General features: G+C 41.3%; 3 protein-coding genes and 33 non-coding genes across 37 annotated transcripts in view; 34 read left to right on the top strand and 2 right to left on the bottom strand.

The window, feature by feature from the left end:
- Nucleotides 1–5560, top strand: part of pitrm1 (pitrilysin metallopeptidase 1) — a 19701-nt gene extending 14141 nt beyond the window's left edge. Inside the window, exons 19-27 of the mRNA XM_053330440.1 lie at nt 589–754; nt 1554–1654; nt 2280–2400; nt 2517–2567; nt 3249–3361; nt 3493–3618; nt 4401–4546; nt 4673–4775; nt 5200–5560. Coding sequence (XP_053186415.1) covers nt 589–754; nt 1554–1654; nt 2280–2400; nt 2517–2567; nt 3249–3361; nt 3493–3618; nt 4401–4546; nt 4673–4775; nt 5200–5293 — 1021 coding nt within the window. The 3' untranslated portion in view covers nt 5294–5560. The remainder of the gene's footprint in view (nt 1–588; nt 755–1553; nt 1655–2279; nt 2401–2516; nt 2568–3248; nt 3362–3492; nt 3619–4400; nt 4547–4672; nt 4776–5199) is intronic.
- A 16525-nt stretch (nt 5561–22085) lies between these two features.
- LOC128369482 (ATP-dependent 6-phosphofructokinase, platelet type-like) lies at nt 22086–81260 on the bottom strand. 2 transcript variants are annotated; one of them, XM_053330530.1, is made up of 22 exons: nt 81152–81260; nt 71916–71989; nt 69112–69189; nt 65493–65682; nt 65203–65368; nt 64450–64494; nt 64110–64218; nt 53689–53784; nt 52012–52104; nt 51786–51911; nt 49899–49963; nt 49046–49115; nt 44294–44440; nt 40276–40346; nt 39218–39305; nt 32259–32411; nt 28031–28195; nt 25265–25326; nt 24506–24617; nt 23621–23720; nt 23419–23524; nt 22086–22260 (listed from the first exon to the last, which is right to left on the bottom strand). In XM_053330530.1, the coding sequence occupies exons 1-22, from the start codon at nt 81258–81260 to the stop codon at nt 22104–22106; spliced, it is 2382 nt and encodes a 793-aa protein (XP_053186505.1). In that variant the 3' UTR covers nt 22086–22103. The 2 variants fall into 2 exon arrangements, with proteins under 2 accessions (XP_053186505.1, XP_053186506.1); XM_053330531.1 differs by lacking the exon at nt 32259–32411 and adding an exon at nt 36311–36463.
- Nucleotides 54948–55039, top strand: trnar-ucu (transfer RNA arginine (anticodon UCU)). Its single transcript is given in 2 exon segments — nt 54948–54984; nt 55004–55039. It is a non-coding gene; the product is annotated as a tRNA-Arg (tRNA).
- trnar-ucu (transfer RNA arginine (anticodon UCU)) lies at nt 55160–55251 on the top strand. The gene is given in 2 exon segments: nt 55160–55196; nt 55216–55251. It is a non-coding gene; the product is annotated as a tRNA-Arg (tRNA).
- Nucleotides 55372–55463, top strand: trnar-ucu (transfer RNA arginine (anticodon UCU)). Its single transcript is given in 2 exon segments — nt 55372–55408; nt 55428–55463. It is a non-coding gene; the product is annotated as a tRNA-Arg (tRNA).
- trnar-ucu (transfer RNA arginine (anticodon UCU)) lies at nt 55720–55811 on the top strand. The gene is given in 2 exon segments: nt 55720–55756; nt 55776–55811. It is a non-coding gene; the product is annotated as a tRNA-Arg (tRNA).
- On the top strand, nt 55932–56023 carry trnar-ucu (transfer RNA arginine (anticodon UCU)). The gene is given in 2 exon segments: nt 55932–55968; nt 55988–56023. It is a non-coding gene; the product is annotated as a tRNA-Arg (tRNA).
- On the top strand, nt 56280–56371 carry trnar-ucu (transfer RNA arginine (anticodon UCU)). Its single transcript is given in 2 exon segments — nt 56280–56316; nt 56336–56371. It is a non-coding gene; the product is annotated as a tRNA-Arg (tRNA).
- Nucleotides 56642–56733, top strand: trnar-ucu (transfer RNA arginine (anticodon UCU)). Its single transcript is given in 2 exon segments — nt 56642–56678; nt 56698–56733. It is a non-coding gene; the product is annotated as a tRNA-Arg (tRNA).
- On the top strand, nt 56990–57081 carry trnar-ucu (transfer RNA arginine (anticodon UCU)). The gene is given in 2 exon segments: nt 56990–57026; nt 57046–57081. It is a non-coding gene; the product is annotated as a tRNA-Arg (tRNA).
- Nucleotides 57202–57293, top strand: trnar-ucu (transfer RNA arginine (anticodon UCU)). The gene is given in 2 exon segments: nt 57202–57238; nt 57258–57293. It is a non-coding gene; the product is annotated as a tRNA-Arg (tRNA).
- Nucleotides 57564–57655, top strand: trnar-ucu (transfer RNA arginine (anticodon UCU)). Its single transcript is given in 2 exon segments — nt 57564–57600; nt 57620–57655. It is a non-coding gene; the product is annotated as a tRNA-Arg (tRNA).
- On the top strand, nt 57912–58003 carry trnar-ucu (transfer RNA arginine (anticodon UCU)). Its single transcript is given in 2 exon segments — nt 57912–57948; nt 57968–58003. It is a non-coding gene; the product is annotated as a tRNA-Arg (tRNA).
- trnar-ucu (transfer RNA arginine (anticodon UCU)) lies at nt 58124–58215 on the top strand. The gene is given in 2 exon segments: nt 58124–58160; nt 58180–58215. It is a non-coding gene; the product is annotated as a tRNA-Arg (tRNA).
- On the top strand, nt 58487–58578 carry trnar-ucu (transfer RNA arginine (anticodon UCU)). Its single transcript is given in 2 exon segments — nt 58487–58523; nt 58543–58578. It is a non-coding gene; the product is annotated as a tRNA-Arg (tRNA).
- On the top strand, nt 58699–58790 carry trnar-ucu (transfer RNA arginine (anticodon UCU)). The gene is given in 2 exon segments: nt 58699–58735; nt 58755–58790. It is a non-coding gene; the product is annotated as a tRNA-Arg (tRNA).
- Nucleotides 59062–59153, top strand: trnar-ucu (transfer RNA arginine (anticodon UCU)). The gene is given in 2 exon segments: nt 59062–59098; nt 59118–59153. It is a non-coding gene; the product is annotated as a tRNA-Arg (tRNA).
- On the top strand, nt 59273–59364 carry trnar-ucu (transfer RNA arginine (anticodon UCU)). Its single transcript is given in 2 exon segments — nt 59273–59309; nt 59329–59364. It is a non-coding gene; the product is annotated as a tRNA-Arg (tRNA).
- Nucleotides 59636–59727, top strand: trnar-ucu (transfer RNA arginine (anticodon UCU)). Its single transcript is given in 2 exon segments — nt 59636–59672; nt 59692–59727. It is a non-coding gene; the product is annotated as a tRNA-Arg (tRNA).
- On the top strand, nt 59848–59939 carry trnar-ucu (transfer RNA arginine (anticodon UCU)). Its single transcript is given in 2 exon segments — nt 59848–59884; nt 59904–59939. It is a non-coding gene; the product is annotated as a tRNA-Arg (tRNA).
- Nucleotides 60196–60287, top strand: trnar-ucu (transfer RNA arginine (anticodon UCU)). The gene is given in 2 exon segments: nt 60196–60232; nt 60252–60287. It is a non-coding gene; the product is annotated as a tRNA-Arg (tRNA).
- On the top strand, nt 60558–60649 carry trnar-ucu (transfer RNA arginine (anticodon UCU)). The gene is given in 2 exon segments: nt 60558–60594; nt 60614–60649. It is a non-coding gene; the product is annotated as a tRNA-Arg (tRNA).
- trnar-ucu (transfer RNA arginine (anticodon UCU)) lies at nt 60932–61023 on the top strand. The gene is given in 2 exon segments: nt 60932–60968; nt 60988–61023. It is a non-coding gene; the product is annotated as a tRNA-Arg (tRNA).
- trnar-ucu (transfer RNA arginine (anticodon UCU)) lies at nt 61144–61235 on the top strand. Its single transcript is given in 2 exon segments — nt 61144–61180; nt 61200–61235. It is a non-coding gene; the product is annotated as a tRNA-Arg (tRNA).
- Nucleotides 61493–61584, top strand: trnar-ucu (transfer RNA arginine (anticodon UCU)). The gene is given in 2 exon segments: nt 61493–61529; nt 61549–61584. It is a non-coding gene; the product is annotated as a tRNA-Arg (tRNA).
- trnar-ucu (transfer RNA arginine (anticodon UCU)) lies at nt 61855–61946 on the top strand. The gene is given in 2 exon segments: nt 61855–61891; nt 61911–61946. It is a non-coding gene; the product is annotated as a tRNA-Arg (tRNA).
- On the top strand, nt 62067–62158 carry trnar-ucu (transfer RNA arginine (anticodon UCU)). Its single transcript is given in 2 exon segments — nt 62067–62103; nt 62123–62158. It is a non-coding gene; the product is annotated as a tRNA-Arg (tRNA).
- On the top strand, nt 62415–62506 carry trnar-ucu (transfer RNA arginine (anticodon UCU)). The gene is given in 2 exon segments: nt 62415–62451; nt 62471–62506. It is a non-coding gene; the product is annotated as a tRNA-Arg (tRNA).
- trnar-ucu (transfer RNA arginine (anticodon UCU)) lies at nt 62627–62718 on the top strand. Its single transcript is given in 2 exon segments — nt 62627–62663; nt 62683–62718. It is a non-coding gene; the product is annotated as a tRNA-Arg (tRNA).
- trnar-ucu (transfer RNA arginine (anticodon UCU)) lies at nt 62975–63066 on the top strand. Its single transcript is given in 2 exon segments — nt 62975–63011; nt 63031–63066. It is a non-coding gene; the product is annotated as a tRNA-Arg (tRNA).
- Nucleotides 63187–63278, top strand: trnar-ucu (transfer RNA arginine (anticodon UCU)). The gene is given in 2 exon segments: nt 63187–63223; nt 63243–63278. It is a non-coding gene; the product is annotated as a tRNA-Arg (tRNA).
- On the top strand, nt 63572–63663 carry trnar-ucu (transfer RNA arginine (anticodon UCU)). Its single transcript is given in 2 exon segments — nt 63572–63608; nt 63628–63663. It is a non-coding gene; the product is annotated as a tRNA-Arg (tRNA).
- trnar-ucu (transfer RNA arginine (anticodon UCU)) lies at nt 66040–66131 on the top strand. The gene is given in 2 exon segments: nt 66040–66076; nt 66096–66131. It is a non-coding gene; the product is annotated as a tRNA-Arg (tRNA).
- Nucleotides 66279–66370, top strand: trnar-ucu (transfer RNA arginine (anticodon UCU)). The gene is given in 2 exon segments: nt 66279–66315; nt 66335–66370. It is a non-coding gene; the product is annotated as a tRNA-Arg (tRNA).
- trnar-ucu (transfer RNA arginine (anticodon UCU)) lies at nt 66941–67032 on the top strand. The gene is given in 2 exon segments: nt 66941–66977; nt 66997–67032. It is a non-coding gene; the product is annotated as a tRNA-Arg (tRNA).
- Nucleotides 81261–97177: 15917 nt separating the features above from the next.
- LOC128369732 (nuclear receptor coactivator 2-like) overlaps nt 97178–118531 on the bottom strand; it is a 48800-nt gene continuing 27446 nt past the window's right edge. The window contains exons 2-14 of the mRNA XM_053330809.1: nt 118495–118527; nt 111624–111855; nt 111273–111485; nt 110195–110386; nt 109983–110088; nt 108863–109031; nt 105775–106095; nt 102702–102779; nt 101289–101748; nt 99526–99784; nt 98923–99091; nt 98260–98334; nt 97178–97273 (exon numbers count right to left, since the gene is read on the bottom strand). Coding sequence (XP_053186784.1) covers nt 97262–97273; nt 98260–98334; nt 98923–99091; nt 99526–99784; nt 101289–101748; nt 102702–102779; nt 105775–106095; nt 108863–109031; nt 109983–110088; nt 110195–110386; nt 111273–111485; nt 111624–111855; nt 118495–118527 — 2319 coding nt within the window. The 3' untranslated portion in view covers nt 97178–97261. The remainder of the gene's footprint in view (nt 97274–98259; nt 98335–98922; nt 99092–99525; nt 99785–101288; nt 101749–102701; nt 102780–105774; nt 106096–108862; nt 109032–109982; nt 110089–110194; nt 110387–111272; nt 111486–111623; nt 111856–118494; nt 118528–118531) is intronic.

The following is a 118531-nucleotide window of genomic DNA, read 5'->3' on the forward strand; positions in this document are numbered from 1 at the left end:
GAAGGGAGGAAAAAAAGAGAGAAGGAGGGAGGGAGGGAGGGAGGGAGGGAGATGGAGGAGGGAAAGAAGGAAGGGAGGAAAAAGAGAGGAAGGAAAAAAAGAGAGAAGGAGGGGGGAGGAAGGAAGGGAGGAAAGGAAAGAAGGGAGGAAGGTAGGAGGGAGGGAGAAAGGAAAAGAGGAAGGAAGGACAGAGGAATGAAGGAAGGGGGAGGAAAGACAGAGAAGGAGGGAGGGAGGGAGGAAGGAAAGAAGGACAGAGGAAAGAAGGAAGGGAGGAAGGTAGGGGGGAGGAAAGAAAGAGAAGGAGGGAGGGAGGGAGGAAGGAAAGAAGGACAGAGGAAAGAAGGAAGGGAGGAAGGTAGGGGGGAGGAAAGAAAGAGAAGGAAGGGGGAGGAAGGAGGGAAGGAAAGAAGGAGGGAGGAAGGAAGGACAGAAGGAAGAAAGAAAGGGGGTGGAGGAAGGAAAGAAGGAAGGGAGGAAAAGAGAGAGGGAGAGAGAGAGAGGTTCTGTAACAGACTGCAGAAAGCTCCACATTGCTACCATGAAATAAATAAAACGCTTCATCTTTAACACCTTTCTTTCCTTCAGCCCTCACTTTGATGACGAGGCGCGCCTGAGGGTGCTGGTGATGATGGGAGCGCAGGAATTGGCCAATGGGATTTCTTACTCTGGTCACCTGTATGCTATGACCCGGTCGGGCCGTCACCTGACTCCAGCGGGAGACCTGCAGGAGACGTTTGGTGGGATGGAACAGGTACTACACCCCAAATATATGTATGAGGGTCCCAGTCTCCTGTTATTATAATTCAGTCTCTTTTTAACTATCTAGCTGTTATATAATGTCAGAAATGCAACTCAGTTCTCAACAAGTTGTAATTTAACCCTTGTGCCTCACTAAGGACAATTATTGACTAAAGTTTTGAAGCCCAGGCTCCCAAATGACAGACCACAACACAGGAATGCATGAAAAAGTCAGTTTTTGGCAGGGGGCAATGGGGGTCCAAAAAATTAAATTTTAATGGATTTCAATGGGAGATTTTTCTCCTTAAGGATCCCAGAGGGAGTTTTTTTTTTCTTCTTTTTTTAAAAATCTGACACTGCACAAAAAACAAAAGTTTTTGCTAATCACTGACGTATCCCAGACTCTGATGTTCCCTAACCAAAAATAATTCACTTTGCATTTATTAAATAGAAAATAATTCAATTTTTGTGTTGTAAATGAATGAATATTTGATATCTATTATCAGAACTGATGTTGGTTAAAAATAGTAATAAATTGAAAGTGTAAAATAATATTAATTTATAATATTTTTTATGATAGTCTTTTTACTCAGGACATTTTTGTCTCTAAGGAACATTTTTTAAGGTAGGAACAAGAGGTTAAGAACAACAACATTACTTACCGAGGTTAATATTAGGATAATAGTTGCAGCCCAGACAGTAAATGACAGTAAAACTATATTATGGGAGTTTTTGTTTCTCCAGTCTTTGTCATGTACCCTTTTATTTAAGTATGAGACAGTATTTAGTGTTTTTGCTTATTTGCTCATCAGGTGAAGTTCATGAAGAGGATAGCGGAGATGACGGACCTCAGCCAGGTCATCCGAACGCTACCCAGGATCAAGAAACACATTCTCAATCCAGACAACATGAGGTGGGTTCATGTGATACATGAAGCACAGAGCTCCTCTTTTAAGGTGGATTCATATGAAAACTGGAGAAGGAGTTGAATTTGTCTGTTAACCTTCGTGTCGTCCTCCTGGGTCAAATTGACCCCGTCTGTTTTGACTGTTCTGTTCTTCTTCTTCCTCCCTTCCTCCCTTTCATCCTTCCTTCCTCCCTCCTTCTCTCCTTCTGTCCTTCCTCCCTCCTTCCTTCCTTTCTTCTTTCCTTTCATCCCTTCCTCTTTTCCTTCTTCTTCCTCCCTTAAATCCTTTTTTCCTTCCTTCCTCTTTTCCTTTCTCCTTCCCTCCCTCGTTCCTTTTTTCCTCCCTCCCTCCTACCTTTCTTCCTTCCTTCTTTCCTTTCCTCCCTCCTTTCCTTCCTTCCCTCCTTCCTTCCTACTCCCTTCCATCCTTGCTTATTCCTTTCCTTCTGTCTTCCTCCATTCCATCCTTCCTTCCTTCCTTCCTCTTTCCTTCCTTCCTTCCATCTTTCCTTCCTTCCTTGACTGGAGGACAACAGGAGTGTTAAAAACCTGTTTTTTAATATTAAATATATATTAGTGTTATAAACTATAATATAATAAGTATTGCACACTTTGCTTTTCCTCTCTTCAGGTGTGCAATTAATGCAACTCCACAGAAAATGTCCGACTCAGCGGGACAGCTGGAGAATTTCATGAAAGAAGTTTCTGGAACCCGAAAAGAGCGTAAACCTGTACGATCGAATATTATTGAGGTAAGTTTTCAACAGGCATAGTGGATAAATGTACCAACCATAATGTTTAATATACTGACTATCAATCAAATAAAAATGATTTATTGTTTATATTTATTTTCCTTTCTTTGACACAGATGCCTCTAGACCTTCATAATGAGTCTGGGCCAAGCAGGAAATTAATCTCTGTAAGTTCAGTTTTTCTTTTCTTATTATTTATCGTGCTGTTTGTGCCTTTTTTTAAAAAATGTGACACAATAGTTTTATCATCTATGAATCTTAACCACATTGAGTTTACTAGTTAACTTAAATAGAATAACAGGAATAGGCAATAGGAAAGTTGTTTTTGTAACTGGATTTTAAGACTGAATATTCTCTTTCCTCCTGTCCTTCCTTCCTCCCTCCCTCCCTCCTTGTTTCCTACCCTCCTTCCTTCCTTATTTCCTCCGTCCTTCCTTTCCTTCCTTTTTCCCTTACTCTTTTCCTTTCTCCCTCCCTCCCTCCCTCGTTCCTACCTTCCTTCCTTCCTTATTTCCTCCGTCCTTCCTTTTTCCCTTACTCTTTTCCTTTCTCCCTCCCTCGTTCCTACCTTCCTTCCTTCCTTATTTCCTCCGTCCTTCCTTTCCTTCCTTTTTCCCTTACTCTTTTCCTTTCTCCCTCCCTCCCTCCCTCGTTCCTACCTTCCTTCCTTCCTTATTTCCTCCGTCCTTCCTTTCCTTACTTCTTTCCTTTCCTCCCTTCCTTCCTCCCTGATTAGGGTTAAATCAGTACATTTTTTAGTTGTATTAAATTAACATTCTTATTATTTATAGTGTCAAAGAAAAATCTCTGCAGGTATTTCTTAACAATAACTTCTCTTTCCTTCACAGGAGTCAAATTTCCAGCCGTGTCAGATGAAAACCTTCTTCCAGATGCCTTTCCCCGTCAACTTTGTCAGCGAGTCTATTCGTACAGTCCCGTTCAGCCACGAGGATTACGCCAGGTGATTCTTTACTAAATGTCATATAATCCATTATTTCTGTAGTATCACTTCAGAATATGCTCTTTCTTTAAATCAGTTACATCTACATCTTAGTGTGATACGAACTCCTCTTTCCTTCTTTCCTCCATCAGTCTGTGTCTTTTGGGACGGATGATGACGGCCAAATTTCTCCACGGAGAGATCAGAGAGAAGGGCGGAGCGTACGGAGGAGGGGCCAGGATGGGAGGAGGCGGTCTGTTCACCTTTTACTCATACAGGTGGGAAACATTTCAGTACATACTCGCATACAAATACTCACTATGCTCACCAATAAATATCATGTAAAGTAAAATGAAAAACTCTTATCACAATTACCTGCAGTTGCTGCTGATAATCTTAGTTTTAGTGATATTTCATGTAGTTTAATTCTCTTTAATTAGATCAGAAATGAAAAACATTAGAGTAGAACTGGTTAAAAAAAAGATTAAAATACAAAATATTAAATATAAGAAGTTTAAAACTAGGGCTGTCTAATTTTTTTAATCGAGATTAATCGCAGACTTTCCATAGTTAATTGTGATTAATCCCAGTGTCTTAACTGGGAATCAATCACGGCTCTGCTGCGACTCCCACACTCCAAAATGGTCCTTTGGTGGAGCTGAGGCTCGCTTGGCTGCACCTGGGTGTTTAGCGTGGAGGTGCTAACTCAAACTCCACGTACTCCGGTGGTAGTTAAACTCCGTTTGACACAGGTTGCATTTTACTTTTGACTTGTCAACTGAAGCGTCTGGAAGTGTTTTAAAGTTAAACAAGCCGTTCAAAAGTCCAGTAGCTCTCTTACTTTCCATCAGCGCGGTAGGTTTACTGCAGGAGGCCACTTCAAAGCATAGCGCTACAGCTAGAGGAGCCGTCTACGGGGGAGTAGAAGGGACAAAAAGGCTTGCCAAATTAAAATGCGATTTAAAAAAATTAACGCTGACAGCCCTAAGAATAATCCAAGGTTAAATCATTGAAGTTTGACAAAGTGTGAGTCTCAGTTTCTTTCTCTTCTGTCTCTAAGGGACCCGAACTCAGTGCAGACCCTGTCCGCGTTTCGTAAAGGCATCGACTGGGCGAAGTCAGGCGAGTTCACACAGCAGGACATCGACGAAGCCAAGCTGTCCGTCTTCTCAGCGGTCGACTCACCTGTGGCCCCCGCAGACAAAGGTGGGGAATGAACAGATGCATCCTGACAGCTGCTGCAGAGATTTAATCCATCAAGTATTTGGAGCTGTCAAGATTCAATGTGCTTCTGCAGGTTTCAGTTTGCTCACGTCGTCTTTGTGTTTGCAGGAATGGGTCGCTTCCTCAGCGGGATCACAGACGAGATGAAGCAGAATCACAGACAAAGACTGTTTGATGTCACTCATAAAAACCTGGTGGATGTGGCTGAAAGGTAAAAAATCTTTTAACGTGAATTTAGAGTTGAGAGAAAAAAACCCAACATGTCTGAATGTAAAGCCCAATTTCCACATGACATAAGCACAAAAATCAATGAAAATTACCAAATCAACCAAAATTGAGCAAGTTAACAAAACCGGGCCATTTAGTTGTGCTGCTACTACAGTAATTACGGTAGACTAAAGGCACTCCTTTGGATTTGATTGGGCTGCCGTAATAACTGTATTAACAGTGCAACTTCATTTTAAAAGGCAGCTTTCTCTACCAGAGCATGCTCCGCTCCACTGCTGTAACACTCCCGGTGTGAGTTGACGCAGGGCAGAGGACGGAGCTAAACCGTAGCACAGCCGTTCGGCGCCGCTGACGGACCCAGTGGAAATCCCCAGTAACTAACAAGTAACGCTCTTGTTCTCCTGCAGGTACCTCGGTGTTGGTCAGAAGACGCGTGGATTTGCCATCTTGGGTCCAGAGAACGAGACGATAAAGAAAGACCCATCATGGATTGTAAAATAATGTTATCAGTAGCTACTTTCTAATTGGGAGCACTTAACTGGATTACAGATGTAACCCAGTGGAAAACATGAAGGCAATTCTGTTTTTTAGGATTATTTTTTTTAATGGTGGCAAAGGAGATGAAATGTCCGTTACAAAGAGAGGGAGAACGTCCTCCTCCTTCCTGCTCAGTGTTTTCATCGAGTCCTGTTACCATTTCTCTCTACAATAAAACATCATGTACATATTTATGGAAATGTGACTATTACAATACATTATCATATTGAAATATAAAAACCTGAGTCAGCTCTTTATTTAACAACCATCCTGTTAGAAGCTTATTGTAATGAAAAACGGGGCTACTTCCTCCCTTCCTTTTCTTTTCTCCCTCCCTCCCTCCCTCCCACCTTCCTTATTACCTCCATCCTTCCTTCCTTTCCTCTCTCCCTTCTTTCCTTTCCTCCATTCCTTCCTTCCTCCTTTCTTTCCTTCTTCCTCCTTTCCTCTTTTTTTCTCCCTCCCTCCCTCCTACCTTCCTTAGGTACTAAAAGTATGTGGTGATGATGATGATGATGATGATGACAGGGTGCAAAAACAGATGGCGAGTCAGGATAGTTATCAATCAGATTACTTTCAAAAAGTAATCAGATTACAAGTAATCACATTACTTTGGAAAGGTAATCAGATCAGATTACTTTCAAAAAAGTATTTTGGGGCACCCCCCCCCCCCCCCCAAAAAAAAAAAAAATCAGATTACTTTCAAAAAGGTAATCAAATTACTTTCGAAAAAGTATTTTGGGGCATTTTGCCCCCCTCCCAAAAAAACTCATTTTACTTTCAAAAAAGTAATCAGATTACTTTCAAAAAAGTAATCAGATTACTTTCAAAAAAGTAATCAGATTACTTTCAAAAAAGTAATCAGATTACTTTCAAAAAAGTAATCAGATTACTTTCAAAAAAGTAATCAGATTACTTTCAAAAAGGTAATCAAATTACTTTCGAAAAAGTATTTTGGGGCATTTTGCCCCCCTCCCAAAAAAACTCATTTTACTTTCAAAAAAGTAATCAGATTACTTTCAAAAAAGTAATCAGATTACTTTCAAAAAAGTAATCTGATTACTTTCGAAAAAGTAATCTGATTACTTTCGAAAAAGTAATCAGATTACTTTCAAAAAAGTAATCAGATTACTTTCAAAAAGGTAATCAAATTACTTTGAAAAAGTATTTTGGGGCATTTTGCCCCCCTCCCAAAAAAACTCATTTTACTTTCAAAAAAGTAATCAGATTACTTTCAAAAAAGTAATCAGATTACTTTCAAAAAAGTAATCAGATTACTTTCAAAAAAGTAATCAGATTACTTTCGAAAAAGTAATCAGATTACTTTCGAAAAAGTAATCAGATTACTTTCAAAAAAGTAATCAGATTACTTTCGAAAAAGTAATCAGATTACTTTCGAAAAAGTAATCAGATTACTTTCGAAAAAGTAATCAGATTACTTTCGAAAAAGTAATCAGATTACTTTCAAAAAAGTAATCAGATTACTTTCGAAAAAGTAATCAGATTACAAGTAATCATTACTTTCGAAAAAGTATTTTGGGGCATTTTGCCCCCACCCCAAAAGTAATCAGATTACTTTCAAAAAAGTAATCAGATTACTTTCAAAAAAGTAATCAGATTACTTTCAAAAAAGTAATCAGATTACTTTCAAAAAAGTAATCAGAATACTTTCAAAAAAGTAATCAGATTACTTTCAAAAAGTAATCAGATTACTTTCAAAAAAGTAATCAGATTACTTTCAAAAAGTAATCAGATTACCTTCGAAAAAGTAATCAGATAACGTTTGACAAAGTAATCAGATTACAAGTAATTAGATTACAGGTAATTTAAAAAAAAAATTTAAGTATATTTTGGGGCTTTTTACACAAAAAACACAAAACAACCAGAGCAAAATATATATGGGAGAGTAATCTGTTTTTGGGAAAGTAATCAGATTACAAGTAGTTAGATTACTTTCGAAAAAGTAATCAGATTACAAGTAATCAGATTACTTTGAAAAGTAATCAGATTACAAGTAATCACATTAATTTTGAAAAAGTATTTTGGGGCATTTTGCCCCACCCCAAAAAATTAGCTTACTTTCAAAAAAGTAATGAGATTACAAGTAATCATTACTTTCAAAAAGTATTTTGGGGCATTTTGCCCCCCCCCCCCCCCCCCCAAAAAAAAAAATCAGCTTACTTTCAAAAAAGTAATGAGATTACATTTGAAAAAGTAATCAGATTACTTTCAAAAAAGTAATCAGATTACTTTCAAAAGAGTAATCAGATTACTTTCAAAAAAGTAATCAGATTACTTTCAAAAAGGTAATCAAATTACTTTCGAAAAAGTATTTTGGGGCATTTTGCCCCCCTCCCAAAAAAACTCATTTTACTTTCAAAAAAGTAATCAGATTACTTTCAAAAAAGTAATCAGATTACTTTCAAAAAAGTAATCTGATTACTTTCGAAAAAGTAATCTGATTACTTTCGAAAAAGTAATCAGATTACTTTCAAAAAAGTAATCAGATTACTTTCAAAAAGGTAATCAAATTACTTTGAAAAAGTATTTTGGGGCATTTTGCCCCCCTCCCAAAAAAACTCATTTTACTTTCAAAAAAGTAATCAGATTACTTTCAAAAAAGTAATCAGATTACTTTCAAAAAAGTAATCAGATTACTTTCAAAAAAGTAATCTGATTACTTTCAAAAAAGTAATCAGATTACTTTCAAAAAAGTAATCAGATTACTTTCGAAAAAGTAATCTGATTACTTTCGAAAAAGTAATCTGATTACTTTCGAAAAAGTAATCTGATTACTTTCGAAAAAGTAATCTGATTACTTTCGAAAAAGTAATCTGATTACTTTCGAAAAAGTAATCAGATTACTTTCAAAAAAGTAATCAGATTACTTTCAAAAAGGTAATCAAATTACTTTGAAAAAGTATTTTGGGGCATTTTGCCCCCCTCCCAAAAAAACTCATTTTACTTTCAAAAAAGTAATCAGATTACTTTCAAAAAAGTAATCTGATTACTTTCAAAAAAGTAATCTGATTACTTTCGAAAAAGTAATCAGATTACTTTCGAAAAAGTAATCAGATTACTTTCAAAAAAGTAATCAGATTACTTTCAAAAAAGTAATCTATTTACTTTCGAAAAAGTAATCAGATTACTTTCGAAAAAGTAATCAGATTACTTTCAAAAAGTAATCAGATTACTTTTAAAAAAGTAATCAGATTACTTTCGAAAAAGTAATCAGATTACAAGTAATCATTACTTTCGAAAAAGTATTTTGGGGCATTTTGCCCCCACCCCAAAAGTAATCAGATTACTTTCAAAAAAGTAATCAGATTACTTTCAAAAAAGTAATCAGATTACTTTCAAAAAAGTAATCAGATTACTTTCAAAAAAGTAATCAGATTACTTTCAAAAAAGTAATCAGAATACTTTCAAAAAAGTAATCAGATTACTTTCAAAAAGTAATCAGATTACTTTCAAAAAAGTAATCAGATTACTTTCAAAAAGTAATCAGATTACCTTCGAAAAAGTAATCAGATAACGTTTGACAAAGTAATCAGATTACAAGTAATTAGATTACAGGTAATTTAAAAAAAAAATTTAAGTATATTTTGGGGCTTTTTACACAAAAAACACAAAACAACCAGAGCAAAATATATATGGGAGAGTAATCTGTTTTTGGGAAAGTAATCAGATTACAAGTAGTTAGATTACTTTCGAAAAAGTAATGAGATTACAAGTAATCAGATTACTTTGAAAAGTAATCAGATTACAAGTAATCACATTAATTTTGAAAAAGTATTTTGGGGCATTTTGCCCCACCCCAAAAAATTAGCTTACTTTCAAAAAAGTAATGAGATTACAAGTAATCATTACTTTCAAAAAGTATTTTGGGGCATTTTGCCCCCCCCCCCCCCCCCCCCCCCCCCCCAAAAAAAAAAATCAGCTTACTTTCAAAAAAGTAATGAGATTACATTTGAAAAAGTAATCAGATTACTTTCGAAAAAGTAATCAGATTACTTTCGAAAAAGTAATCAGATTACAAGTAATCATTACTTTCGAAAAAGTATTTTGGGGCATTTTGCCCCCACCCCAAAAGTAATCAGATTACTTTCAAAAAAGTAATCAGATTACTTTCAAAAAGTAATCAGATTACAAGTAATTTAAAAAAGAAATTTTAAGTATATTTTGGGGCTTTTTACACACAAAAAAACAAAACCAGAGCAATATATATATGGGAGAGTAATCTCTTTTTGGGAAAGTAATCAGATTACAAGTAGTTAGATTACTTTCGAAAAAGTAATCAGATTACTTTTCTTTGAAAAGTAATCAGATTAATTTCGAAAAAGTATTTTGGGGCATTTTGCCCCACCCCAAAAAATTAGCTTACTTTCAAAAAAGTAATGAGATTACATTTGAAAAAGTAATGAGATTACTTTCGAAAAAGTAATCAGATTACTTTCGAAAAAGTAATCAGATTACTTTCGAAAAAGTAATCAGATTACTTTTAAAAAAGTAATCAGATTACTTTCGAAAAAGTAATCAGATTACAAGTAATCATTACTTTCGAAAAAGTATTTTGGGGCATTTTGCCCCCACCCCAAAAGTAATCAGATTACTTTCAAAAAAGTAATCAGATTACTTTTAAAAAGTAATCAGATTACAAGTAATTTAAAAAAGAAATTTTAAGTATATTTTGGGGCTTTTTACACACAAAAAAACAAAACCAGAGCAAAATATATATGGGAGAGTAATCTCTTTTTGGGAAAGTAATCAGATTACAAGTAGTTAGATTACTTTCGAAAAAGTAATCAGATTACTTTTCTTTGAAAAGTAATCAGATTACTTTTCTTTGAAAAGTAATCAGATTAATTTCGAAAAAGTATTTTGGGGCATTTTGCCCCACCCCAAAAAATTAGCTTACTTTCAAAAAAGTAATGAGATTACATTTGAAAAAGTAATGAGATTACTTTCGAAAAAGTAATCAGATTACTTTCGAAAAAGTAATCAGATTACTTTCGAAAAAGTAATCCGATTACTTTCGAGAAAGTAATCAGATTACTTTTAAAAAAGTAATCAGATTACTTTCGAAAAAGTAATCAGATTACAAGTAATCATTACTTTCGAAAAAGTATTTTGGGGCATTTTGCCCCCACCCCAAAAGTAATCAGATTACTTTCAAAAAAGTAATCAGATTACTTTTAAAAAGTAATCAGATTACAAGTAATTTAAAAAAGAAATTTTAAGTATATTTTGGGGCTTTTTACACACAAAAAAACCCAAAACAACCAGAGCAAAATATATATGGGAGAGTAATCTGTTTTTGGGAAAGTAATCAGATTACAAGTAGTTAGATTACTTTCGAAAAAGTAATCAGATTATTTTCAAAAAAGTAATCAGATTACAAGTAATCAGATTACTTTGAAAAGTAATCACATTACAAGTAATCACATTAATTTCGAAAAAGTATTTTGGGGCATTTTGCCCCACCCCAAAAAATTAGCTTACTTTCAAAAAAGTAATGAGATTACTTTCGAAAAAGTAATGAGATTACTTTCGTAAAAGTAACCAAATTACTTTCGAAAAAGTAATCAGATTACAAGTAATCATTTCTTTCGAAAAAGTGTTTTGGGGCATTTTGCCCCCCCCCCAAAAAATAAATCAGCTTACTTTCAAAAAAGTAATGAGATTACTTTCGAAAAAGTAATCAGATTACTTTCGAAAAAGTAATCAGATTACTTTCGAAAAAGTAATCAGATTACAAATAATCAGATTACTTTCGAAAAAGTAATCAGATTACAAGTAATTAGATTACTTTCGAAAAAGTAATCAGATTACAAATAATCAGATTACTTTCGAAAAAGTAATTCAAGTATATTTTGGGGCTTTTTGCACAAAAAAAAAAAAAATCAACCAGAGCAATATATATATGTATATGGGAGAGTAATCAGATCGCTTTCGGGAAAGTAATCAGATTACAAGTAATCAGATTACTTCACATTACAATCACATTACAAGTAATCAAACAATTACAAAGTGTGAGAAAACCGTAACTCCTGTCCAAAAACCGAAAACACTGTGAGAGACACAGACCCCTGCAGATTCTGACAGTGTTTATTTTATTCAGATATTCCTTAAAATGAGCGAGTACGCTCAGTGTGAACACGGAGTGAGATACTTTTGAAAAAAAAAGACGATTACATTAGGGTCAATAGGGAGCGAGACAGGTATTGCTGCCGGTAAAAAAATTTTTTTTACATGTTATCTAAAAACAGCTTTGTGTTTTTGAGAGAACACAAGTCTTCCTCCGTTTTAAAGTTTGAATCACGTTTCTAGGTGCACGTATGAGAGAGCTAGCTGACTCTGAAAAAAGGTGACATTCTGTGTTTTTAAAAAAAAAATTCCCATTAATTTTCAATGGAGATTTTCCACATTTTTTAGGGAATAATTTGGGGAAAAATTGGAATTTCAACACCAAAAGTCATAGCACCTCTTTCCTGATCGAGCCGCACGTTTTGATAAATATATTGTCGGGGTTTTCTCAAAGCTGTGGGAGGAGTTACGCGCCGAAATTTGGCGGAAGAAGAAGAAGTAGAAGAAGAAGAAGTATGGAAAAGATTAATAGATGCCTCCGTGCTGAGAACCCGTGGCACTAATGAACTCCCAGCAGGCTAATGTACATTAAGACAGGGATAGGATGATCTAATATGACTTCAAGCGGCATTAAGATTGTCTTATTCTTAAGATGCTTTTGGGAAATAATGCCTTGGTTAAGATGTCAGAAGTAGATGCTCTTTCATAGTAAAAACTAATTTTCAACAGTGATCGCCATTAAAATCATGTACCGTTATTTCCGGACTATAAACCGTTATTACTACTACTTTGTTCTTTGTTCCCAATTTATGGATTTTTCCCAGTTTCACAAGCTTCGTCGAAATATCGCGAGACCATGCGGCATTTCAGTGACCGCGCGATATTTCAACGATGTTTACAGCATTAGCATTAGCCACAGAGTAATAACCATCAGGTAAGTGTTTATTTTAATAAACTCCTGGTGTACTTACAAACTTTACAATGCATGGATTTATGAGTAAAGACCTTATTTGTACTACTGTAGGAGTTTGATAACAATCCAGGCATTATTAGTGGGGTCATTTACCAGATACACTGGTGGTCCCGTTAGCGCCTGTGCTAAGCTAACTCCACTATTTTATATCAGATAGACCTCATGTTGCCGAACCATCGCTTTAAAGCCTGTGTAAAGTTCCTTTGTTTCAATGTAGGCACCTGCGGCTTATGGACAAAATAAATCTTTTTTTAAAAAATCAGTAGGTGCGGCTTATATTTAGGTGCGCTTAATAGTCCGGAAATTACGGTACATGCTAAATTAGGAGGCAACAAGTTTCAAGTTACCTTTACAAATACTTCAAAAAATGGGTTATGTCAGATTTAATGCTAGAAAATAAGGTTTATTTCAGTCATCACTGACATCCAAAACCCAAAATAAGGAAATTCCCTTCATATCCAGCTGTAAATTGATTTTTTTCCCCTCATCAGTATTCTATGAGACTCTATTATTGTGTGCCACTTTTCACTAATTGCTGATATAATATAGTCTATTTTTAGCCATTGTTGGAGACAATTAATTCACTTAAATTACTAAAGAAATAGGTCGTTTATCTCTAGTTATATTTAACAATGATGGGTAGTTTTGGTTTAATATGTCTCCAATACAATGAACTAGTAACGTCTCTTATCAGAAACAGTTGGTGCTTTTTCATTTGGTTAAATTATGCTTCCTCCCATCGCCTCTTCTCCATCCTCTCATCGTGACCCAGAAACCAATCTTCCTCCATCATCATCATCATCATCATCATCATCGTGGATCTTTCAATCTCTTTAAATTCACCTTGGAGGAGAGAGGAGGCGCCATGTGGAGCTTGGAGCTAGGAACCACAGGTGTGTGTTCATAGATGATCTGACAGGAAATTAAACAATCCTGCCAGTTAAAAAGTTACTATTCTTTAAATTTAAACCAAATACTTCTCCTCTCTCCTTTTCCATTTTAGGTAGCTTACATTGTAGCTCCTTCAGGAAATGATGAGAATATTTTATTTAAACATTTTCTCTAAGTTATGGCTGCTTTTATTGCTCATTTATGTCTCTTCTGTTCTAAAGAATAAGATTTAAATGGTTCATTTAAGCATTTATCAGGTGTTTTCCTTCCAGCTATCACTATATAGAAATAATGAATAGTTTAAACTTGAAATTCACGTATAATTAATAACCTTTTAACATTTTAATTAATTTTTACATATTAATAGCACTTGGGTAAAGTTAGAAAGAGATTGGCAGATTCGAACTTCAGCGATCAATAGCTCATAAACAAAACATTGTTAAAACATAAAAAAATGTCTCTTTCCTATCGTAGTAAGGTAGACTATTGACTCATTTTTGAGTCAATAGTCACAAACTCATTTTTGCAACACAAACTCATTTTTGCCAAAACGAGTCGTCCTCCAGGCTGCAGGAAATACATTGCTCTCTATGAGCTGCGGGCGGAGAGGCGAGCGCTTAGGAATCGTCTACAAAGTGCATTACCAAAGCGAAAAAAAAATTAAATATCTCTACTTTCATTCACTGTAGTCTCACCAAGTTCACTCCACATACCAATGGTCACTTGATAATCACACTACAACAGTTATTGTTGCAAAATGTGCTTGTGTATAATATTTCAATATCATCACTGTCATGTGCTGTCGTTCCATTGATTTCCCTTCAATAGCATCAATATTATACACAGTAGTCTTCACTATATTCACTCCACACAACAAGGGTCACCTGATAATCATACTACAACAGTCATTTCACAGAAATGTCTTTTTGTTTATTTTTGGGGAATTTTTATATTCAAATTTCGTCAATAGCGTTAATATTATACAATGTAGGATGACCAAATTCATACTACACAACAAGAGTCACCTGATAATCATACTACAACAGTTTTTTAATTTCACAAAAATGTCTTTTTGTTTATTTTTGGGGAATTTTATTGTGAACAATCGTCAATTGCGTAAATATTATATAGTGTAGGACAGGGGTGTCAAACATGCGGCCTGTGGGCCAGAACCGGCCCGCCGAGGTTTCCAATCCGGCCCACATTCCTTCCTGTCTGTTTTCCTTCCTTTCTTTCTGTTTTCCTTCCTCCCTTCCATCTGTCCTTCCTCCCTTTCTTTATTTTTTCCTTCCTTCCTTCCCTCCCTCCCTCTCTCCATCTTTTTAATGATCCGGCCCACATGCGATCAAATTGGGCTGTATTTGGCCCTTGAATGAAAATGAGTTTGACATCCCTGGTGTAGGATGACCAAAATCATGCTATACAACACGGCTAATGAACGGTAGCCACACCAGCCGGTAAATGAATGCTAACGTCACTAGCCGGCTTCAGTTTTTGTGCTCACATAAATTACACTACAGAGAAAGAGGGATGTCTCACACCTCTGGAGTCTCTAGACGATTTGCTTCTAGTCCCATTCCATAGATATATGTAAGTACTCTTTAGTTTTTATTGTCTTTTATTGTTTGTTTCTGTTTTGAGCTGTTTTTACATTGTTGTATTTAACAGTTGTTTTTACTATTTATGTATTTCTTCTTTTAATGGCTGCAGCACGTTTGGTTAGCCCAAGACAAATTTCCCACTCTGCGGGACAAGTTTATCTTATCTTATCTTATCTTTTCATCTTAAATGTTGTGTAGAGCTATGCTTCTATATATGTTGATAGTCATACATTTTAAGCATGTCAACTGAAAGGTCACTGATTTTTAAAATTATATTTTCATGTCTGATAACACTTTTGAGTACATGGTGTGTTTAACCGATCTTTGACCATTTGTTTAAATATTAGTGTGTAAGGGCAACCCACTGACTGGTCTGCTGTTCGTCAGTGCGACTGGGCGTGTCCTGACTTTTTCACTGCAATTTCTCTTGTCACCGGTAAGTGATGCTGTTGGACCCTAACCTGTAGGACTTTCTCACAATTAGCAATTTTAAAGATTAGGGATGTCCAGTGTAAAAAGGTAAATTTTAGGTGATTTTTACCGTATTTTTGTTAGGTTGTTAGTTATATGTTCATATGTTAAAGTACTGTTTGTTTTGACCCTCATCCTAACAACATATTTGACATACACTTTTCTTATAGGCCTATGTAAGTAGTGTTATAATGCTAATTTTATTATACAGTAAGCTATGGCTTTCACTTGTGATTTTATAAGCAACATTTTTTAGCCGGGTAAAGGAGGTCCTTGAACTCAGAAATCATGCAAAGGTTTTTGAACCACTATATTTGTACATATGTAGGTACAGTGGAACAAGATGTAAAATTATGGAATAAAGGTGTAATAATTTGGGAACTTACAAGGGACTTTAACTGTAGTAATTTTTTTAACTATTCTTTACCTTTTTATAATTACAAGGGTATGTGTGACCACCTGAGCAATAATCTGGAACATTGGGGGGTATTAGAGAGAATTTATGCTGTAGTTAATATGAACTACCAGGTACCTATTATATTATTGCAGGCAGAGTACAATGTGACCATAAAACAGAGCAAAATTCTGGACGTTTCAGGGAAGATGGACTTCTGACTTACAATGTTCTTACCAATGCAATGTGATTTCATTGCAGAAACACCTTACTTCAGTCAGGAGATACTTCATTGTTATGGTGAAAAATTAATCTTATTGACATGTGTACAATTTAATTTGAAAAGTCTCTGGTGAATAGCCGCCATCACAATGAAGGGTGAAGTCCAGCCTTAGTTACCATGTAAGTACATGTAACAAGGGAGGAACTACCACCGCATATATATAACCTGCAGTATGTTGTGTAGCCTGTACTCTGTGCGCACAGGGTCTTTAACTCTTGATCTCCATGTTTGGGAAGTTGACACTGACAAGGAAGCTAAAACTCAAGGGCAGTAACATCTGTCACCTGTGTGTCTCTTGAGCTATTGGGAGGGAGGTTTACTCAATGCACACCTGTACAACTTTATCATTAATACACTCTTATGACAGCAAACTGTGCTGTGTAAAATAAAAACAAATTGTTTGCCCATAGTTCTCTGTAGTTATAGAGTCACTTATATGTAATGGTAGCCAGCAGGTGTGCTGTGCATTGAGTAAACCTCCCTCCTGATGGTTCAGAAGATGCACTGGCGACAGATACTAGTGCTGTAAATTATTTATAATACCTCCCAATGTTTCAGATTACTGCTTAGTTGGTCGTACATACCCTGTTATAAAAAATAGGTACCTGGTTGTTAAAAAATAACTACACTACAAGTCTCTTGTAAATTCCTGAATTGTTATCCCTGTATTCCATAACTTCACATCTTGTTCCCCTGTACCTACATACATGTATTAGTACATACTGTACCACTGTGGAGTAATTGCACTGTATGTTGCATGCTGTAATCTAAATTATTACCAAAAATTGTAATGATTGATTAAAGCACATGTGAGATACTGTATCGCAAAAAGTGTACCTCTGGGGTCTGCGGGGAACTCAGTTGGTATGATGAGGGTTGAGTGCCAATTGTAGCTTTACTAATTGGGACACCTTCTTATAGCCAAAAGGGTTACAAACACAAACTCACTTTGTCTAGTGAAGGTGATTTAGATTTGTCTGTCCCCATTTCCTTAGGTTAGACGCTATTTCAGGAAGATGCCAAGAATTAAAAGAGGAAACACAGTTCAGAGGAAGGGTTTGTGGGCTAAGGCTGGTGGAATGGAAGTGTTGGTCAGAACAATGAAGAGTGCCATCACTAACAACAAAGACACTGGTTATTCATCAGATATCTGGTCAGATCTCTCAATATCCCTATTTGGTGAGGAAAAAAAGAAAAACCGCCATTGGCTGTGGGTCATATGGAACGAAAACCGAAATGGACTGAGGGATTTGGTGTGTAAGGAGCAGGAAAACTCATCAGAGAGTAAGGAAACCGGGGTTAATCAGGATCATATGATGTCATAGAGGAAAATGAAACAGAGGAAAAGCAGCAGATGTCAATACAGAGTTGTGTTCAAGAAGAGGAAGCAGTTACAGATGAAGACTCAGACAATAATGAAGCAAAAGACAAACAGACAATATCAGTGCCACAAGGTACTCAAGTGAAGGAACAAGTGTCAGATGAGGACACCAACGAAAATGACACACAAGACAAACTAAACATGTCATTGGTGAGTAGAGTTCAAGAGGAGGAAGCTGTCACAGATGAAGACTCTAATAATGAGGCAGATGAAAAGCAACACAAGATGTCATCGCACAAAGACTGGAGGAAGTTGCCAGCTGTACTGAAAAACTTTAAAATTCAAATTAAGAGAAAGAAATGGCAAAGAATTGTTCCACTCCGCGGGTCAACGAAATTGAGACAATCATGGACTAATGTGTTGTACAACAGTTTCCGCAAGAAAAATCCATGTTGCACCCTGGCATTCAAGAGCCATCACATCAAAACCCCTAGAAGCCGGAAAATTAACTGTACATATCAAAACATCACTGCAATTTGCACATTCCCTTCCTGTAGTGCAAAATACTTTTTCAGAATGAGGAAGAAGCCAATTGGAAAAAGCCTGGTTACAATATCAGTGCTGCAGAAAGGACAAATACAACACAAAAAAAACGAAAGAAAATTCAGACCAGCAACAAAAACAAGAAGAGGGAGAATTGCTAGAGATCTCCATAAAGGAGTGAGCAGACTGTTCTACAGTAAACTAAAAAAAACACCCGTTGAAGAGCTTATTTCGGGAAACATGAGCCGAAGTCTAAACAAAAATGTACTAAAAGTTATAGGTTCTGAGGTCCGAAAAATGAAGCGCATTCATGATGATGTTTTGATGGAGATGTATCTCACACAAAATATCATGAAGGAGTGTGACACTAGATTTCACTGAATGCCTGGGTACATCCAGCATTTTCAAATCGACCCATTTGGTGTTCACATGTACACTGAAACAGGATTGAGCATCACTGTGCAACATCTTCGAAAGAAGACCCCCGTTGCCTTGTACCTAGATGCCACAGGAAATGTCACATCAAAAATTCCCGATCAGGCAAAAAGGGTCTTCTATTATGCACTCACTCTTCCTGGAGCTGGTCGGAATGCACCTCCCCTCCCAGTGTGTGAGATGCTTACCAATGAGCACTCAATCCCACGATCACATTCTGGCTGATGCAGTTCCTGCGTAGACTTTCGCAGTACACAAAACTGTGAGTACATCAGGTTGAAACTGATTACAGCTGGGCACTACTCCAGAGTGTACTTCTGTCGTTCAATAAGGAGAGCATTGTCAGCTACTTAGACAGGGCTTTTGCCATTTGTTCTAAACAGAAGACATGGAACGACATCAGAAAGTTCACAGTGCTACACTTATGCTCTGCTCACATGCTCAAAGCAGTTGCTCAGTCTATTCGGCGAAAAACAGACGACAAAGGCTTGAAGGAGTTTGCCACATTTGCATTTGCCAGGTTGCAAAACAGCACCTCAATGACCACAGCACTTCAAATCTTCCGTTCACTGTGTGCTGTGTTAATCGGCAAACACAATACCAGTACAGTCCAGAATAATCTGAAGGCCATGCAGGACTTGATAAAAGAAAGCAAGATTCCAAACATGGAGGAAACAGAAAAACTAGAAGGCAGACCTTTAGCACAGGAAGAAGAGGATGAGGAAAGAAGAAATGCCCTCACAATTGTAGGCCGATCTCCCTTCACCTATAAATTCAAGAAGGTCGTAGAGGAGGTGCAGGGAGAGCTGGAAAAAGAGGATGCTGAGACCCCGCAGGATGAAGATAATCCATACTTTTGCCCAGGCATTGTTGATGTCCTTTTTGAAAACTACATTGGCATTTTCCCCCTTTGGAGTGGTTTGCTGTTGGGTAATCTGAAAAGGTATGCATCTGACAAAGAAGATGACACAATTGGCCCAAATAAAACAAGAGACACAAACTGCCATGTAGAGAGATGGTTTGGAATTGTCAAACATAACACTCTGGAAAAGCAGAGGCAACTGAGGCCAGGGACTTTTGTGAGGAAAATGTATGCCTCTCGACAGGGGAGATACAGGGAGCACATCTTGTCTCATAACTTGTCTGAGCAGTTACTCCTCAAACACATGCTACCAAAAGACATAAATCAATCTCAGGAGGGTTGAGCAAAGAGAGATGGACTTACTTTACATACTTGACAGTTAAGATGATGTGCGTCATGAGTAGTCGCAGCTTCGTGAGCGAGGAAATCCAATTTAATAAATTAAATTCCTCTGTCCTTGTGTCTCTCCTTCTCTCTCTCATCTTTCTTTCTGGGATGAAGGAGTGGAGATGAAAGCGAGGAAACACGTTAGCTTAATGAAAAGGTAAGGTAAGGTGTCTTTTATTGCTTCCCTCCTTAGAGAGAAATTAAAAAACTGAGACAACAGTAGCCGCATAATGGTGAAAGTGATATATAATAAATAAATTAAATATAAAAAATAAATACATTAAATTAAATAATATATATGATAAATAATCTTTGTGTTACCGTCACTGCTCTCGTGCTTCCATGCGTCCTTTACGTTGCCATGGATACACCAATACATCCGGGGGCAGTCCGTTTGACTCAAAAACAAACATGGCGACTGTGGAGGAGATATTGATAATGTTCCTCTTGCATAAAAGATAAAAATGGTATGTTTAAAGTATAGACTGCATAAAAGAAAGGTTTAAAGTTTCTAAACAACTCGCACAACCTTTCCTCAAAAAGTTTGAGAAGTTCCTCCATTGTTATTTCTTCTTCGTGTCTCACTAGAGCTACGTATCGAGTAGTGACAGCAACACTGCCCCCCCATGGTTTCCGGTGGTACTGCTCCGTTTGGTCCGTATCCGTAAGCTTTATGGAAACGTGTAGAAAGCTTGGTATTTAATGTTGAGCATAAATTGACCTTTTAGGGTGTCTCCATAGAAACCATTGATGAGTTTAATCAGGATTAAGCATCAAAACTCACATGTAAGTCTAAAATATATGACACTGAGGCTGGAGAGAGATGTTACCATAGACTGTATAAGAGATGTTACTCATTGAAATCTTAAATCTTATCAGTGAGAAGCTTTGTGTCGTCCTCCCGGGTCAAATTGACCCCGTCTGTTTTGACTGTTCCTTCTTTCCTCCCTTCCTTCCTTCCGTCTGTCTGTCCTTCCTTCCTCCCTCCTTCTTTCTTTCCTCCTTTCCTTCCTTCTTCCTCCCTTCCTCTTTTCTTTTCTCCCTCCCTCCCTCCCTCCCTCCTATCTTCCTTCTTTATTTCCTCCATCCTTCCTTCCTTTCCTTTCTCCCTTACTTCTTTCCTTTCCTCCATTCTGTACTTCTTCCTTTCCTTCCTTCCTTCTTCCTCTTTTCTTTTCTCCCTCCCAGCCTCCCTCCTACCTTCCTTCCTTGCTTATTTCCTCCGTCCTTCCTTCCTTTCTCCCTTCCTTTTTCCTTTTCTCCCTCCCTCCCCCTACCTTCCTTCCTTCCTTTCCTTTCTTCCTTCCTCTCTCCCTCCTTCTTCCTCTTTTCCTTCCTTCTACCTCCCTTCCTTCCTCTTGTCTTTTCTCCCTCCCTCCTACCTTACTTCTTCCTTATTTCCTCCATCCTCCCTTACTTCCTCCCTCCCTCCTTCCTTCCTTCCTTTCCTTCCTTCTACCTCCCTCCCTTCCTTCCTTAACTCAAGGACAACAGGATGCGTTTAAAAGAAGTCACTCCACATTAACACAAACACAAAGACACTCGTTAATGTTTTTTTTCCACACATTAAATGCTTTATTACTCTGTGACAAGACGCTCACATCACACTGCCAGCACGTAGAGTTAATGTAGCGCAACAGACACATTCTCCACTTCACTGCCCAACTACAGCACCAGCAGGACCCTCCACTAATAACTCACAAATCACAACTACAGGACGCCGGGGGGGGGGCAAAAAAAGGCAATAACAATACGACAGATACACACACTCATACACACACATGTTTAAGTAGCAGGTGACAGGACACGCTAAATCTCTTTCAGGTCACATTTTAGTTGCTTTTTTTTACAATCAAAGATGATAAATAACTTCTCCTCGGTGTGAACAAGCTTGTGACCTCCCTCCCTCTCTCTCTCTTTCTTTCTCTCTCTCTTTCTGGACACATTCGCTCTTTATAAAAGCAGCTCGTGGGTGTTAGGGGTTTACATTATAATGACGGGGCTCAAAAGTGCTGTAGAAAATAAAAAGAAAAAAATATATAACATTAGCTCGGCGCTTTTTTTTTTTTTTTTTTTTTTTAATGGATCGCCTTTGCCTTTAATATGCATTTAACAGCTCAGCTAGGTTGCTTTAAAAACAAACAAAAAAACAGGTATAGCTACATTTCCAGGACTAAAACTGAAATACAGTACGTAATTAGGAGTGTGTATTGAAAATGCTAATGCTAACTTAGCTACTTACTTACTACTTACTCTTAAAAGGAGCTCTAATCCAAATGTTCTACCTTCATCATTTCATTATATCATCTAAAATATAGATTCCTTCTTTAAAAGTGCCATGACTTTACCATATATAATAACTCTTCTTTTTATTTATTTAATCTACCTTTTTAATTTATGTGCAGTCAATCAGTGCTCAGTCAGTCATTGTGAGAGTTAGCCGTCACTGCTGTGTTTTCTTTTTTTTAATAATCTTGCTGGAGTGAGTGAAGCTGTTTCTCTGGCAGTTAGAGTGCAGCGCTGCTTTCAGATGGCCGACGAGGTTTTGCTCTCTTTGGCTCTAAACCGGGTCACGTGTTCCAGCTGGCCGGAGTCGGACACGTCGTAGCTCGTCTTGTACTTGGCCAGGATTTTCATCAGAGGACGGAGCTTCAGCCACCACTGCTCCTGAGGGATCCTGTGGCTGGAAACACAACACACAAAAATGAACTTCCTGTCTGCTCAGAAGTGATTTTAAATCTAAGAAGGAAATTTAAAAAACCTGAAAATGATGCTGATGATGAGTTACAGTATTGTGGGTAGTGGGTATATGGACCTTTTTCATGGCAGACTTAATATTATTATTAATATTAGTAGTTACAAAATTATCTGCCATGTTCAAGATTCAAATAGTACAAACTTAAATTTGTGTTAAATACATTGACGGTTAGGGTTAGTTTTAATTTAGATTAGTTTAATTTAAAAGAAGTAACAACAACAAAAAAGACCTCAAAGGCAGAAAGTGAAAAATTCAGATTGGAAAATGAAGAATATTGAGAATAGAATAGAAAGACAATATTATAATCAAATTTAACACCCTTGTATGATTTTATTATAATTTCAACTTTTGAGGTCATTTGTTTGCTTTCAATTAATTTTTATTTTTTAATTAAATTGTGTTTATTAGATTCAATTATAATGACACAAATGTAATCCTATTCAAAAGTATCATCAGCTAAATGTGTGATCATTCATTTATAATTTACTATAATTAAAATTACATAGTACTACTGTACATAATGTCAGTTTCATTTTATCAACAATAACAGATACACACTTGACGGGACATTGTTGCAGATCAGTATTTTCATTGTGATTAATTAATTGGAATATTTAATAGCAAGTGAGATTCATTAGAAAACATATTTAACTTCACATTGTTCACATTGTAGTCAGGATTGTTTACGGCTACAACTAACATTTTTAAACTTCCAATTATTTATTGATTAATCAATCATTCATTTTGTCTGAATATTAAGTTTTTATTATCAGTAGTCCAGATCAAAAGTATTTATGATCATGTATGACAAAGAAAAGTTTAAAATTCTCACATTTAAGAAACTTCAACCACTGCAGAGTTTATATTTTACATTAAAAAATAACACAAACTATTACTCAACTGTGAAAGTAGTTGCTGATTAACTTTCTGTTGATCAATTAATCAACTAATTGCAGATTTAATTGTGTTGACTTGCTGCCAAACAAGTTAGGACAGTATATCATCCCAATTTTGGATTTAGTAACTGTGAAATTAATCCATTTCACATGAATTCAACAGACAAACTTAATGAGTCTTTCTTACACAAAGTCAGTCTCGTCCCTCAGCTGTGAGACGGGCTGGAAGACCATCGCTCTGCGTCTCATCCCCAACAGACACGCTGTCTCCTCAGAGTTAGCAAACACTCGTCCTGCATGTGAGACAAGCAGCAAAGTTTAGATCCAATCACAGACATGGACTCATAATATGACATAGCAAACAGGAAATGATGTCGTTGTTGTTTCACCTCCTTTATAAGACTCCTTGAGCGTCTGTGTGATCCACTGAATCGCTTTAGCAGCAACTTTGGTGCCAAAGTTTCTATCGAATGGAGACGGAGCACCTCCCTATAGATAGAAGAGAGAAGAACATAGAGTTTAATGACATGTGGTGCATGCTGGGATACAATACAGCAAAACATGAGCAGGGTAAATATCATGGGTAGGTTTATCTCATTTGAATTAACTCAAGGGAGGGAGGGAGGGAGGGAGGGAGGAAGGAAGGGAGAAAGGAAAAGAGGAAGGGAGGAAGGAAGGAAGGAAAGAAGGAAGGGAGGAAAGGAGGAAGGAAGAAGGAAAGAAGGGAGGAAAGAAGAAAGGAAAGGAGGGAGGAACGTAGGGAGAAAAGGAAAGGAGGAAGAAGGAAGGAAAGGAGGGAGGAAGGAAGGAAGGAAAGAAGGAAGGAAGGGAGGAAAGAAGGAAGGAAGAAGGAAAGAAGAAAGGAAAGGAGGGAGGAACGTAGGGAGACAAGGGAAGAAGGAAGGAAAGGAGGGAGAAAGGAAAGAAGGAAGGTAGGAGGGAGGGAGAAAGGAAAAGAGGAAGGGAGGAAAGGAGGGAGGAAGGTAGGGTGAAAAGGAAAGAAGGAAGGGAGGACGGAGGGAGGGAGAAAGGAAAAGTGGAAGGAAGGGAGGAAAGGAGGAAGGAAAGGAGGAAGAAGGAAGGAAGGGAGAAATTATTAAAACTATCAATACAGACACTTTAAGGAAGCCATCATTTCTTACAGCCAACTGAAAGGCATCCACGAATGAATTCAGCTGATGTAAATGCATAGTGTGTGTGTGTGTGTGTGTGTGTGTGTGCGTGCGTGTGTGTGTGTGTGTGTGTGTGTGTGTGTGTGTGTGTGTGTGGCCGACCTGCTGCATATGACCGAGGATATTCTTCCTACAGTCGAACACTCCTCGTCCCTCCTCGGTGTACAGCTGGTAGATGAAGTCAGTGGTGAAGTTCTCATTGCAGTTCTCATTCCTATAAAAAGACACACACACACACACACACACACACACACACACACACACATACACACACACACACACACACACACACACACACACACACACACACAAAAGGTTAAAGGGTCAGTTCACCAGAATCAAGACGAAAAAAAGTTACCCTACTTTCTATCAGAGCAGCTTTGCACCACTGTGAATCTTTTAATAATGACATCATGCAGGTGTGAACCTTAGCACACAAAGACACACAATGTCACCTACACACTGTCCAAAAAACACACATTTGTCCTATTTCCACCAGACCTCCGTCCTGCTGGGAGCAATTTAAACAGCGTGATGGTGCAGTGGACTAAAATAGCCTCCATAGATGACATGAAATAACATCCGTGAGATGGATTTAATGTCGAATACTAACAAGAACGACTGATTTTGTATCCTTAATTGAGAATAAATTCATTTCTAGTATGAACAGCGTTGCAAAATGTCAATAATTTATATCACTAATAGAGAATATGGAAGTATTTTCCTCCTTTTTTCCTCCCTCGCTGACACAAACACACTTTAATATCCTACAGGCTCAACAGGGAATTAGAAATATAACGAGAAAAGAAGAAAAAAAAAAGAAGCTGAAATTGAAATAGTATGAGAGTGTTGATCCCTCACCTGAGCACTAAACCTCTCTGGATGCTCGTCTTCATCTTCTGCGTCAGATGCTCCACGTTGGCCTGGAAAAAAAGAAAAAAAGACACAAATGGTTGCCTCGCATTAAACCGGAGCGACGTCGACATTCACGTCCTGTAACCTGCAACCAGCAACCAGCGACCTAAACAAGCAGTCGATTCCAGCTGCAGTTCACTCGCTTCGCTCTCCTCCAGTTAACCAGGATGGAGAGATGCAGGGTGAGATTTACACCACCAGGGGGAGCCAGTTTAACCAAGAGGGGATTTAAAATCAATCAAGAGAGGTCAGTTTGGGTGTTAAGGAGCTCTTTCTTTTAAATTCCTATCACTACTGCAATTTGTTTAACCCTCCTGTTGTCCTCAGGTCAAGGAAGGAGAGGAGGAAGGGAGGAAGGAAGGAAGGGAGGAAGGAAAGGAGTAAGGAGGGAGGGAGGAAAAGAGGAAGGAGTAAGGAGGGAGGGAGGAAAAGAGGAAGGAAGTAAGGGAGAAGGAAGGGTGGAAGGAAAGGAGGAATGAAGGAAGGAAGGAGAGGAGTAAGGAGGGAGGGAGGAAAAGAGGAAGGAAGGAAGGAGTAAGGAGGGAGGGAGGAAAAGAGGAAGGAATGAATGAGTAAAAGGAAGGAAGGAGAGGAGTAAGGAGGGAGGAAGGAAAAGAGGAAGGAAGTAAGGGAGAAGGAAGGGTGGTATGGAAAGGAGGAATGAAGGAAGGAAGGAAAGGAGGAAGAAAGGAATGAGTAAAAGGAAGGAAGGAAGGAGAGGAGTAAGGAGGGAGGGAGGAAAAGAGGAAGGAGGTAAGGAGAGAAGGAAGGGTGGAAGGAAAGGAGGAAGAAAGGAATGAGTAAAAGGAAGGAAGGAAGGAGAGGAGTAAAGAGGGAGGGAGGAAAAGAGGAAGGAAGTAAGGAGAGAATGAAGGAAGGAAGGAAAGGATGAAGAAAGGAATGAGTAAAAGGAAGGAAGGAGGAAAGGAAGGAAGGAAGGAAAGGAGGAAGAAAGGAACGAGTAAAAGGAAGGAATGAAGGAAGGAAAAAAGGAAGGAAGGGGAGGTGTAAGGAGGGAGGGAGGAAAAGAGGAAGGAAGTAAGGAGAGAAGGAAGGGTGGAAGGAAGGAAGGAAGGAAATGAGTAAGGAGGGAGGGAAGAAAAGAGGAAGGAAGTAAGGAGAGACGGAGGGGTGGAAGGAATGGATGAAGGAAGGAAGGAGGAGGGAGCAAAGAAAGAGGGAAGGAAGTGAAGAACAAATTAAAGAAAAAGGAAGGAAAGAAGAAACAGTCAAAAGAGACGGGGTCAATTTGACCCGGGAGGACGACAGGAGGGTTAATATAATAAAAGAGGAGTGTTCTGGTGTGCTGGTTTTAAAACAATACTCAAAATACAAACTCTTTTTTTTTTTTACACTAACTTAATTAAATGATCTCCTATGAATGGATCGATAACAAGACGAGCCACGCGCTACGCTGTGACTCATCAACATAAACACCATGACGACCCCGACGCCTCTAATCATCCCGCCCTGATCTGTGTTGATGGGATCTGTCGCTGGTGGAACGAGTGAGGCAGCTCCCAGGTTATTAATAAGCTGCTTCATGCGCACCGACATAATCTGGGTCACCTGTACAGTCCTCCGACATCCAGGCAGAGGCAGTGATGGACGCTCGGAGGCGAAGTGTGAACGGTAATGTGAGATCTGTGGTGGTTTATAAGAGCTGAGGGTGATGTGAACTATACTGGATGGTTAGAATAAAGCTATGAAATATAAAACTAGAGGAGTGATCAACAGGAAACACTCAAAACTGGGTCATTCAAGGTGATGAGAGAGTGTTTAACCCTTCCTGTTGTGCTTGAGTCAAGGAAGGAAGGGAGGAAGGAGGGAGGGAGGAAAGGAAAGAAGGGAGAGAGGGAGGGAAGAAGAAAGGAAGGAAAGGAGGGAGGAAAGGAAAGAAGGTAGGGGGGAAGAAAGACAGAGAAGGAGGGAGGGAGGGAGGAAGGAAGGACAGAAGGAAGGAAGAAAGGGGGATGTAGGAAGGAAGGGAGGAAAGGAAAGAGGTAAGGGAGGACAGAGGAAAGAAGGAAGGACAGAGGAAGGGAGGAAGGAAGAACAGATGGAAGAAAGGAAAGAAGGAGGGAGGAAAGAAGGAAAGAAGGAAGGGAGGAAGGTAGGGGGAGGAAACAGAGAGAAGGAGGGAGGAAGGAAAGGAAGGAAGGACGGAAGGAAGAAAGGGGGATAGAGGAAGGAAAGAAGGAAGGGAGGAAGGGATGAAAGACAGAGAGAAGGAGGAAGGGAGGAAAGAAGGAAGGAGGAAGGAAGGATGGAAGAAAAAAAGGAGGGAGGGAGGAAGGACAGACAGAAGGAAGTAAGGCAGGAAGGGATGAAAGACAGAGAGAAGGAGGAAGGGAGGAAAGAAGGAAGGAGGGAGGAAGGATGGAAGAAAAAAAGGAGGGAGGGAGGACAGAGGAAAGAAGGAAGGGAGGAAGAAAGGAAAGAAGAGAAGAAGGAAGGGAGGAAAGAAGGAACGGAGGACGGAGGGAGAAAAGAAGGAAGGAGGGAAGGAGGGAGAAAGGAAAAGAGGAAGGGAGGAAGGAAAGAGGGAGGAAAAAGAGAGGAAGGAAAGAAAGAGAGAAGGAGGGAGGAAGGACAGAAGGAAGACCCAGGGAGGACGACAGGAAGCTTAACCAGCTGAAGGCGAGATGCTGAACTAAACTCTCTGAACACTCTAAATCTTCTCCTTCCTGTCAGCAGATGTTTGTCTCTCACCTGAAGGTCTCGGATGTCAAACGGCTCCTCGTAGATGTAGACCGTGTCCGCTCCCGCAGCCAGGCCTCCCACGGTTGCCAGGTAACCGCAGTAGCCCCCCATGGTCTCGATGATGAAGACTCGCCGCTTGGTGCCACTGGCTGACTGCTTGATGCGGTCGCAGGTCTGAATCACACACGAGAGCTCGGTTATTAAATCAGAAAAGGCAGATCTGCTTCCAAACTAAATAAAGAATGAATTTAGAGTCATTAAAGTAGAGCTGGAACACTGGAAACACTTTTTAATTTACAGGAAATTAAATTACTCAACATTTACTGGATACAGTTTTATACATTTACTGCTTTTTTTCAATATCACATCATTAAAAAAAATCATATTTTGGGTGGTTAATTAATCCTAAAAGTCTAGAATAGAGTAAATTAAAATGCTCTACTTTAATGCAGATCAACTATGCAGTAAACATGCAGCCATATTTACCTTTTACAGACCACACTACAAGAAAAGGTCAGGAACATGTCACACAGTCCCTGTAGATCATAGTGATGCACAGGTCGACTCTTTCACAGCTATAACACCGACACTCTGAGCAAACTGATAATATAAAAACTACGGCTGTCAGTGTTAACGCGTTAATCGCGATTAGATTAATGCAATTCGTAATGCGTTATTTTTTTTAATCTCATTTTAATGTTGCAAGCCTTTTTGTCCCTTCTACTCCCCCGTAGACGGCTCCTCTAGCTGTAGCGCTATGCTTTGAAGTGGCCTCCTGCAGTAAACCTACCGCGCTGATGGAAAGTAAGAGAGCTACTGGACTTTTGAACGGCTTGTTTAACTTTAAAACACTTCCAGACGCTTCAGTTGACAAGTCAAAAGTAAAATGCAACCTGTGTCAAACGGAGTTTAACTACCACCGGAGTACGTGGAGTTTGAGTTAGCACCTCCACGCTAAACACCCAGGTGCAGCCAAGCCAGCCTCAGCTCCACCAAAGGACCATTTTGGAGTGTGGGAGTCGCAGCAGAGCCGTGATTGATTCCCAGTTAAGACACTCTGGTAAGAAACGCGATTAATCGTGATTAACTATGGAAATTATGCGATTAATCGCGATTAAAAAATTAATCGTTTGACAGCCCTAATAAAAACATATCAACACATTGTACAGCCTGGTTTAAGCTGTTTGGACAGAATATTAAACATTTATCAGAATAAAAAAAAAATCTAACTTTTATTGTGAAATCAACCATCTTTTTTGTTAGTAAAATCAAACATTAAGCATATAAAGCTATAAAAACAGCTTTTATGCACGTAGCTCTACTATTATTACAGACACTAGGAGTAGGTTATAGGTTATATTTGCTTTTTGGCTTTGAGCAGCACCCACTGATTCTTTTCTTTCTTATTATTTCAGTCTAACTTCCGGCTAATAAATAACTTTAACCCATACACATCTGGTTTTATGTTGCTTCCTTTTCCAGGTAGCTACAAAACAGATCCTGAGCTCAGTTAATCTTTTCTTACCTTTGAAAAGTTACAAGCTTTTTTTTCTTTAATTCAGCAGACTGCCGTTACTGTAAGCTTGATGTTAGAGCTGCAGTAAGCAATCCTGTTAAAAGCAGCGAAGAGCTTCATCAGAAATAATTGTTTTCGATGGCTTTATTTAATTTACTTAGGTATTTTAAATTTAATTTTATTGTTTATCTGTTTTTACATTTACTTATTTATTTGTATTAACGTCATCCACCCTGTTTTACTTCCGGGTGAGAGAAGGAACTGTATATGTATAGAGTGACTAATGCGACAGTTGGGGGTGGCAGTGGGACTCCTCTTCTTTTTATTTTACTTTATTTCATTTTTTTAATTTTTATTTTTATTTGTATTTGCTGCCTTTGTCACTTTTTGGGGTGAGGATAGTCGTGAACTACCTGAATTCATTTTGGTTTGGATGGTGGTTTGGATCTTCCTTCCTGTTGTGACATCTTTGTGATACAGAGAGCACAAATATATGAATTTGACTTGTGTTTATTAAAATAATTTAAAAAATCAGCAATTGTTTTCTGCAGATGTAGATCACAGAGTCCGAATGGATAACGATGCTGAGTATATGAATATAACCTGAGAGTTGACCTGTGCATCTCCACTGATCCTTTATTCCAATCAGATGAGTGAAGTCTGCAGAGTCTGGTCTCATTTATCTTCCCAGAAACCCCAAATATATATAAATATATATCATAGTATTGTTATTTTAGTAGCAGACTTCACTCACCTGGCTCTAAACATACAGACAGGTAACAGACAGTTTGACAGACAACACGTCACATTGATGCACGCTTCGAAACACAAACAGCATCACAGCCTCTTTAACCAGCAGCCAGATAAACAGCATGACACCAAAACTGCCTCAAAACCTCAAAACCTCAAAACCTCACGACCGCATTCACTGACATGCAAGCAAAGAGCATCATGGTCGCTGCAGTATTGTACTTCTTTTTTTTAGCATTTCAGCAAACAAGAAAAGGTGTACTCACAGACTGAGACTGGTGCTGGCTTTACTCATTTCAAAAGTTTCAGTAGATGAACTCAGATCATACTTTAATAGGATTCAGTGTTTTCGGGGTATCTTGATAAGCTAACTCATCTAAAGGGTCCTCCATGTTTTTTGGGCCTTTTTTAATCAATAATAAGTCTCATTAGTGTCTTGAAAACTAGCAGTTCTTCATCACTCCTCTCCTCCTCCTCTCTCTCTCTCTCTCTCTCTCTCTCTCTATCCATCGATATCCATTAACATTCATGTACTATTAATGCATTCAATAACCTAAACGTCTTCCCCGGAGTTGTCTGTGCTTTCTGGTCTCACAGGTAATCTGGGCCTGGAGACGTCCGGATGACTTCAATGTGCTTCTCTCTCCTCTATCCTTCCTTTCTCTCCTCCTATCCTCTCTCTCCTCTCTCTTTCCTCCTCTTCCTCTCTCCTCTCCTCCTCTCTCTCCTCCTCTTCCTCTCTCTCTCCTATCCTCTCTCTCTCCTTCCTCTCTCTCCTCTCCTTCCTCTCTCTCCTCCTCTTCCTCTCTCTCCTATCCTCTCTCTCCTATCCTCTCTCTCCTCCTCTTCCTCTCTCTCCTCTTCTTCCTCTCTCTCCTCTCCCTCCTCTCCTTTCTCTCTTCCTCTCTCTCTCTCTCCTATCCTCTGTCTCTCTCTCCTCCTCTTCTTCCTCTCCTCCTCTCTCTCCTGTCCTTCCTCTCCTCCTCTCTCTCCTCTTCTTCCTCTCTCCTCCTCTTCCTCTCCTCTGCCTCTCCTCCTCTTCCTCTATCTCCTCTCCTTCCTCTCTCTCCTCCTCTTCCTCTCTCTTCCTCTCTCTCTCCAATCCTTCCTCTCTCTCCTCCCTGTCTCTCCTCTCTCCTCCTCTCTACTCCTCTCTCTCTCTCTCTCCTCTCCTCCTCTTCCTCTCTCTCCTCTCCTCTCTCTCTCCTCCTCTCCTCATCTCTCCTCCTCTCCCTCCTCCTCTTCCTCTCTCTCTCTTCTATCCTCTTCCTCTCTATCCCCTCTCTCTCCTATCCTCTCTCTCTCCTCTCTCCCCTCTCCTCTCTCTCTCTACTCCTCTTCCTCTCTCCTCCTCTGTCTCTCTCCTATCCTCTCTCTCTCCTCCTCTTACTCTCTCTCTCTCTCCTATCCTCTTCCTCTCTCTCCTCCCTCCCTCTCTCTCTCTCTCCTCTCCTTCCTTTCTCTCCTTCCTCTCTACTCCTCTTCCTCTCTCTCTCCTCTCCTTCCTCTCTCTCTCTCTCCTCCCTCTCTTTCCTCTCCTTCCTGTCTCTCCTCCTCTCTCTCCTCTCCTCTCTCTCTCCTCCTCTTCCTCTCCTCCTCTCCTTCCTCTCTCTCCTCTCTCTCTCCTCTCCTGTCCTTCCTCTCTCTCCTGTCCTTCCTCTCTCTCCTGTCCTTCCTCTCTCTCCTCTCAACCCCAACCGGTCGAGGCAGATGTTCTCCCACTCTGAGTCTGGTTCTGAGGTTTCTTCCTGTTAAAAGGGAGTTTTTTCTCGCCACTGTTGCTCATGTGGGAATGTTGGGTCTCTTTAAAGTTAAAACCTGAAGAGTTCGGTTTAGAACCTGCTCTATGTGTAAAGTGCCTTGAGATAACTCTGCTGTGATTTGGCGCTATACAAATAAAGATTGATTGATTGATTGACTGATTTCTCTGATTGTGTTTTTCCACTGTTCTCTCTCCAATGAGGCCCTTACCTCCACGATGGCGTTGAGGGACGTGTCAGCGCCGATACTGAGGTCTGTACCCGGCACATTGTTACTAATGGTAGCAGGCAGCATGCACATCGGGATGCAAAACTCCTCGTAGTCGGCCCGGGCCTCGTACAGCTGCAGCAGAGACTCAAAGGCCTGATGGTGGTGGCCGTAATAAAGGGGTTAGACCACCAGGGGGCACACTGCATATCTGAGATCACTTCATGTGTGTGTGTGTGTGTGTGTGTGTGTGTGTGTGTGTGTGTGTGTGTGTGTGTGAGACTACACTGTTTTACAGGCTGCTTTATGGTGCAGAGGTGGCTCCCATTGGCTTGTATCCATAGTAACCATGGTAACTGAAAGGTCAGATTGAAACTAAAGCTGTATGCTTTATTCCATACAACAAATCAACTGTTTGCATTAAGTGCTATATATTCATTTATGAATTCATCTTCAAAGCATAGAGTTGTAAAAATGAGTCAACAGGAAATAAAAGCACTTTTTGCATTTTTGTACAAACAGGAAATGATGCAAAATGTGCCGCAACAGACTAATAAATATAGCTGACCTTGAAAAGACAAAGTTCACTAAGAGAAGGCTAAATGTATTTTTTAAAATATTTATTATTTATTTTTTTGGTTTCTGATTTTGGAGCACATTTAACTATTTATATATATATATATATATAACTAATGAGAACTCTGTTTTCTTTATATTTGGACATTTGATTGATCAGATTTTGTCGGGTTAACATGAGATACAACCTAATACTATCAATCTGCTGTAGATCATTTATTTAAAAAGTAAAACCTGACACTGCTTCCACACATCGTCACTAAAATACAATTATACTATGAAAATGATTCAACGCATCCTGGTGGAAACACAACTCATAAAATCCAAAATATATTAAAAATATGAGTGGAACTGTTTTACTTTAGGTGCAAATGACATAACAAGTAACATCAAATTAGGATTTTTTACATCTAATTTTCCACTCCTGCCTGTTTAAGGGTTAAGTAAGCACTGTTTAAGGTCAAATACTCAGCAACTAAACATCTACAACAGAGTTTTTACATTATGAGTGTGTGTGTAGCCGTCTCAGTCCTTAATTAAGCTTTAAGGCACTGTAACACACTACTGTATGTAACAGCTGAGCAAACAGAAGATACTGATGAGTCAGTGTAGTCAGCTCAGTTTGACGGTTAGCCATCAGGACACAAGCAAAGGGAGCCAAAGATGCAGCTCTGCAACATGTATGGCCTGCAGTGTGTGTGTGTGTGTGTGTGTGTGTGTGTGTGTGTGTGTGTGTGTTGTTGTTGGCTCTCTCCGAGTGGCCGTAGCTTCTGCTTCCCATTGGCTGACAGGGAGATGGGAGACGGGATGGGGAAGGGTGTTGGGCTGAGTGAGGCTGAGAGGGTCAGAGGGGCAGGAGGGAGGGAGAGGGGTGGGGGGGGGGGGGGTGGAGTCGCCCTGGCTGACATATATGAGTGTTGACGCGACAAGATAAAGATGGAGGTTGGACTCCAGAAGCACTGACCGATGTTTCCTTTTATGTCCAAGAAGCAAAAGGGCCTTTTTTTTTGCAGACTGCATTTCAGTGACGCTGGATATCTACGTTGCCTTCATGTAATAATCATCATGGAGGGGCAACGGACTCTGTGCTGTTTGGATGACAACGAGGCAAAGACCGCCTTCCGCCCCCCCCCCCCCTCCCACCCCCCATCATCTGCTTTTTCTGTTTACCAAACAAACACAAAAGATGGCCGAACGAACACGAAAGAGCCACGCGCCAAAAACATGCCACAACACGTCACTGCATGCCCCGACACTTACCTGGGACTTCAGCTGAGCGGCTCGCCTCCTCCAACCACAACCAGCAACAAGGGTTGTTTTTTTAATTGTTAGTGCATTGATATTAGTCTGATTTTGCATATTATTGTAGCTTTATTTTGAAATTCTTATTTTATTTTGAAGGGCCAGTTTGAAAAAAATCTGTTAACCCTCCTGTTGTCCTTGAGTAAAGGAAGGAAGGGAGGGAGGAAGGTGGAAGGAAGGAAAGGAGGGAGGAAGGAGGGAAGGAAGAAGGAAGGAAAGGAGGGAGGAAGGAGGGAGGGGAGGAAAGGAGGGAGGAAAGAAGAAAGGAGGGATGGAGGAAGGAAGGAGGGAGGAAAGGAGAGAGGGAAGAAGAAAGGAGGGAGGAAAGAAAGAGAGAAGGAGGGAATTAAGGAAATGAGGGAAGGAGGAAGTAATGGAAAGAAGGAAAGGAGGGAGGAAGGAAAGGAGGGAGGAAAGAAAGAGAGAAGGAGGGAAGGAAATGAGGGAAGGAGGAAGGAAAGAAGGAAGAAGGAAGGGAAGGAGGAAAGAAAGAGAGAAGGAGGGAAGGAGGAAGGAAAGAAGGAAGAAGGAAGGACAGGAGGGAGGAAAGAAGGAAGGAAAGGACGGAGGGAGGAAAGAAGGAAAGAGGGAGGAAAGAAAGAGAGAAGGAAGGAAGGAAAAAAGGAACAGTTAAAAAGGACAGGGTCAATTTGACCCGGGAGGACAACACGAGGGTTAAATTTAAAAAGTTGAGGATGAGTTCCCACTCTGAATTATTATATTTGACTCTTTATCTTTTTATTCTAAGTGTACTCTACCACCACTATTTACTGCCTTTATGATACAGTTGTGTTTATGTGACAGCGGAGGGTTACGTCAATACTTTCCTTTACGGTCTACAGTATGTGAATCCTACGTTGGGGGTTGGGTGGGGGGTGGGGGGAGGGGGGGGGGGGGGTGGGTGCTGAGTGTGAGGCTGTCGGTGTTTACACTGATAATATAACAGCCTACTGACACTTTACAGCAGGCAGGGCATCTCTAACATTTCTCTCATGCCTCCCTTAGGAAGCCAGAATAATAATAATAATAATTAAAGCTGCAAGCTAGTGATGAACGGGCCCTCGCTCGCTCCAGTCTTATTTCAATGATATAAACCATTAAACTATTAAAAAACAAGACAAATTAAATGGAGTTTAATTGTATTTCAATGTGTTGAAATTACACAACACTCCAGCTACACTTTCAGGACTGTCTTTGGTATATTTTAATATTTTAATTAGATTATATCAATAATGATTATCACCTATTTTTCTTTTCTTTCTTGTCAAAAATCACTCCATCTTGTACTATATCTGTATGTAATTCTGCTTTCTGAATAAATGGATCTTGATAGCCTTGCTGGCATCAGATCAATAACACTGATTTAATGTTTCTCCCCAGAATGACCCTAATAAAAAAAAGCACCTTTAACCCTCCTGTTGTCCTCGAGTCAAGGAAAGACGGGAGGAAGAAGGAAGGAAAGGAGGAAGGAAGGAAGGAAGGAAGGAAGTAAGTAAGTAAGTAAGGAAGGAAGGAATAAGGATGAATGGAAGGGAGAAGGGAAAGAAGGAAGGAGGGAGGAAGGACGAAGGAAGGAAAGGAAGGGAGGAAGGATAGAAGGAGGAAGGGAGGACAGAAGGAAGGAAGGAAGGAAGGAGGGAGAAAGGAAGGAAGGAAGGACAGAGGAAAGAAAGAAGAAAGGAAGGAGGGAAGGAAAGAAGGAGGGAGGGATGACAGAAGGAAGGAGGGAGGAAGGACAGACAGAAGGAAGGAAAGAAAGAAGGGAGGAACAGTCAAAACAGACGGGGTCAATTTGACCCGGGAGGACGACAGGAAGGTTAAAGACCCTTGAAACCTAAATAAAAGGATTCATATTTCAAAAAATAAAGCACAATATGGTTAATTCCAATTTATAAATCATAATTTAATTTAATCTTAACTATTTTAAGACTTTTAAATGATCAATCCATGTCTGTCACAACTGCTAAATTTAGTATAATATACCACAGACTGATGTTTTGCAGCTATCATCTGGCCCCGTGATAAAGTCTCATCAACCTTCTGCTTGTTAATGTGAGGAAGCGAGCGGTCAGGATCAGCGAAGCCCCACACTCGGACAGGCGTGGGTGATGTGTGTGCGTGTGCGTCTGTGAGCACGTGCACACACACACTCTCACACCCCCACGGCCCTCACTTACATCAGTAATGGCATTCAGAGCGGTGTCTGAGCCAATGCTGAGGTCTGAACCAGGTATGTTGTTGGAGACGGTGGCGGGGACCATAACCATGGGAACACACAACTCGTTATATTTGTCCCGCGCTGAAGAAAGCTCCACCAATCCCATGTAGGCCTGCAGCAGTGAGAGCCAGCGTCTTATTGGTGGATGTACAGGAAGTTCAGACAAAAAAGGGGAGGGGGGGTATGATGTGTGGGAGGAGGAGGAAGAGGAAGAGGAGGGGGAGGAGGAGGAAGAGGAGGGGGGCTAGTGCGAAGGACATAGCAGAGAGCTCGGTCGGGGGGGGGGGGGGGGGGGGGTCAGGAGCTTTTAGAGACGAGTGGATGTAAAGGAAGACGAGGGGCTCATAGAGGAAGACGAAGGGCTCGTAGAGAAGGACGAGGGGCTCATAGAGGAAGACGAGGGGCTCACAGAGGAAGACGAGGGGCTCACAGAGGAAGACGAGGGGCTCATAGAGGAAGACGAGGGGCTCATAGAGGAAGAGGAGGAAGACGAAGGGCTCGTAGAGGAGGACGAGGGGCTCATAGAGGAAGACGAGGGGCTCATAGAGGAAGAGGGGGAAGAGGAGGGACTCATAGAGGAAGACGAGGGGCTCATAGAGGAAGAGGACGGGCTCATAGAGGAAGAAGAGGGGCTCATAGGGGAAGACGAGGGGCTCATAGAGGAAGACGAGGGGCTCATAGAGGAAGAGGAGGGGCTCATAGAGGAAGAGGAGGGGCTCATGGAGGAAGACGAGGGGCTCATAGAGGAAGACGAGGGGCTCATAGAGGAACAGGAGGGGCTTATAGAGGAAGACGAGGGGCTCATAGAGGAAGAAGAGGGGTTCATAGAGGAAGAGAGGGGCTCATAGAGGAAGACGAGGGGCTCATAGAGGAAGACGTGGGGCTCATAGAGGAAGACGAGGGGCTCATAGAGGAAGAGAGGGGCTCATAGAGGAAGACAAGGGGCTCATAGAGGAAGACGAAGGGCTCGTAGAGGAGGACGAGGGGCTCATAGAGGAAGACGAGGGGCTCACAGAGGAAGAGGAGGGGCTCGTGGAGGAAGACGAGGGGCTCAAAGAGGAAGAGGAGGGGCTCATAGAGGAAGAAGAGGGGCTCATAAAGGAAGACGAGGGGCTCATAAAGGAAGACGAGGGGCTCATAGAGGAAGACGAGGGGCTCATAGAGGAAGAGGAGGGGCTCATAGAGGAACAGGAGGGGCTCATAGAGGAAGACGAGGGGCTCATAGAGGAAGAGGAGGGGCTAATATAGGAAGAGGAGGGGCTAATAGAGGAAGAGGAGGGGCTTCAGCCTACTTCTAGGAAGAGCCTGGATCACAGGATACTGCAGCGAGAGCGATGGCGGGAAGGATAAAAAAAGGTTTTGGGAGGGGAATGTCTACTGGTAGGAGAAGCTTAGGGGCGGCGGGGGGGCGGCGGGTCAGGGGGTCAGGGGGGCAAAGGGGGGTCAGGCCGGTCACAGCGGACAGTGTGAAACACAGGAAGTAGACGATGTCGCTCCACACACAGAGACACGAGGATGGGGACGAGTTCATTTCCTGGTCAAGCTGCTAAAGTCAAAAAACGCTTTTTGAAAAATAACATCACTTTTAATTTATAATTAATTAATTTAATTTATTATTTTATGAATCTATTTTATTGTTATTTATAGTATTTTACATTTTATTTTATTTTAGTTTAGTCCAGGGGTGTCAAACTCATCTTCATTCAAGGGCCACATACAGTCCAATTTGATCTCATGTGGGCCGGTCCATTAAAAAGATGGAGGGAAGGAGGGAAGGAAGGAAGGAAGGAAGGAAGGAAGGAAGGAAGGAAGGAAGGAAGGAAGGAAGGAAGGACAGATGGAAGGAAGGAAGAAATTGTGAGAGGAAGGAAGGCAGGAAGGAAGGTAGGAAGGAAGGAAGGAAGGAAGTAGGCAGGAATGAAGGAAGGAAGGAAAGGAAGGAAAGGAAGGACAGATGGAAGGAAGGAAGGAAAGGAAGGACAGATGGAAGGAAGGAAGGAAGGAAGGAAGAAAGAAAGGGTGGGAGGAAGGAAGAAAGAAAGGAAGGAAGAAAGAAAGGAAGGAAGGAAGAAAGGGTGGGAGGAAGGAAGGAAGGAAGGAAGGAACAAAAGAAGGAAGAAAGAAAGAAAGAAAGAAAGGAAGGAAGGGTGGGAGGAAGGAAGAAAGAAAAAAAGAAAAAAGAAAGAAAGGAAGGAAGACAGGGTGGGAGGAAGAAAGGAAAGAAGGAAAAGAAGAAAGAAACAAAGGAAGGAAGGAAGGAAGGAAGGAAGGAAGGAAGGAAGGAAGGAAGGGAAAAAAAGACAGGAAGGAAAGTGGGCCGCCTTAGACCCCTCGGCGGGCCGGTTCTGGCCCACGGGCCGCATGTTTGACACCCCTGGTTTAGTCTGTCGAATAACACAAACGACTTAGGGAGAGTTTCCAAATATGAGAAACTTGCTCTAGTTTTTGTTTTTATTTAAATTCAAATCATCATATTAAGATTTGGCTTTGCAGCTCGACCGTAAAATGATAACCAAGGAGAGAGCCTATAACATTTAAATGTGTCTTAATTGTATTTTTAGACAGCACATGTTTTTGTAAATTGAAATGTTATACAAGACAAGAATCAGTGAGAATGAAATGAAGTCAATGTTAAACAACACAGGGAATCAATAAATGAGCAAACAGCTAAAATAAATCTAAACTATGACATTAATTCACATTTATCTTTTCTGATTACTCTTTTATATAATTATCAGTAGCTTATTGAAATGAGGACAAAAGTCAGAATAATAAGAATTGTTAGCTGTTGGTGATAAAACATGTTCAGAGAGATAAAATATTATGAAATTATTATAAAATATTGAATGAGGCAAAGTGACGTTACCTCGAATCCACCGATGACGAGCAGAGCGTTGATGTTATGGATCCTCATCTGCTCAGCGATCTTATCCAGATGTTTGCCTGGAAGAGTCCTAGCACACACATGAGGGAATAAGGGAATAGTTTAATAATAGTATATCACATTTAATATTATATAAGGTTATCAGTGACCGAAAGAACAAGATCGCGGGTACAAGCGGCCAAAATGAGCTTCCTCCGTAGGGTGGCTGGGCTCTCCCTTAGAGATAGGGTGAGAAGCTCAGTTATCCGGAGGGAGCTCGGAGTAGACCCGCTGCTCCTCCACGTCGAGAGGAGCCAGATGAGGTGGCTCGGGCATCCAGTCTGGATGCCTCCCAGACGCCTCCCTGGTGAGGTGTTCAGGGCCCGTCCCACCGGTAGGAAACCCCGGGGAAGACCCAGGACACGCTGGAGAGACTATGTCTCTCGGCTGGCCTGGGAACGCCTCGGGGTCCCCCTGGAAGAGCTGGACGAAGTGGCTGGGGAGAGGGAAGTCTGGGCTTCCCTGCTTAGGCTGCTGCCCCCGCGACCCGACCCCGGATAAGCAGAAGAGGACGGTACGGTACTGTACGGTTAACAAAATAATTCTGACTAAATTACTCAGACTAGCCATGAACAACCACACAATGTTGAATTTCTAAATTATACTGCAGGTTAATGATTGAAATGCAAAGTTAATGCAAGTTTTCTTTTTTTCAGATGACTTAAATTAGCTGAGGATGAAGTGGAAGTCATAAAGAATTCAAAGTAATGTAGACTAGATTATATTTCCAGAGGTTGGCATGTAATAAAATATCTCTAATGCTTCTTAAGAACAATTTATTTAATGCTTAACAACATACAACATTTGTTGGTTAAACAAAGAAAAGCAGCGTCCATTTTTTCCAAAATCCCAAATTTTCCTCTGAAGATGAACTTTGAAGCTTGAATGACAGAAATCTCAGGTCTAAAACTAAACAAATACAAACTGCAGAGACAAAAGATTCATAAAGGTAACTTAACTCATCCTCACTGTGTTATATATTTGTGACTGCAGTAACTCACCTTTTGGTCCCTAGCAGGGATCCTCCCTGGCCGGTCCAACCGCCTACGTCTCCCCATTTAATCTCCTTGATCTGATTTAAAAAAACAAAACACATAAAAATATAATTACTATTCATATGTCCCTTCATTTTCTGGACTTTACTCTCCTTTCTTTACCTTGCAAGTACTGAACTTCAATATTTCCTTTTCAAGTGATACAATCAGGTCACATTGGTATGTTTTAAAGTTATTAAGACAGCATTTTTTATATATTTGATCTTTTTTATTATTTTTATTTATTTATAGTTATTTATAATTATCACATTGCGAATGAAGTGCAATGCTTGATATGATTTAAAAAAAACAAAACATACAGTGTCGTAACTTTTCATATTTTCCTCTTTTTTTGGACTTTATATGCTGTTTTTACAATTATATTAATAATCTGTTTTTAGGTGATATTTCACTATAAGTATAATTCCTATGTCAATAACAAACTATCAACAGTATTGTGGAACTACTTTCTACCAAAGAAATAGTCTCTAGGTAACTATATACTTATCGTATATATTATATAGACTGATAGGCAAACTGTGTCTTAAAAAGAGACGTTACTGCAAGACAGCATTTTATATATATTTGATCCCTTTTCTTTAAAATCTTTTTTTTGGCATTTTTGTATTTATAGTTATCATAATTATTACATTCCCAGTGAAGTTTACTGTTTCAGTGCACTGCTTGATCACATTTTCCTCTTTTTTTGACTTTATATGCTGTTTTTACTTATTGCATCATCTAGCACACAACTGAGACACAACTGAGGAAATAAGTGAATAGTTAAATAACATTATAGTTAAATCCACATGTATATCACATTTAATATTATTCAAGGTTAATCACAATTATTCAGATTTTTCCTAAATTACTCAGACTGACCGTGAACAACCTATGCTTATACTTATCATATATATTATATGGATTAATAGGGCAGACTGTGTCTTAAAAAGAGACGTTACTGCTCAATTATTTAAATATAATGTTTCAATGCTTTGAGCTCTATAAATAAACTCCATTATACTCGGATGAGGGTTAAAATCTCAGAATCTGGACAATTGAAATCACCTCCAGCAGAAAGAGTGACACATGTTAGCATCTCATCCTCTCTCTCTCTCTCTCTCTCTCTCTCTCTCTCTCTTATCTTGTATCCATCCTCGTCATCATGCTGTTGTTACTGTTACTGTACATGTGTAGCTCTTCATTATAATCACTGTCCCACTTATTATAGGTTTTATCCAGGGATCACGGCTTCACTCTTCAATCACGTCTAATCCGCTGCCACCCTCTCTGCAGCTGTGTGCAACATGTGTGTGTGTGTGTGTGTGTGTGTGTGTGTGTGTGTGTGTGTTCATCTGAGGAAAGGCTTGCATGCAATCAGCAGAGTACGACCTAGACGGAAGCACGTGAGGGAGTGAGTTGGTGTAGTTAGTTTGGGAGCGGAGTAATTGGCTTACAGTAAGCAGCATTGTTTATCTGGACACACTCATTCTTATCGCTGTTGCCGAGTGAAGCAGAGAGAGAGAGAGAGAGAGAGAGAGGGGGAGAGGGAGAGAGAGAGGGGAGAGGGAGGGAGAGAGAGAGAGAGAGAGAGAGAGAGAGAGAGAGAGAGAGAGAGAGAGAGAGAGAGAGGGAGGGAGGGACGGAGAGAGAGAGAGAGAGAGACAGACAGAGAGAGAGGGAGAGAGAGAGGGGGAGAGAGAGAGAGAGAGGGAGAGAGAGCGAGAGAGAGAGAGAGAGAGAGGGAGGAGGAGTGTGACTGCAACCGGCACTTCCTGCTCCGTGCCACTGCTCAGGAAAGTCATTATGACCTCCAAGGAATTGCTGCTCACCTCTGGGTTTACTTTAGCTCTCAGCAGTGGCTGCTACTAGTCAGCTTTATAGATAAAATACAAGTGTAGAGCTGACGACAGATGTAGTAAATGCCAGAAATGATAGAGAGGTGCAGCAAGGGAGAGAAAAAAAATCATGTTTTAACCCTCTTGTTGTCCTCGAGTTAAGGAAGGAAGGGAGGAAGAAGGAAGGAAAGGAGGGAGAAAGAAGGAAGGGAGGAAGGAAGAAGGAAGGGAGAAAGGAAAGGAAAGGAAGGAAGGACGGAGGAAATAAGGAAGGAAGGAAGGTAGGAGGGAGGGAGGGAGAAAAGAGGAAGGGAGGAAGAAGGAAGGAAGGAAAGGAAGGAGGAAGGAATGGAGGAATGGAAAGAAGTAAGGGAGAAAGGAAAGGACGGAAGGATGGAGTAAATAAGGAAGGAATGGAGGAAAAGAAAGAAGTAGGGAGAAAAGAAGGAGGGAGGGAGGAAGGGAGGGAGGGAGGGAGGGAGGGAGGGAGGGAGGGAGGGAGAAAAGAGGAAGGGAGGAAGAAGGAAGGAAGGAAAGGAGGGAGGAAGGAATGGAAGAAAGGAAAGAAGTAAGGGAGAAAGGAAAGGAAGGAAGGATGGAGTAGATAAGGAAGGAAGGAAGTTAGGAGGGAGAAAGGAAAGGAAGGAAGGATGGAGTAAATAAGGAAGGAAGGTAGGAGGGAGGGAGGGAGGGAGGGAGGGAGGGAGGGAGGGAGGGAGAAAAGAGGAAGGGAGGAAGAAGGAAGGAAGGAAAGGAGGAAGGAAGAAGGAAGGAAAGGAAGGAAGGTAGGAGGGAGGGAGGGAGGAAAGAAGGAATGAGGGAGGGAGGGAGAAAGGAAAAGAGGAAGGAAGGAAAAAAGGACAGAGTAAGGGAGGAAGGGAGGGAGGAAGGAGGGAGGGAGGGAGGAAGGAAGAAGGAAGGAAAGGAGGGAGAAAGGAAAGGAAGGAAGGATGGAGTAAATAAGGGAGAAAGTAAATGAGGGAGAAAGGAAAAGAGGAAGAAAGGAAAAAAGGACAGAGGAAAGGAGGAAGGAAGGAAAGAAAGAAGGGAGGAAAGAAAGAGAGAAGGAAGGACAGACGGAAGGAAAGAAGGGAGGAAGGAAGGAACAGTCCAAACAGACGGGGTCAGTTTGACCCGGGAGGACGACAGGAAGGTTAAATGTTTACTCTGCTGTGGTGTGAAGTTCAGGTGAATATAAAGCTGCTCATTCTTCAGTAATGTGAGAACTGAACGTTTACTCAGCGTGACGTAATGTTTATTTAAGTCAAATAAATTTCTCAAGACCTTCGTACTCTACAAGACCAGACCTGTGTCGTCATTAAGCTTTTGTTGTCGCTCGTTTAGGAATGCCATTCTGCAGAGTTTACTGACAGGAAACAAACATTAACTGCAACATGTGTAATCTTATTTATGGGCTATTTGCACTATGCATTATGCACTGTGCATACGGAGGCCACGCCCCCTACACGCACTGTGCATACTGAGGCCACGCCCCCTACATGCACTGTGCATAGTGAGGTCATGCCCCCTACATGTACTGTGCATACTGAGGCCACACCCCCTACATGCACTGTGCATTCCTCCGTCACATGCACAGATGATTTCTACAATTCTGGACCACACTTTTGAGCCCAGAGCACACAACTTGAAGCCAGACTTTTGAGCCTGTGGACTGCACGAAGTTCATTTTTGAGTAATATTTAAATCTACGTTCATGTTTTTGTTCTGTTTGATTGTTCAACTTGATCATGTTCAACTTATAAATAAATCTGTTTTAATTGTATTATTTTGCTTATAACTAAACAATTATTTTTGCTTAGATATGATACCTTTCCACTAAATTACCCCCAATTGCCATAAACTCCTATAAATTCCCATAATTCCCATATAAATATACCAGAAATTTTCCACCCCTTTGCAACCCTAGTTAGCCTTCATGATAAAAGAAACTTTATTTTGTAGAATTCCCTTATAAGACTGACAAGAAAGTTAGAAAATCCAGAGGGTTTCTTCTCTCTCTTCACTTCTATCTACTCACTCCTGATTTCCCGCCTGGTTTAGAAGACAAAACCTTTTCCTAAAACTATGAATCTGCAGAGAATTATGCTCTCATGGTCAAATCTACTGTGCATCAGTGTCACTCTTACCTGTCCCTTGTAGAATCCCTCGAAGCCGTCGCTGACCGCAAACATTTTGTGGCCCTCAGTGATTCCCACTCTGACTGCAGAACGCACAGCGGCGTTCATACCTGCTGCAGGTGCCCCGACGTTCAACACCGCCACGTTGAAGGTGCTCTGAGGATGACAGAAAACACAAAGTCACACATATATATATCATACTCTTGCTGTCTGTTACAACATCCCCAAGCTTTGTTACATTTTAAAACATCTTCACACTTCAGGCATAAAATCCAACGTACAGTCAGAGCATGTATGAAGCCAGGTTTGAATGAGATGGTATATCAGCGATGAAGAGGAGCAGTGTTTCCTGAGGCATGAAGAAGAGAAACTATTTTCAGCTGTGTATCCTTCCATTTTTTTATCAACAGTATTATTTAGGGCTGTCAGCGTTAACACGTTAATCACGATTAGATTAATGCAATCCATAACGTGTTAATTTTTTAAAATCTCATTTTAATGTTGCAAGCCTTTTTGTCCCTTCTACTCCCCCGTAGACGGCTCCTCTAGCTGTAGCGCTATGCTTTGAAGTGGCCTCCTGCAGTAAACCTACCGCGCTGATGGAAAGTAAGAGAGCTACTGGACTTTTGAACGGCTTGTTTAACTTTAAAACACTTCCAGACGCTTCAGTTGACAAGTCAAAAGTAAAATGCAACCTGTGTCAAACGGAGTTTAACTACCACCGGAGTACGTGGAGTTTGAGTTAGCACCTCCACGCTAAACACCCAGGTGCAGCCAAGCCAGCCTCAGCTCCACCAAAGGACCATTTTGGAGTGTGGGAGTCGCAGCAGAGCCGTGATTGATTCCCAGTTAAGACACTCTGGTAAGAAATGCTTTACATTAAGGGCTTAAAACTGCCTTCAAATGTAAAATAACAGGATTTTAAACATGCAATTCAAAACGCGATTAATCGCGATTAACTATGGAAATTCTGCGATTAATCTCGATTAAAAAAATTCATCGTTTGACAGCCCTAGTATTATAATAACTGTGAGAAATAATAGTTCTTCATGCCCGTCAGGACAGCTGATCATCTCCACCGCCTCATAGTACCATCCATGTCTCGTTAACTGTAGAGGAGCCGGGCTTTGCCTCAGAGCAGGACAGCGGCAGGCAAAGATTACCTCGCATGCAAAAAAAGCTACATGCTGCTACAAGATGCAACGAAGCAGCAACTTCCACTGAAGATTTCCACAGTCGGATGTAATCTTTCCAGTGTTTTTCGTGCTTTTCGGACTTGAATCAGTCGGTCAACTGTGTGCTGTGACCTCCAGAGTTTGTCGACACGATGCACTGCGGGCGTACAGCAACTTTCAACCCCAACTTCCTGCAGCAACTGAAGTCAATGATGGTGCACTTCTACAGCTCCATCAGATCATGGTCGACCCCTCCTACCCCAGACATAAACTTTTTTTTCTTTTAAAGATTTTGTTACCATAGACACCTTTATCTATCAGTAGACCAACAGGAAACATGGGAGGGAGAGAGAGGGGGGGGGTAACATGCAGCAAAGGACCTCCAACCAGGATTCGAACCGGGGTCAGCTGCATATATGGCATGCGCTCTAACCACTCGACCACCTGCGTACCCATAAACTTTTGAAACAAGTCCCTCCAGCAAGAGGTTTTAAGTGTTTGTCAAGACCAAAACCTCACACCACAACAACAGCTTCTTCCTGTCTAGAGTCGGCTTCATCAACAAGGATCGGGACCCCCACTGACTCAGACTCTATCCCCCTCCCATGGACACTACACATAATACTAATAATCTTATATTTGTAGAACATATGCCATTTACTCCTTTTTTTTCTTTTGTTTTTTTAATTGTATGTTTTTATGCTTCCAGTAAGTTACTGTCAAATGTTTTTTTTTAATGTAAAGCATATTGAGTATAAAATGTGCTATATAAATAAAGCTGCCTTGCCTTACCTTCACTTCATGGGCTTCCCGTAAATTCAAAATCCTCCTCCTCACCTTCAAAGCTCTTAATGGTCAGGCCCCATCATATCTTAAAGAGCTGATAGTACCTTATGTACCTACCAGAACACTGCGCTCCCAGCATGCAGGACTACTTGTGGTTCCTAGTATCTCTAAAAGTAGAACAGGAGGCAGAGCCTTCAGCTATCAGGCTCCTCTCCTGTGGAACCATCTTCCAGATTTGGTCCGGGGGGCAGACACCCTCTCTACATTTAAGAGTAGGCTTAAAACTTTCCTTTTTGATAAAGTTTATCGTCAGGGCTCTTAGGGCTCTTAGCTTATGCTGCTATAGGCTTAGACTGCCGGGGGACTCCCATGATGCACTGAGCTCCTCTCTCCTCCTCCCTCCCTCTCTCTATCCATCCATCTATATCCATTAACATTCATGTACTATTAATGCATTCAATAAGCTAAACTTCTTCCCCGGAGTTGTCTGTGCTTTCTGGTCTCACAGGTAATCTGGGCCTGTAGACGTCCGGATGACAGATTCCAGTCCCGGACCTTCTAGCTTCATTGTTGATTTTCATTGTGCTTCTCTCCTCTATCCTTCCTTTCTCTCCTTCCTCTCTCTCCTCTATCCTTCCTTTCTCTCTCCTCTATCCTTCCTCTCTCTCTCCTCTCCTTCCTCTCTCTCCTCTCCTTCCTCTCTCTCCTCTCCTTCCTCTCTCTCCTCTCCTTCCTCTCTCTCCTCTACCCTTCCTCTCTCTCCTCTCAACCCCAACCGGTCGAGGCAGATGTTCTCCCACTCTGAGTCTGGTTCTGAGGGTTCTTCCTGTTAAAAGGGAGTTTTTTCTTGCCACTGTTGCTCATGTGGGAATGTTGGGTCTCTTTAAAGTTAAAACCTGAAGAGTTCGGTTTAGAAGCTGCTCTATGTGGAAAGTGCCTTGAGATTACTCTGTTGTGATTTGGCGCTATACAAATAAAGATTGATTGATTGAAGATTACCTCATCTCACCTGTAGAACCTGTAGCATCCCTTCTCACATAGTTTAATAATTGTAAATTCCTTGTATGTTTAAATCTACTTAACGATACACCCGCTTCTGATTCGGTTGTATTTACAGCTTCACTGAATGAGACCTGTGAACTCAACCTGCATCTAGATCTTCAGTTTCTGCAGCCGCTGACTGTTCCTAACAGAGGAAGCACGGTGCCTGTCCAGTTTGAGTTACGAACGAGCAAAGACACTTTCAGCCATGATCTCCACAGACATGACGTTAAACTGTAAGGAGGAGCTACTTCACATCCATTTGAAGCAGATCACAGCTGATGCCGTGATTGTCCTTGACAGCGGCGCTGGTGGAAGACTTTCACTGCAGCACTAATAATGCATCTACGCTTCTACTTCTAAGCAGAGCCATGAAGAAGTAAGCAATGATAAGACAGAGCGACACATAAAGAGCACTGACACTGTCATTTTGTGGCACTGTGTTACCGTAGAAACAGACTGGAGGTTAACATTATGTCTCTGTAAAAAATTTAAATATGTCCTAAAAGGAAAATAAGAGGGAGGGAGAAAAGAGGAAGGGAAGGGGGAAGGAAAAGAGGGAGGAAAAGAGGGAGGAAGGAATGGAGGAAAGGTAAGAAGTAAGGGAGAAAGGAAGGAAGGAAGGAAGGATGGATGGAAGGAAGGAAGGAAGGAAAAGAGGGAGGAAGGAATGGAGGAAAGGAAAGAAGTAAGGGAGAAAGGAAGGATGGATGGAAGGAAGGAAGGAAGAAAGAAAGGGAGGAAAGAAGGGAGGAAGGAAGGAAGGAAGGAAGGAAGGAAGGAAGGAAGGAAAGGAAGAAAGAAGGGAGGAAAGAAAGAGAGAAGGAGGGAGGAAGGAAGGAAGGAAGGAAGGAAAGAAAGAGAGAAGGAGGGAGGAAGGAAGGAAGGAACGGTCCAAACAGACGGGGTCAATTTGACCCGGGAGGATGACACAAAGGTTAAAGATAGGGAGGGAGAAAGGAAAAGAGGAAGGAAGGAAAAAAGGACAGAGGAAGAGAGGATGGGAGGATGGGAGGAAGGAAAGAAAGAAGGGAGGAAAGAAAGAGAGAAGGAGGGAGGAAGGAAGGAAAGAAAGAGAGAAGGAGGGAGGAAGGAGGGAGCAAGGGAGGAGGAAGGAAGGAAAGATGGAAGAAAAATTTAAATATGTCCTAAAAGGAAAATAAGAATGTTAGAAAACTCTTAAAGCGAGGTCCTGGTGGCATTTTTCAAAAAACCCTTAATTTTGATATTATATTTCTTCAAAGTGAGACAATTTAAAAGTTAAAGTCGAGAAGTAAAGGGATCAACAGATGACAGAAGTCTAAACTAGTTGCCCAAAAAAAAAAAAAGCTCATCTGCTCTGTGAACTACGTCTGCAGAAGCTTCAGAAGCCGATCAGCTGATTAGCCTCTTTCTACTCATCACATACATCAAACTGCTCTTCATCCCCCGCCTCCTCCTCTCCCTCAGAGAACAGAGACAGTCACAAAAAAAAAAAAAAAACAGACTCTAGTTAGTGTCACAAAAAGACCGCAGCACACACACACACACACACACACACACACACACACACACACACACACACACACACACACACACACACACATATATATATATAATACACCTGACCAGGAAGTACCTTAGTATATATGCTAACGTACAAATGTCAGAGAGTCGCTGCCGGTGGGAAAACACATTTAGAAGAATTATAACGTTGATTTATTGATTTGATGATATTTGAATATGTTGTTGCTGTTATTAAGTTTTTAAAGGTACTTACATTTGGGAGTTCGGAGTCTGGTTTCCGGTAGGAGAGGAGTCTGTAGGTGGTCAGGTTGTTTTCAAAGCTCCTGCAGATGACAGATGGATATAAAAGAAAGAAAAAAAAAGTTAAATGATGATGAAAGTCCACACATCGATGTCACAGCTCTGTTTCAGCTTTTAGAGTCAATTAAAGATCAATACAGTTAAACTGGGGCGAGCTGTTAGCACAGAAGCTTTTAACCTTCCTGTTGTCCTCCCGGGTCAAATTGACCCCGTCTGTTTTGACTGTTCCTTCCTTTCTTCCTTCCCTCCTTCTGTTCTTCCTCCCGCCTTCTCTCTTTCTTTCCTTCCTCACTCTTTCCTCCTGTCCTTCCTTCCTTCCTCCCTTCTTCTTTTCCTTTCTCCATCCCTCCCCCCCTCCTACCTTCCTTCCTTCCTTATTTCCTCCGTCCTTCCTTCCTTTCCTTCCTCCCTGCCTTCTTTCCTTTCCTCCCTCCTTTCCTTTAATTTCCTTCCTTCCTTCCTTCCTCCCTCCCTCCCTCCCTTCTTTCTTCCTTCTTCCTCCCTCCTACCTTCCTTCCTTCCTTCTTTCCTTTCCTCCCTCCTTTCCTTTCCTTTCCTTCCTTCCTTCCTTCCTTCCTTTCTCCCTCCCTCCTTTCCTTCCTTCTTTCCTCCCTCCTTCCCTCCCTCCCTCCTTCCTTCCTTATTTCCTCCATCCTTCCTCCCTTCCCTCCTTTCTTCCTCCCTTCCTCCCTCCTTCTTCCCTTCCTTCCTTCCTTCGAGGACAACAGGAGGGTTAAACTTGTTTGTAGGCTTGTGTGAATCTCAGTTGTAGATATTCAGAAATATAAAAGAATTAAAAATCGTACCTGCCACGCAGTCTCACCGCCTCTTCGAACTTCTTCTCATCCATGGCCTTCTGCACTTCCTGGGTCTGATGACGAAGCATGAAAGAGCATTTTTATTACACAATTTGTTGCATTTGTTTCAGTTGTGAGTGTGTCTGTGCTGATTACTGCTGCATGTCTGTTTTCTTTATCCCTCCATCTATTCTGTGCATGACTTATGTTTTGTAAATAAAATAATGCCGACTCAGCAACAATCTCACTAGAGTTGGTCACTTTTAAGACCTCCTTTATTTCCCTCTTGCTGCTCTGCTCTTCTTTCACTTTTAATTTGATTGCTCTATTTTATACATTATGTTGGTGTCTGAATCCTCTAGGGCAGGGTTGTCAAACATGCGGCCCGTGGGCCAGAACTGGCCCGCCAAGGGGTCCACTCCGGCCCACTTTCCTTCCTTCCTTCCTTCCTTCCTTCCTTCCTCCCTCCCTCCTTCTCTGTTTCTTTCCTCCCTCCCTTCTTTCTTTCTTTCCTTCCTTCCTCCCTTCTTTGTCCTGTTTTCCTTCCTTCCTCTTTTCCTTTCTCCCTCCCTCCCTCCCTTCCTTCTTTCCTCCCTCCCTCCTCCCTCCCTCCCTTCCTTCCTTCCTTCCTGTCTTCTTTTCCTTCTGTCTGTCCTTCCTTTCTTCCATATTTCAGTCCTGTCTTCTTTTCCTACTTCCTTCCTTCCTTTCTTCTTTCATCCGTCTTCTTTTCCTTCCTTCCTTCCTTCCTTCCTTCCTTCCTTTTAATGATCCGGCCCACATCAGATCAAATTGGTCTGTATGTGGCCATTGAATGAAAATGAGTTTGACATCCTGTAAACCTGTTGTATTTCTGTCCTCTGCACATCAGTGACACTTTTTTTTACATGACCTCATATCGTTATATAATGATACAACAAGGTACTACAGTGCATTCCTATTGCAGAATGGCCTCTGTGTACTCGTACTGTATCTTTTCTATGTCCTGAACTCTGACTGATATCCTCCTACTGTAAATGTCTCAGCGTGTTTTGGAAACACCACAACATACTCATGCTCAGTGTTGGTGGTTTGAATTCCACTGGTACTACTGCTTTAGGGTTAGAGCTGCAACTAGGCATGGGCCAGTATGAGATTCTGGCGGTATGATAACCATAAGCAAAAATATCACGGTTTCGCAGTATTGTGATTCCAGCTCTAAAATGTTGCAAAAAGGAAGAAAAATAAAGACAGACATGTTAATTTAACCTGAATCTGTAATGACAGTGTGAGGGGTTGTGATACTCTACGCTGCAGCTGCACCACCTGAGGGATTTCTGACCAGCACTTCCTGTCTTTGACCAGCACTTCCTGTCTTTGACCAGCACTTCCTGTCTCTGACCAGCACTTCCTGTCTTTGACCAGACTATAAACAGCTCATACCTTAGGAACGGTATAACAGAAAATTTGGAGGTTTCGGTTATCGTGGCTTTTTCAAATCGCGGTATACCTTGCACACGGTTATCATCCCATGCCTAGCTGCAACAGTAATTGGATTATAGATCAAAAGAAAATGAATCAGGCACAATTTTGATAATTCATTCATCTTTTTCAAGCAAAAATGCGAAAGAAATTGGTGGTTTCTGAGAATTTACATTCTAATTAATCGAATATTTTTGGGTATGTAATCAGCAGTTGCAGCTCTATTTCAGGCGATTGTCTAAAATACATGATGCACTTGAAGCTGCCCTCTAGCAGGAAAAGCTTATGATTAAAGTGTAGATGTACAATCTCATTTTCTGGGCAGGAAGCCAGCGCCATCTGTGCTCAACAACGTACACTTTGGTCTCTGCATGACCTCTGCCTTTCCAACATACCTACACACACACACACACACACACATATACACACACTTACCATCTGAACACACTCCATAAGTGGTAGTCGGACAGCTTGGTTGCCGACCAGAGACACAACACAGGCCGGAGTGTTAGCAGAGGCCTCTAGTAAAGCCAGCACTGCCTCCACACCCATACGACTGGCCTGAGAGGGATAAAGGTCATTTAAAGGTCACACTATGAAGGTTATAAAAGTAAATGTTGAACACCAAAATATATCTGCAATGTTAGTTACTGTGACTTACCAGGATCCTGTCAAAGGCAGAGGGGGTCCCACCTCTCTGCACATGGCCTAAGATGGTGACCCTGGTGTCAAAACCCAGGCAGCGGACTACCAGCTTTATTATAAAGTGAAGCGAAGGGAGATTGAAAAGATATAGTCAGAATAATGTGCAATAATGTCCTGCAAAATCTGCACTTTACATTATTATATCTCATCACAGTTTATTAAGACAAATACACAGAAAATAAAAGAAACATCAGAAGGAGAACATGCAAAACATCTCCCGTCATGTTAGTGAAATGGGAAGAATACAGATGTGATCATGCAAAAAGCAAAAGGATGGGATGGGCTACAACATTTCTAAATGGCTAAAAGGCTAATAAGGAATCTTTACTATAAAGACAGAGGTATTTTGGTCCAGAAAAAGTGCATTTAACATGTGAAAAGTCATAGTATGGTATCTCAGCATGCAAATATTACTATATGATTTAACACTATGGTTTGAAATGAAAGGCTTAAAGATGTTTTAAGGTAGGTTTGTTGGGTTTTCCTGATATTAACATTCGATTTTCAGTCAATTAATGATCTTTTATAGTCAATTTAGAGGTGACTAATGATTAACTTCCTTCTTTACTTCCTCCATCCCCCTTTCTTCCTGTCCTTCCTTCCTCCCTCCCTTCCTTCTTTTCTGTCCTTCTTTCCTTCCTTCTTCCCTTCTTCTTTACCTTTCTCCCTACATCACTCCCTCCTACCTTCCTTCCTCCCTTATTTCCTCTGTCCTTCCTTCCTTTCCTTCTTTCCTTTCCTCCCTCCTTTCATGTCCTTCCTTCCTTCTTTCCTCCCTTCCTTCTTTCCTGTCCTTCTTTCCTTCCTTCCTCCTTTCTTCTTTTCCTTTCTCCCTCCCTCCCTCCCTCCCTCCTACCTCCCTTCCTTCCTTATTTCATCCGTCCTTCCTTCCCTTCTCCCTCCCTCCCTTCCTTCCTGCCTTCCTTCTTTCCTTTCCTCCCTCCTTTCCTTCCTTCTTCTTTTCCTTTCTCTCTCCCTCCCTCCCTCCCTCCCTCACTCCCTCCTACCTTCCTTATTTCCTCTGTCCTTCCTTCCTTTCCTTCTTTCCCTTCCTCCCTCCTTTCCTGTCCTTCCTTTCTTCCTCTCTCCTTCCTTCTTTCCTTCCTCCCTTCCTTCTTTCCTGTCCTTCTTTCCTTCCTTCCTCCCTTCTTCTTTACCTTTCTCCCTCCCTCACTCCCTCCTACCTTCATTTCTTCCTTATTTCCTCTGTCCTTCCTTCCCTTCCTTCTTTCCTTCCTCCCTTCCTTCTTTCCTGTCCTTCTTTCCTTCCTTCCTCCTTTCTTCTTTTCCTTTCTCCCTCCCTCCCTCCCTCCTACCTCCCTTCCTTCCTTATTTCCTCCGTCCTTCCTTCCTTTCTCCCTCCCTCCCTTCCTTCCTGCCTTCCTTCCTTCCTTTCTCCCTCCCTCCCTTCCTTCCTGCCTTCCTTCTTTCCTTCCCTCCCTCCCTCCCTCCCTCCTCCCTTCTTTCTTTTACAGATATTTTATAGTCAATTTAGAGGTGACTAATGAAACTGTGGCGCTGTGTTCCCACCGTGAGGAAAAACCACCAACAAACCGTGAAGAGAAAAAGAAATCCATGCTTCTGAAGGAGAAGTTGTAGGTCCAGGAAAGAACCAGTCTCCAATAAAACTTACTTCCTTGATATAATCAGGAGTTATAGCCTTGTTGTGGCTATCTATGGCACCTTCAGCTACTATAATAATGTTGAGCCTTTTCCTTTCAGCGCGGTTCTAGAGGGATATAAAGATGCAAAAGCATTTTTAAAAAACATGACAGTAAACATTTTGCATTCCCAAAAGCTGGATCCGGTAATGGAGGATAATCTACGAGCCAACAGGACTTTTTTGAAATGTAAGCACTTGCAACATCATAGGAAAAGTTTCATATTAACAGCTAGCCGAGTCACTGTGTTTTCAATGTTTCAATGCTAACAGTAGCTACATGGACTGAAGGGCTTCTTCTTCTTGTAGCATTTTAAATAGCAAGGTTAACTTCGAGGAGTATGTGAAGGCTTTAATGACACATTTGTAAAACTGATTTTTTTTGGGATATTTTGCAACCTGCATTGTTTAAACACATTTTTGCTCCTGCTAGCTAGTGTTCTTGTTCTTCTTCTTCTTCTTCTGCTGCTGCTGCTGCTTCTTCTTCTTCTTCTTCTTCTTCTTCTTCTTCTCCTTCTTCTTCTTCTCCTCCTCCTCTTTCTTCTTCTTCTTCTTCTTCTCCTCCTCCTCCTCCTCCTCTTCTTCTTCTTCTTCTTCTTCTTCTTCTCCTTCTTCTTCTTCTTCTTCTTCTCAACCTTTTCTGGTGCACAGCTACATTTATTAGCATGCTACTGCCACCAACTGTTTATCAGTGAAGCTGCATGAAACTGAGGAAAAACCCTAAAAAGGCCAATCTTTGAATAAGTGCTTGACTGCAATGAAATCATCTCTAATTCACAAACAATGATGATAACTTCAGATAAAGATATTTTTACAAAGATTTTAAGAAGAAACTTTTCCTCATAATGTGTCAAGTGTCCAGATAAGACATAAACTAAATCTGAGATGTTGCTACAAGCTATATAATTGACTTCTGTTGGTCACACACGCTGATATCCAACAGCTGGTCCAGCTTCTGGTTTCCCCTCTGCGTCAGTCGGAGCTGAGCTCTACTCACATCCTTGACAAAATCAGAGGTAATGTGTTGTCCTTGTCTGTCAATGGCTCCTTCAGCAACTATGATAATATTCAACCTGGAACCTCGAGATCGGCTCTGGACAATAACAAACACACTCTCCACGTCAACATCATCATGAAAATGTATATTATTCACCCTCCCATGCCAGCTAGTGTAGAACAATGGCAAAGTGTTAAAAAAAAAAAAAAAATTAGAGAGTACACTATTGCAAACAGGCTCTGTGGCGCAATGGATAGCGCATTGGACTTCTAGTCAAGCATTTGAGATGTGATTCAAAGGTTGTGGGTTCGAGTCCCACCAGAGTCAATTTTTAACAGGTTGTGTCTTCTTAAAAACATCTATCTGTGTACGTCTTTTAATTTCTAGTGGTTCCTTTTCTTACTAGGGCCAGTCTGGTATGTTTTACTATTTAAACACCTCACAACGGGCTCTGTGGCGCAATGGATAGCGCGTTGGACTTCTAGTCAAGCACTTGAGATGCCATTCAAAGGTTGTGGGTTCGAGTCCCACCAGAGTCGATTTTTAACAGGTTGTGTCTTCTTAAAAACATCTATCTGTGTACGTCTTTTAATTTCTAGTGGTTCCTTTTCTTACTAGGGCCAGTCTGGTATGTTTTACTATTTAAACACCTCACAACGGGCTCTGTGGCGCAATGGATAGCGCGTTGGACTTCTAGTCAAGCACTTGAGATGCCATTCAAAGGTTGTGGGTTCGAGTCCCACCAGAGTCGATATTTAGGAGGGTTTATCTTGAATAGTGCATTGCAGGTCTAGTCTGGCACTTAAGGAATACACTGAAAAGCAGTGAGTTGCCATGCAATCTCTATGTAAACCCGTAGAAGTGCAGTGATTCAAAGGTTATGGGTTCGAGTCCCACCAGAGTCAATGCTTACTAAGTTGTTGGTGCTTCAGTTTCTTACATTAAATTTAATCACTTGTGTTTATAGTCAAGTTGCCTATGTTTTGCAGCACATAAGCTATGCAAGAGGCTCTGTGGCGCAATGGATAGCGCATTGGACTTCTAGTCAAGCACTTGAGATGCCATTCAAAGGTTGTGGGTTCGAGTCCCACCAGAGTCGATTTTTAACAGGTTGTGTCTTCTTAAAAACATCTATCTGTGTACGTCTTTTAATTTCTAGTGGTTCCTTTTCTTACTAGGGCCAGTCTGGTATGTTTTACTATTTAAACACCTCACAACGGGCTCTGTGGCGCAATGGATAGCGCGTTGGACTTCTAGTCAAGCACTTGAGATGCCATTCAAAGGTTGTGGGTTCGAGTCCCACCAGAGTCGATATTTAGGAGGGTTTATCTTGAATAGTGCATTGCAGGTCTAGTCTGGCACTTAAGGAATACACTGAAAAGCAGTGAGTTGCCATGCAATCTCTATGTAAACCCGTAGAAGTGCAGTGATTCAAAGGTTATGGGTTCGAGTCCCACCAGAGTCAATGCTTACTAAGTTGTTGGTGCTTCAGTTTCTTACATTAAATTTAATCACTTGTGTTTATAGTCAAGTTGCCTATGTTTTGCAGCACATAAGCTATGCAAGAGGCTCTGTGGCGCAATGGATAGCGCATTGGACTTCTAGTCAAGCACTTGAGATGCCATTCAAAGGTTGTGGGTTCGAGTCCCACCAGAGTCGATATTTAGGAGGGTTTATCTTGAATAGTGCATTGCAGGTCAGGTCTGTCACTTGAGGAATACACTGAAAAGCCTGCGGCAAGTTGCCATGCAATCTCTCTGTAAACCCGCAATTTGTCGTAGAAGTGCAGTGATTCAAAGGTTATGGGTTCGAGTCCCACCAGAGTCAATGCTTACTAAGTTGTTGGTGCTTCAGTTTCTTACATTAAATTTAATCACTTGTGTTTATAGTCAAGTTGCGTTGGTTTTACAGCTGACACCATCTGCAACAGGCTCTGTGGCGCAATGGATAGTGCATTGGACTTCTAGTCAAGCACTTGAGATGCCATTCAAAGGTTGTGGGTTCGAGTCCCACCAGAGTCGATATGTAAGAGGGTTTATCTTGAATAGTGCATTGCAGGTCTCGTCTGGCACTTAAGGAATACACTGAAAAGCAGTAAGTTGCCATGCAATCTCTATGTAAACCCGTAGAAGTGCAGTGATTCAAAGGTTATGGGTTCGAGTCCCACCAGACTCAATGCTTACTAAGTTGTTGGTGCTTCAGTTTCTTACATTAAATTTAATCACTTGTGTTTATAGTCAAGTTGCCTATGTTTTGCAGCACATAAGCTATGCAAGAGGCTCTGTGGCGCAATGGATAGCGCATTGGACTTCTAGTCAAGCACTTGAGATGCCATTCAAAGGTTGTGGGTTCGAGTCCCACCAGAGTCGATTTTTAACAGGTTGTGTCTTCTTAAAAACATCTATCTGTGTACGTCTTTTAATTTCTAGTGGTTCCTTTTCTTACTAGGGCCAGTCTGGTATGTTTTACTATTTAAACACCTCACAACGGGCTCTGTGGCGCAATGGATAGCGCGTTGGACTTCTAGTCAAGCACTTGAGATGCCATTCAAAGGTTGTGGGTTCGAGTCCCACCAGAGTCGATATTTAGGAGGGTTTATCTTGAATAGTGCATTGCAGGTCAGGTCTGTCACTTGAGGAATACACTGAAAAGCCTGCGGCAAGTTGCCATGCAATCTCTCTGTAAACCCGCAATTTGTCGTAGAAGTGCAGTGATTCAAAGGTTATGGGTTCGAGTCCCACCAGAGTCAATGCTTACTAAGTTGTTGGTGCTTCAGTTTCTTACATTAAATTTAATCACTTGTGTTTATAGTCAAGTTGCGTTGGTTTTACAGCTGACACCATCTGCAACAGGCTCTGTGGCGCAATGGATAGTGCATTGGACTTCTAGTCAAGCACTTGAGATGCCATTCAAAGGTTGTGGGTTCGAGTCCCACCAGAGTCGATATGTAAGAGGGTTTATCTTGAATAGTGCATTGCAGGTCTCGTCTGGCACTTAAGGAATACACTGAAAAGCAGTAAGTTGCCATGCAATCTCTATGTAAACCCGTAGAAGTGCAGTGATTCAAAGGTTATGGGTTCGAGTCCCACCAGAGTCAATGCTTACTAAGTTGTTGGTGCTTCAGTTTCTTACATTAAATTTAATCACTTGTGTTTATAGTCAAGTTGCCTATGTTTTGCAGCACATAAGCTATGCAAGAGGCTCTGTGGCGCAATGGATAGCGCATTGGACTTCTAGTCAAGCACTTGAGATGCCATTCAAAGGTTGTGGGTTCGAGTCCCACCAGAGTCGATTTTTAACAGGTTGTGTCTTCTTAAAAACATCTATCTGTGTACGTCTTTTAATTTCTAGTGGTTCCTTTTCTTACTAGGGCCAGTCTGGTATGTTTTACTATTTAAACACCTCACAACGGGCTCTGTGGCGCAATGGATAGCGCGTTGGACTTCTAGTCAAGCACTTGAGATGCCATTCAAAGGTTGTGGGTTCGAGTCCCACCAGAGTCGATATTTAGGAGGGTTTATCTTGAATAGTGCATTGCAGGTCAGGTCTGTCACTTGAGGAATACACTGAAAAGCCTGCGGCAAGTTGCCATGCAATCTCTCTGTAAACCCGCAATTTGTCGTAGAAGTGCAGTGATTCAAAGGTTATGGGTTCGAGTCCCACCAGAGTCAATGCTTACTAAGTTGTTGGTGCTTCAGTTTCTTACATTAAATTTAATCACTTGTGTTTATAGTCAAGTTGCGTTGGTTTTACAGCTGACACCATCTGAAAACAGGCTCTGTGGCGCAATGGATAGCGCATTGGACTTCTAGTCAAGCACTTGAGATGCCATTCAAAGGTTGTGGGTTCGAGTCCCACCAGAGTCGTTTTTTAACAGTTTGTGTCTTCTTAAAAACATCTATCTGTGTACGTCTTTTAATTTCTAGTGGTTCCTTTTCTTACTAGGGCCAGTCTGGTATGTTTTACTATTTAAACCCCTCACAACGGGCTCTGTGGCGCAATGGATAGCGCGTTGGACTTCTAGTCAAGCACTTGAGATGCCATTCAAAGGTTGTGGGTTCGAGTCCCACCAGAGTCGATATTTAGGAGAGTTTATCTTGAATAGTGCATTGCAGGTCAGGTCTGTCACTTGAGGAATACACTGAAAAGCCTGCGGCAAGTTGCCATGCAATCTCTATGTAAACCCGCAATTTGTCGTAGAAGTGCAGTGATTCAAAGGTTGTGGGTTCGAGTCCCACCAGAGTCAATGCTTACTAAGTTGTTGGTGCTTCAGTTTCTTACATTAAATTTAATCACTTGTGTTTATAGTCAAGTTGCGTTGGTTTTACAGCTGACACCATCTGAAAACAGGCTCTGTGGCGCAATGGATAGCGCATTGGACTTCTAGTCAAGCACTTAAGATGCCATTCAAAGGTTGTGGGTTCGAGTCCCACCAGAGTCGATTTTTAACAGGTTGTGTCTTCTTAAAAACATCTATCTGTGTACGTCTTTTAATTTCTAGTGGTTCCTTTTCTTACTAGGGCAGTCTGGTATGTTTTACTATTTAAACCCCTCACAACGGGCTCTGTGGCGCAATGGATAGCGCGTTGGACTTCTAGTCAAGCACTTGAGATGCCATTCAAAGGTTGTGGGTTCGAGTCCCACCAGAGTCGATATTTAGGAGGGTTTATCTTGAATAGTGCATTGCAGGTCAGGTCTGTCACTTGAGGAATACACTGAAAAGCCTGCGGCAAGTTGCCATGCAATCTCTATGTAAACCCGCAATTTGTCATAGAAGTGCAGTGATTCAAAGGTTGTGGGTTCGAGTCCCACCAGAGTCAATGCTTACTAAGTTGTTGGTGCTTCAGTTTCTTACATTAAATTTAATCACTTGTGTTTATAGTCAAGTTGCGTTGGTTTTACAGCTGACACCATCTGAAAACAGGCTCTGTGGCGCAATGGATAGCGCATTGGACTTCTAGTCAAGCACTTGAGATGCCATTCAAAGGTTGTGGGTTCGAGTCCCACCAGAGTCGATTTTTAACAGGTTGTGTCTTCTTAAAAACATCTATCTGTGTACGTCTTTTAATTTCTAGTGGTTCCTTTTCTTACTAGGGCCAGTCTGGTATGTTTTACTATTTAAACACCTCACAAAGGGCTCTGTGGCGCAATGGATAGCGCGTTGGACTTCTAGTCAAGCACTTGAGATGCCATTCAAAGGTTGTGGGTTCGAGTCCCACCAGAGTCGATATTTAGGAGGGTTTATCTTGAATAGTGCATTGCAGGTCTAGTCTGGCTCTTAAGGAATACACTGAAAAGCAGTGAGTTGCCATGCAATCTCTATGTAAACCCGTAGAAGTGCAGTGATTCAAAGGTTGTGGGTTTGAATCCCACCAGAGTCGATGCTTACTAAGTTGTTGGAGCTTCAGTTTCTTACATTAAATTTAATCACTTGTGTTTATAGTCAAGTTGCGTTGGTTTTACAGCTGACACCCTCTGCAACAGGCTCTGTGGCGCAATGGATAGCGCATTGGACTTCTAGTCAAGCACTTGAGATGCCATTCAAAGGTTGTGGGTTCGAGTCCCACCAGAGTCGATATTTAGGAGGGTTTATCTTGAATAGTGCATTGCAGGTCAGGTCTGTCACTTGAGGAATACACTGAAAAGCCTGCGGCAAGTTGCCATGCAATCTCTCTGTAAACCCGCAATGTGTCGTAGAAGTGCAGTGATTCAAAGGTTATGGGTTCCAGTCCCACCAGAGTCAATGCTTACTAAGTTGTTGGTGCTTCAGTTTCTTACATTAAATTTAATCACTTGTGTTTATAGTCAAGTTGGATTGGTTTTACAGCTGACACCATCTGCAACAGGCTCTGTGGCGCAATGGATAGCGCGTTGGACTTCTAGTCAAGCACTTGAAATGCCATTCAAAGGTTGTGGGTTCGAGTCCCACCAGAGTCGATATTTAGGAGGGTTTATCTTGATAAGTGCATTGCAGGTCTAGTCTGGCACTTAAGGAATGCAGTGAGTTGCCATGCAATCTCTATGTAAACCCGTAGAAGTGCAGTGATTCAAAGGTTATGGGTTCGAATCCCACCAGAGTCTGGTGGCTCTGGTGGGTTCGAGTCCCACCAGAGTCAATGCTTACTAAGTTGTTGGTGCTTCAGTTTCTTACATTAAATTTAATCACTTGTGTTTATAGTCAAGTTGCGTTGGTTTTACAGCTGACACCATCTGAAAACAGGCTCTGTGGCGCAATGGATAGCGCATTGGACTTCTAGTCAAGCACTTGAGATGCCATTCAAAGGTTGTGGGTTCGAGTCCCACCAGAGTCGATTTTTAACAGGTTGTGTCTTCTTAAAAACATCTATCTGTGTACGTCTTTTAATTTCTAGTGGTTCCTTTTCTTACTAGGGCCAGTCTGGTATGTTTTACTATTTAAACACCTCACAAAGGGCTCTGTGGCGCAATGGATAGCGCGTTGGACTTCTAGTCAAGCACTTGAGATGCCATTCAAAGGTTGTGGGTTCGAGTCCCACCAGAGTCGATATTTAGGAGGGTTTATCTTGAATAGTGCATTGCAGGTCTAGTCTGGCTCTTAAGGAATACACTGAAAAGCAGTGAGTTGCCATGCAATCTCTATGTAAACCCGTAGAAGTGCAGTGATTCAAAGGTTGTGGGTTTGAATCCCACCAGAGTCGATGCTTACTAAGTTGTTGGAGCTTCAGTTTCTTACATTAAATTTAATCACTTGTGTTTATAGTCAAGTTGCGTTGGTTTTACAGCTGACACCATCTGAAAACAGGCTCTGTGGCGCAATGGATAGCGCATTGGACTTCTAGTCAAGCACTTGAGATGCCATTCAAAGGTTGTGGGTTCGAGTCCCACCAGAGTCGATATTTAGGAGGGTTTATCTTGAATAGTGCATTGCAGGTCAGGTCTGTCACTTGAGGAATACACTTTAAAGCCTGCGGCAAGTTGCCATGCAATCTCTATGTAAACCCGCAATTTGTCGTAGAAGTGCAGTGATTCAAAGGTTGTGGGTTCGAGTCCCACCAGAGTCAATGCTTACTAAGTTGTTGGTGCTTCAGTTTCTTACATTAAATTTAATCACTTGAGTTTATAGTCAAGTTGCGTTGGTTTTACAGCTGACACCCTCTCCAACAGGCTCTGTGGCACAATGGATAGCGCATTGGACTTCTAGTCAAGCACTTGAGATGCCATTCAAAGGTTGTGGGTTCGAGTCCCACCAGAGTCGATTTTTAACAGGTTGTGTCTTCTTAAAAACATCTATCTGTGTACGTCTTTTAATTTCTAGTGGTTCCTTTTCTTACTAGGGCCAGTCTGGTATGTTTTACTATTTACACACCACACAACAGGCTCTGTGGCGCAATGGATAGCGCGTTGGACTTCTAGTCAAGCACTTGAGATGCCATTCAAAGGTTGTGGGTTCGAGTCCCACCAGAGTCGATATTTAGGAGGGTTTATCTTGAATAGTGCATTGCAGGTCTAGTCTGGCACTTAAGGAATACACTGAAAAGCAGTGAGTTGCCATGCAATCTCTATGTAAACCCGTAGAAGTGCAGTGATTCAAAGGTTGTGGGTTCGAATCCCACCAGAGTCGATGCTTACTAAGTTGTTGGAGCTTCAGTTTCTTACATTAAATTTAATCACTTGTGTTTATAGTCAAGTTGCGTTGGTTTTACAGCTGACACCCTATGCAACAGGCTCTGTGGCGCAATGGATAGCGCATTGGACTTCTAGTCAAGCACTTGAGATGCCATTCAAAGGTTGTGGGTTCGAGTCCCACCAGAGTCGATTTTTAACAGGTTGTGTCTTCTTAAAAACATCTATCTGTGTACGTCTTTTAATTTCTAGTGGTTCCTTTTCTTACTAGGGCCAGTCTGGTATGTTTTACTATTTAATCACCTCACAACGGGCTCTGTGGCGCAATGGATAGCGCGTTGGACTTCTAGTCAAGCACTTGAGATGCCATTCAAAGGTTGTGGGTTCGAGTCCCACCAGAGTCGATATTTAGGAGGGTTTATCTTGAATAGTGCATTGCAGGTCAGGTCTGGCACTTAAGGAATACACTGAAAAGCAATGAGTTGCCATACAATCTCTATGTAAACCCGTAGAAGTGCAGTGATTCAAAGGTTGTGGGTTCGAATCCCACCAGAGTCGATGCTTACTAAGTTGTTGGAGCTTCAGTTTCTTACATTAAATTTAATCACTTGTGTTTATAGTCAAGTTGCGTTGGTTTTACAGCTGACACCCTCTGCAACAGGCTCTGTGGCGCAATGGATAGCGCATTGGACTTCTAGTCAAGCACTTGAGATGCCATTCAAAGGTTGTGGGTTCGAGTCCCACCAGAGTCGATTTTTAACAGGTTGTGTCTTCTTAAAAACATCTATCTGTGTACGTCTTTTAATTTCTAGTGGTTCCTTTTCTTACTAGGGCCAGTCTGGTATGTTTTACTATTTAATCACCTCACAACGGGCTCTGTGGCGCAATGGATAGCGCGTTGGACTTCTAGTCAAGCACTTGAGATGCCATTCAAAGGTTGTGGGTTCGAGTCCCACCAGAGTCGATTTTTAACAGGTTGTGTCTTCTTAAAAACATCTATCTGTGTACGTCTTTTAATTTCTAGTGGTTCCTTTTCTTACTAGGGCCAGTCTGGTATGTTTTACTATTTAAACACCTCACAACGGGCTCTGTGGCGCAATGGATAGCGCGTTGGACTTCTAGTCAAGCACTTGAGATGCCATTCAAAGGTTGTGGGTCCAGAGTCTTACTAAGGAGCTTCAGTTTCTTACATTAAATTTAATCACTTGTGTTTATAGTCAAGTTGCGTTGGTTTTACAGCTGACACTCTCTGCAACAGGCTCTGTGGCGCAATGGATAGCGCATTGGACTTCTAGTCAAGCACTTGAGATGCCATTCAAAGGTTGTGGGTTCGAGTCCCACCAGAGTCGATATTTAGGAGGGTTTATTTTGAATAGTGCATTGCAGGTCTCGTCTGGCACTTGAGGAACACACTGAAAAGCAGCCTGCAGCAAGTTACCATGCAATCTCTATGTAAACCCGCAATTTGTCGTAGAAGTGCAGTGATTCAAAGGTTATGGGTTCGAGTCCCACCAGAGTCGATATTTAGGAGGGTTTATCTTGAATAGTGCATTGCAGGTCAGGTCTGTCACTTGAGGAATACACTGAAAAGCCTGCGGCAAGTTGCCATGCATTCTCTATGTAAACCCGCAATTTGTCGTAGAAGTGCAGTGATTCAAAGGTTATGGGTTCGAGTCCCACCAGAGTCAGTGCTTACTAAGTTGTTGGTGCTTTCTTTTGTTACATGTGATGCACATATATTATATCAAACAGACCCTTAAGAGTGAGTGTTAAAGCAGTGTGTGGTGTGCGTTACCTCAGATAGTTTCTGACACATGCTTTCCTCCCAGCCATCTTCAGGAGGCATCTCAGGGATAAACACCCAGTCTGCTCCGCACGCCAGAGCACTGACCAAAGCCAAGTATCTGCCCAAACACACACATGCACATACTTTAAAACACATATACATGTTTTATATTTATTCACCAGAGCCTAGTACAAAGAAGCTGCAGGTGACAAGCATAGTTTGTTTGGCTATTGAAACACCCCTGAGTGTGTGAATAGCACATTTAATTTTAAACCCATACACATTTTGTTATGGCTGCAGGTGTATTATGTGTTTATATCTCATGATAAACTCAAAGTGAAGTTCTTACCCGCAGTGTCTGCCCATCACCTCCAGCACAAATGTCCTCTGGTGGCTGGAAGGAAACAAGAGAAAGCACTTATCAGTAAAACCCAGCGGACTGAGCTGTTGAAACAAGTCAGTGCAGGAGAAATTCACCAAAATACACCCATATCTAAAGGGTTAGAGGCTCTGATAGCTCCAGATAAATCCAGAGAAGTACTTGTAATGTTATCTTATCTTAATGTATCTAATCTATTAGGTCTTGGTTTCCCACATCCTGTTTGTCTTGCATTCTTAAATCTTTAACAAACTGTCTTGTAACTACGATTGTCTTACATCTCATCAAAAATGACTCTGTTTTTCTATGTTCTGTCTTCTCAAGTCATAATTTTCTCATATTTCTGTCACACTCTGTCTTAACACAATTTTCTTTTCTTTTTTTTTCATAATTATTATTTTTTGAGTGAAAATGGATCTTTACAGTCATCCAAACATCATCCTCATGAACACTTTTCAGTCCCAATCCACCCCAAAAGCCCAAAGCCACCCTCCTCCCATCCCCTCCCTCTAGCCCCCAAACCCACCCCACCCAAGCCCATCCACTTCCACACACACACCCACACACACACACACAGGCACGCACGCACACAGACCAGCATGAAATCAAACAAGCAACAACCCTTAACACAATTTTCTTGTAGCATTACGACTTTTTTTTTTCACGCCTTGATTTTTTCTTGTTACATCTTGTCTTTTTTTGTAATCCCAGTTTTTCATTCACCTCTGAGCGGTGGTCATGATGGCGTCCACCACCTCGATGATGCGGTGCAGGGCAGAGTCGGTGCCGATGGTCATGTCAGTGCCGCAGAAATCGTTGTCGATGGAGCCGACCATGCCGACAATGTGGAGCACAGAGTTACTGCGGACTGCCTCCTCATTAATCAGACCTGGAGAACAAAAGAGAGAGAGAGAGAGAGAGAGAGGAGAAATTAAAAAGAATCTACATCCTTGTGAAGTATAATTAACCTCTTTACACCAATAGGAAATGAAAGCCGTGTAGTAAACCATCACCTTGCTGCAGAAGCTCATCCAGCAGGCCGCTCCACTCCTCTCTGAAGAGGTTGGCGCCGGTCAAGCTGCCGTCTCCACCGATCACACACAGGTTGGTGATGCTCCTCTGAACCAGGTTGTGTGCGGCCTTCAGACGGCCCTCGTGGGTGCGAAACTCTTTACAGCGGGCGCTACCGATGACTGTCCCACCCTGCGGCAAACACAAACCACTTTTAGCAACAAAATCCTTCCTAATATCTTGAGTTACTCTCATACTTTGATCTTTCATTCATGGCAAGGGTAATATTATGTTGCATTTTTTTCAGGGTAAAAAGCCTCTTCACATCACTGATCTACAGTGATGCTCTAATATGACGTCTTTTTTCAGTAACGACTAATCTAAAGCGTTACTATTTCCAAACCAGTAGTCAGATTAAAGTTTCTTAAATCCAAGTCACTGTGCGTTACTATTCTTAAATTGTTGGAGCTTCAGTTTCTTACATTAAATTGAATCACTTGTGTTTATAGTCAAGTTGTGTTGGTTTTACAGCATTTAACCTGTACAACAGGCTCTGTGGCGCAATGGATAGCGCGTTGGACTTCTAAGCAAACACTTGAGATGTTATTCAAAGGTTGTGGGTTCGAGTCCCACCAGAGTCGACTTTTAATAGGTTTTGTCTTCTTAAAAACATATATAACCATGTGAGTCTCCTTTACCTGCTACTGGTTACTTCCCATACTTGAATTTTGATCAGTTATGTGCATGGACCAGCTGGGTATGTTTTACAGCATTTAACCTCTGCAACAGGCTCTGTGGCGCAATGGATAGCGCGTTGGACTTCTAGTCAAACACTTGAGGTGTAATTCAAAGGTTGTGGGTTCGAGTCCCACCAGAGTCAATATTTAGAAGGGTTTAACTTGAATAGTGCATTGCAGATCTAGTCTCACACTTCAGAGAGAGTTGCCATGAAATCTCTATGTAAACCCACAATTCGATGCACCGCTGTCGTAGAAGTGCGGCCGCCGAGAGTTTACATGCACGACAACTCGGCGCTCTTCGGTGTGGTAGATTGTGTATTTGATTCCCACCAAAGTTGATGTTCAGAGCGCTTTCTCATTAAAAAAAACCTATTACAAAGAAGCTGCAGATGCTTGAATTTCCTACTTGAAATTTGGGTTCCTATGTTTGGCAGCATAAGTCGTTGGACTTCTAGTCAAGCACTTGAGACGTGATTCAAAGGTTGTGGGTTCAACTCCCACCAGAGTCGATGTTTACTAAGGTTTGTATTGTTAATATGACACGTTACTATTTCCAAACCAGTAGTCAGATTGAAGTTTCTTAAATTCAAGTCACTCTGCGTTACTATTCTTAAGTTGTTGGAGCTTCAGTTTCTTACATTAAATTGAATCACTTGTGTTTATAGTCAAGTTGTGTTGTGTTGGTTTTACAGCTTTCAATTTATGCAACAGGCTCTGTGGCGCAATGGATAGCGCGTTGGACTTCTAAGCAAACACTTGAGATGTAATTCAAAGGTTGTGGGTTCGAGTCCCACCAGAGTCGACATTTAGCAGGTTGTGTCTTCTTAAAAACATCTATACATGTGAGTCTCCTTTACCTGCTACTGGTTCCTTCCCTTACTTGAAATTTGAACCAGTTGCCCATATTTTACAGCACATAACCAACAAAACTGGCTCTGGATCCGGGCTCCAGATCATTAAAAAGAAGGAAGGAAAGAAGGAAGAAAGGAATGAAATAAGAAGGGAAGGAAGGAAAGACAGGCAAAAGGAAGGAGGGAAGAAAGGTAGGAAGGACAGAAGGAAGAAAGGGAGGAAGGACAGATGAAGAAAGGGAGGAAGGACTGATGGAAGGAAGGACAGAAGGAAGAAAGGGAGGAAGGACTGATGGAAGGAAGGACAGAAGGAAGAAAGGGAGGAAGGACAGAATGAAGGAAGGGAGGAAGGACAGATGGAAGCAAGGGAGGAAGGACAGAAGGAAGCAAGGGAGGAAGGACAGATGGAAGAAAGGGAGGAAGGACAGAAGGAAGCAAGGGAGGAAGGACAGATGGAAGAAAGGACAGAAGGAAGAAAGGGAGGAAGGAACAAAGAAAGGATAAAAGGAACACAGGAAGGAAAGTGGGCCGGATTGCACCCCTCTGCGGGCCAGTTCTGGCTCACGGGCCGCATGTTTAACACCCCTGTTGTTGAGGAAATGCTTTTGACTCGTCCACTACTATCAATGCCGAGCTGCCTCACACAACATCTTTTTCTTTCTCTTTCTTACCTGGAGATGGAGTAACTAATAAAGTAACTTGTAATCTAACTTAGTTACTTTTAAAATCAATTCATCAGTACAGTAACTTTCCAAAGGAGTAATCAGTAGTAGTAATAATCAGATTAGTTTTTCCAGGTAACCGTGGCAACACTGCTGATCTACAAGATTAAACATTTCCCATTTGTTTCACTGAACAAAATCCACTTTCTAAAAAAAAAGAGTATCTCAAATGTAAAAAAACATGAAAACAATGAAACACTAATAATAACCGACAGTATAAAAGGTCTAATTCAATCACACTCGACTCCATTTGGCTCACATCTAAAAGCTTTGTTGCTGAGTCACTCGCATTGATCATCACTCTTGCCACTTATTTCCACAACACAGCAGATATTCCACAGCGCTGGCAACACCACCACCACTCTCACTGCTGAGCTCCTCTGTCACAAAGCATTTACCAAAAAGGGCATCCCACGGTGCTAAACTGTCCTGTAACCATCACTTCATTGGTTCATTCACACAGAATTAAGTCTAGTAGAGCTGAATGAACTCTAAAGTCATTTTACACTAATTAGAATTAAACTCTTTGGCTGAGGAGCATGCCAGGTGTGGCTCATTGATGCTTTATTCAATAGTTTTTAGACAACAACTATGTACACTGCAGCCAAGAATAAGATAAATGAGGTTTAGGATACAAATATAATACTTAGGTGTTGGTTTCAGTGGCGTGCACAGACTTCTTGAAGGGCGGGGGCGAAAAGAAAAAAAAGGGCACATACAGCATGTTTAGTGCGTGTTTTTGCCACCCAAGAGGGCAGTTTAGTGTGTTTTGCCAACCAGGAGGGCAGCTTAGCACACGTTTTGGCTCCAAAGAGGGCACCTTAGCACGCGTTTTGGCTCCCAAGAGGGCACCTTAGCACACATTTTGGCTCCCAAGAGGGCACCTTAGCATGCGTTTTGGCTCCCAAGAGGGCATCTTAGCACACGTTTTGGCTCCCAAGAGGACACCTTAGCACACGTTTTGGCTCCCAAGAGGACACCTTAGCACACGTTTTGGCTCCCAAGAGGACACCTTAGCACGCGTTTTGGCTCCCAAGAGGACACCTTAGCACGCGTTTTGGCTCCCAAGTGGGCACCTTAGCACCCTTTTGGCTCCGAAGAGGGCACCTTAGCACGCGTTTTGGCTCCCAAGAGGGCACTTTAGCACGTGTTATTCAACAATTGGGCCATGACGGGGGGGGGGCAATCCCTCATTGAGAGCCTTGTGCACACCACTGGTTGGTTTGGTTTTTTCACATGAGAACGACACACACATCATTTAATCGTGCAGAAACAGAAACAGTAACAGTAACAGGAAGCTCTGCTCACCACTTGCAGCATGCTGGAGACGCTTTCCCATGTCGCCTCTTTGATGTTGTCTCCACCGTCCACCATCCCCTGGTATCCCTGAGAGGAGAAACACACACATGGCAGAAGTTCAATGGATCAGATATGACGTTTATGAAAATCCAAATATTACTTTAGAGTGATACTTAGCAGGAGAAAGCTGCACATAGCTTCATTCATAAAGCTACAATCAGCATTTTATTGCTATTTTTGCTTCATAAAAGACAAATAATCATCTATCACTATTACTGTTGGTTAATATTTGTTGCAGCGGGGTTTAAAACTCTGAGACTGTGGCCCTCCCCTCAGATAAAACTTAGAAAAAGGTACTCCTCTCTCCCCCTTCAGGTTCAGTTTAGCCTTCATGCTGATGAAATCATGATTATGTTATTTACTCCCGTAGATGCTCAACAATCGGGAGAGGAGAAACACACATGGCAGAACTTCAACGGATCATATATGACTTTTATAAAAATCTAAATATAACTTTATAGTGATACTTAGCAGGAGAAAGCTGCTAATTGCCACATTTATAAAGCAACAGCTGCAGTTTTATTGCTATTGTTGCTTCATAAATTGTAAAAAAAGAAAAAAAAAAAGAAAAGGGGAGACCCTGAACAGTATGCAAAGGTTAAAGGAATGCATTAGTTTCTGACTCTTTTTAATCTCTCCCTTTTTTTAAAAACCTAGTTTTTAGTCTAGCTTTTATTAAACTTTATCTTTTTTATTTCATTTTTAAACCTTTATTTTAACTTTTAATAAAACCCTTTTTTCCTTTATTCTCTCCTTTTTATTTATCTATTTATTCTCTTATTACTTTATTTAATTTTTATTTTACACTTTTATCTTATTCTTATTTATATCTTATATTATATTTATTTGTCGTATATTAAATTCCTATCTATATCTTATTTTCTCTTGTGTGCATAAGTCTCATTTTTTTCTTTTTCTTTGCAATTTGTACTTTTTTAAAACATTTTTATTCCTTTTCTTTATGTTCTGTCTGATTATCAACCTTATTATAACCTGTATGAAAGTGGCCTTATAAATAAAGTTTGATTGATTAATTGACTGGCTCTGGGAAAGTGAGAAAAACTAATGTATCTTTCACTATTATTTAACCAAATCACAAACATTCAGTCTATTCTATATGATCTCTATTTGATATCTAATATAATATGATTGTCACTTCCTGCCTTCAACTTATCCTCTTCATGTCTTTCATATTTGGAGTGTGTATGTTAATCCCGACCATCACCTGGAGCCCTGAACCAAACAAACCCCCCCCCGGGTGGCTCTCAGCTGTCATTACTCCGTGTGTGTGTGTGTGTGTGTGTGTGTGTGTGTTAGTGTGTGTGTGTTAGTCGGAGGCTCATTGGGATGACGGTGCAGACAGTGAAGGATGAAGGCTGCCTCTGGTAATCCAATTATATCAGCCAGACCAGATCGTCTCTATTCGCCTCCGTCGCTCCGCCATCATCCACATTATGTCCAATATCCAACATCTCCTCTCAGATATATAGAGGAGAGGGATTCATGGTTTTAATTTTATGCATATTTTATGTTTCAATGCATTAAAGTAGTTTGGATTTAATCTTAAAGGTTGATTTTAATAGAGCATTAAATATAAGATTGCAGCATTAAATAATAAATTAGCTTTAAAATCATTAAAAGGACAAAAGGAGTGAAAATGAAAGATGCTGAAGAAGTGCTTTAACCTTCCTGTCGTCCTCCCGGGTCAAATTGACCCCGTCTGTTTTGACTGTTCCTTCCTTCTTTCCTCCTTTCCTTCCTTCTCTCTTTATTTCCTTCCTTCCATCTTTCCTTCCTCCATTCCCCCCCCACACACACACCTTCCTCCCTTCCTCTCTTCCTTCCTTCATTCCCTCCTTTCCTTCCTTCCTCCCTTCCTTCCTCCTTCTTCCCTTCCTTCCCTCCTTTCCTTCCTTCCTCCCTCCCTTCCTTCCTCCCTCCTTTACTTCCTTCCTCCCTCCTTTCCTTCTTCCCTTCCTTCCCTCCTCCCTCCTTTCCTTCCTTCCTTCCTCCTTTCCTTCCTCCCTTGTTTCCTTCCTCCCTCGTTTCTTTCCTTCCCTCCTCCCTCCCTCCTTTCCTTCCTTCCTCCCTCCCTTCCTTCTTTCTTTCCTCACTCACTCCTTCTCTCTTTCTTTCCTTTCCTCTCTTCCTTCCTTCCTTCCCTCCTTTCCTTTCCTTCCTCCCTTCCTTCCTCCCTCCTTTCCTCCCTTCCTCCATCCCTCCCTCCCTCCTTTCCTTCCTTCCTCCCTCCTTTCCCTCCTTTCCTTTCCTTCCTTCCTCCCTCCTTCGTCCCTCCTTTCCCTCCTTTCCTTCCTTCCTCCCTCCTTTCCCTCCTCCCTCCTTTCCTTCCTTCCTCCCTTCCTTCCTTCCTTCCTTCCTTCCTCCCTCCCTCCCTCCCTCCCTCCCTCCCTCCCTCCCTCCCTCCCTCCCTCCCTCCCTTCCTTGACTCTAACATGTCATTCATGTATTCTGGACCTAAACCAGTCAGTGATTTGTAGACCAGTAGCAGAACTATAAACTCTATTCTATAGCTGACTGGGAGCCAGTTTCACAAAGATTTATGAGTCTGCTACTGAATATAGTTTAGTGTTTGGTCTGTGAGTGCTGCTGGCTCACTGCTGGCTCGCTGCTGGCTCGCTCAAAGACATTTATAACATAATAAGAAAGAGCCGTCAGTACTAGTTAGGCTCACTGTCCAGACTCTCCCCGAGGCCACGACTCGACTGGAGTCTGAGTCATGACTCACGTCTCACCTCGTGGATGAAGTAGACCTTCGCTCCCACGTAGATGCCCATTCGGACCACCGCCCGGACCGCTGCATTCATACCTGGAGAAAACAAGGAGAGGAGAGGAGGTAGTTAGTGGTTGTCGTGGAAACAAGCGATCTTTCTCAGTAAGCGTTCTCGGAACTGGAAACCTGAAGAAAGTAACACAGCTAAACAATGCAGTAATAGATGAGAGGAGCAATAGAACATTATTAAAGGACTTCTTTCCTCCCTTCCTTCCTTCCGTCTGTCCTTCTTTCCTTCTTTCCTCCCTCCCTCCCTCCCTCCTACCTTCCTTCCTTCTTTCCTCTGTCCTTCCTTCCTTCCTTCCTTCCTTCCTCCCGCCCTCCTTTGCTTCCTTCTTTCTTCCTTCCTCCCTCCTGTCCTTCCTTCCTTCCTCCCTCTTGTCCTTCCTTCCTTCCTCCCTCCTGTCCTTCCTTCCTTCCTCCCTTCTTTCCTTTTTTTTAACTTAAAAATAACTAATCAATTAAACTGATGAATCATTGCAGCTCTGTGACAGTAAACTGAACATCTTTGGGTTGATGGACAATTACACACTAATCAATGAACTGAGGAAATGACTGATGGCAGATTAATCAGTAATAAAAAAGGATTAGTAATTACAGCCGTAGTCATTTTGAGGAGGAAGCATGATGGATATTGACCTTTAAGACAACGTGAGGAGACATAAAGAGAAGGCTGATTCAGAATAATGAAAACAAGCTCACATCATTGTTTTCCTGGCGAGCTTCCTCATCACTACATGACACAGATGGTTCAGCTAATATAAACATAAAAACCTCACAGTGTTCCTGCTCCCACTCAACTCTCTACGGAGCACCATTTAACCCTCCTGTCGTCCTCGAGTCAAGGAGGGAGGAAAGGAGGAAGAAGAAGGAAGGAAAGGAGGGAGGAAGGGAGGAAGGAAGGAAGGAAAGGAGGGAGGAAGGAAGGAAGGAAGGAAAGGATAGAAGGTAGGAAGAAGGAAGGAAAATATGGAGGAGGAAGGATGGAAGGAAAGGAGGGAGGGAGAAAGGAGGAAGGAGGGTGGGAAGGAAGGAAGGAAGGTATGTTGGAGTGAGGAAAGAAGGAAGGAGGGAGGGAAGGAGGAAAGAAGGACAGAAGAAAGGTAAGATGGAAGGATGGAAGGAAAGAAGGACAGAAGAAAGGAAAGAAGGAAGGAGGGAAGGAAAGAAGAACAGAAGGAAGGAAGGAAGGAAGGAAGGAAGGAAGGAAGGAAGGAAGGAAGGAAGGAAGGAAGGAAGGAAGGAAGGAACAGTCAAAACAGATGGGGAGGACGACACAGGGGTTAATAAAAAAAAATAAAATAAAAAACTGACCGAGAGAGAGAGAGAGAGCGAGAGAGAGAGAGAGCGAGGGACCAAGAGATACAAATAAGGAACATTACCACATAAACAGAAGCCAGACAGTCTGGCAGACGACAGGAGAGGTAGAAAGGTCGAAATAGAGAGAGAGAGAGAGAGAGAGAGAGGAAGGGAGGAGAGGAGAGGAGAGGAGAGGAGAGGAGAGCAGGAGCCCCCTTGAGGGTCTTGGGTTTGTCTGTCGGTGCACTTAGTGAAATTAGAAAAAGGACAGTTTGTCAAATCTGAAATCTCTGCGGTGGACAAAGTGAAGAGGTTTAACATTAAGAGACAAAGATGGAAAACAAACATCTCTAAATATTAGAAGCAGAGCGGACTGAGAGAAGCTCCGTCCTGATGATGTCCTGTTCATGTGGTTAGGGTCAGGGTTAGGTATATATATATAAGATATAAGAACATATAAGATATATACAACCACCTATAAGAATATATATAAGAATTACAACCACCTGCAACCCCAGACTGCAGATGTGTTTAAAAGAGACCTAAAAACTTATCTTTTTATTAAAGCATCTTGCTAAGTGTCTTTTTTATTTTATTTTCTGCTCTGTAGCACTTTGATATTGTTGAAATGTAAAGTGCAATACAAATTAAATGTATTATTATTATTATTATTAAATATTTGCAATGAAAACCTGTCTGTAAATGAGCTCCATGGCTGCTAATAACAACTATAGTTCATATCAGTTCATCTGTGGATTGAGTTTTTCAATTAGTGATTAATAAAGTCTATAAATGATCAAAAAAATCATGGAAAATAAATTTAATAAAGCCAAATATTATGATATCAAAGCCCTTGTTTCATCCGGTAAGATGTTCCCTAACACTTTTTATCATTTTATACTAATTTGCAGGTATTAAAAGATTAATTTTAGACATTTTACAGAAAGGTTGTTGAAATTTGGGACAAAACCATGCGACAATAAACACTAAACACTACACACTGAAGATTACTTAATGTTTCTTTCTGTTAAAGAATCGTTAAGAATCTACTTTATTAAGATTTGTTTCAGAAATAAGAAAAACATATGAATCTAAATGTACAAGTCCCATTTTTTAAACATGATTAGATGACTCTGTCTGTACAATGTCCTAAAAAATATAACAATCATATAACTGCAAATGATCAGGAAATGGTTAAAACTTCTCCTTTACATTATTATACTATTATATTATCATTATATCAGTGGTATAAAATCATCTTCAAATGACAATAATATCATTTATGGTGATTATTTCTGAGACAATATATCATCCAATAAAAGTAGCTATAGTGATGTCAGTATTGTTGAAGATTCACCTTATAGAGACTTAAAAAATGAGAAATGTAGATATTTAGATCACATGACTTAGCACATCAAAACAAATGTATTTCATCTTTAATTTTGGTCATTTTTAATGTATATCCTAGTTTCAGCACATAAAGAATAAAAGCAGGATAAATTAGAAGAAATTAAGAAATGATGACTTTGATTATCCCAATTTTAAAAACCCATCTCCATGGGAACTATCCCAATGACCTCCAACTACACACATTTCTATGGTATATAATTATTATATAACTGGAAAACATGTGCAGTGAAGCAGCCAACACAGCACAGCACGCACATGCTGCCCATCACTGCCAACCTCTCTCTCTCTCTCTCTCTGTGTGTGTCTCTCTCTCTCTCTCTCTCTCTCTCTCTCTCTCTCTCTCTCTCTCCCTCTCTCCATGTCTATGTCTCTCCTCTCTCTCTCTTCTCTCTCCATGTCTATGTCTATGTCTCTCTCTCTATGTCTCTCCTCTCTCTCTCTTCTCTCTCCATGTCTATGTCTATGTCTCTCTCTCTATGTCTCTCCTCTCTCTCTCTTCTCTCTCCATGTCTATGTCTGTCTCTCTCTCCCCCACTCTGTCTCTCTCTCTCCTCTCTCTCTCTCTCCTCTCTCCTCTCTATGTCTGTCTCTCTCTCTCTCTCTCCCTCTCCCCCACTCTCTCTCTGTCTCTCTCTCTCTCTCCCTCTCCCCCACTCTCTCTCTGTCTCTCTCTCTCTCTCCCTCTCCCCCACTCTCTCTCTCTCTCTGTCTCTCTCTCTCTCTCCCTCTCCCCCACTCTCTCTCTCTCTCTGTCTGTCTCTCTCTCTCTCTCCCACTCTCCCTCTCTCTCTCTCTCCCTCTCTCCCTCTCTCTCTCCCTCTCTCTCTCTCTCTCTCTCTCTCTCGCTCTCTCTCTCTCTCTCTCTCTCTCACCAGATTTCCTCCCACGCCACACAGACTGTTAACAAGCCGTCCCATTCATCAGCCCTCATCTGCTGAATGTGGAACGGTTGTGACTTTTCCTTTGATGACTATATTATACTCTGAGCGCTCCAGTCAGGAAATACAACAAGGATGATTTGACCAACTTTTTTTTTTTGACACATAAAAAGCTAAAAAAGTCTGTATGTTTTCTTAATGAGGATGTTAAAGGAGGGCAGATACAGATGAAATAACCCATTCATAATTCATGTCTGGTTCAGGTCTGCCTTGCCTAGTGACTTTACTTTATTATTATTTATTTATATATTTATTTATTCATCTTTTATTATATTTGGATATTTTCCTCCTTACAAATTCATGAGAATTATGTTTGCATTTCTTCAATTCCTGTTTTTATTTAGCCTTTTTTTTGTAACCATGTAAAGCACATTGTGTTACATTACTATGTATGAAAAAAGCTACATAAATAAAGTCTGACTGACTTATTAATCATCTATCGATCCTAAAAAGAGTGTTATCATTATTGTTAAAACCAAAGAGGATCAGAAGCAAAACTTTCCCTCTTTTATTTTGGCAGTCGTTAGCAGAGTAAAGTATTTGGGATGATGATGATGATGATGATGTGCAGCGTCAATGTTGCAAGATGTATGCACAAGCATGGTGATGTGGACCTGCGGATGTGTCCATAAATAAAGTTTCAATGTGGAGTTTTCTGATTTTTAAACATATTATAAAACTAAACAAGGAGCGCAAAATGAATCAAACTGAATTGAATCAATCAGTCAGAGAGAACTATGAGAGTAACACACTGAAGCTGCTACCAAGTGGAGATTTCCCGCCTAAAACTGTCAGTCTAGAGAATAAAACCTCTTTTTTTCTGGAGGGATTAAATGAGGATTATATGATCCAGGTATTACATTTCAATCTTATTCAGTTTAGTGTTGGCTCTGTTACCTCAGAGAATGAAAGAAATCACACATTTCCATTAATACTGAGGATAGATGCACAGAGTGGGGGGAGGGGAGGGGAGGGGGGCTTCCACCATTGAGGACAAACACTATATTAAGCATGCCTGGATGTGGATGCTAACAGTAGCTGATGTTGCTAAACTATTGTTGCTAAGAGACCGAGAAAGAGAGTTCTAGAATTAATCATGTTCTAGAATTCATCATGTTCTAGAATTCATCATGTTCTAGAATTCATCATGTTCTAGAATCAATCATGTTCTACAATTCATCATGTTCTAGAATTCATCATGTTCTAGAATCAATCATGTTCTAGAATTAAGCATGTTCTAGAATTAATCATGTTCTAGAATTCATCATGTTCTAGAATTCATCATGTTCTAGAATTAATCATGTTCTAGAATTCATCATGTTCTAGAATTCATCATGTTCTAGAATTCATCATGTTCTAGAATCAATCATGTTCTAGAATTAAGCATGTTCTAGAATTCATCATGTTCTAGAATTCATCATGTTAGCAAAAAGCAATAATTAGTAACGAGGTGAGATGATAATAATACAGCGAGGATGTGGATGCTAACACCAGCTGATGTTGCTAAGCTATTGTTGCTAAGAGACCGAGAAAGAAAGTTCTAGAATCAATCATGTTAGCAAAAAGCAATAATTAGTAACGAGGTGAGATGATGATAATACAGCGAGGATGTGGATGCTAACACCAGCTGATGTTGCTAAGCTATTGTTGCTAAGAGACCGAGAAAGAGAGTTCTAGAATCAATCATGTTAGCAAAAAGCAATAAGTAGTAACGAGGTGAGATGATGATAATACAGCGAGGATGTGGATGCTAACACCAGCTGATGTTGCTAAGCTATTGTTGCTAAGAGACCGAGAAAGAGAGTTCTAGAATCAATCATGTTAGCAAAAAGCAATAAGTAGTAACGAGGTGAGATGATGGATAACGGAGATAATACAATGATGCATCCCATATCTAACCTCATGTGTGTGTGTGTGTGTGTGTGTGTGTGTGTGTGTGTGTGTGTGTGTGTCTGTCATGTGCTACTTTCCGGGACACATTTCAGACTGAAGACCGGTTAATTGGGAACAGTTTGTCCAATTGAGGGTGAAAGCAATGTCCCAAATTAGCAAACGTGTAATGTTTGGGTCAGTGGGTATGAGTTAGGGTGAGGGTGAGTTTCTAGGAAATGAATGTAAGTCTATGCAGCGTCCCCTAAAGTGATGTAAGTGTGTTCATGTGTGTTCATGTGTGTGTGTGTGTGTGTGTCTCATGTTCCAGCTGAGCTCCTGAAATAATTCACAAAATCATGAAACATTATTTCCCCTCGAGGCCGCTGCAGTGACTAAACACATCAGGCTGATATGTTTAGTCATCTGTGCTCTCTCTCTCCTTCCTAACCTCCACAACTCACTGTGTGTTTTTTAAAGTGTGTGACTTCACAACTCTCTCTTCATTTAACCTGATATTGACTCAAGACTTTAAAAACACTGTGACCTTTGACCTGAATGTGAAAGTCTGTCTTTTAAATAAAGAAAAAGATGCAGAATAGAAGAAAAGCACAATGACCAGATGGATGAGTACTAGAAATAAGGAAGCTCATTAATGCTTAACTATAGCTTGTTGTTCTCTTTATTCATTTGTGTTTTTATATTTAATTGACTCTATATTGTTATTCCTTTTTATTCTAACGTCTGGTTGTTAATTAACCCTTTCTGAATGAATTATGATAACTTCAGTCAGGATTTTTTAACTAATTCTTTTTTTTTAATTTCTCTTTAGGCATTAAAATTATTATTGTTTGTTTTTTTTTATTCTGGAGAGTTATGATAGCGTTTCCTGAGTTCCCTAAGTTCCTGTTTTTAATGAGTTTTGTTTGTTTGTTTGTTCTGAATATGTAAAGCACTTTGTGTCACATCACCATGTATGAAAGGTGCTATACAAATAAAGTCTGATTGATTGATAGATAAAACATAATTGATTCAAATTACGTTACATTACATTATAATAACAGAACTTGGGAAGAAAGATAATATAGTGCATTTTATGGCTGCTGCTAACAATTATTTCTATTATAGATTCATCCGTCATTTATTTGAGCAATTAATCAACTCATTTATTGCCTTAAAATGCCAGAAAATAATACAAACTAGACATCCTCGTCTTTCATAAGAAAACTAAAGGAGCACATGAGGAGACCTGACCCCACACAAGCAGCCAGCAGGTATGAATGTAAAAAGAGGGCAGTGGTAATGCATGTCTGACTCAACCGCTTCAAGGTGTAGCCTTAATTTAATCTCAGATGCTGCCAGGAGTAAAAAACACACACATCCATCTTTACTCCAAAAGGCACAAAGGAGCCGTAATGTCAGGCACGGGAGCCGAACGTGATGTGATGCTGTATACTGCAGTGAGACTCAGGGGAATACGTATCACTGCACATCAGTAGCAGCCTGTGAGCCTATAGGCACACTGGGTTATGTAACAGCCTCTAAGCTAACAATAGCTATTGTAAATCTTCCTATGGAACATGTGTGAAGGTGGAAAAGGTCATAAATGCAGAGTAATATACAGTAATGTCTAAATAGCTCCTAAAAGTGATATAAAAATAGCATAAAGATCAGTATCTGAGCCCAGAGGATACATTATACATCTCCATGGAGACAAGCTATGTGTGTTTTTTTATTATATTAATATACTATAATTTAAATATGTGTGTGTTTTTTTGGATTACATTCCTTCCCATTGCATCAACTATCACATTAGTGCATACACGCTGCTCCTCACGTAGGCGACTCAGCCCTCGAGGAGCAGGAGCGGTGAAGTTAGCGACACGCGCGCGCACACAGACGCTGGAGTGAGGAACTCGCCTTTCAAAATAAAAGCGCAAGGAGAAGAAAAAGCTTTATGTGATGTTTTACTGTGAGAGTCTGGAGAGGATTAGAGGAAGTGTGGTGTTAGTTGCCCTGTAGCTTGATTTGGATCCTGCTCACATCCTCTCCGTGATGCAAGACGTGTGAGTAAAAGGAAGTAAAGCTGATGACTGTTACTGTGCTCAGTTTCAGAAGTTTTTTTTTTATATATTTCATTCAAACAGATTATGAATTTTTACACCGGAAATAAGTCTACACTATTATATGAAGGCACACATAAGCAGCCACAGAAGTAAGTAAGACAGACAAATATAATCCATAATATAGAGTAGAGCTTTTATTGTGATATAAGACTAGATATTATCTTAAGATTTTGGATATCATACAGTAGGTATTGTGTGATATCCAAAATAAATATAATGTAAAGTTGATTTTGAATTTTCTGAACATGCCAGTCTGTTCTTGCTGCTTTATTATATTATTATATGATTTTACTCATTTATTCATTATATTTACATTACTGATGATTATTAATTAAAAAAAATGTGCATAAGTTTTGCATAACTTGTGCATATTTTGTAAAAGCACCAATAGTCATCCATGCAATATTGTCACAAATTCAATATATTAAAATATTGGATGAGGAATATCGGCCCATCCCTAATATTGATCTACAACTGAGTGAGTCACTGCATACTGATTTGCATCAATCAGTGTGTACTAAAGATATTATAGCAATGATTCAGTTAGGTTGTTATTAAATTATGCACCATTGAAAGTCTATATATACAAACAACCTATGCAGGAAACACACACACACACACACACACACACACACACACACACACACACACACACACACACACACACACACACACACAGCATACAGTCTGCAGTGTAGTGCTGCAGGATGCATGTTAAAGGAAGAAGCACCATATAGATAAAGGGAGGTGTCTTCTCAATGATGGTGCACTTGTTGATATTGGAGCAGCTTTCCTTATCATCCAAAAGCACCTAATAAAATAGTTTTAATGTTTAATTATCAGGTCTGGTTTATTACTAGAGTTTAGAGCTTGCAGTTTTATCTCTGTTGTCAGATCTGTTGCATGCATCCATGTAAAATGTGTGACAGGCGTGTGAATGGGAGCCTCAGTGTTGCGTAACCTCCATATTAAAAAACCCCAACAATGAATTATAAGCTGGAGTCTGAAGCAGATAAATGAGAAAATATGAAGAAAAATGTGATATAAACTTAACTTTTTAATCTTTATTGTGTAGAAACTCGCTTCAGCACGTTAATTCAATTGCTCTACAGGAGCGTGACTGTCAATACTGCGCCTACACATCCATTATCGGACAGCTCCTCTACTAGCCTCTAGCTTTTCTATAAACCTTTACATTTTTAAATCTAATTGTTCCACGACTGACATCAACTCGACATTGCAGTAGTGTAATATATATATACAGCATCTTCCTTTAGCAGCAGCAGCAGAGGAAGGAAATGTCTCGTAATTGAACAAGCTTAACGTAACGCACTGATTTAAATTAACGTCGAGGGGTAAAAAACAAACAAACACAGACTTAAAGCTATACTTGCACTAAAAAAGGCAATGGCAGTGGACAGTTGGATATTAGTTAAGTTAATGTTTCTGTTGTGTATTAGCAGCACTTTGCAGATGATATTTGCACATATTTTTTTTATTTTTTGTAGGCTAAGCCCCCCTGTCCGATAATGGAACTCCCCATCGTGAGTCATTACCTTGGGCATCTCCTCCGCTGGTCAGCACCGCGATGCATTTTCCTTCTCCGGACAGATTCTCGAAAAACTTCCGAGTGTCCTGCCTCTTCGGTGGGGCAGCTCCAGCCATCTCTGGTCCTCCTCTGGTGTGTGTGTGTGTGTGTGTATCACCTGTGTGTAAGTGTATGAGTGTGTGTGTGAGTGTGTGTGTGGAAAGGGGATAAAGATGGGGCTTTATTTCTGCAGCAGGTCGCAGCCACACTGACGGTATCTGGAGCTGGAGAGGCGCTGTAGATACGCTACGGGACTGCAGCAGTGGTGACCGCCCCTCCAGCCTCCAACATACACACCCACCTCAGCAAAGATCGTAGATTGAGAGAGAGGGAACACTCCTATGAGGATGCATAATCTGAGACAGCAAGCACCCTAAATGTGATCTCAGCACCTTTAAAATGGGGATAAGACACATTTATGCTGCTGCAGGTTCAAATGGTTTTATTCTAACAGGATTAATGTACTTTGGATAGTTCTCTCATTAATATATAATCTTTCCCCCAGGGTTCATTAACTATCTGTGGTTTTAATTTAAGTTATTCAGTGAAATTAGTATTTTAGCAGGGGGTTTGAACACTTGAGCCCCCCTGAAGGTCTGATCCTAGAATTGCGATCCTGAAAGTGCAGCAGTAGGTGATTGAAAGTGTTTTAGAGCTTTGTGCACTGTCACGATGGACACTTCTAGTGTAGTCATGAATAATAGAATAACTACTTCAGTTTATTTAAAGTGCACATCACCCAGACCCAGATCTCTGTACACTTCACAAGTCAATACAAATGACAAGAGGGAAAAAAAAGAAGTAGGTCTATGTAATATTAGATGTAAAAGTACACATATATAATATAAATGCAATCACACATACACAAGTAGTAATGTTAATATTGCACAAAGAGGTTAGGTTAGTAATTTAAAAACTAAGATGCATAAAAATACTGTGCTTTGAAGAATAATGTGTGTTTGATTTTCCACAAAAAAGTATAATTATAATGTTAAAAACCATAAAATTGCATCTACTTCTTCACTCTCAAAAAATTTAATTTCAGAGGTTTGACTGCTGGACACAAGATGTCTCCGAGTTCACTGTAAAGTCTATTTATCTGTGTGTCTATAACTGGAGGTTTCAAGCTTCCACATCACATTTGTGTAAAATGAATATTGGACCAATCTGGCTTCCAAATGTCACAAATCATCTTTTTTTTAAGGCTCGGGGGAAAAAACAGTGAAGCTGAAAACATCCAACTGAAGGAACATGAAGAGAAATATCATTTTGAGTGGAGAGAGACTTTAACCTTCCTGTCGTCCTCCCGGGTCTGTTTTGACTGTTCCTTCTTTCCTCCCTTCCTCCCTTACTCCCTTCCTTCTTCCCTTCCTCCCTTCTTGATCCCTTCCTCCCTTCCTTATTCCTTACTTCCTCCCTTCCTTCCGTCCTCACTTCCTTCCTTCCTTATTCCTCCCTTCCTTCCTTATTCCTCCCTTCCTTCCTTCTTCCTCCCTTCCTTCCTCCCTCCTTTCCTTCCTTATTCCTTACTTTCTCCCTTCCTTCCTTATTCCTCCCTTCCTTCCTTCTGTCCTCACTTCTTTCCTTCCTCCCTCTTTTCCTTCCTTCCTTCCTCCCTTCCTTCCTTCCTCCCTCCTTTCCTTCCTTCTTCCTCCCTTCCTTTATTCCTCCCTCCCTTCTTCCTTCTTCCTCCCTTCCTCCCTTCGTTCCTGCCTTCCTTCTGTCCTCACTTCCTTCCTTCCTTCCTTCCTCCCTTCCTCCCTCCTTTCCTTTCCCCCTTCCTTCCTTGACTTGAGGACAGCAGGAGGGTTAAAGAAGTCAGAAAACTAAATGAGCTTTGTAAAAGAAAATAAATATTAATAGATAATAATCATCAGTGTGCTTCTTATATGAAGTGTGGTTGTAACAGTTTAGTGAATAAGTCTTTATATTGAGCTATATTTTGCCATTTTTCTACCTAGCTCATATATTTCAGTGCCCAGAAAAAGCAGCAGAGTGAGACATCTTCACTTTCCCCTCAGAGACTGAACATGGAGACAGCTGACTCCTCCAACCAGCGCACAGATCACGTAGTGTGGAAATAAATCCCAACCAATCAGGACCGAGGCTATGGTTGCTCAGGCAGGTAGTAGTAATAATAATACTACTACTACTAATAATAAAAATAAATACATAAATAATTAAATACTACTACTAATAATAATAAAAATAAATAAATAAATAATAATAATAATAATAATAATAATGATAATGATAAATAAACAAATACATAATAATAATAATAATAATAATAATAATAATAATAATAATACAAAAATAAATAAATAAATAAAATAATAATAATAATAATAAATAAATAAATAAATAGATACATAAATAAAATAATAATAATAATAAATAAATAAATACATAAATAAAATAATAATAATAATACTAATAATAATAATTTAAAACATAAAAAATAAAATAAAATAAAATAATAATAATAATTTTAAAACAAATAATAATAATAATTAAAAAAATAATAATAATAATAGTAATAATAGTAATAATAATAATAGTAATAATAGTAATAATAGTAATATTAATAATAGTAATAATAATAATAATGATGATAATAATAATAATAATAATAATAAAAATAATAATACTGACAATAATAATAATAATAATAATAATAATAATAATACAGCTACAGACAATTCACAAATTTCTATAGTGAGAACTTTAAATGCAAATATGTTAATAAAGCAAAACAAAGATGCAACACAATTAAATACAGGCACAAAAATATCAGCTATCCCTTAAATATATCTATACAGTGACTTATAGAATCAGTTTTTTAAGTTTTAATATTTAATCCTTAATACAGTATTATTTTAACTCTATAAGCTAAAACACTTCATGACCTTTTGTGAAGTTCACGACCCGGAGCGATTGTTCTCCTGCTGCAAGCTTGATATCAATCTATTCAAGCGTTGCGTGATATTACAGCAACTTGTATTTCTCAACATTATATTCATGACAAAAAAGCTTTATTTAAGAGAACAGTGGAGCAGGTTTCATATCTGAGCTGGCAGACAGAGACGTAGCATAGTGATTAGATAGTAGAAGGCCATGCAGAGGGCAGCGGGGGGGGGCAGTGGGGGGGCGGGGGGGGCAGCAGGGGGGGGTGGAGGTTCAAGTCTCTCTCTGCAGGATATAGAAAGAAGAGTTTTAGTGAGACAGAGCTTCTTAAATGTTAACCCTCCTGTCGTCCTCCCGGGTCAAATTGACCCCGTCCGTTTTGACTGTTCCTTCTTTCCTCCCTCCTTTCCTTCCTTACCTCCTTCTCGCTTTCTATCCTCCCTCCTTCCTTCCTTCTTTCCTCCCTCCTTTCCTTCCTCCCTTCCTCCTTTCCTTCCTCCCTTCCTCCTTTCCTTCCTTCCTTCCTCCTTTCCTTCCTTACCTCCTTCTCGCTTTCTATCCTCCCTCGTTTCCTTCCTCCCTTCCTCCTTTCCTTCCTTACCTCCTTCTCTCTTTCTTTCCTCCCTTCTTCCTTCTTTCCTCCCTCCTTTCCTTACTTCTTTCCTCCTTTCCTTCTTTAACTCCTTCTCTCTTTCTTTCCTCCCTTCTTCCTTCTTTCCTCCCTCCTTTCCTTACTTCTTTCCTCCCTCCTTTCCTTACTTCTTTCCTCCTTTCCTTCCTCCCTTCCTCCTTTCCTTCCTTACCTCCTTCTCGCTTTCTATCCTCCCTCCTTTCCTTCCTCCCTTCCTCCTTTCCTTCCTTACCTCCTTCTCTCTTTCTTTCCTCCCTTCTTCCTTCTTTCCTCCCTCCTTTCCTCCTTTCCTTCCTCCCTTCCTCCTTTCCTTCCTTACCTCCTTCTCACTTTCTATCCTCCCTCCTTCCTTCCTTCCTTCTTTCCTCCCTCCTTTCCTTCCTCCCTTCCTCCTTTCCTTCCTTAACTCCTTCTCTCTTTCTTTCCTCCCTTCTTCCTTCTTTCCTCCCTCCTTTCCTTCCTTCTTTCCTCCTTCCTTTCCTTCCTCCCTTCCTCCTTTCCTTCCTTACCTCCTTCTCGCTTTCTATCCTCCCTCCTTTCCTTCCTCCCTTCCTCCTTTCCTTCCTCCCTTCCTCCTTTCCTTCCTTAACTCCTTCTCTCTTTCTTTCCTCCCTCCTTTCCTTACTTCTTTCCTCCCTCCTTTCCTTCCTTAACTCCTTCTCTCTTTCTTTCCTCCCTTCTTCCTTCCTTCTTTCCTCCCTCCTTTCCTTCCTTAACTCCTCTCTTTCTTTCCTCCCTTCTTCCTTCTTTCCTCCCTCCTTTCCTTCCTTCTTTCCTCCTTTCCTTCCTCCCTCCCTCCTTTCCTTCCTTAACTCCTTCTCTCTTTCTTTCCTCCCTTCTTCCTTCCTTCTTTCCTCCCTCCTTTCCTTCCTTAACTCCTCTCTTTCTTTCCTCCCTTCTTCCTTCTATCCTCCCTCCTTCCTTCCTTCCTTCTTTCCTCCTTCCTTTCCTTTCTCCCTTCCTCCTTTCCTTCCTTAACTCCTTCTCTCTTTCTTTCCTCCCTTCTTCCTTCTTTCCTCCCTCCTTTCCTTACTTCTTTCCTTCCTCCTTTCCTTCCTCCCTCCCTCCTTTACTTCCTTTTTACCTCCTTCCTTCTTCCTCCCTCCCTTCCTTCCTTGACTCAAGGACAACAGAAGGGTTAAATGTGGCCTTTGTTTCATATGTGCTGAATCCTCCCAACTGGAAACTCTTCACTTCCCTAAATCTGAGCTCAGAAGTTAAAAAAAAAAAAAAAAAAGAGATAGTAGAAGACCATGCAGAGGGCAGCGGGTGCAGCGGGGGCAGCGGGTGCAGCGGGGGCAGGGGGGCGGGGGGGCAGCAGGTGGAGGTTCAAGTCTCGCTCTGCAGAATATAGAAAGAAGAGTTTTAGTGAGACAAAGAGTCTTAAATGTTAAATGTGGCCTTTGGTTCATATGTGGTGAATCCTCCTTCCTGACTGGCAACTCTTCACTTCCCTAAATCTGAACTGAGAGGGAAAAAAAGAGGACGTTTTTCAACACTACATGAATCTGTGTGTCGTTAAAAAACAGCCACTTAGCCAAATGCTATTGGGTGAATTTAACCTTTGTGTCGTCCTCCCGGGTCAAATTGACCCTGTCTGTTTTGACTGTTCCTTTTTTCCTCCCTTCCTTCATTCCTTCCCTCCTTCCTTCCTTCCTTCCTTCCTTCCTCCATCCCCTATCTTCCTTGCTTCTTTCCTTCCCTCCTTCATTTCCTTCCTCCCTTCCTTCTTTCCTATGTCCTTCTTTCCTCCCTCTTTTCCTTTCTCCCTGTCTCCCTCCATCCTACCTTCCTTATTTCCTCTGTCCTTCCTCCCTTCCTCCCTCCTTCACTTTCTTTCCTCCCTCTCTCTTCCCTCCCTCCTTCATTCCTCCCCCTACTTCCTTCCTTCCTTCCTTCCTTCTTTCCTCTGTCCTTCTTTCCTCCCTCCTTTCCTTTCCTCTTTCCTCCCTCCCTCCTACCTTCTATCTTTCCTCGGTCCTTCCTCTCTTCCTCCTTTCCTTCCTTCCTCCCTCCTTCCTTTCCCTTTCCTTCCTCCTTTCCTCACTTGACTCGAGGACAACAGGAGGGTTAAAGTGGTATTACCTCAATAAAGTCTGTGTGTCATCGTCATAAAGTGTCAATTTCTTTAAAGTTATTGAAATTGAAGTGGATGCAAGAAAAAGGGCAGGGCCGTTTCAAGGAATTTGGGGGCCCCAAGCTAAATGAACTTGGAGCCCCCCCCACCACCACCGCCGCCGACACCCCCTGGACCACAGCAAAAAAAAACCTACGCCCCGCCCGCCCAAAGCCTACAGGAACCACAGCATAGACACACTGTTGAAGTTCAACCACACATTATATCAATAAAATATTTCTTAACAGTGCAAATACTGCTTACAAATGTTGCATATAGGCTACTGCACACATAGTATGTTTACTTATTTTATTTGAACATTTGCAATCTACATATAAACAAACTGCAAATTCGGTATTAAATATAAAATCCAACATAGATAAAAGTACACACGCACATATAAGATTAACCGTTAAAAAATATGCAAAATATCTACATCTGCTGTTTGCGAGCCTTGGCTTCAGCAAAGGCAACCACAATGTCCTCCATGTCCAAAGACCTGCGAACATCACGCTCAATTGACATAACGGCCAGTCCTGTGAGCCTCTCTTGGCTCATGGTGGACCTCATATATGTCTTTATCAGCTTCAATTTAGGGCTGGGGCGACGCGTCGACGTAATCGATTACGCTGACGCAAAAAATACGTCGACGCAAAAACTGTGCGTCGATGCGTCGTTTGAAAACAAAAAACGAGTAGCGGTAGAGGCAACAGCAACGCAAGTGAGTCAGTTGACTCTGATCAATGTAAAAAACGAACTCGTAATTCTGTACCTGGCTGCCACATCAACGCTAACATTCCTCCACTCCAATGCATGACTACATCATGTCTTGGATTAAAAACACACACTACACACACATAGACACACACTACACACCGTACTCTAGAGTGAAAAGGCAGAGTGTATGTTCCTATGAATGAAGAGCAGTTTATCCTCTTAATGCACGCTGTTCCTCTAACGGGACGGGACGGATGTTAGGAGGTAGCGACACGTTCTTCTGAATGTTTTAAACACCAACCCTTAAACATATATAATCATGCCGTGCATTGTTAGAAAGCTTAGATTCTCCTGATTCATTCAAGACCACTCACACATCGTATGGTTGCTCACAGCCGTAATAGTATTAGCGGTTAGCTCGGCTAGCCACTCAGCTAAAGTAAGAACAGCTATAATGCTACATACCTTCAAAGTCTTCCCTTTATCCACAACGATCATCTTATGACTCAGGACTTTCTGTACAGCTCGCCAAGTATCCATTCTTGTGAAATATGAAATCCGTTTCCATAAAACCGGAATACTTTCCTCAATATGTCCATGTATTTAGTCCAACACGTAACGTAACACACACATAACAGACCATATCCGGTCCGTTTACGTCATTTCCTGACCTGCACGTTCATCTCTATGGTTCATCTCAGAGTACACGTGACTAGATGTTTACGATCGTGAGCCTCTTCTGCTTCTGACGACACCACTCACAAGCCAATCAGTGCTCAGGCAGTACATGCCTCCAAAGCCAATGAGGACATGTGACCCATAGACATATAAAGATTAAATATAAAGACATATAAAGAATTCTTTATATGTCTATGATGTGACCGACGACAACGACAACTAGGCTTTGATTGACAGCTGTTCCAGCCTATGGAAATATTCGGTGAAATGAAGTTGATAACCTTTTAGCCAATAGTCTGAGGTTTCCATCGGTGTATGACATCGTTTAGGCTAAAAACATAAAAAATAGGGGCGTGTATTAAGAGGTTATATTTTGTTGGTTTAAAAAGAATAGGTACAGTGTGGGGGGCCCCCTTGAGGGGGATTCCGATAACAGTGTCGCTGCACTTTCCTGCATTGACCATCACAGCATTAAAGGGACGCGCACACAGTTTGCCGTTGCATTCAATTCAAAACCAGTCGTTGTCTGGGGGCCCCCGGCCAGCTCGGGGCCCCAGGCACTTCCCATAATGCCTTGTAACTGCCCGACCTTTCTCCAAATCTGCAGTAATCCTGCATTTATACATACATTTTGTTGGGGGGTATTTTTAGGACAACCCAGTTTTAAAAAGAATGACAGGGTTGGTTCTGCATTATTCTTCTAGTTTGTTGTAATCCCCCCCCCCCCCCCCCCCCAAGGATGATACGTTCATATATATATGTCAGGAATATTTAGAAGGGAAGTGATTGAAAGTGTTCATATGTGTGTTTATCTTAAATTGCTGGAAAATGTCGCCTCCTGCTGCTGAAAAGAGAGAATTACACAAAAATCGAACACTGCTCAGTTATTATAGAGAGAAGTTTACCTCATTACAATAATGAGAAACTACTTTACTAACCTTCATGTCGTCCTCCCGGGTCAAATTGACCCCGTCAGTTTTGACTGTTCCTTCCTTCCTTCCTTCTTTCCTTCCTTCCATCCATCCATCCATCCTTTCTTCCTCTGTCCTGTGTCCTTCCTTCCTCCTTTCCTTCCTTCCTTCCATCCTTCCTCCCGTCCTTCTTTCCTCCATCCTTCCTTTCCTTCCTCAATTTCTCTGTCCTTCTTTTTCTTCCTTCCTCTCCGTTCCTCCCTCCCTTCCTTCCTTCCATCCATCCTTCCTTCCTTCCATTTTCCTTCCTTCTTCCTCCCTTTCATCCTTCCTCTCCTTTCCTTCCTCTGTCCTTCTTTCCTTCCATCCTCTCCTCTCCTTTCCTCCCTTCCATCCTTCCCTTCCTCTGTCCTTCTTTCCTCTGTCCTTCCTTCCTCCCTTTCCTTCCTCCCTTCCTCTGTCCTTCTTTCCTCCTTTCCATCCTTCCTTCGTTCTTCCTCCCTTCCTCCCTTCCTCTGGCCAGTATCAGATCTACAGAACATTATAAGTCATTAATATAAAAACACAAGAAGAAGAAGAAAAGGAAAAACTTGACATCCTAGTGAAAGAAATAAAAAGACAGAGACAATCCCGCTCAATAAAAATAATTTATTTACAGTGGCATGAATCATAAATTAACAAGCAGCATTGGCAAAAGCAACATTAGAGTCGACAGCTTGCATAAAGTGTGTGAACGTCCGGACTTTTGCATAATAAAACACTCACACTCTGAATAACCTGTATGTACTGGACTTCTGTCACCGCTGAGATATTTAATATGAACACCACAGCATGGAGTATTATCATCATTATCATCATCATTATTATTATTATTATTATTATTTAAAAAGAAAGAAAAAAAAAAGAAGAGAAAACAATCTGTTGAACTGCAAACAGTGATCTTCAAACACCGATACTCTCTCTCCCCTCTGCTTTGACATATTGCTCTGATTTAACATCGTCATGTGAAAACACTTAAAATGGTAAAACTGGTCAAAAAAAAAGAAACATTTCATTAATAAAAAGGTCCTAATCCTGTCAATCTAACTTTAATGTGAATTATTTTAATTTTAAAAATGGGTATGTTTTCTATTAGACTCTATGATCAAATACAAATACTGAGCATAGTGGCTTTAAATAAGAGAAAACAAAGTGAAATCCGAACAATTAATTAATTAAAGTGTAAATTAAAAAGCTGAAATTACTGTGTATGCCATCCTGGATTTTACATTCAGTCTATTCAGATTAATTAATTTACTTCTAACTAGGTTGGGTATTAAACCTCAGTTCATTTATATAGTATATGCCAAGTATCAAAAACTATCAAGCTCCCCATTCCTGATTTTTTTTTTTTAAAAACCCACTATATTATCAATTTTAGGCTATTTTAGTTACACAGTCCTCACACAGCTATAATTTAACACCGAGAACTTCATTAAATTATATTAAAAAAAACAAATTTGAAGAAAAATATCTATATTCCTCAAATAAAAAGGTATTATAATTTTAGTGGTAGGTACTGAAACGGAGAATTTCACTTTATGAACATTAACCCTCCTGTTGTCCTCAGGTCAAGGAAGGAAGGATAGGAGGAAGGAAGGAAAGGAGTAAGGAGGAAAAGAGGAAGGAAGTAAGGAGAGAAGGAAGGAAGGAAGGAAGGAAGGAGTAAGGATGAAAAGAGGAAGGAATTTAGGAGATAACGAAGGAAAGGAAGAAGGGAAGGTGGAATGAAGGAAGGAAGGAAAGAAGGAAGGAAGGAAGGAAAGGAGTAAGGAAGGAGGAAGGAAAGGCGGAGGGAAGGAAGGAAGGAAGGAAAGGAGTAAGGAGGGAGGAAAGAAAGGAGTAAGGAGGGAGGGAAGGAAGGAAGGAAGGAAGGAAGGAAGGAAAGGAGTAAGGAGGGAGGGAGGAACGGAGGAAGGAAGGAAAGGAGTAAGGAAGGAGGGAGGAAGGAAAGAAGGAAGGAAGCAAAGCTGGAAGGAGGAGGGAGCAAAGAAAGAGGGAAGAAGGAACAGTCAAAAGAGATGGGGTCAATTTGACCCGGGAGGACGACACAAGGGTTAAATTGACAGTCTGTGATGTTGGTGTAATTCCCACTAGTCACCAGCAGGGGTCAGACTCCTAAAAGCCCCTTTTAAAAAAAAAAAAAAACCCAACCCCAAACCAAACACTGCGTTATTAAGGAGGAGCCTCCCTCATACACATTTTGCATCAATACACTGTACTTACAATATTACATTTGCACTTTGATTACCAAATGCTAACACGGTATGATTGTGAACTTTCCATGAGTTGATACACACAGGGGGGAGAAGAAAAAAAGAAGAAAAAAAAAAGTCTAATTTCTACACTGATGAAGGGCTAAAAACACTCACTCAGCAGTATGTGACACATATAATAATACACCTGTAAACACTTACAGTTAAACACCAGACAGAGAGATCTAAGGCATTATGCTAGGTCGTTAGCATCTTAAGGTACTTACATGAATTACAGTATATTTTTTATAGTTTTTGTTTTTGTTAAAGTGATAAAATATCCATCTATGAATTACGAAAAAATTCTTCATTACACTCGTATCAGTCCAAAAAAAAAAAAAAAAAAAAAATTAAAACAAATCACGAAGGAGGAAATCATTCACTTTCATCTTTAAAACATTTTTTTGATTGATTGAGTTAAACCTTCGTAAAGAGAGTTTTGACATTCAGAGTAATTTCCATGGCTTACAATTTCTCTTAACCCTCCTGTTGTCCTCAGGTCAAGGAAGGAAGGAAAGGAGTAAGGAGGAAAAGAGGAAGGAAGGAAGGAAGGAAGGAAAGAAAGGAGTAAGGATGAAAAGAGGAAGGAATTTAGGAGTAAGGAGGAAGGGAGGAAGGAAAGGACTAAGGAGGGAGGGAAGGAAGAAAGGAAGGAAGGATGGAAGGAGGAGGGAGGGAGGAAGGAAAGAAGGAAGGAAGGAAGCAAGGATGGAAGGAGGAGGGAGGGAGCAAAGAAAGAGGGAAGAAGGAAAAGTCAAAAGAGATGGGGTCAATTTGACCCGGGAGGACGACAGAAGGGTTAAAAAAGGTTTTTTGGGGGGATTTTACTCAATACTGCCATCTAGTGGAGTATAATATACTGCACTGAGAGCTGGAGGGGGTAAAAAAAAGAAAAAAAGAAGGGAAATAGTACAGTAGTAGTAAAATCCTTGAAGTTCACTGGGGTTAGGATCCATGTTTAGTTTAGTTCAGTTTATTTGGAACCTCATTAGCTGTTACCCAGGCAACAGCTATTTGGAACCCCATTAGCTGTTACCAAGGCAACAGCGATTTAGAACCCCATTAGCTGTTACCTAGGCAACAGCTACTCTTCTCTTCCTGGGGGTCCATATTTTAAAAAGAAAATAAAAAGTGGATTTCAGTGTTTCATTTTTTGCAGTCAGTTTACATTTTCATACAACAAGGAATGCCACGTGTTTAGTACATTACTTATTTTCGGACCATCTGAAGCAGAGAAAAAAAAGGGGAGGGGGGGTTTGGGGGGGGGGGCCTGAAAAAACAAAACATACATTGCCAGTTTTTTTTTTTTACAGTCAGTTTTTGTTCACAATTTAAAAAAAAAAAGCTTACATGAAACAAAAGCACCTACATTTAAAACAGCGAGAGCACCTTTTATATTTTTGATTTGATTAAATTATTCCCAAAAAAAAAAAAAATGTTAGAAGAGGTCCAATCTGCTTTGGATTCAAAGGTTCGGAGTTTCCTGCTCAGAGTTGACCTGCTTGCTTAATAATCTGTTTTTATAGACCAGGTCAGACTAAATCCTTAAACTCATCACCTGGGAGAGAGTATTTAGAAACTCTCAAGTTACTTAAAGATCAATTTAAACACCACAAGCTCCGATAATAGACTGGGTTTTTTTTGGACAGCGATGTACTGTTGAATTGTCCATAGAGCTTTTTGTTTTAAATAAATGGCAGTAGCATGGAGTTTTATTAGTTATACTCACATTCATTTAGAAGCAAAGCTGCAACGGAGGCAGAAATTATCTCATTGGTTAAAATCTCAGTGAGTAGAGCCATTAAATTAAGGTTTTCGGACTGAATCATCAAAATAAGAGTTAGCGGTGGCTGTGATGCTTTCAGGTAAATGCTAATGTGATAGCATGAATAGGAAAGTAATGTTACCATGGCCACCATCTATTTATTTAGCCTGTTAGCATGCTAAGATTTGTTAATTAGCATGCAACGCTGTTAAGGCTGATGGGAATGTCGTTAGTTTTGCAGGTTTTTTTGGTCGTAAACCAAAATATTGGACAAATGAAATATAAAGTGTAGCATTACTGATATTGGGTTAGCTACTTAGCATAGTTAGCTACTTAGCATAGCTAGCTCTAGCGAGGAAAGCTAGTTTGTTGGCCAACTGCATTTCAAAGGTCATAAATTGGTTTTTAAAGTATTGGACAAACTGATGGTAAAAAAAAGTCATATAGTCAGTAAAGTTGCAAATCATCTTGTTAGGAACGTAAATATCTTAACCAGATATAATGGAAATGCATTAGTCGCACAGAAGTTGTGGATCAACCAATATCACCATAGCTAACACTTTGTGGTATAAGTGGCTAAAAATAAAAGGTCAAGATAGAAGATGAAATATAAAGTGTAGCATTACTGATATTGGGTTAGCTACTTAGCTTAGCTAGCTCTAGCGTGGAAAGCTAGCTAGTTGGCCGACTGCATTTCAAAGGTCATAGATTGGTTTTTAAAGTATTGGACAAACTGATGGTAAAAAAAAGTCAGTAAAGTTGCAAATCATCTTGTTAGGAACGTGAATATCATTAGATTAAATGGAAATACATTAGTTGCACAGAAGTCGTAGAGATGTTTCAAGAAGTTGTGGATCAACCAATATCATCATAGCTAACACTTTGTGGTTTAAGTGGCTAAAAATAAAAGGTCAAGATAGAAAATGAAATATAAAGTGTAGCATTACTGATATTGGGTTAGCTACTTAGCATTTAGCTAGCTCTAGCGAGGAAAGCTAGCTAGTTGGCCGACTGCATTTCAAAGGTCATAGGTTTTTAAACATTTTCACCAGTTTTTTTGCCATTGAAGTAATTTAATAAGTTAAATACTGCTCTGAAAAACTTATTTAGCTCCATAACAACAACAACGAGATATAATTCAACCAATGAGATATTTTCTGCTCTCTGAAGAAGAAATGTTTGTTGGATTAAAACTCCAAACTGCTGCTTTGCAAATACCACTTAGGGGGAAAAAAGACAAAAAAAAAAGGTTTAATAAATCTAAATATTTACATTTTCTATACACATTCACCTTCATTCAAAGAAAAAAGAAATTAAATAGGATACAGTTCCCCTGTTTTACTACAGCAGTTGAGATATATGTTCAAAATCGACGTCAAAAATCGACCATTTTAAGAGATTAAAGATAGACTTAATTATTTTTTTCGTGCGTTATACAAAGAATCTCTAAAACTTCTTCTTTCAAAACTATAAATACCTTTTAAAATATTTTCATAAACCTTCTCATTTGACAGTCAAGGCTCTCAAACAGAACCATAAAAAGATAAAATTTCATTTATGCTTTGTCGACAAATTTCAGCGTCTCTCTAAATGTCGAAACAACTCTTCTTGACATAATTCGTTTCAGTTTCACACACACACACACACACACACACACACACACACACACTCGCACACTCACACACACACACACATAAATTTACTCTCATTATCACAATATACACTGTTGAGAGGATTAAAGTTGTGTGTTTTCAGTGGGAAAACTTTTAGTAATACATTCATCTGACCGCAGCACATTAACTGGGGTTCATGTATGTAAAACTTGAGACTCGTAACCGATGACAACAGGATGATTTATATAATAGTGATGAAAAAAAAAGGAAAAAACTACATAAAAACCTGGTAATTGTCTGAAAGGTGCTAAAAATAAAATAATTCTTCATTCTGTGTCTTAAAAAAAAGAAAAAAAACATACAGTAGAAACATTTTACACTCACTTCCTGTTGATTCTAATGTTTTTGATATATTAACTTTTTTTAGCATCAAGAAAAGAAAAAAAAAAGGAGCAAGAACACATAATAAATTAATTAACAGCTCTTGACACAATCCAGTGTGAATTTCAGTTCAGACCAGCTACAGGACATAATTTGTGAAATTATGCAATTAATAATAAAAAAAAAAAATCAAAATGCTACACAAGAATACCTTTTTTTTTTTTTTTTTAATATTCTTTTTTTTTTAGTCACTGTATTTGATTCTACTGTACGTGCCATTAAACCTTTACCAGTGATGTTCATGTATATGTTTGAGTGTATACAGTAGTAGCCACTTCAAAGTTCACCCCCAAGCTGAAAGCCAGCTGAATGGCAGCCGACTCCGAGCCAAGCGACCCCCTCCCCTCCTTCTCCTGGACGTGTCTATCTTTTCCTGTAAACCCACCTACTCATTGTAATACAGGGTTTGACCAGGAGATGGCGCTTCTGTCACAAACTAGCCCACATTCTGATGTTTTATGAATTTTTACTGACCGGTCACCCGAAATTCATCGAATCAGATCAAAAAATTAAATAACCTACTGACTACTAATTATTTTAGCCCTTCCATGCATGAATTATGATAACCTCAGTCAAGATTTTTCTCCTGATATTTTTCATTTCTTCTCTTTATGCATGAAAAAAAAACTTATTTGAACTTCATTTTTTCGTTCACCAAATGATATACTATGACATTATAATATCAACATTATAAATCAACTGATCTATAACCGAAAACATTACTGCAGGTTTAGTGGTGATGTATGGGATGATGCACTAGTGTCCACTGTGGAGGCTGAAGTGTAACTATGCCATCAAAATCCTTTCATACATAAGAAAACAGCTTTTGAATAGCTGTCCACTGCAGTGACCACTATGCATGAAAGGGTTAATTAGTTAATTTTTTTTAATCGTTGGACAGCCTCGTCTTTTTTTCTATGAGCAGTGGGTCTAAACACACACACTGCTCCTCCCTGTGGACAAATGAGGCATTGCAGCTGGTTTTCACTCAGGCAGCTTAGGGGCGTTTCCAGTCGGGACTAGGCATGGGATGATAACCGTGTTCAAGGTATATCGCGATATGAAAAAGCCACGATAACCGAAACTGCCAAATTTTCTGTCATACCGTTCCTAAAAGGTATGAGCTGTTTTTAGTCTGGTCAGAGACAGAAAGTGCTGGTCAGAAATCCCTCAGGTGGTGCAGCTGCAGCATAGAGTATCACGCAATACCGCCATACCGTGAAACCGTGATATTTTTGCTTATGGTTATCATACCGCCAGAATCTCATACCGGCCCATGCCTAGTCGGGACCTCATTGACCACGTCATCGCTGGGGGGTCACATTATCCCCCCTGCGCCCATTATCGGCCAGCCAAGGACCGGTCAAGGAGCCATCAAGGAAACAGGGGAACTTTGAAATGACTTCATCTGTACCAGTGTATTTTAATACTGACAATAAGCCTGTATGAAAATAATGCTGTGGGAATGTAGATTTATACTGAATTAGTGCAGATACTGGTAATTTGGTGTTGTTTAATTACTCCAGCTTTACAGACAGCTGAATACCAGGTTTCACTAGAATATATTAATTAATACATTTCTCTGTCACTAAAGAACGACAGCATCAGATACAGTAAACTAAAAAACGTCCCAGTAGTAGGTTTCCAGTATAATTAATTAGTTGTCATGTTGGGTGGTTCAGACGGCAGTTTCCCTATAATTGCATAAAATGTGTGAATGCAGTTCAGAAGGTTTTTTTTTTTTTTTTTTTTTTTTTTACATGAGTCGGGTTTTTCCGCCTCTCTTTGTGACGAGACGAGCGCCTTTGAGTTTTCTCTGAGTTGACTGGGTGAGGTAGAGGAGGGAGCAAGAGTCTTCGTCGTCATGTGACCCCCCCCCCTGCCACCTCCTCCCCACTACCACTTCCTCCTCCTCCTCATCGATGCTTCCTGATGAGCTGAGAGGAGGAGTCGGTATTTTTGCGAGGGCTCCTGTTGTTTAATATCGTCTCAACTTCAGCGGACGTCAGCAAAAATTCTATAAAAAAAAGAGAAAATCGTGATTAAAGAAGGATTTTTTTTCTTTAACTTTCGTCTGTCCTTCCTTCCTCTTTCCTTCTCTCTTTCTTTGCTCCCTCCCTCCTACCTTCCTTCCTTCTTCCCTCCCTCCTTCCTCCCTTCCTTCCTTCTTTCTCCCTTCCTCCTTTCCTTCCTTCCTTCCTAATTTCTCCCTTCCTTCCTTCCTTCCTTCCTTCCTTCTTCCCTCCCTCCTGTCCTTTCTCCCTTCCTTCCTTCTCCCTCCCTTCCTCCCTCCTTTCCTTCCTTCCTTCTTTCCTCCCTCCTGTCCTTCCTCCCTTCCTTTCCTTCCTCCCTTCCTTCCTTCTTCATTCCCTCCTGTCCTTCCTCCCTTCCTTCCTTCTTGCTCCCTTCCTTCCTTCCTTCCTTCCTTCCTTCCGTCCTCCCTTCCTTCCTTCCTCTCTACCTTCCTTCCTTCTTCTTTCCTTCCTTCCTTCCTCCCTTCCTCCCTCCTTTTCTTCCTCCCCTCCTCTCTCCCTTCCTTCCTTCCTCCCTCCTGTCCTTCCTTCCTCCCTCCCCTCCTCCCTCCCTCCTTCCTTCCTTCCTCCCTCCCTCCTTTCCTTTTCCCTTCCTTCTTTCTCCCTTCCTTCTTTCCTTCCTTCTTCCTTCCCTCCTGTCCTTCCTCTCTCCCTTCCCTCCTGTCCTTCCTCCCTTCCTCTCTCCCTTCCCTCCTTTTCTTCCTTCTTCCTTCCTTCCTTCCTTCCTTCCTCCCTTCCTCCTTTCCTTCCTTGACTCGAGGACAACAGGAAGGTTAAATATCCTCAAAAAATGTTTTATTGAAGAGATATAATGAAACCTTTATGATCCTATAATTTGACTTAGCTTTTGGACAGCTTAGCTTAGCCTTAGTCTGAATTTAGATCAATCAGCAGTATGGAAAATGTTATTTAACATCTTATAACACTTACAATAGTCTATGTAAAGAGTGAATGTGTAGGCCCGACTTACAGAATTGTCTTCACCCTCTTGTGTCATCATGTCTATTCCTGCCAGCTGCTCCAGGATAAGGCTGCCGTCACTCACCTAGGAAAAGTAAGCAGGAGGTAAGTAAATGAGAAAACTGGATTTATAAAGCACCATAAAACTACAATGTACAATGCAAGCAAAGCACAGGAAATAACAACATAAAATCAATAAAACTATGCACAGTGGGAAAACACAGTAGTGATGAAACAGGTGAGTTTTTAATCAGCTTCTTAAACTATTGCTGAGTTTTTTTATAACTAGGGGAAGACAGGTGAAGATGGGGCGAACAAGAAGGTTCCCCTTTTGGTTTTAAGCCTACATTTCTCTCAGTGATCTCACAATAATTCAGACATATTGTTGGCTAACACTAGTGGAAGTCTAGTGGATGCAAAACTCACAACAAACATGCAACCAGCTGCTAGAAGTATTATTTCTCCTAAATAATGAAGATAAGTATTATAAAAGGTAATGACACAACACAGTTAATTTACTAGAAAAGCTACATGTGGAAGTTTCTGTATTGCATCTTCCAGCAAAATGAAATTAATGTAATAACAATACACTATTTATGCTATTTTAAAAAACCCTGTAACAAACTGTAATATAAGAATAAATGTGCTGTATGTGATATTGTCCGTCTCTCACCTGCTCTGTATTCATGGCGGCCATCGAGCTCCTCTGTCCTGACATCTGGTTCATGTTGCCTCCATTGGTCGCCATGGCGCCGTGGCCCATGTTCATGTTGTTGTTGCTGCTGTACATCCCTCCGTTGGGTTGGGAGGGGTACTGGGACTGGGACTGTTGGGGGTACACACTGAAAGGAGGCACGAATCAAGTCAGTATGATATGACTTTATCTACAGAAGTTTCTTATACCATATACATCAATTTATCATATCCTTCCATCCCCCCTTCTTGTCTTCCTTCCTTTCCTTCCTCCCTTCCATCTCTCCTTACTTCCTTCCTCTTTTCCTCCATCCCTCCTTCCTCCCTTCCTCTTTTCCTCCATCCCTCCTTCCTCCTTTCCTTCCTCCCTTCCCTCCTTCCTCCCTTCCTTCCATCCCCCCTTCTTGTCTTCCTTCCTTTCCTTCTTCCCTTTCATCTCTCCTTACTTCCTTCCTCTTGTCGTCCATCCTTCCCTTCCTTACTTCATTTCTTCTTTCCTCCCTTCCTTCCTTCCTTCCTTCCTTCCTTCCTTCTGTCCTTCCTTGACCTGAGGACAACTGGAGGGTGAATGAACTCTTTGTACCTGCTGCTGGTGGAGATGTTGGCTTGTTGAGGCCATCCGTTGAGCTCGGAGCTGGTCTGGTAGCTGGGGGGCCCTCCCTGGTTCGGGCCCTGCGGCTGAGATTGGGGTTGGCCCTGACCCTGCTGCAGCATGGGGCTCTGACCCTGCCCCATCCTGGGGGACAGCAGGGGGCTCTGGGGGGTCGTGGCCCCACACGGGAACCCTGACACTGGATCCTGGTGTTGTTGCTGCTGCTGCTGCTGCTGCTGCTGGCTCATTCCTGCAAGATTTGAAAGAAAGGGAAAGAAAAATAAGCTTGATGTGTGAAAACTAGAGTAGAAACTGACTGAGGACATTAAAGTTATTCAGTTCCAACTCTACTCTCAGATACTTAAGATTATTGCATTTAATTCATTGAAGAGAGATCGAGAGGAAGACAGTACTGACATACAAAATCAATTAAAATCTTAGTTTTTATATGACGTTCTTAGCACAAGACTAACACATAACAAATAAATCACAATAAATCCAAACTATAGCCACTGGGTCCAGTTAAAAATACAAAAAAGGGAGGGAGGAAGGAAGGAAGAAGGAAGGAAGAAGGAAGGAAGAAGGAAGAAGGAAGGAAATGAGGGAGGGAGGAAGGACGAAGGACGGAAAGTAGGGAGGAGGGAAGAAGGGAGGAAGAAGGAAGGAAAGGAGGGAGGAAGAGAGGAAGGACGAAGGAAGGAAAGGAGGGAGGGAGGAAGGGAGGAAGGAAGGAAGGAAGGGAGGCAAGAAGGGAGGAAGGAAGAAGGAAGTAAAGGAGGGAGGAAAGAAGGAAGGAAAGAAGGAAGGAAGGAAGAAGGAAGGAAAGGAGGGAGGAAAGAAGGAACAGTCAAAACAGACGGGTCAATTTGACCCGGGAGGATGACACAAAGGTTAAAAGAAATATGAAAAGACAAAGTAGATGCCACCACCACCAGAACCACCAGAGCTATTTCCCTCCACAGTTACCATCTGTGGTCAAATAGTCTTTTAACCCTCCTGTTGTGTTCGAGTCAAGGAAGGAAGGGAGGAAGGGAGTAAAGGAAAGAAGGAAGGTAGGAAGGAAGGATGGAGGAAAGAAGTAAGTAAGGAAGGTAGGAGGGAGGGAGGGAGGGAGGAAAGGAAATAAGGAAGGTAGGAAGGAAGGATGGAGGAAAGAAGTAAGTAAGGAAGGAAGGTAGGAGGGAGGGAGGGAGGGAGGGAGGAAAGAAGGTAGAAGGGAGGGAGGAAGGAAAGAAGGATATAGGAAAGAAGGAAGGAAGGAAGGAATGACGGAGGAATGAAGTAAGGAAGGAAAGAAGGTAAGAGGGAGGGAGGAAAGAAGGAGAGAAGAAGAAAGAGAGGAAGGTAGGGGGGATGAAGGACAGAAGGAAGGAAGAAAGGGAGAAGAAGGAAAGAAAGAGAGAAGGAGAGAAGGAGAGAGGAAGCACAGATGGAAGGAAGGAAGGAAGGAACAGTCAAAACAGACGGGTCAATTTGACCCGGGAGGACGACAGGAAGGAAGGAATTGATTTATGAAGAAGAAAGAAAGAAAAAGGATGTAAGGAGTGTTTGATTTGCACACAAAAATAAATTAACTGCAAGAAAATAAACAACAACAGCCAATCACCTTAAAAAATGGAAATAACATTATAATAATTACATAGAAACATTAAAAAGATTATATTTGATCACCGCCACCACAGAAAAACAGAGAAAGCGACTTCCACGAAGCACACAGACCACTGTGACGCCGCCGCCGAGCTTTAATAATATACCTGCGCTGCTGAAGTGGAAGGCACTGTGCTGTGATGGTGGACTCATTACCCCGCTGTACTGCCCGCCTACATTTCCCATCATGCCCTGGCTAGCCAGATGATGGCTGGGGGAGAGAGGGGAGGAGAAGGGGCTGGAGGAGGCGGGATGAGGAGGAGGATGAGGAGGTGGAGGAGGAGGAGAGGGCAGGCCGGTACCGTAGCTGGAGGCCGGATAGGGGAACTGCTGCTGCGGGTTTCCTTGTGGGAGACGAGGGTTGGTGCCGCCCATGGGCATCGGCGTAGGGGCGGCCCCCCCGCTGGGCATGTTAGGCGGCATGTTGATGCCCTGCGTCCGCATCATCATGGCACGCTGCTGGTGCACGTGTTGCTGCTGCTGCTGCTGCTGCTGTTGGCGTTGGCGTAGGTGGTTGGTGAGGTACTCTCGCTGACGCTGGGCGAGCATCTGGGCGTTGAGGGTTCCCTGGAAGAGGAAACAAGGCAAGGTGACGTTAAAGACCGTGTAAAGTGAATTCAGACATTTTCTTTCTTCTAAAACACATTAAATAGGTCATAAATGTATTTCTAAAAAAGGTGTAAAAAGCATTTCAACCATTTAGATTTGAATTGTGGAGCTAGGATTAGCATAAACCCGCCCCTGCTGCTGTAGAGGTATAAATACATTCAGCACACACTACTACTACTACAGTCTACAGTTAGCCAGTTAGCTGAGTTAGCAGCCGAGTTAGCCGCCGAGCTAGCAGCCGAGTTAGCCGCCGAGCTAGCAGCCGAGTTAGCCGCCGAGCTAGCAGCTGAGCTAGCTGCTGAAAGCTCTCAGACATAGCGTCCATGTTTTGGGTAGAGGTGGTGACTTTGATTGACAGGTGACACTTGGTAGGGGGCGGGGCTTCAGCGGACTCGGTGGATACTCCCACAGCGTTTGGGAGCAGAGAAAGAGGCTGATTTTTACACAACTTTGAAACCTAATTTCATATATTTGGCGATTTTTTTAAATCATTCAAATTTGGCAGGGTGGTTAACAACACACTTTTCTGTGGTATGTCAAACTCAGAACACATATTTATCCTTACTTTACACGGACTTTAAGTTACGTCTGATTAATAATTATAAACTTCATGCCACTGTGTCGAGGCTTAAACACGAGTCATATCTGAGTATCTAAATTCAGTTTAATGGGGTTTTCCACACTGATAAGAAAACAACTATAGAGGAAACATTTAATACTGAACATGCGTTACAATGATTAAACACGGAGCAGCGAGAGTCAATCATCTACCAGGGGAACATTTCTAATCTGCTAAATGCAAAAACCTCCCTTCAGAATATTTGAATGGTGTTAAGAAGTGAAGTGGAACAAGACACAGAGAGAGAGAAAGACACATATATACATTTTTATACACATTTATATGGACTGACCTGGTTTGGTACATTAGACCTTAGAGGTAGATTCATATTGGACACTCCACTCATCTGGTTCACCATCGGCTGGCGGTTCTACGCAGAGAGAAACAGAATAATTAATTAATTAATTAATTAATTAATTAATCAGAGTCAAAATACATTTAGTCACATGTTGAGTTACAGATGCTTAAAGACCTTTAACCCTCCTGTCGTCCTCCCGGGTCAAATTGACCCCATCTCTCTTGACTGTTCCTTCCTTCCTTCCTTCCTTCCTTCCTTCCTTCCTTCCTTCCTCCCTCTTTAATTCTTCATTCTTCCCCTCCTTCCATACATCTTTCCTCACTTCCTTCCTTCCCTTCCTCCTTTCCTTCCTCCCTTCTTGTCTTCCTTCCTGTCTTCCTTCCTCCCTTTCCTTCCTCCCTTCCATCTCCCCTTACTTCCTTCCTTTTTTCCTCCATTCCTTCCTTCCTTCCTTCTTCCTCCCTTCCTTCCTTCCTTCGTTCCATCCTTCCTTTCCTTCCTCCTTTCCTTCTCTCCTTACTTCCTTCCTTTTTTCCTCAATCCCTCCCTTCCTTCCTTCTTTCCTTCCTTCCTTTCCTTCCTCCCTTCCTTTCCTTCCTCCCTTCCATCTCTCCTTACTTCCTTCCTTTTTTCCTCAATCCCTCCCTTCCTTCCTTCTTTCCTCCCTTCCTTCCTTCGTTCCACCCTCCCTTCATGTCTTCCTTCCTTTCCTTCCTCCCTTCCTTCTCTCCTTACTTCCTTCCTTTTTTCCTCCATCCATTCCTTCTTTCCTCCCTTCCTTCCTCCCTTTCTTCCTTCCTTCCTTCTTTCCAGATTGCAGGAAGTTATTTAAAGATTTCTTATTGGCACAGTGAGGAGGAAGTGATAAAACACTGCTGTCATTACATCATCTCACCACCAGATGGCAGTGTAGACCTCTAGATAAAAGCTGTTCATGGGTAAATCATCCCTTTAGTGCAAATTATATTAAAATAAAAGTGAAGTATAAATCACTTTTAGGGTGGAAATGTTGGATTAAGGAGATCTGAAGATATGAAACAATGCACAAAACTGAATATAAACAATTAGTAGATTAAATAAAGTGTTTAATGTAAGTACACTGTAAAATTATATTATTGTAATTTCACAATAAAATTACTGGCTAATAATTGCAGTAAATTCAAAATGGCATATTGTAATTATTCTACAGTAATTTACATGAAAACCACAGTAATATATTGTGTTTCTACATCAAACCTGACACAATATTACTGTGAAAATACAGTATTTTATTGTGAAATTACAATATGATGCTGTAATAAATAATATCACAGGAACATATTGTGTTTTTCATGTTAAACCAACCACTAAATTACTATAAAACTACAATATTTAATAAAAAAAGGAAGAAAAAAAAGGAAATTTCACATAATAATTGTACAAAAGAAGTAAAAACAAGTATCTCTATACATTAATACAAGTACATACAATCAAGAACAGGAACAATTATAAGGAAATTGGATTTTAAGAGCGCCTGCAATTATCTTTACATTGTGTGTGTGTGTGTGTGTGTGTGTGTGTGTGTGTGTGTGTGTGTGTGTGTGTGTGTGTGTGTGTGTGTGTGTGTGTTCATCGTTTCAGTTTCTCAGCTTCCTGCGTTCATCAGCACTTCCCCCGCACGTTTTGTTCTTTTCTGGCCGCTGCTGCTTAAACTCATTGAACCCTTGTTGGCTGGGCGTCTGCTCCGATGCGTCGAGTGTGATAAGAAAAAAAACAACTCAGGCTGCTTTGTTTTTTTAATTTGACTATCTAATATAAGAGGTACGAGGTACGACCGGCGTCTCTTTTCATGGTAATGAGGGTTTGCTGTTTAATAAAGATGAAAACGAGTGTGTGTGTAAAGCAGGGGTGTCAAACATGTGGCCCGTGGGCCAGAACCGGCCCGCCAAGGGGTCCGCCCCGGCCCACTTCCTGTCTTCTTTTCCTTAATAGATAATTCAGAGTCTTAATATGTAGAAAGCTCTCATATCTCATATTAGCTGCATCACACTTTCTAATTTTATATAACTCTGCTCTGCTGGATGCTAAAAAGAGTTGTCCTCTTCATATCCATGTTGCTATGGTAACGCTAGCCACACCCTGATCCCCACCTGTATGCGACTGTTTCTCATCTATCTGCCACAACCTTCCTGGTTCGTGCTCGATAAACTTTTAAAACCCATTTCTGTCTTTCTGGGGAGGGGGGGTTTAAATAAATGATAAGTTGCCACGTACTAGCTCTTCATATCCATGTTGCTATGGTAACGCTAGCCACACCCTGATCCCCACTTGTTTCTCGTCTACCTACCACAACATTCCTGGTTCGTGCTTAATAAACTTTTAAAACACATTTCTGTCTTTCTGGGGGGGGGGGGGTTTAAATTAATGATAAGTTGCCACGTACCAGCTCTTCATATCCATGTTGCTATGGTAACACTACCTGTATGCGACTGTTTCTCATCTATCTACCACAACACTCCTGCTTCGTGTTCAATAAACTTTTAAAACCCATTTCTGTCTTCTTGTTTTTTTTTAAAATAAATGATAAATTGCCACGTACCAGCTCTTCATATCCACGTTGCTATGGTGACACTAGCCACACCCTGATCCCCACCTGTTTCTCATCTATCTACCACAACCTTCCTGGTTCGTGCTCAATAAACTTTTAAAACCCATTTCTGTCTTTCTGGGTTTTTTTTAAAAATTAATGATAAGTTGCCACGTACCAGCTCTTCATATCTATGTTGCTATGGTAACACTACCTGTATACAACTGTTTCTCATCTATCTACCACAACACTCCTGGTTCGTGCTCAATAAACTGTTAAAACCCATTTCTGTCTTCCTGTTTTAAAAAAAAAAAAAGATAAGTTGCCACATACCAGCTCTTCATACCCCTGTTGCTATGGTAACACTAGCCACACCCTGATCCCCACCTGTTTCTTGTCTATCTACCACAACACTCCTGGTTTGTGCTCAATAAACTTTTAAAACCCATTTCTGTCTTTCTGGGTTGTTTTTTTTAAAATAAATGATAAGTCGCCACGTACCAGCTGGGCCTGGAGTCTGTGCTGCAGCTGAAGCCTCATGTTGTTAGGCTGGGGGGGGACTACAGGGTTAGGCCCTCCTGGCCTCATCCCGGCTGGTCTGGGCCCTAAGCCTCCAGGCATCCTCATCATTGGTGGGTAGCCAGCGTGTGGCATCCTCTGCGGCCCCATATGGCCCCCCATAGAGGGTCCGTGGAACCCGCCATCTGGAGGCAGGCCGCCGTAGCCCGACTGAGTGGCATAGTGTTGGCTGTACAGGGGAGGTTTCATACCGGCTGCTGGGTCTGCAGAGCCAAGGTACTGGTCCTGGTCTGACATCGGGCCCTAATGGGGGGAGAAGATGAGATATGAGGAATGAATAAAACATGATTGACATGTTGCTACTCTGCATATGTGGAGTTTAACCTCAATATCTTCTCTTGTTTCCTGTTTTTTGGTGTTTAAATTGTCAGATGGAGCGACTTACCGCTATAAATGTAATATATCAATGACACTAATGATAAATATTTTATTATTCTGGTGTTTTCTCAACTTTTACTATTAAAATTTTACATTTACAAAATCATAAATACATGCAGTAACAGTCAGGAGTTTCGACATTCAACAAATCGGCTAATACAAATCAGTTCATAACCTTTTGATCTTTTTTCCCTCTTCATCAATATCGACATTATAAAGTCTCAAATTTACGAGAAACCGCTGCTTGAACAATATAGCCGTACATTTATTACTCTTCACTGGCTGTTACTCTGCATATGTGGAGTTTATCCTCAATATCTTCTCTTGTTTCCTCTGTTTTTTGGTCTTTAAATAGTCAGATAACTGTAATATAATAATTACGCTAATTACAAATATTTTATTATTCAGGTATTTTCTCAACTTTTACTATTTCAATTTTACATTCACAAAAGTATAAATACAAGCAGTAACAGTCAGAAGCCTCTTCATCAATATCGACATTATAAAGTCGCACATTTACAAGAATAAAAGTCCGATATTGAACATTTAGTACTCTTCACTTTTCTGCCACTTCTCATCCACAATACACTCATTTCTGTTCTACTCCTTCAAAATAAAACTACTACATCTTCACTGTGTGAATGTTTAACCAGAACAGCGCTTTTATTATTCTGGTGATTTCTTAACTTTTACATTCACAAAATTATAAATACATAAAGTAACATTCAGGAGTTTGGACATTCAACAAATCAGTTCATAACCTTTTTATCTTTTTTGCCTCTTCAACAATATCCACAATACACTCACTTCTGTTCTACTCCTTCAAAATAAAACTACTTCATCGTCACTGTGTGAATGTTTAACCCTTAAACAGACAACGTGCACCAGGAGATACAGACTCTTTAACCTTCGTGTTGTCCTCCCGGGTCCTTCCTCTGTCCTTCCTTCCTTCCTTCCTCTGTCCTTCCTTCCTTCCTTCCTTCATCTGTCCGTCCGTCCTTCCTTCCTTCCTTCCTTCTTTCCTTCCTTCCTCAGATCTAAGTTCAGCTGTTAGGGTAAATGTTCCCTCCTTCTGTCCTGTCTTCCTTCCTTCATCTGTCCTTCCTTCCTTCCTCCCTCCTTTCCTTCCTTCTTCCTCCCTCCCTTCCTTCCCTTCCTCCATCCTTTCCTTCCTTCTTCCCTCCTTTCCTTCCTACCTTTCTTCCTTCCTCCCTCCTTCCTTTCCTTCCTTCTTCCTCCCTTCCTTCCCTTCCTCCCTCCTTTCCTTCCTTATTCCCTCCTTTCCTTCCTACCTTCCTTCCTTCCTCCCTCCTTCCTTTCCTTCCTTCTTCCTCCCTTCCTTCCCTTCCTCCCTCCTTTCCTTCCTTATTCCCTCCTTTCCTTCCTACCTTCCTTCCTTCCTCCCTCCTTCCTTTCCTTCCTTCTTCCTCCCTTGCTTCCCTTCCTTCCTCCTTTCCTTCCTTCTTCCGTCCTTTCCTTCCTTCCTTCCTTCTTTCCTTCATTCCTTCCTTACTTGAGGTGCAAATGACATAACTAGTAAGGTCTGTTTAAGGGTTAACCAGAAGAAACATGAATTGACTCTCAGCCATCTGTTTATTATCTCGTTATCTGTTAACCCACCAGAATCACCTTATCATCGTAAACATCCGGACTTTGAAAAGACATTGCAAGAAACTGGGCCTGAGTCAAAGTTTATTTCTCATAAATTTGAAGGAGTAGAACAGAAGTGTGTGGATATGTGGATGCACAGCGACAGACGTGTGATCAGAAAAGTGAACTGTATTAAATGTGAGGCTGTCCTGTTCAAGCATCGGAGCCTCCCTGCTTTTATTTTATAATGTATGTAAGTGTCTATAACGCTCGGTTACACAAGTATCTCCTTATTGCTAAACCCAACTGAAAAGTACAATTTGAGCAGTTCCTCTATGGCAGGCTTAATGCACCACAAGCAACGTCTCTCCAGGGTTGCAAAGTGAGGCTATTTGATTATTTGGCAGTTTGAAGTTTTTTCCTCACAAATTTGAGCATATTCAAGGTTTATTCTTGTAAATTTACGACTTTAATCTCAGAAATTTGAGTTTCTTTCTTGAAATATTGCTTTAAAGGTGCATCATTTACACTGGTTTTTACTGTATAAGAAGCACTAAAGAACATGATAAATAAAAAATGGTGGAAAGACAGTCTATGACAGAAGTGTCAAACTCATTTTCATTCAGGGGCCACATACAGACCAATTTGATCTCATGTGGGCCGGATCATTAAAAAGATGGAAGGAAATAAGAAGAGAAAGAATGGAAGAAGGAAGAAAGGGAGGAAATAAGAAGGGAAGGAAGGAAAGACAGGCAAAAGGAAGGAGGGAAGAAAGGTAGGAAAGACAGACAGACGGAAGAAAGGACAGGAGGAAGAAAGGGAGTTAGGACAGATGGAAGGAAGAAAGGAAGAAAGGAAGGTAGGAAGGACAGATGGAAGGAAGAACAGAAGGAAGAAAGGGAGGAAAGACAGATGGAAGGAAGGAAGAAAGGGAGGAAGTATGGAAGGAAGGATAAGAACACAGGAAGGAAAGTGGGCCGGACTGAACCATACATTTGTAATTTCTTACTCTCCACCAGCCAGCGAGTTTGACGGTGCTCACCTGTCCAGCCAGAGTGGGGATTCCCAGCATCTTGTCGATCTCCTCCAGACCCTCGTAGTCCTTCAGCATTGAGCACAGCTGGTTGAGTAGGGATCCTTCATCCGGCGGACCCTCGGGCCCCGTGTTGCAGCACCCCATCCTTTCCTCTTGTGGGACTCCGTACGGCGGCCTGAAAAGATAAAGATCAGTGTCACCGCTTTGTGTTTTTACGAATCCAAGATGATGCCTATTAAACAAAAAGTTTTCAAGCTTCCAGTTTTGCTTCTGCTTTTTTGGGCACACTGCACATGCTCATTAGTGTTTCTCTGGCTGGAGCGGCCCCCCATGTTCGTAATCGGCTGATAGACTTTATATTAGAATGATGGCAAAAATGTGAAGTTTTACAAATACAAAAGCTGCATGGATTACCTAATAAAAAGAGTAATACTTGACCTTGTTTGCAGCTTGAGGTGTAAAAAAACATTTCAACCATTTAGATTTGAATTGTGGAGCTAGGATTCACAAACTGTGTTTCAAGATTTCTGTGTTCAGGATTTAGTGGGCGGGTCTGAAAATCATCGCAGCGTTAGCATAAACCCGCCCCTGCTGCTGTAGAGGTATAAATATATTCAGCACACACTACTACTACTACAGTCTACAGTTAGCCAGTTAGCTGAGTTAGCTGCCGAGCTAGCAGCTGAGCTAACCACCGAGCTAGCAACTGAGCTAACCACAGAGTTAGCCGCCGAGCTACCAGCGCCGCCGAGCTAACCGCCGAGTTAGCAGCAGAAAGCTCTCAGACGTAGCATCCATGTTTCTGGTAGAGGTGGTGACTTTGATTGACAGGTGACACTTGGTAGGGGGCGGGGCTTCAGCGGACTCGGCGGGAACTCCCACAGCGTTTGGTAGCAAAGGCTGAGTTTTACACAACTTTGAAGCCTAATTTCATATATTTGGCGATTTTTTTAATCATTCAAATTTGGCAGGGTGGTTAACAACACACTTTGCTGTGGTATGTCAAACTCAGAACACATATTTATTCTTACTTTACACAGACTTTTTGGGATGTCGATGCGTTCTGCTCCCTTAATACATTCATGGTATAATACTCAACGACTATGTACAGGAATGAATCTGCTACCTGTTTTGGTTTCCATAGTGATCCATCATCATCCTGTCTGGCCATGGAGCCGTCTGATTGGGCGCTACGTGCTGCTGAGGGTAGGTGGGGTTTGTCATCTCCATCTCTGATAGAGGAAGAAGAAAGAGGAAAATTAAAAAAATAAATTAAAAAAAACCTCATTAATGCATCCATCCATCTTTCTTTCCATCTATCCATCATTCTCATCTCACCGTTGCCCATCATCTGCATGTTGACCATGCCTCTGGATCCAGGCGGGCCGTTGCCTCTCATGGGAAGCGCAGCGTTCATGTTGGGCATCATGCGACCGGGTCCGACCCCCTGACCCATTACGGCCGCTGGATTGGCCCCCATTGACCCTTGGGGGCCCCAACCCTGCTGCATTGAGCCCCGACTCATCATGCCTGGTATTCGGAGAGCAGAGAGCAGAATTAGTTAGAAAAATGAAATACATTTATTAATACAAAAGCTAAAAATCATGTTCTTCTTATAAGGAGCACCGAGATAAAATTATGTTTTTCTGGGAATCAATTTATTTTAAGAATGTAATTTTCTAGTGATTCACCTGGATTTGACTCTCCACAAAACTCCATGTTTGAACTGTTTCATACAATGAATTATTATAACATTTTTTCTAGGAAATAAAACAGATGTGACCCAGAGTGCTGTACGGTCATAAGGTTTAAATCTCTACATTTGCCTCAAGTCTTACAGGGTTTCTTTCTTTTCTTACATTTGAGAGCTGTAAAAAAACTGAATTTTCCTAAAGTGACCAATAGTTTACATAAATGGAAATAAAATCCATTTTTTTTTACTTATTTACATGTACACATATTTATATATGGAAAAATACAAGTTGAACCTGTTTTTTGTTTTTTTTTAAATCCAAAAATCAGCATTCAAACATGTTGGATTCATCATATTCAATAAAATGTTCTCCTGGATCATAAAATAGTGATTTATAATAGTCTTTTTTCCATAAGATTAACCAAACGTTTATAAATGACTGCTGAGGGAATTTATGAATGTGAATTGGTGTAGAGACCAATCATGAGTCAGAATATGAACAGTATGTAAAGGTTAAATACAGCCCCATATTTGAGCCCTTAAACTAAACTGTTTTACACAATAAAACTATTTTAATATGATATTTTTTCTAGGAATTAAAACAGATGTGACCCAGTGTGCTGTACGGACATAAATAAATATAAGATAAAGGATTTATTCTAACATGATGCTCCTAAGCTGGAGAGGCAAAATGCTTCAGAGCTATTTAATCTCCGTCCTTACCTGCGTTGGCCATTGCAGCCTGGTTAGGCATGCACGCGTGATTTCCCATCATGCTTTGGTGCTGTTGCATTAAAGTGTAAGGGCTGTTGTTCCTGTGCTGAGGAGGGAAGGGTCTGGCAGCGTTGTGGTTGGGGCCCATACCGCCGTCCAGAGACATGCTCCTGACTGGAGGAGCGGCTCGAATCGGCTGGTTGGGCCTGGCACCATTAAAGCCTGATGGGACGATAAAAAGGGATTTAGATCAATTTTAAACATTTTTAAGAAGCAGAAAGGATCCAAATTCCTCTCCAGACACACACACACACACACAAACACACACACACACACACACACACACTGCTGCAGACGTACCTGCAGGGCCCATGGGAGGGAAAGCTTGGTGCTGGTTCGGAGGACTGCTGCCGGTGCTGTCCGTCATCTGCAGGATGTCGCTGATGATGGTCTGTTTGTCCACAGAGGAGCCAGGTGGTGCAGAAGAGGAGGATGAAGATGAAGCTGCACCTCTGGATTGCGGCTGGCCCGAGAACAGCTGCTGCTGGCCGCCATTCTGCAGATCCTCCAGCAGGTCCTCCAGCTCACTGGACTGAAAGGAGCCAAGAAAAAAGGGAAGAAACAGGATTTAGAAGATAGATAGTAGAGAAGCTTATTTAAGGTATTTGCAGGTAAATGATCTCAATGTAATGGCAGATGATTATAGCATTTAAAGCAGGGGTATCAAACATGCGGCTCGTGGGCCAGAACCGGCCCGCAGAGGGGTGCAATCCGGCCCACTTTCCTTCCTGTGCTCTTTTCCTACCTTCCTTTTATCCTTTCTTTGTTCCTTCCTACCTTTCTTCCTTCTGTCCTTCCTACCTTTCTTCCTTCTGTCCTTCCTTCCATCTGTCCTTCCTACCTTTCTTCCTTCTGTCCTTCCTTCCATCTGTCCTTCCTCCCTTTCTTCCTTCTGTCCTTCCTCCCATCTGTCCTTCCTCCCTTCCTTCCATCTGTCCTTCCTCCCTTTCTTCCTTCTGTCCTTCCTACCTTTTTTCCTTCTGTCCTTCCTCCCATCTGTCCTTCCTCCCTTTCTTCCTTCTGTCCTTCCTCCCTTTCTTCCTTCTGTCCTTCCTACCTTCCTTCCATCTGTCCTTCCTCCCTTCCTTCCATCTGTCCTTCCTCCCTTCCTTCCATCTGTCCTTCCTCCCTTTCTTCCTTCTGTCCTTCCTCCAACATTTATTAACTGGTAAAATGTATTTCCTGTGCTTTGAGGGTGTGACCTTTTTGGTGTGTCGTCACCGTTCAACCAGTAGTTAAATTACTAAAGCACTATAAAAACACTATATATTCTTTTTTATAAACCCACAATTTTTTAAAGCACTTCCTGTTTTATTATTGGAGAAAATCTTGTATGTGCCTTTAAAGGAGTTTTTGAAGAAATAATTATCAGATGATCATTAGCACAACATCTTTAATACAAAATTCGCTTTCCTAATGACTCCATAATGTTTTTATCTTATAAAATATGCATTAAAAGTACTTTCTGTCTGTTTTTTTTTGTTAATTGTTTATTGGGATTTGCACTTTGACCCTCCAGAAAATCTTTTTTTATTATGCATGGCAGGAATGTTTGGTATGGAAACACACAGATTTAATTTAAAGATGCAGGAAGCCTGAAAAAACTGATTATGACATTAAAAAAAAGAAAGAAATGTGACATGAAACATTCATAAAATAGCCACGTGAAAGCTGATATTTACTTTTTGATGACAACATTGGAAGAAACTGAAACCCCCCCCGCCGCCCAGCATTATACTGTAATTTAACCCACACACACACACACATACATAGACACACACACACACACAAACACACACACACACACACGCAGGAATGGCTTCCTCAGGCCGTTTGGCTGATGAATAGAGGAGGAGCTAAAAATAAACTGCCATCGCTAATGAGGTCATGTGTGATGTGCAGCAAGACACACAGTTACAGCTCTGTTTAGCTAAATTACACACACACACACACACACACACACACACACACACACACACACACACACACACACACACTCAACACAACATAGATGATGACAGCCGTCTCCTCCCAAACACTTTTTATTGCATGTAAAGAGCTTACAGTATTATAATGTAAAGATAATATTAGCTTGTGTCTTTACCCAAATTAAACTTTGTCATATTAAGAAGCTGCTCTAAGGTTAGCAGTAAAAGCTAATGTTAGCACCGCTGAGTCTCATACTTGTACTTTATATATATATGATATGCAGTCTCAGTTTATTATGCCGGATACAGTAACAGTTAGCTAACAGCTAACAGCTAACAAGCAAACTTATAAGTAAATTAAATATATTAAAAAAAAGAAAAAAAAATCCCCAAAGCTGCCATTAGATGTTAGCAAAGAGCCGTTTCTTCCTTGTAGCACCTTCTTTTTTGTAACATTGTGCAGTTAAAAGCACTTTATGTTCTGATTTTTCTGCAAAACTTTGACTAAAATTGCGCTTTAAAGAAGAATAGAGAAGTCTAGTTAAAGAAGTCTAGACAAGTTTACATCTCTTCACTTCCCTGTTTGAGGAAAATCATTTTAAGAAAGGCAGAAAATGTCAGAGAGGATGTGGATATCAGGTTTTTAAAATAAAATAATCTACATTCTGAATCTGGTTAAGTCTGTATAGCTTACTTAGCTCAGTTTTTAGGATGGGTAAGACAGTAAGTAATGCTCTCTTCTTGTTGAAACTGCATCTACAAGCATGATATAAGACATAATATGATATTTAATTTAATGTCAGAGCACTAATAATACAGATATCTCCACTTGGCCTCCAAAGAAAGCATAAAAAATATCTGTAAATAGTCTTTTTAACCACTCAAAGTGCTTTTACACCTTCATACACTGATGACAGGGCTGTTGGTGCAGCCATCAGGAGTAATTTAGGGTTAAGTATCTGTTTAAACACTATAAAAAGTAAGTACACAGTCTTATACAAACACACACTGTCTCCTTCTCTTCTGCACTTTCCAACCTGCAACTTTTTTTATCTTATACTTTATTTCTCTTTCAATTTAATTCAAATCTAATGTCTATTTATTGTAATTTTTATTGTGTATAAAAGCTGCTAACTCATGCTAGATAATGTTAAAACAGCTTAAGGGACTACTGAGGATAAGTCACCTCCTCCTCCTCCTCCTCCTCCTCGTTGTCCTCTTTCTCCTTTACGCTGTTTCTGCAACTCACTGCTTTACTTTTCTCTAGAGGAGGAGGAGACGTCTTCCTTTTTACACTCCACCCCCCTCTCCCTTCATCTTTGCCTTGTGAAATTTATGTTTTCCTATATACAGTATTATCAGATGCCTTCTCTCTATAAGACACACACACACACACACACACACACACACACACACACACACACACACACACACACACACACACACACACACACACACACACACACACTAACACACACATATACCCAAAGGAAGTGGCTGTATTACGATTAACCCTCTTGTTGTCCTCGAGTCAAGGAAGGAAGGGAGGAAGAAGGAAGGAAAGGAGGGAGGAAGGAAGGAAGGAAAGGAGGGAGGAAGGAAAGAAGGGAGGAAAGGAAAGAAGGAAGGGAGGAAGGAAAGGAAGGAAGGAAGGAAGGAAGGTAGGTAGGTAGGTGGGAGGGAGGAAAGGAAAGAAGGAAGGTAGGTGGGAGGGAGGAAAGGAAAGAAGTAAGGGAGGAAAGGAGGGAGGAAGGGAGGAAGGAAGGAAGGAAGGACGGAGGAAATAAGGAAGGTAGGTAGGTAGGTGGGAGGGAGGAAAGGAAGGGAGGAAGGAAGGAAGGAGGGAAGGAAAGAAGGAGGGAGGGAGGAAGGAAAGAAGAAAGGAGGACGACACTCTCTAACACACACACACACACACACACACACACACACTAACACACATACATACCAGGTGATGAAAGCCCCAGGAAGTGGCTGTATAAACACTTCCTGTCTGTAGACTTCTGTCAGATATCATCTTTAACTCATCGGGGAGTTGTGCACACACACATGTACATATGTATACACACACAGTACAAACACAGACATGTGAACAGAGCTCTGCATATCTCATCGGAGCGTCTTATATTTCACTTCGGGAGGATCAGAGTAATGTGGGACATCTACGTAAGCTCCAGGGCATTTATCTCTTTTTCTATTTGATTATTTTAAAGCTAACTAGTAGCAGTAGAGCTGGGGGCGATTATGGCAAAAATTAAAATCACGATTAATTTAACTTTTAACCTTGATTACGATTAACCCTCGAGTCAAGGAAGGAAGGGAGGAAGAAGGAAGGAAAGGAGGAAGAAGGAAGGAAAAGAGAGAGGAAGGTAGGAAGGAAGGGAGGAAGGAAGGAATGAAGGAAGGTAGGTGAAAGGGAAGGAAAGAGAGAGGGAAAGAAAGGAAGGAAGGGAGGGAGGAAGGAAGGAAAGGAGGGAGGGAGGATGGAGGAAATAAGGAAGGGAGGAAAGGAAAGAAGGAGGGAGGAAGGAAGGAATGAAGGAAGGTAGGTGGGAGGGAGGGAGGAAAGGAAATAAGGAAGGAAGGAAGGAAGGACGGAGGGAAGGTAAGAAGGAGGGAGGGAGGAAGGAAGGAAGGAAAGGAGGGAAGAAAGAAAGAAGGGAGGAAAGGAAAGAAGGAAGGACGGAGGAAATAAGGAAGGAAGGTAGGTGGGAGGGAGGAAAGGAAGGAAGGTAGGTGGGAGGGAGGAAAGGAAAGGAAAGAAGGGAGGAAGGAAGGAAAGAAGGAAGGAAGGAAGGGGCATTACCTTAATCTACCTTACAGGACATTAAGTCTTCAAAACCTGCTGTAGTAGTATTGGAAGTTATCAATCCCCACATATAGGTTTCCCTTTTTACTTCATGCACACACACACACACACACACACACACACACACACACACAAACACACACACACACACACACACACACACACACACACACGTTAAAGCCTTTACAGTCCTCCTCTCTGCCTCCCATTCCCAAGTGTCTTGTGTTTCAGGGTGTGTACTAAACTCCTGACAGCTTGCCATCGGCTGCCTTAAGAGGGGAAGTCAACACACACCCCCTACACACACACACACACACACACACACACACACACACACACACACACACACACACACACACCCTACACACACACACACACACACACACACACACACACACACACACACACCGAGGACGGAGCCAAGCAGCAAGCGTCAGCTCAGCAGCTACTGAGCTTCTCACTCGGAGGTGTTTATAGGAGCTGTTACATGCATCCATATGTGTCCAGTCCAAATCCAGGAGTTAATTCGGAAAGACTGCTTTTAGCGTTGGTGCTGAAAACTCGTTCAACCTGTCGTAATATAATCTGAAACTCTGAAACTCGATACTCTCACACCTCTGGGACACTTCAGGACTCTGATTAATAACCGTTCACTGTTGTTTATGGTTGTAAATGGTTTAACCCTCCTGTTGTCCTCGAGTCAAGGAAAGAAGGGAGGAAGAAGGAAGGAAGAGAGGAAGAAGGAAGGAAAGGAGGGGAGGAAGGAAGGTAGGAAGGGGAGGGAGGAAAGAAGGGAGGAAAGGAAAGAAGGAAGGAAGGAAGGAAGTAAGGAAGGAAGGGAAGGGAAGGAAGAAGGAGGGAGGAAAGAAGGAAGGAAGGATGGAAGGAAGGATGGAAGGAAGGAAGGAAGGAAGGAAGTAAGGAAGGAAGGAAGGGAAGGAAAGAAGGAGGGAGGGAGGAAGGAAGGAAGGAAGGAAGGTAGGTGGGAGGGAGGGTGGGAAGGAAAGAAGGAGAGAGGAAGGAAGGAAGGAAGGGAGGAAGAAGGAAGGAAAGGAAAGGGGGGAGGAAGGAAAGAAGGGACGAAAGGAAGGAAGGAAGGAAGGAAGGAAGGTGGGAGGCAGGGTGGGAAGGAAAGAAGGAGGGAGGAAGGAAGGAAAGAAGGAAGGAAGGAAGGAGGGAGGGAGGAAGGAAGGAAGGGGAGGGAGGAAGGAAGGAAGGAAGGAAGGAAGGTGGGAGGCAGGGTGGGAAGGAAAGAAGGAGGGAGGAAGGAAGGAAAGAAGGGGAGGGAGGAAGGAAGGAAGGAAGGAAGGAGGGAGGAAGGAAGGAAGGGGAGGGAGGAAGGAAGGAAAGGAGGGAGGAAGGAAAGAAGGGAGGAAAGGAAAGAAGGAAGGAAGGAAGGAAGGAAGGAAGGAAGGAAGGACCCAGATCCAAAGCCTACAAACATAACTTGTACATTTTATGAGTCGTATTATTAATCTCCAAATATAACGGAGGCTGATGAGAGAGCCATCTGTAGTTTTACAACCAGACCACATCACAACCTACTGCTACATGAAAGTTCATCCTCCTGGGAAGAGTTAATGTCCGAACCAAATTTAATACCATAAATATTTTTCTGGTATTATCTGGCATTTGTTTTGTTCCACACGATGGGAACTTTATTTTTTTGAGGAGGAAAAAAATGTTCTGGGAAACTGACATCTCATTTCAACTCTTATGTAAGGGTCAAATTGACCCCGTCTGTTTTGACTGTTCCTTCCTTCCTTCCTTCCTTCCTTCCTTCCTTCCTTCCTTCCTTCCTTCCTTTCCTCCCTCCCATCTACTTTCCTTCCTTCCTTATTTCCTCCGTCCTTCCTTCCTCCCTCCCTCCCTCCCTTCCTTCCTTTCTCCCTCCTTTCCTTCCTTCTTCCTCATTCCCTTCCTTCTTCCTCCCTTCCTTCATTATTTCCTCCATCCTTCCTTCCTTCCTTACTTCCTTCCTTTCCTTCCTCCCTTCTTTCCCTCCCCCTCCCTCATTTCCTTCCTCCCTCCCTCCCTTCCTTTCTCCCTCCTTTCCTTCCTTCTTCCTTCCTTCCTTCCTTCCCTTCCTTCCTTTCCTCCCTCCCACCTACCTTCCTTCCTTCCTTACTTTCTCCCTCCCTCCCTCCCACCTCCCTTCCTTCCTTCCTCCCTTCCTTCTTTCCTCCCTTCTTTCCCTCCTCCCTCCCTCCCTCCCTCCCTCCCTCCCTCCCTCCTTTCCTTCCGTCTTCCTCATTTCTTTCCTCCTTCTTCCTCCCTTCCTTCCTTGACTTGAGGACAACAGGAGGGTTAAGAACATTTTCTCACCATATTGAGAGAAATCGTGATTCAGCAGCGTTACGTTTCAAGCTCAACATGCTGTAATTTCGAGGAGACAGAGTTGAACCATGACAACTTCCTGTTTCTAATCACTCACCTGCTCCGCCATGTTGAAACCCGGATCCTGCTTCTCC

The sequence above is a fragment of the Scomber japonicus genome, chromosome 12 (genome assembly GCF_027409825.1).
Source record: "Scomber japonicus isolate fScoJap1 chromosome 12, fScoJap1.pri, whole genome shotgun sequence".
Taxonomy (NCBI): Eukaryota; Metazoa; Chordata; class Actinopteri; order Scombriformes; family Scombridae; genus Scomber; species Scomber japonicus.

Bases quoted from the DNA above. Each gene is read 5' to 3' on its own strand.
- LOC128369482 (XM_053330530.1), bottom strand. From the start codon at position 81,260: ATGGCTGGAGCTGCCCCACCGAAGAGGCAGGACACTCGGAAGTTTTTC. The intron at 23,721-24,505 runs GTCGGCCACACA...TTCTATCTATAG, and splicing joins TCCTCGGTCATATGCAGCAG to GGAGGTGCTCCGTCTCCATT. The intron at 23,525-23,620 runs GTGAAACAACAA...TCTCACATGCAG, and splicing joins CAAGGAGTCTTATAAAGGAG to GACGAGTGTTTGCTAACTCT.